The sequence below is a fragment of the Ursus maritimus genome, unplaced genomic scaffold, assembly GCF_017311325.1.
Source record: "Ursus maritimus isolate PB19 unplaced genomic scaffold, ASM1731132v1 scaffold_35, whole genome shotgun sequence".
In the NCBI taxonomy this organism is placed as follows: Eukaryota; Metazoa; Chordata; class Mammalia; order Carnivora; family Ursidae; genus Ursus; species Ursus maritimus.
Window position 1 is genome coordinate 22646057 of NW_024426119.1, and position 141093 is coordinate 22787149.

General features: G+C 38.4%; 1 protein-coding gene, 1 long non-coding RNA gene and 2 pseudogenes across 7 annotated transcripts; 2 read left to right on the forward strand and 2 right to left on the reverse strand.

The window, feature by feature from the left end:
* Positions 1 to 11381: 11381 nt before the first annotated feature.
* Positions 11382 to 69745, reverse strand: AP4E1 (adaptor related protein complex 4 subunit epsilon 1). Its single transcript, XM_040620642.1, has 21 exons — positions 69589 to 69745; positions 67658 to 67729; positions 64363 to 64486; positions 60693 to 60766; positions 60116 to 60237; positions 54958 to 55117; positions 53123 to 53289; positions 50048 to 50121; positions 43957 to 44079; positions 43549 to 43658; positions 40877 to 41016; positions 39084 to 39196; positions 38854 to 38972; positions 34938 to 35240; positions 32816 to 32930; positions 29369 to 29492; positions 24652 to 24910; positions 20740 to 21300; positions 17197 to 17387; positions 15523 to 15680; positions 11382 to 14501 (listed from the first exon to the last, which is right to left on the reverse strand). Exons 1-21 carry the CDS (start codon positions 69736 to 69738, stop codon positions 14341 to 14343), a joined length of 3420 nt encoding a protein of 1139 aa, XP_040476576.1. The 5' UTR covers positions 69739 to 69745; the 3' UTR covers positions 11382 to 14340.
* On the reverse strand, positions 18187 to 19576 carry LOC103676743 (annotated as a pseudogene).
* A 150-nt stretch (positions 69746 to 69895) lies between the features above and the next one.
* LOC103676742 lies at positions 69896 to 103961 on the forward strand. 6 transcript variants are annotated; one of them, XR_005831980.1, is made up of 6 exons: positions 69896 to 70039; positions 71416 to 71531; positions 90381 to 90492; positions 102182 to 102220; positions 102696 to 102819; positions 103777 to 103961. It is a non-coding gene; the product is annotated as an uncharacterized LOC103676742 (long non-coding RNA). The 6 variants fall into 6 exon arrangements; XR_005831985.1 differs by having other exon boundaries at positions 102708 to 102819; XR_005831984.1 differs by having other exon boundaries at positions 102730 to 102819.
* On the forward strand, positions 79119 to 79925 carry LOC103676740 (annotated as a pseudogene).
* Positions 103962 to 141093: the final 37132 nt, after the last annotated feature.

Sequence of the window (141093 nt, forward strand, 5' to 3'; positions counted from 1 at the left end):
CATTGTTAGCATATAGAAATGCAACTGACGTTTGTGTGCTGACTTTGTATCCTGCTACTTCGCTGAATTCATATATAAATTCTAACAGGTTTTTCTGTGGAATCTTTAGGGTAGTTGCTACTGTACTAAGAGCTGAAATCGACCAAAATTAACCATCCAAGTCCTCCTTGGAAGTTGCAAGATGGTCTTACTCAGTAGACTCCAGGGTTCTAAAATAGTTAGATCAGACAGATTCTTTCAGTGCAATTGTTGTCTAGCTGGGGAGATAGATTCCTGGTGCTTCCTGCTCCACCATCTTCCCAGAATCCTCAGTGGTGCCTTCACTCTTGGGTCTCCTGCCCTCTCACCCAATGCCCTATCATACCTTTATATGTATGACCTCCAGATTTCAGGCTCACCACCTGCAGGGATGTTAAAACCACTGATGAGGTTGTGAATTTTGCTCAGCAGTGCATCTCCTGGTTTCATCAATCTAGGAGAACCAAAGGCCCACCTCTTTAAATCCTCCTCCTCCTCACCTTTTTGCAATCAGGTATCTTTTTCACATTTTTGCCCAATTCCCTACCAGTGTGATCGAAATCCCAAGAAAAGGAGAGGCGTCTTCATGCTGTATGTATTATGTATACCCATGTGTGGGACACAAGCACCTGTTTTTCAAATTCCCAAAACCACAGAAAAATATCTTTTTTCATTTTTTAAAGTCAAATCCAGTTGACAAATTTCCCAAAACCCTCCTAAGTTAACTACAAACAACAGGAATGCTTGAAAGATTCTTGGTAGACATTAAGCTTTTCAAGAACGGGAACAAGAAAAACCAGCCCGTGGGCTCGCATGTGTGGTGCCTCCAAGCCTGGAGCAGGTCCTCTGACCACCACTAGCGGAAGGAAGAAGTGGTGACATTTCACTTCCCACCTCTCCTCTCGCTGTCTCTCAACCTGAGTGATACTGATCTCATTTGTGAACTAATTAATGCCAGGTTGATGTGAGGGGAGACTGTAGCCCCTTCACCCAGGAGAGAACTGCAGCTTGACTGGGCTGCTGAAACAAGGCCTTTGTAGGAAATGGGTTCCTCCTGACTCTCCTCCCCTACATTGTAAATGCCAGGAAGAAAGGACCCACAGGGGAGTGGGTGACCCTCACAGTCGTGGCTGGCCAATTCCTCACTTGCCTGAGAGTTCCCAGAGGAAATGCAAACAAATCAGACCACACTTGGCTGCTGGCCAATGAATCTTTGAACTTCTTCAATAAAAAGTCTTTAAAACTTTGGTTCTGACCCAAATCTTTTGCTGCAGCATAAAAACCGCTAGGCCTCAAGTCTCTGTGTTTAGGGAAACAGTGTGTCTGTGGCATTTGAATAAGGGTGTTTATCTCAGAGATGGTTCCTTGAGTTCCACCAGGTTCTATAAAAAGTTCACTGTTCCTCACTTTCAGTGTCCAAACCTTCCTGAATACTCCACCCCTTACCTGTCGGGTGTATCTACTTGTGACTGTTCCTAACTCCATCCTCTTTCTTGTAAGCCCCCTATTGTGCTTTATAAAAGGGCCCAGAGGTTGTTGAATTTCCACTGAAACCAGGACGAGAGAAAAACTCTCCAGCAGGCGGTGTTTAAAAGGTATTAGTCAGGGCACCTGGGTGGCTCAGCCGGTTAAGTGTCTGCCTTTGGTTCAGGTCTTGATCCCAGGGTCCTGGGATCGAGTACCACATCAGGATCCCTGCTGAGCAAGGAGCCTGTCTGTATCTCCCCTTGCCTGGCTCTCTCTGACAAATAAATAAACAAAATCTTAAAAAAAGAGAGAGATTCTCTCTTTCCCCCAGCGCCTCCCCCCACTCATGCACGCATGCTCTTTCTCTCTCTAAAATAAATAAATAAATCTTTAAAAAATAAATAAATAAAAGCTTTGATCACTGGCTATCTAAAGGGGTCCTGGAACTACCACCGTTACAAAAAATAAATACATTTAAAGAATTTGTGAGATATAAGATGTCATGTGTTTCTTTTACGCTAAATTGTATATCGGATTTTTTTTCATTCCCCCTTTGTTGCTGCTTACTTCCACAGCAGATAACATGGCAGGTACCTGCCCTCCAAAGCCAAATCTCCTGCCCTTATAAACAGAAGTCTCAAGAGGAGGGAGAACCAACTTTTCCAGATCTAGGCAATCCTCTTAGTCCCATGTGTCCTCCAAACCAATACCCTTACTGCCTCCACTTCCATACCTTCCTGGAAATAATATTGAGTCCACTTGGAGCCTTTGAGAGGAAGTCTGGAGGAAGTGAGTTGCCAGCAAACCACCAAGCAGTGATTTCTTAATCTGCTCTATCACCAGTTTACCTACACAACACGGACATTCAAACAGCAGCTGAACCCTCCCCAGTGTGTCCCCTGAGTACTATGTTTGAACCTCCGCAACCTGAAATCTGCCTGCGCCAAACCTGTAGCACACCTGGGAATCAAAGGCATCAAGAAAGTTCCCCAGAGAATCCCAAGTAGCTGGAAAAGGAGAGCAGGAGAGGATTCCAGACTCCAAGAAAGAAGAATCACAGATCATACCCTAGGCATATTTTTAAAGAAAACTAGAGTGAGCAATAATTGTTAACCCATTTCCGTAATTGTGCCCTTAATTAACACCTTCATAGAGTCAGGCCCAAACTGTTCATTTTCGCCTGAATGATTTTTAGTGACAATCGATGGGAACCAACTCCATTTCAGAATTAATTTTCTTCTACGGCACATGTCCAGATGCGTCACAGGGCTTTAAGTGTTATAAAACAGTATTTTCTGTTATTCTTGGAGTGTCAGTATAAATTCGTATGTACATAAATGTACCAGGTCCAGTATTTTAGGACAGCCCCAAATCATTTATAAGAATGTACATCACTAACTAGGGAAAAAGAGGTTCTAAAGAGGCCTGCTGCTTGCTTCCCTATTAGGCATCCTTTCTTTTTGGACCGGTGGCAACACACGTCATCTCCTCCCCCCCCAGACAGATTTACTTTAGCCACCCATAAAACAATTTCACATTCTATCATAATATTTGTGGATTAAATGTGATCTTTGACCTCATTTTGTTCAATTTTCATGTTTTTCTTGCCATTATACGTATATATTTACATGGAAACTTCTAAAATTGGCCAGAACGCTGATGGAGCAGACAAATTATGGGAGCAGATGAAATAACATATTCATAGATTATTTATGATGTTGTAACTTTCTAAAGTGTTGTGAAGCCAACCCCCCATAAGATGATAACATTGCTGGTGCTGGTATTTATGGCAAGTCCTAAATGAACGTGCTGGATGCCTGTTTTGGGTAATGGCAGCTTTTAGGACTTTAGAAGAGTCCTTCACTGCAGTCACTTTGTTTGACATTATTCTTTCCTCTGGGAAATTTCTGGGTGGCTGTTGAAGAGGAGGCTGACCCTGGAGGGAGGTGGTCAGGGCTGCATATAAGGAGGTGAGGTCATCGTCACTTGCCTGGGTAAAGAGTTGTTTCTTAGGTTGTAGCATGTCTCATCTTAGGCTGCCTTGACTCTCACACATTGCTGATGGGAGTGTAAAATGGTGTAGCCACTGTGGGAAACAGTGTGGTAGTTCCTGAAAAAATTCAACACGGAGTTACCATATGACCCAGCAATTCCACTCCTAGATACATACTCAGGAGAACAGAAAACATAGTCTCATAAAAATCTGTACACTAATGTTCACAGTACCATTCATAACAGCCGAAATGTGGGGCGCCTGGGTGGCTCAGTCAGTTAAGCATCTGACTCTTCATTTTGGCTCAGGTTGTGATCTCAGGGTCATGAGATCGAGCCCTGAGACGGGCTCTGTGTTGGGCATGGAGCCTGCCTAAGATTCTCTCTTTTCCTCTCCCTCTGCCCCTCTACACCCCCTACTCATGCCTGCTCTCTCTCAAAAAAATAAAAATTAAATTAAAATAAAACATAATTGCCAAAAAGTAGAAACAATCCAAATGTCCCTCAACTGAAGGGGATAAACAAAATGTGGTATATCCATACAAAGGAATACTATCTGGCCATAAAAAGGAATGAAGGATTGTTAAATGCTACAAGATGAATGAACCTTGAATACATTATGCGAAGTGAAAGAAGCCAGACACAAAAGGCCACATATAGTTTGATGCCATTTTTTAAAATGTCTACAAGTGGTAAATCCATAGACATAGAAAGAACATTAGCTGGTTGCCAGAGGCTGGGGAGAGGGGAAATTGGGACTAACTGCTAATAGACACAGGGTTTCCTTTTGGGTTGATGGAAATTCTGTAGTGACGATGACTGTACAACATAGTTAATATACCAAAAACCACCGAATTATACACTTTAAAATGATGGGTTTTACATTATATGAATTATATCTCAATGAAAAATTGCCAAAATCTAAGGAATATAGTATAGTCTTCACAGAATAATATCAACAATGTCAAACTTAAGAACTACAAAATGCAACTCTGAAGGCGACTGCAGGCAATTTTAAGAAAAAAATTAGTAACATATATCTTCTAATGCATTCTTCAGAAAAACATCTCTGTTTTTTGAACAGAAGAGTTGCTGAGGTTTTGAGGACAGAAATAGCTAACAAATGTGAACATAAGAAAAATAATTCTGCTTATTTTTTTTAAATGATCATATAATCAATATAAAGACATTAACTTTTGCTTTAATGTAAATAGTTATGTGTTCCAAAAATTTGTTGGAAACAGCTTTTTATTTATCGATTTTATTAATCCACCAATAAGCCAATTTGTTGATCAATGAGTATTTTTTATATTTATATATAAAGCTCTCACTTTCAAAAATATCTTAATTTCCACTACTAATGACATGGTCACCCTACTTAGAAAGAAATAATCCAGAGTAACAGGTAACAGCTCCTTTGTATGCTGAGGAACCAAGATACTTCACAGCCTTACTAGGGAGAAGGTCCCTTCTGAACAGCTTGTGGGGCTCCTGCAGACATCTGTGTCCCCACCCTTGCCACACTCTGCCATCCAGATAGTTCCCCCAAATCAAGAGCTCCCCAAAGGCAAGGATCTGATCTCATTCCCCAGGACCTAGCATCCTGACTGACCTATAAAAGGTGCTCAAATAATGAAAGAAAAGAAATAAGGGAAGAAGGAAAGATGACCACTTTTTGTCAGCTCTGTGCTCTGTTCCTGCAGCCCCAATATTCCAGGGCTCATGTCTCCCTCTGTGTTCTAGTGTGGGGTCTGGGGAGAACTGGGGGAAGCCCAGCAAGAGGACCAGACTTGCCCCCTCTTCTCTCTGGGCTTCTGGGACTGGCAGCCACACTTTTCTGGACCAGTTAGTAAAGCCTCACAGCTGGCCCATCCCCATGCCCCAGACTCACACCCCCTGAACTCTGGTCCTGCAGCCCTGGGCTTGCTCCCAGCACTCCAGTCAGGAATGGGTGGTCTGATGATTCTACACTATACCCTGGTGGGAGCAACCAGGGCACATTGGCTGAGAAACTATACTCAGAGTTACCTCCTCAAAAGTTGATGTGCTGGGGGGTGCCTGGGGGTTCAGTTGGACTGTTGATTTTGGCTCAAGTCATGATCTCAGGGTCATAAGATTAAGCCCCAAGTGGGGTTCCACGTTGGCCATGAAGCCTGCTTATGATTCTCTCTTTCTCCCTCTACACCTCCCCACGTGCGCACTCTCTCTAAAAGAAAAAAAAATGAGGTGGCTGAAATAATCATTAAAATCATTAAAAAAAGATCTTTCACATATACATATAAAATAGTTAATAGTTTGAAACATGTTTATTTCAGTAAAGAATTATATAGGTGCCTCTCTGTGTATCTGTATACGTATGATGGATTAATCTGCTTATCATTTTTTTGTGATGATTGTTTTCTAATACAAAACAATAAAAACAGTGAATCATCAATCATCAACGGTTAACTTGTTGAAAATAGTTTTCTTCTGGCTTTATAATTACCTGCTTCAATTAAATAAAATAATCACAGCATTATTTAATTTCCTGACCCAATTGCCAAATTAAAAACAAATTACTGTAATTTCTCAATTTTCTTAGGCTACCTGGACTTTCAGCATTCTGAGTGGCTTCAAATCTGTAAGTAACCAAGAAAAGAAAAAACAAATACGTCTCTCTCCAGTCAGAAAAGCCCTCCCTGTCAGTCTGCTCACAGAAGTTATGGCGCCCACTAACTGGCAGAGCTCCCAAAGGGCCAGCAGCTCCTCACCAAAGCCACAAGGTGTGGAAGAAGAAAAGGAAAAAGGAAATAAGAAAATAGGCAGAGGACATTCAAGGATGATCATAAAATCCCTGATGTCCTAACTCTACTACTAGGTATCTGTGTGACCTCAGACAGTCACTTCAGCTCCCCAAGACTCAGTTTCTTCATCAATAAAATAGGAAAATACAAACAGGGGTTTGGGGGACTAAGCACATAATAGTGTTTGGAAGAGTTTCCGACCCAGTGACACTCAATGAATGTTACCCTGTTATGATAACAAATTACTTTTCCTTGGAGGCCTTCTGGATTTAATTAGGGGTAGACAGTCACTGTGGACGGGAAATAAGTCAGAGTAAGAGGTAAGGCGGAGAGCTCCTTGTAGCAGTCTACAAGTTGGGAATCCCCTAATGTGAAGGAGGTTGTTATAAACTAATTACATACTACTTAAGACAGGATAAATTGGCTTCATTTTGAGGGGTAACTCAGACTACCTACTATTTAAGAAATGGATACCTACAGGGCTATGGTTGGAAGGATTCTGAAGCTGAGACTTGAGTCCAGAAGCAGGAGGGATGTGATAGATGGCACCGTCTGGCATTTTCATTTATAAGTTCAATGTCCACGGAAGGAAATTTCAAGAAACAACAACCCTCTTCCCTGCTCCCCCTCCCCCAAAAACCCTATTATGCACAGACAAATCAGCAGTTCAAACTCCACAGTATTCTCCCACAAAGAACATTCCCAAATACCACTCCCAGTGCTGGGGAGAGTTCAGCTCAGGCTGGCCTACCACAGAGCTCTTAGCCTGGGGCTGCTCCAGGCAGAGGCCAAGGCTCGTGCCCTCCTGGCCTGTCTGGCATTGTCTGTCGACACAAGTCTTCCGAGACTTCACACTGATGGAAAGATTTCAGAAGTCCTCTTCTACTCCATTCTGCTTTCTTAACCAGCGCTTAACTGCCACAATAAGGAGCTCTTCCTTTCAACGCTAATTGCATCCCCCAATTGTAGGTATATTATCTTTTTTTAAGAAAGATTTTATTTATTTATTTGAGAGAGGAGGGAGGGGCTGAGGGCGATGGAGAGGGAAAGCTGACTCTGCACTGAGTGTGGAGCCTGACACAGGACTCGATCTTATGACCCTGAGACCATGACCTGAGCCCAAACCAAGAGTCAGACACTCAACCAACTGAGCCACCCAAGCGCCCCAGTACATTATTTTTAATAACCTGGCCCAACCTAGAACACACAGAGGAGTGTTCCAGTTCTATGTTCCCACAGAGTAAAATGTGCCTCTTCCTTCCAAATTCTATACTGAATTTAATCAAGTGACTCAGGAATTCCTAGAATAGGATAGGAATATGTCCTTCATGAAATTAAAACCTAATTAGGGTACTACCTCTTCTGACCAAAAGGACTAGATTTATCCTCCTGCCTTAAACAACCAGGAAACTAGAGAAATTACATGAAATCATGATCTTTAGACACTGAAAAACCACCATCACAGGACTCTGATTTCTGATTTTGTTTCACAGGAAAACAAAAACCAAGGCAAATCCTGTGATTGTCCCAGCTGACTGCCTGGAAGCAGGTTCCAGGGCACAGGACAGGGAAGGAAAAATCCTAAGAGATGGAGGAGGCCGGGATGGCTAGAATTTGGGATGGAAAAGTTTGTTTCCACCAGCCAAAGTGCCCTCATGAGACAGAGGTAGTACCTTCAGAAGGGTGTTGCCTTAATGGTGATAAATTAACCCTAAACACTGCTCTGGACTCTGCCTAAGAAAACTTAAAGGCAGGTGTTGAAAGGACCAAACTGATTCTAAGTAACTGCACCAGAACAAACTCCAATTCTCTCTGAATTGCCATTAAAGTTTAAGAATAATGGATTTAATATCAGGATTAGAGCAAGGAAGGGATAGAATAACCACTGTTTTTTTTCTAGATTTGACCTTTATGGGCTATAAATCGAGATCTTGGTTGAAAGTTAGATCCAAGATAGTGCTAATAGAAATATAATGCAATCACATACGGAATTTAAGCTTTCTAGTATCCTGCCACATTAAAAACAAAAAGAAACAGGTGAAATTAATTTGGGTAATATACTTTTAGTCTCATATATCTAAAATACTATTTTAATATCCTTAATATAAAAATTACTTTACTTTTGGGGCACCTGGGTGGCAAAGCGGTTAAGCGTCTGCCTTCGGCTCAGGGCGTGATCCCGGCGTTACCGGATCGAGTCCCACATCAGGCTCTTCCGCTATGAGCCTGCTTCTTCCTCTCCCACTCCCCCTGCTTGTGTTCCCTCTCTCGCTGGCTCTCTCTCTCTGTCGAATGAATAAATAAAATCTTTAAAAAAAAAATTACTTTACTTTTGCACTAAGTCTTTGTTTTTGTTCTTGTTTTCTTTTTAAAGATTTTTATTATTTATTTATTCGACAGAGATAGAGACAGCCAGCGAGAGAGGGAACACAAGAAGGGGGAGTGGGAGAGGAAGAATGGGGCTCGATCCCATAACGCCAGGATCACGCCCTGAGCCGAAGGCAGACGCTTAACCGCTGTGCCGCCCAGGCGCCCCTGCACTAAGTCTTTGAAATCCAATGTTTACACTTCAAAACACATGTCCATTTTATACTTCAAACACATCTCAATTCTGGCCACATTTCAAGAACTGCCACATGAAGAGATACATATGGCAAGGTCCGAAAGGGTACTGAGCATGGGAACTTCTGTCCCCATGGAACCGGGGTCCATCACCAACATGGGAAGTTCATCAATCCTATTCAAGAGTTTTTACAGAGCTTAATCTCCAGCCGCACTGCCCCTCTCTTTTCCCTTCCCAGAGGTAGGTGAGCAGGGTCTGAAAGTTCCATCCCTCTGATCACTTGGGGCTTTCTGGTGACCAACCCCATTCTGTGTCACTTCAGTAGCATAAAATCAGGTCTGCTCAAAAAGGCTCCTTATGAATAACAAAAGACCCTTATCACTTCTGTAGATGAAGACTCGTCCAATGATTTGGAGTTGGGTCCAAATCATTTCATTTTTCCCATAGCTCACAATAACTCTTATTTAACCCCAGCAACTATTAATCAGTGAACTAAGATGAAAAAATAAATTCTTAACCTTATCTATCAGGTCTTATACCTTGCTCATCAGTGGGGACCAGCTTGTTCCACTTACTGGTTTTGCCCTTAACTGCATTGAAGCGTACAGCAGCAATTCAGACCAAGCCCCTCCCACTAAGAATATATCACACCTCGCCTCTGTTACTTTCTACTTGTCACACAATATAAGGAAATATAAGGAATGGAGATGTGCAATCAGATTTCCAAGTACTTTTCTTTCACTGAAATACAAAAAATCTCTGGGCTCTAGTCTCTGCCCATTTGGCACATGTCCTGCCAGACCGCATCAGGGAAGAACTTCCTAAGGTCAGCTGTTTAGTGACATTGACAATGTGTTCTGGGGAATGAAAAGTACTCATCCACTTAGGAAAATGGTTTAAAATAACTAAAGAAAATTGATTCCTTTCTTGGAAAGAAGGCCACAATCTAGCTGCAACCGCTTAAAAGAACTCATTATATTTTCAGCATTAGAGATGCTCCAGGAAATTCATGCTGTTTGACATTATCCGTCTTTTCCCCCTGCCCAGGTCTATCTTCCCTGTATCCAGGCCACAATCTTTAAGACCTCAGGGTTCTCTGGACCCATCTTTTGGGTGCCTTCCTATCTTGGATCCAGGCATCTACCATGAAGTTTCCCATGTGATGCCTATGAAAACATATTTCTTTTTAAGTAATTCTGTTTCCTGCTGCTTATTCAGAAGACCTGTTCTTCCCCAACCTTCCTGATGCTGTTGGCCTTGTTAATGTATAGCTGTCCCTCCGATTACCACAGTGCTCACTCTTCTAAAGAAACAGGCAATGCTAACTTAGCTGGTAAATCTGCTTTATATTCATTAGCCACCTATCTTCAGCTTCACTGGTCAAATGTCCACTGCTTTCTGTCCTAGAACAAGTTCTTTTAGCTCAGTACAACTTCATGGACATCTTCCATAATGGAGGAAAGTGCTCCTCCACATCATACTATCTGTAATCACATGATACTTGCACAGAGATCTCTTAAATGACATGGCGCCTTCTCACAGGACTTAGCTTTCAGGCGGTAAAGGTCCCATCAAGCACTCATGCGTCCTCTCCCCCACCTGGTAGAAATTGGCACAAGCTAGTTTTACCAGAATCCCTTTCTGCTGACTTACATCTATAAACTAGATCAGATCACTTTTCTTTACTTCTCGGAGAGCCACAGGATTGCTAAAATCAACCCTTGGATATTACCTGGTCTCAGATTACTTATTTCGAGGTGACAAGTCTTTTTAGTCATTCATTCAGTAAGCTGAGCCCCTATTACCAAGTGCCTATTATGTATTAGACAAAAGGAACATAAAATATACACATGGTCCTTAACCATAAAAAGTTCATAGTCTCATTATGCAAGCACATAAACAAGTAACTTTCATACAATCATTAATCCTGGCCCATTGGGCAGCAGCGGCTCCCTCCCTTCAAAAGCCCCTTCTTTGCAATTACTGCAGTGGGTGTGGTGAATTTAAACCTCCTTTACCTTCAGTGCCCCAAAAATGGGGCTTCAGGTCTCAGAATTTGTCTGCTATACATTACAGCCAATAACAGGCATAAATTGCTGAGATTCGAATGCCATTTTTGATCTAGCTTTGTGTTTTAGGGTACACATGCAGAGATGGCCAGGAGACGCAGAGTCTTTGGTCACTAAGTCACCATCTGACTACTACGTTTCTTGCATCTTGTGGTGGCTGTAAGGAGAGGGCATCATAGAAACAGAACACTGCTTTGAATGCTCTGGTCAGGCTAAAATGAAAGCAGGGGATTTGGACACGCACCTGAGGATCAATCCACACTCTAACCTGGCTGAACCCCACAAAGCTCTCTTTGAACATCACACAAAAACGGCAGTATCTTTACTTTTAACCAATGAGACCACATTCTTTGGGACTGTAATGAGTAAATCACTCCTTTCATCCCATTCCAGTTGTTTCTGTTCTTTTTCACTAAACCTAACAAATTACTGAATAGTATTTACTTATTATTCAGCTATTTGGATAATAAAAAAATACATAGAACAAAGGACAGTATAGATCATTTTGTATTTATTACATATTTAACTGAAGTTTTTCCAATTACAGAATTCAACTCCAAAACAACGTAATTAATGCCTACTAGGCTGTCATTCTCATTTGCATTTTTCCTCCTAAAATTTTAACACAGCAAAACACCTTAAAGACATGTGAATAGGTTCAGTGCACTTTCAAGTGGCTCACGATCATGAGGCAAAGACCACATTTATCCATAAAAAAGAAAACGAAGAGTTCAATATTTTACAATATTACTGACATGAAATAAATGAAAAGAAAAAATACAATACTGCATTTTCAGCACAGGTGTTTTGGTAGAGGCTAGTAGGTTACTGTTTAAAACAATGCCCCTGTGCAGGGCACACGCTGTGCTTGGCATGCTTGGCACACTCGCCCTTGGTAACTGCTCAGCTTCCATCTGCAGTGTCTTCAGAAGGACCCTCACTTGGGGCCCACCTTCCCCTGAGCCTGACCTGCCCACCTCCACAGGGATTACTCTGGTGGGAGCCTGACCCTTCTTCATGCACCTGCTCTTAAGGCTCTGCTGTCTGCCCTGTATCCCGCCCCCCCCCCCATCCATGCTTCCGCCTCCAGCACTCTCACACAGGTGAGTATCCCCACCACAGCCCTTACTCCAGGTGCTCGCCCTTCCCGTGACTGAACCGTGACTGTAAGGCAAAGGGATCACCCACCCACAATAATCATTCTCCCTACTTCATAGTCACAGCTCCTGCAGTGCATAAAAGCTTGGGGATGCCTGATTTAGAATTTAAAACATTGAATTTATCTAGGCAGAATATATACTGCTCTGAAGTTCTTTAAAATTTACTCTTTCCTACTGTTATTTTTAAAACCATAAAAATATAAACATTGTAAACAATCTACTAATCATTTTAGTGGAAACTCTGTCACCCTACTTTCCCTTCAGTGAGTTCAGAAAGAACAAAAGTGGCACTAAGTTCCCTTTGGCAGGCCAAAATGATGCCCCCCTGCCCTAACCGACCATTACACGTGTCCCACCATTAGACAGCTCTGTTGGCCAAGCCACATCCTGCATGACAACTGCTGCTGCCACTCATGAACAACCTTGCAGCCAAGCAGCACTGCAGTTCGTGGTAACCTCTCCCAGGTGGCTGTCCATCTGCTTGCTGGGCACCTTACACCCACCGCTCCGTACTCAACCCAGCCTTGGTGATCACACAAACACACAGAAGTAAGGACACAAAAAAATTAGAGCACCTCCTTTGCCATACACTGCACTCCTCTACAAAGTGAGAGGGTATGTCCTATTTCTTTGTCAGAGTAAGAGCAGAATCGGGGGCTGTTGTTGAAAGAGGTAGAAATAAAGAAGCTGGTAAGTCTAGCCACCAGTGTCCACTACACTCCAGAGAGCTCACTCCCTTCACCATGACACTGCTGGGAACCCGAACATGAATCTGATCTTCTAGTCAAAAGGAGAAACCTAGGCAGGAAATTCCAGTCACTTACCATTGCTTTTGTAGCAAGGTTTTACTGCATGTTTCTAAAAGCATGAAATTAACAAGGTGCTACCTTTTTAAAAATGAATAACTTTAAAATTAATTTTTAAAAACAGTGCTTTAGTTTTTAGGGGGGAAACTAATGAAACGAAAAACTAATGAAATCTATCAGCTCTGGGGAATCCCCTTAGTATCTTCATCAGCTATGATTAGTGAGATAATTTAAACCAGAATCCCACACCTCGGTGACAAACAGTATTAATTAACCAGAGAATTAACTGCAATGACTTAAAACTATATTACCGGAACAGTCTCCATGGTGAAGCGTCAGAAAAAGTGAAATAATAAATATTTTCCACAGCACCATAAGATTTTATAAAATACTTACTATTTCAGTTTTAACTTTAACGTACAATCTCAAGATTGTGGTCCGTCCTTCATAGTACGCTTAACCTCTTACTGATCAGAGTTCTGACAGAGCCATAAAGGTACAGCTACAACATACAAATGATATATTTTACTGAAGAACCTGTATGGTAGAGTTAAGCAGTCACTGCTTTGGTTGCATCCACTGAGTACTAGTAGATTCAAAAGCCAGGAAAGACAGCTTTGCCATTTATACTCACAAAATTTAATCTGTCAAAAGGACCTAAATGGTAACTAAGATATTCATCATAACTAAAAAGTCCTTTGATAACTGTTTGTTTTATTACTGTGTGCTCTTACAGGTTGTGTTTCCACATGACAATATTTTGTAAATGGCTCTGGATTTTTAAAATAAGAATACAGTGATTTACTCCGAATTTTAAAAATAAATGCAAGTGGGAAAACAAATTTTGGAGCCAAATTATCTGCAAGTATGTGTATCAAGTTATCTACAATAGAAACTCTATCACGGATTGAATCCCCCCATTATCCAGCATGCTCAAGGATCTCCTGAACTGTTAGTGTGTGCTGTGCCAACTTAGTTCAATACTGATCTAAGCAAAACATAACTGAAAGTAATGGCTTGCCTATCAAAAAATTTACACTGCATTCCAAAGCCAAATATGAATTAGGTTTGGGATTATCAATGCCATGTCTGTCTCCCCTCCATTAGTGCAGAGAACTGAGACTTGGCTTTACTACAAATCAGCTAGCACTAGAGTAAATTTGCTATAAAATTATTTATAACAAAATAAATATTTTCAGTCCCTCTACACTAAGTGACATATAAATCATTAGCAGTTTATAACATTAGTTTAGGTCACTTTTTTGGGACCCAAACATACTGTACAATCCTGAGTAAAAGGTTAAGGATACAGTTCTTTGGGGATCTTTCTTGATCAGGTTTCATAAAGAAAACACATAGAACCACAGCTTATAATAATCCCCATTTTCATTAGAAGTACCAAGAGTTCTTTTTACTTTGGTAAATAAGTTCATCTATGTAAACCACTTATTCTGATGGAGTAAAATGTAAGTAGAGCTTCTGCTAGGATCCCTCCATCACCTTTTGACACTGATACAGTAAATAGTCAGGAAGAGCAGAGCAGGAGGATCGGAACCACAGGGCTAACACGTCTCCATGAACTCGAAAATGCAGCAAGCAGGGGATGGATGGGAGCAGCTGACAGGCCAAAAGCCCTTCATTGCCTACAACAAAACAAAAATTAAAAATTCTTTAAGACAAAAGGACTTAAATAGACATTTCTCCAAAGAAGATATACAAATGGCCCATAGGCACGTAGAAAGATATTCAAATCATCGATCAGTAAAGAAATGTGAGTTAAAACCACAGTGAATTCCTACTCATATATGTAAGATACACATATATCTCATACACACACACACACACACACACACTCATATGTATGTATAACAACTATTGGTGAGGATGTGGAGAAATTGGAACCTCTGTGCGCTGCTGGTGGGAATGTAAATGGTACTGATGCTGTAGAAAATTCTATGGCAATTTCTTCAAAAATTAAATATAGAATTATATAACCAAAAGAACTGAAAGCAGGGACTTGAACACAGATTATCTGTACACTCAGAGTAGCATTATTCCTAACAGCCAAAAGGGGGAAACAACCCAAGTGTCCATCAACAGATGAATGGATAAACAAAATGTGGTACATCCATACAATGAATAGTATTCAGGCTTAAAAAGGAAAGAAATTTTGACACATGCTACATGAATGAACCTTGAAGACATTAGGCTAAGTGAAATAAGCCCATCATAAAAGGACAAATATTATTTCACTTATATGAGACACCTAGAGTGGTTGAATTCATAGAGACAGAAGTAAGAATGGCGGTTGCCAGGAGGTAGAGAGGAAGAGGGAATGACGAGTTAGTGTTTAAAGGGCACAGAGTTTTAGCTAGGGAGGAGGGAAAAGTTCTGGAAGTGATGGTGGCAATGGTTGGACAACATGAATGCACTTAATGTCAATGAACTGTACACTTAAAATTGGTTAAAATGGAAACTTCTGTTCTATATAACTTAGCACATAAAAAAATTATTTAATAATGTCTGAACAACACACTCATTTGAAAGATACTCATAACAGGAAATATAGCCCTAAGAAATCTGATATTCATAAAAGCTGATTTGTGTTCTGACTGTGAGAAAGCCCCTATAAACACAAGATTGCCTTTTCGCAACTCTACGAACCTATAATTTCAACAACATGAAGTCTCAGTTTCTGCTGCAGGGTCTTCAGGGCAGAAGGCAGAGTAGCTTGAGATTCTGACACTTTTACATTCTGCTTCACATCATTTGCAAAGGATAACCAGAGTTTGCCAAAGTTTTCAGTTGAGATTTTTAATGGTCTGTAAATAATTTTTAAAATTAGATTTATGTCCAAAAGAATGAAATTAATTCTAAACAAACAAACAAATACATTTCAAATGACTCATGGGAAAAGAACATAATCATTGTAAATCTGGGTCCCACAAAATTTGTTTTAAAATTAACTATGATTAGAATGCTTACCATCATCCTCCAAACCGATGAAAATACTGAAAAAAGATGTTATTGAAGTATAAATGTCTTTTCAATAAATCACTCAGTTCTCTTTTTGTCTATTAGTCATTTCACTAAAATTTTACCAGTAATTCCATGAATCCTTCAAATATAAAACTTCCTTTCATGTATACTTTGGATTGGGGATAATAAGACACTATCAACATCATGTACAAGAGTGCCAATACAAATATCTAGCACCTTACGTAAATTAGACCAAAGAAAAGAATTTAACAAATGCATTTTTGAAAATGGTTCATGAGACTTAAGATCAAAGAGTGAACACTGGGTCTCTGGAGGTAGAATTATAAGGAACTTTTTCTTATTCTACTTATATTTTTCTACAGCATTTGAATTTTTATAATAATTACGTGCTTATTTTATAATTAGGGAAAATATTTTTTAAAGATACATGGGATTTTATTAATACACACAGAAGAACTATTTTTGTACATACTGCACTCACGAATGTTCACCACGGGACATACCTTTACAGTCAGAGAACATAAGGCTTTAGGGGGCTGGATTCTATCTTATACAGCACCATAGGCAGAAATATATTCTTTAACAGAGTGAGAGACATGTTCTTACTAACAGATTTTAAAGAGTAGGCAAAAATTACAGCAGTGTAACACAAATGAATGTGTGAAGGTTAAAAAATTTCAGATATTCATTGGCATTCTGCATTCTTGGTTCAGGCAGCCTTCATTAAAAAAAAATGTTTTAATACAGTACAATATATCCATAAAACTAAATGAGAACAGAAGAGTAAAGAAGTTGTCTTCAATTATTCTGGTAACACTGCATAGTGTCTAGCATAATGCTAAATACTGACTATATCTCTAATAAAAGTTTAATAACTTTGAGTAATTTTCTTACGGCTCTCTAAAGCTTAATAAACAGATTTTATGAAAGAATTAATCAAATAAACGAAATATAAATAAGAGAAACTTCAAAAGCTTTTTAGAAAAAAGCCAGGCAGAATCTCTGAAGTAATTTCAGCTTAAACATTACTTAAATATTACTTTCTCTCAGAGGTTTTCCAAGATTACTAATCAACCCCAACCTAAATCAGGTCCCATATTATAATTGCTCTTTGTACCATTTACTTTCTCTTCACAGCACAATTCTAAATTATATATGCATTCATGTGATTGTTCAATGTCTCTTCCCTAGACTGAACACTCCCTAAAGGTAGGGACTATATCTAGCTTTAAATTATTTTACTCCCTAGCACTCAAGCACAGTGTTTCTTTCCAGAGAAAAGGTCTAATAAATATTTGCTGAATGAATGAATAACTTAACTTTCCAGAAAATATTTACCTAATGAAATCTAATAGTGATAAATTTACAGAAAATTCAAGCTGAACAGAATGAGTATCCATCATTTGATAATTTATAAAACCAGAAAGATTCCCTTCTGTAAAAGGTTTCTCCATCTGCACGCTATATTGAAAGGTTTTGATGCTTTCTGCTTCTATTACAGGCAAGCAGCATCCAGGTTGCTCAGTGATCTGTAAATAAAATTATAAAAGTATTGAAGACAGGATCAATACAGACTATCATATGAATATCAATTTTCTATTTTTTTGAAGTGGTACAAAACACACTATTGTAAGATGTTAAAAACAAACCACATTATGAAAATGACAACTTCACCTGAGAAAAATTCACAGATAATTAAGAAACAGTATACAGGTAAAAGTTATGTACCAAACTGCAGCGAAAATCTCTGTAAAATTTAGCAACAACAATATAAAAATTGTTAAACTTGTATCTTTTGGTTCTCAATCCTGGCTAGCACCAGATGCTTAAAGCCAGGAGAGCTGGAGCACCTGGGTGGTTCAGTCAGTTAAGCCTCCCGGGATCAAGCCCGGAGTTGGGGGCGGGGGTGGGGGGGGGTGGGGGGGTCCCTGCTCAGCAGGGAGTCTACTTCTCTCTTTCTCCCTCTGCCCCTCCCCCTGCTTGTGCTCTCTCTCTCCGTGTGTGTGTCTCTCTCTCAGATAAATAAATAAAACCTTAAAAAAACTAAATTTATTAAAAAATGCTAGGGGAGTTAAAAAAAAAAACGTGCACACACACAGGCACAGACACACACAGGTGTCTTCACTTCTCAATCTACACGGTTACTCAAGCTATCAGGGCAGAGCCCAAACAACTGGACTGGACTTCTTGCTTTGCTTTGTTTTTAAAAATTCCTTAATTTTTTATTCCTGGTACCACTACCACAATTTACAGGGCAATATACATGATGTAATGAAAAGAAAAAGAAAAAGCTACAACAGATAAAAGACCTCAGGAATGTACATCTAATTGATACTACCCTGCATTTATCAATCGCTGCACTTTTTGCAAACTGTAGCTATGACAGTCCTGAGCAAGAAGGGCTTCCTGTTTAAGCTACAGTGACTTTTCCGACTATGGATCATCGTTCCTTCTGTGGCAGATTTTTACAGTTCCTCTAATGCGTTTGGGACAACTGTCTCAAAGTAACCTGCAGCTTTCCTGACAACTCCTCCTTCTCTCTCCTGCTAAGAACTGTAGCCCTTTTCTTCTGATTTTTTTTTTTAGAACCTTCTGCTACCATATCCACCACTTCCACCACCAGATCCATAACCACCACGATAGGGACTGCCCAAGCTTCTTCCACCAAAACTGCCCCCCTTCATGGGTCCTTAATTTGATTGTTATTGTCCACTATAATTTCCAAAATCATTACACTTCCCACCATCACAATAGTTATCACCTCCAAAATTTCCTCTTTCATTGTAACCATCATACCCCCTCCACCACCACCACTACCACATCCGCCTCCTTGGTTTCCATATCCTGGTTGACCATAGCCTCCTTTACTACTATAACCAGAACCACCAACCATAGTTGCCACCTCCAAATCCATTATATCCACCATCACTTGCTCCATAACTAGCTCTGCTACCACCACGTCCACCACCTACTCTTCCACCAAAGTTTCTACCACCTCCAAAGTTTCCTCCACGACCCATAAGTTGCCAGATCCACCTCCATAACCTCTTTGTGATCCAACTGACTGCATTTCTTGTTTAGAAAGGGCCTTCTTCACTTCACAATTATGCCCATTAATAGTGTGGTATTTCTGAACAACAATTTTATCAACTGTATCATGATCATCAAAAGTTGCAAAAGCAAATCCTCTCTTTTTTCCACTCTGCCTGTCTTCCATAACTTTAATGGTTTCAATCCTGTCATACTTTTCAAAGTGAGATGTCTCTCAAATTATATTTTTCTGTATCTTCTTTAATACCACAAACAAAAATTTTCTTCACTGTTAGATGGGCACCAGGCTTTACAGAATCCTCTCTAGAAACAGCTCTCTTTAGTTCCACTACACGTCCATCAAACGTGTGTGGTCAGGCACACATTGCTGCATCCGCCTCTTCCACACAAGAGTAAGTCACAAAACCGAAACCCTTGGAACATTTTGTTTGGGGGTCTCTCATCACCACATAATCTGTAAGTGTACCCCATTTTTCAAAATGTTCTCTTAAAGTATATCTGTAGTTTCAAAGCTCAAACCACCAATAAACAGTTTTCTCAACTGCTCTGGTTCCTCTGGATCATGGCCCTCCTCCTGGTGGTGGTGGCGGCGGCGGCAGTGGCGACAGCCAGAGTCAGCCTGGGGGTGACCGTGCGGCGGTTTTAACTCCATCTTGAGACCGGACTCTGTTTTGTTTTATTTTTTTAAGTTCCACTGGTGATCTTTTTTTTTTTTTTAAAGATTTTTATTATTTATTTATTTGACAGAGATAGAGACAGCCAGCGAGAGAGGGAACACAAGCAGGGGGAGTGGGAGAGGAAGAAGCAGGCTCATAGCGGAGGAGCCTGACGTGGGGCTCGATCCCGAAATGCCGGGATCACGCCCTGAGCCGAAGGCAGGCGCTTAACCGCTGTGCCACCCAGGCGCCCCTTCACTGGTGATCTTAATGCCCACCTAAAGTCAGGAACTTCTGCCCTGGTCAGTGGTTCACGCAATATCCTATTCAACACATTTCAGCCCAAAGGAGAAATTGGGTCAGTCTTGTGGAATAACTGATCTACTGGTCAAATCTCATTTCAACTCCACCAAGGACATCCATACAATAACGTAATTAAACATATTTCCAGAAATCACAATGGCCATCTCTTAGAGCTAGGAAGAAATACAGCTGATCCCCAAGCACTCAGTATAGAATAATAAATCAATGAAAGAAAAAAGGCAGCAGACAAGACAGTATACACATTTATCCTTCAGTATTCTTACTCCTTGACGTTCTGCTTTGTTAAACTGAGAACTTCGTCTCAGTGTTTAAAACAAGAATGAATGAGCCACTTAAAGAGTACAAAAACCCACAAAATACACACTGAAAATAATAACATGATAACACTTACCATGTGGCAGGTACTGCTTGTAAGCATTTTACAGATATTAACTCATTTTGTCCTCACAGCAACAGGCAGACGCTATTAATATCTTCATTTTAAATGTGAAGGAACTCAAAAGTTACATAACCTGACCATGTAACACAGCTAATAAGTAGCAGAAGCAAGATTCAAAGCCAAGCATTCTGAGTCAAGAGCCTACCTTTTTAACTACTGTGCTCTATCAATATTTGCTTTATATTTATGGCCTTCCCCAATACAGCTGGAAAATCTTTGTTTCCTTGTCTCTTTTGAATAGTTCATCCCTACTCAAAATAATTTAAAAAAACCTGTCATACCTTTGGGATTTCTTTACTAAAGAAAAAAGGGTGTGAAGAAATTTATAAATCATGAGAAGATCGAACAGCAGAAAAACTAAGTAAGCATTGTCCATTTAAGGCAGAAATAAGGAACCATTCATTGTCTTACCTTGAAATTTTCTGCTGGAGCAATTTCTAAGTTAGCACTTTTCAATTCCAAACCACTCTTATTAGAAACTGACCAGACTATGAATAAACAATCATCTTTCCAAATTTTGTAAGAAGACACTGATATGGTCTCATTATGACAGACCTCCACAAGCTCTGAATGCATGTGTTCAGAAGTTTCTTCCAGCAAAGAAGAAGCTAAAGAGGTTTCAGGAGCAACTGAGGGTGCGGTGGACTGAGAAGGGTGAAAACCTTCCATATTGTTATCAGTAAACAAGGAAGGTGAAGAAGACAGCTTGCAATTGGAGAGTTTCTCAACTGAGGGCAGTTCTGTGAGTGACTCGGAATCCAAAAGTTCAGAGTTGAGAGAAAATTTATTTAATTCTTTGTCTCCTCTATCCTGTAAAGCATCCAAGTAATAATCATCTTCATAAGTTGCATTTGACGAAGAACTAAAGTAAGAACAGGTCATACTATGAGCACTGGTTGTTTCTCCACTTTTGGTTTCCTTGACTTTTGGTTTCCTTCTGAATTTGTGAGATACTGTATCTGCTTTTCCTAGCTGTAAAAATAAAACATAATAATAATATTTAAAAACCCATTCTACCAGTCATGAGTTTTAAACATTTTTCTATAATTTCAAATGAGCAATTTACTAACTTAAGATTCTATCTATAAAGCATAGATTAACAAAAGAATCAGAGATGAATAAAATGTTAAGCCCTAAAATTCTGACAGCTACCTCACTTTGAACTATTAGCTAAATCTTATTATTAAAAACACATAAAATTAAAAAAAGAAAGTCAAAAAGTCATTTGTGAACAATTCTAAAAACTTGTTCAATTTCAGAATGCTAGAGTACAGATTGCACAAATTAAAAACAGCGAGGGGCACCTGGGTGGCTCAGTTGGTTGGGTGTCTGACTTGATTTTGGCTCAGGTCATAATCTCGGGGTCATGGGATTGAGCCCCGCATTGGCTCTGTGCTGAGCTCAGAGTCTGCTTGAGATTCTCTCCCTCTCTCTCTACCCCTCCCCCACTGCTTGTGCACACTCTCTCTAAAAAAATAAAAATAGGGCGCCTGGGTGGCTCAGTTGGTTAAGCCTTCAGCTCAGGTCATGATCCCAGGGTCCTGGGATCAAGCCCCACATCGGGCTCCCTGCTCAGTGGGGAGCTTGTTTCTCTCTCTCCTGTCCCTGCCACTCCCCCTGCTCTGTTCTATCAAATAAATAAAATCTTTTAAAAATAATAAGAATAAAAAGCAGTAAAATTTTTTAAAAATAAAATTAAATAAATGAATGAATGAATAAAAACAGTGAGAAACCTAGCCATTTTTTGAGTTTCCAGAGTTGTCCTGTAAAAGAGAAGATACCTTCAAATACAGGGATGGCTCAAACTCTGGTTTGGTAGTCTATAATAGCCATGATTTCAAGGCCCACAAGTCAATAAACAGAGAAGAAAAACTGATTTTACCTCAAGAACCAACTGGCAATGGCTGGCACAAACAGCAGTCAAGAACTCTATCAGTGACTAGTGATGTTTCCTACAAACTCAGGAAATGGAAATGGCAAATCTGCCATCATTGAACCAACAGCCCTGGGGAACGGTACGCAAAGAGTGGAGTGATGGCTCACAGCTCCCCCTTGCCCTTCACAGTCCTATCTGGAATCAGTGCAGCAGACTGGCACTACTCTAAATCCACGTCTCCACCCTCCTTGGGGCAGTGTGGCTGCCATTCACATGATTCTAGTTAACCAGAATTCTAGTTCCTCTTCCATACCCTTTCATTCCCTCAAGTCTCAATACCTCTTCCAACTCTCAGCAGATTAGTGTGTCTCCTATCTCTCAATTTAGAAGCCATCAAACAAGAATTAAAATTTTATTAACACAAAAATGAAAACGAGTAGTGGGTGAAGGCCTTCCATTTTCAAGTAGCTTTGGGACTTGAATTAGACATATATTAGACTGTTCAGTATTGTTCCTCAGGTCACTGATGCTCTGAGGGTTTTCATTTGTTTTTTGTTTTCTCTTTTCTGTGTTTCATTTTGGGTAGTTTCGATACTTTATCTTCAAGTTTAATAATTTTTTTCTTCTGTACTGTCTATTCTGCTGTTAGAAGCTACACAAGCCATAAGATACTAGAATGACATCTTTGCTAAAATATTTAAAGAAAAGAAACAGTCAACCCAGACTTCAGAGAAAATAACTTTTAAAAATAAAGGTAAAAGAGAAAGGAAAACCAAGAAACACACTTTTAACTACAGAGAACAAACTAAGGGTTACCAGAGGGGAAGGCATGGGGGGATGGGTTAAACAGATGCTGTGGATTAAGGAGGGCAATTGTAGTGATGAGCACCAGGTGTTGTATTAAGTATTAAATCACTAAATTCTACACCTGAAACTAATATTACACTGTAGGTTAACTTACTAGAATTTAGATAAAATCTTAAAAAAATAAAAATGAAGATAAAGTAGAAGGCAAAGATGAGGGGGGGGAAAGCCTTGATCCTTAAAGTGAATTATGTAAAAAAATTAACTCAAAAAGGATTTAGTATACCTCAAATGGAAAAACAACCTCATTACATTTCTGATATCAAGCACACCACAAAAAAACAAACAAAAAACAAAAAAACCCAAACAACAACAACAACAAAAAATTCCTGATAATTAATTTGTCATACTGAATGTTTTCTTGAGAAAGACTGTTTAACTGAAAGCTTTGCACTTTGTTGAGGGGGCAGGAACCCTTCAATACCAGACATGGGATTCACAAATCAGGGCTCCATAAGCCTGGGTGCACTCTGACCACTGACTACTTGCCCAGCGGTGCCAGGGCATTCACGAGTGCTCTTACCACAGCCAGCTGGAACACCTTAAAGGCCCAAGATGATAAGTCACTTTGCTGCTGAAATGCAAATGCTAAGACAGCATTAAAATACATTACTTATTAATACATCCAGATTGAATTTTTTTTTTCCTTAGGAGGGAATATCAAGTCTGATAGAAATGGGGTCTAGAAAAGAGAGAGAAAACAGGCAAAGAGTATAGGGATAGAGAGAAAAATCCACCAAGGGAGAAGGAAGATGAAAGAACTGGAATGATGTAAAACTGAAGAAAATGTAGCTCTAATCACAATTTTCTACCAGGTAGGTCCATCAGTCCGCCAAATGGAAAATTACATGGAATTCTCAGATGCTCAAAAATAGCACCTGCCCTTCACTCCAATTTTTCATTCTTTTACTATGATAATAATATATCAGCATAAAAAGTTTTGAAAATCATCATAATCATAATGCCTGAGTGTAATTTTCATTTTGTGTAATTCCTTTCAGTCTCAACACACTTTTATCTTAACAGTTATAAACAAAGTGTAAATAAAGCTTTATATTCTGCCTTTTTGTTTAATATATCACATGTATTTTTTTATTTTACAATGCAGTATTTACCATTTTTAATGGCTAATATTTTGAGCTAATATAATTTATGTACCCATTCTCCTACTATTAGACATCTAAATTGATTCCTATTTTTTACTATTAAAAATACAATTTTGAGAAGTACTTTTTCCATAGACATACCCATATTGTTGAACTACTATTATCGCCAATACTTCCATCGAACCCCCTTCCCACTGAGAACTGTCCTATCCCCCATGGGAGTAATACCTGTGGTCATATTTGTAAATTTATTTGGACCCCGACCCTTGCCCCAGCTGGCTGAGCTACAGAAAACACCTGACTCAAGCTAAACCAATTAGAATTTCTCTTTCAGGAATATAAAAAGCGTGTCACTGATGGCTCTGGAGCTGGGGAAGCCATTTCCCGTGTGTATGGAAGCCGAGAGCTTCTGCAGAGCCAGTTTTTTGGTACAAGACAGGGACACAGATTCCCAGAGGACTATAATGGACTACTTACCAAATTGATTGTACTTTCTGATCCTAGCCCAACAAATAATGATGATGCCAGCAGCTGCTTTTCCTTCTCCTCTTTAGATTGGGTAAGGACTTGACACTGATCCTTTTTTGTTACAGCTTGGTCTACATTCTCCATTATTATACTCTCTTGAGGAACAGGCAGAGCTTCAGTTTCATCCCCAGTTTTGCCTTCCTTCTTGGGAAGATAACCCTCTTTCCCCCACAATTTCTTTATACCTTCCAGCTTCAAGCTATTTGTCCTAAGGAGATTAAGAATGAAATCAAGTCAACTTAAATAACTGCTGAAGAGTTACTTTCTCGAGGCATTTTTTAAAACACATCATTGCCATGGCCTCTTAAAAACAGCTTTCAGGGGGACCTGGGTGGTTCAGTCGGTTAGGCATCCAACTCTTGATTTCGGCTCAGGTCACGATCTCAGGGTTGTGAGATCAAGCCCTGCATCAGGCTTTGCACTGGGCATGAAGTCTTCTTGGGATTCTCTCCCTCTGCTCCCACCCCCTGCTCACACGCTCTCTCTCAATCCTCTCTCTCTCCCCGCCAAATAAATAAATATATACATACATACAGCTTTTATACTGTACTCCATATGTCAGGAAGTAAAATGTAGATTTTATTTTAGCTTCAGCCAATGCCCCCTAACCCCCCAGCTAAAGGATTGAAGGCAAAAGAACTCTAGATTTAGTTAAAAATTTCAGATCACTTGATTTTCATTTTACTGTTTGAATAAAGTTATCCAAAAACAGAACTACTATAAATTAGTTCCTTTCCTCCACTGACTTTTCAAAAATACCTCTAATGCTGATGAGTTAAAGATCAGAAATGACTCTTAAGTTTCTTAGCCATAGTCACCCAATGAAGGAACTGACCCTACATAAATTCATTAAATAAAATCCTGTTGAAAGCAAAAAATCATTCAAATCCATTCCTATCCAAAAAGTTTTCTTAATGTGAACACTAGATACATTTTCAACTATTATAAGTGTACTTTTATTAAAATGAAATGAGGTTTGATCTATAAAAGAAAAAAGAGTTTTGGAAAAAGCATGTAGATGAGTTTTTTTATGCTCGAACTGAAGAAGAACTAAAAGTAGTGATTAGAATTTGAACTCACCTCCTACTGTGTCAAAAGTTACAGCTGTGAATAATCCCAAGTGCAGGCTGAAACAGCCAAAGATTACCTTTATTGTTTTCATATAAGAACTATGTGTCCATTGCACTTGGCTCATTTAAGCATCACTGTCATTGTCCAAAACAGCATTTTAAAATTTGTACCACAAGATAACCAGATCATGAAATGAATCTAAAAGAAAAACTCAGAAATATCTTTACTGGTTATTAGTCCCTTCTAATTTATTGGAATCACGATCAATTTAATTTTCTATACTATGCCAGAAACAGACAGGTGGTTACACTTCATACTGAGTGAAGAACTAATGCTATTAAATACTAATTGGCTGAAAGAAAATCTGAATGTTAATAAAGAATGCCCTAGAGGGAATTAGTACAATCCTCCTCAATGAATTTTACTGCCGACTGTTCCTTTACAAATATCTTGATTTCTCCCTTTCTTTCAGGCATCCAAAATAGCCTTCTAAAAAAGTTTTTTTTTTAGAAAAAATAAAACTATTAGTTATCCATCAGACCTCTTAGAAGAAAACCAGGTGTTCTTGCATGAGCAGATCCAAAAGTGGTCACAGGAAGATGCCCCCCAGCATCTCTAGGATGCTCAACAGCAGCAACTCAAAGGGATTCATAAATGCCCAGTGTTTCTGTAACCCTGTTTATCAAAACATATCCTTTAATTAAGAAGAAAAAGGGCAACTCCCCAAGTTTTACTAATAAGTAATTAAATATCAGTTAACAAGTTAAGTGTGGTGGACCCTGAGATGCTCCATCCAGATCCTTCAATAAAGGACTTGTTGCCCCAATTGTTGGGAGTACAGCCCTCTCTGGGATTGCCTTGGCCGCAGAGGGACACCTTGCCTGAGACCATACCTCTCCCTGGACAGCCCATACCCAGTGACTGATGAACAGAAGTACAGAGTCCTGGCCACCCATGTGGACCCAACTCAGGACAACTCTGAAGGGCCACTCTAACTTCCGAGCTCCCCATGGGGTCAGCAGAGACTGCTGTTAGACTGCATTGCACCTTAACTTTTTCCTCTGCCCAAACCTGCTTCTTTCTCCTTCCTTCCACAGGTGGTCATCACAAGGGCACTCCTTAATATTCTGCATGCTAAATCCATCATGAGGGGCGCCTGGGTGGCACAGCGGTTAAGCGTCTGCCTTCGGCTCAGAGCGTGATCCCGGCGTTATGGGATCGAGCCCCACATCAGGCTCCTCCACTATGAGCCTGCTTCTTCCTCTCCCACTCCCCCTGCTTGTGTTCCCTCTCTCGCTGGCTGTCTCTATCCTGTCGAATAAATAAATAAAATCTTTAAAAAAATAAATAAATAAAAAATAAATAAATAAATCCATCATGGAATGCACTTCCCAGGGAATCCAATCCACAACAGGCAAAATAGGAAAGGAGAGGAAAAATAAGACTGAAAGGAGCTTTAAGCTACTTAAAAAATTTTTCTGGCATATTTCAATTGCATACATGCCTATTATCAACATAAATTCTTTCTGTCATGGATTATATATTGGCAGCCTAAAAAGCAGGAAAAATAAACAAGAGCACAAAATATGCTTCTTTATGATATGAAACATACTTTTTTTTTTAACATGAGTCATCTTTGCCTGGGTTTTGACAACAATGTAACTCGTGGTTTTACGTGTTATACCTTTGTATTGTTTTTAATCAGATCATTCAAAGACAGATGTAAATTCTGGCCAAGCTAACCTTCAAAAAACTAGGGATACACTTTAATTCAGCTCTAGGAATTCCCTTTTGAGATAGCCCCCCAATAGGGCCTAAGGTAAGAAATTCTAAATTGGGCTTGCTACTACTTTATTCTCAGTTCGCCAGAGATTGCAGAAGAGTGACAGTCTGCTCTGTAAAGCTGATTTGCCTTGTCAATTACCACAGAGGTTCCCAATTCTGAAATCAGGCGTGAGCTGTGGTCCTCTTTGGAAAGAAATTTTAAATTCATCCCTCATGTTCCATTTCATGGTAACACAGCATATGTATTATTCCTTAGCAGCTCTGCCAAATGTCATTTCTCTCAGAGCAGTACATGTATATGTATAGGACTTACAAGGATCGTCAAGTCCCCCAGATCTTAGTTCAGTACTAAACAAACAGATGCTGTCACCTGTTGTGCATGTAAAAGAGACCTAGTTTCCTCCCTGCGTTTAGAGGGTTCCTGTCCTCTCCTTCCCTTGTCCCGCTGTTCTGTTTGGGGCACTTTCCATTCACCTCTACATTCAAATGCTCACAAATCATATCTGTTCCCCATACTTGGAATACCAAAATTAAATGTCTGGGAAAGAAAAAGGTGTCAACAGAGCAGGAAAAAAGGCTAAGAAAGAGAATTTCATTCAGCATATCATCCTATATTCCTCATCATCTATGTGTCATTCTTCTGGTATATATTCTTCCAACCATCGTGCTGGAAGACTGACAAATGCAGAGACGAACATAAAATAAAGTGAGTGACTCCATAATGAACCTATGAGGACTCAAAATTCAAATGTCATCTTTCAAAGTTGCCACCTTTGAGATTTTATTTCATTTATTCCAACAAAGCTACCATTATTCAAAACATTTTTTAATAAGCACTGAATAATATATGGAGCTGGTGAATCACTATATTGTACACCGGAAACTAACGTAACACTGCATGTTAACTACACTGTGATAAAATTTTTAAAAAGTTTTTTTTAACTCTTTTAGAAGCTCCTTCACAAACAAGGAAGCCATTTTCATTACTTTATGTCACATCAATAACCAAAGTTACCCAGAATGATCACTAATTTCATTTGGTTAACTCAGCTTCTGGATATTGATAATGATGGCAATGACAATTAATATTAATAGTAGCAGCTACCATGTATCAATCACTTATTATGCACTGGATTTTATGAGGCACTTTATATATATTATCTCACTTTTTTAACTTAGTCACATTTCTAAAATTTACTTCTATTTCCAAAATAAAAATCTACCTAAAAAGACTGAAGATTTGGCTCCACAGAAGACATTTAGATAAATGTATCACCAATTTTCATGGTGGCAGGAAAGCAGCTCCAGAGGTATTTTGAGCAAAGTATACAGCTTACTTAAATGAAGTCAGTCATCTTATTTTATGTTCATCTCTGTACTGCCAATCTTCCAATGAAATGGTTGTAAGAAGATTATGGGGAATGTAGAATGATATGCTGAATACTCACCTGTGTATAAAAGTTCTCACACACTTCTTTAAAAAAATGTGTGTGTAAACATATGTGTATGTCAAATATATGTATAAATGTGTGTATAACACACATACAGACATACATACATACACATACATACACGCAATACACAGTAATAACACACACATCATTATTATGTGTAAAGCCTATATATATTACTGTCTTGGAAGTAAGCAAGCTCTCTACAAGTTCTCTTGTACAACATCGACACCTTGAAAGCAATAAACAGAAACAACTGAAACAACAGACCATGCAGAATTCAGCTTTAAGGGACGCTTCTACATTTAAACACATTTAAATACTCCTATGCTCTCAATTTTAATACGAAAGGAACTTACTCTTTCAGCCCAGTCTCTGCACTATTCCCAGATATATCTGAACCAAGAGAAATGCCAGCAGGAGACTGTCGTCCAGTGAAGCCAGATGAAGAAAAGCAGAGTCCATATGGTTCAAAATTGAGAACTAGAATTTTAAAACAATAACAGAAGTTCATACTTAAAACAAAGCAAAAGTTAGCGGGGAAAAGCAGAAATTATCAAAGTTACCATTCACTACTGAAATAAAATAACTGAAGGTTAGAATCCAATGAAAACTTTTATTTTTTTATTTTATTTTTTTAAGTAACCTCTACACCCAACATGGGGCTCAAATCTACAACCACAAGATGAAGAGCTGCATGCTCCACCAGCTGAGCCAGCCAGACACCCTTCCAATGACACTTTTTAAGCTGGAAGGGTCTCTGAGATGATCTAATCAAATAATTCTAGTAATAATAATAAAGTAGCTATGATTTATCGAATGTCTATACCATTTGCATGCTATTAGTTGATCAAAGACAACGGTACTTCACTTTTATCTTTTCACCACCCTTAGAAGCTAAAGTAATATCCAATTAGGAAAGACAACTGATAAACCAGGTCACTGAAAAGTGGCTGCTCCCAGACAAAAATGTTTAATGAGCTATGAATGAAGACAGAACCATGCTTTTGTTTAACAAAATGCTCTTACGCACATTCCTATACTGAATGGACTAATGGAGCCCTCAATGTGAAATTTCCCTTACTAAAAAGAATACGGTTTACTCAGGTTCAGATTCCTTTGAATCTGTATTCCCAAATGAATTCAATCAAGAGCCATAAAAATTCATATTGTTATTATGGTGGAGCAGATGTCAATATCCATTCTCCTCCTTTAAGTAACAGAACCCTCGCTTCTTAGCTAGGTACATCGCCACCCAGAAAGAAATGACATTTCCAGACTCCTCTGCCATGTGCTTGAGCACTGGCCAATGAAATTACGTACACATTCTGTGCACAACTTCTGGGAGGATCTTCCTGGAAGAAAAAAACATCTTTCTTCTCTCCCTTCCTCCTTTACATTCATGAAGGCATCATCAATCCTTGGCTGCCTACTTCTGGAATTTCTTTAACGGAAAAGAGCAGTAATCTTCTACCTTGTATAAGGCTACATTGTGTTTGTTTTCTAATATGCTATGTAGCTATACCTAATCCTAACGGGCATATTTTTATCTTTCTGGACTATCTGGATTACAATACAAGGGACCTTCTTAAATCATAAGAAGTGCCTTATAAAATATAAATGTGAACTTCTCTAATTATTATCTTAGAGAAACTGCAGCAGAGTTTAACATGAACTTACAAAAGATCACAAAAATAGGAAAAATGATAGAGCCAGATAAGAAATCAGATACCCTGGTTCTAGAGGTCCACTCTCAAGTATTCTATTATATTGTCTCCTCCAGAAACAGCAACTAATCTAAAGAGAACTAAATACATTAGTTTAGGATAGAATAAATAAATTCTATATCTAAAAGAATGATATAGAAGAGAAATCAACATGCAGTAGAAAAAAAAATAGGCTCATTAATAACCAGGAGAACTGAGTTCTTGATATACATCGGGTATGAACTGGGTACATGAACTAGACTTTAACTTCTCTGTCTGTAAAGTGAAGAGTCTGGGCTAAACAGTTTCCAGATGCTGACGGGATAACCAGGATCAAGCTGACTTTGTAGAATCTCCCACATAGAGCCAAGCTTTCACAGATTCACAAACAAAAGACACAGCAGTAGGGCTCAAAAATCTGTATCATTTTTTAAAACTCTCTGTGATTCTGATTCATAATCATGTTTGGAAATCACTTCTCTAAAGACAATTATCATATCGTTTCACTCATACGCAGAACATAAGGAACAGCGCAGAGGACCACAGGGGAAGGGAGGGAAAACTGAACGGGAAGAAATCAGAGAGGGAGACAAACCATGAGAGACTCTGGACTCCGGGAACCAAACTGAGGGTTACAGAAGAGACGGGAGTGGGGTGATGAGCACTCAGTATTATATGAAACTAATGGATCACTGAACACTACATCAAAAACTAATGATGTACTATATGCTGGCTAATTAAACAATAAAAAAAAAATCACTTCTCTAAATCCTTCCAAGGTCTTTTTCAACTAGAAAATCCTCCCATCGTAAACTTTTCAATCATGTGGTTTAACTTTCTGTGCCATTCTGACCTCTTTAGTAGCATCTGTGACAGTTATCAAGCCTCTGCGTTAACAAAGCAGCGATGAAGAGTTCAAGAAATGCTTCCTATGCACAAGCAAAATCAGAGTTTAAGCCAAAGATCAAGTAAAGATAAGAGTTTAAGCAAAGAGCAGAAAGAATTCAAAATCAGAGGTAGAGTTTAAGAGTGGAGAGAAAAAAAAATTGACATAGAAGGGGACAGCATCTGGAGACAGATAAAATTCCAAACCTGAGACAACAGAATTAAGCACTGTCATCTAAGGAAGGCCTGGAAAGGCTCGAGGCTGAGAATGAACTTCAAATCACATTATTTTCATTCTTCAATGAAAATTTCCCAAGATCTTTACAGAGGTGAATGACAGGGCCAAAGATTTTTTAAAAGTTAACTAGACATGTAAGAGTTCATGTGCGTGTGGGGAGCAGGAGGAAAATAACAGTATGCAAGAGTCAGAAGAAGGCAATAGATGGCTGAATTGAAATTTATATTTTTTTGGTGTCATTTTAAGATCAACCAGTTGGTTGTACTCATATGCCTACCACAGAGCTTGGAAAGTACTCAACAAAATCATGAGATTATGAATGGGGAGAAAAAGAGCTTTCAGCATTGAACTTCTCAGTATTACCATTCTGAACTCCTACAAAGATAATATTCAGTGGTCTTCTATTTACTCATATGCATACTTCCCATCCACCATCCAAACATCTCAATGATTTCCTCTTTACCAAAATCATAACAGGCATCTTTCCCTGACAGGCTACATTTCTGAAATGTAAGTTATTCTTTCTTTTCTGTTTCTAACTTTACTGACCAGATATTTTGCTGGAGGGAAGCATTCTAACACAGTTTATATAAGACTGCTTAGAATGAAAATGAAACTCACTAGTCCATGGTAACCAGATTTTTTTTTTCAAACTTCTCCACAGACATGCTCGCGTGAATATCTATCAGCTCTCTATCACAGTGACCCAACATGATAATTCCACCTTCGAGTTCTTTCAAAATTCCAGAATGGCACTTATATATATATGGAGCCTAAGACTTTGGGAATATCTCTGGGCCAACTTCTTTTTTCTGGGTATCCAAAGACCTAATCAGGGTAAACAAGTCACAGGCAGATTTAAAGAAAGATGATAAAAGTAAATATCCTCAGTTATTTACATTACATGACTATAGTACCAATTGCATAAAAAAATGATTCCCTATAATTTAGCTTGTTACAGACCTACAAAAAATTACCTTTTTCCTGAGAAAGCTTTTCCTCCTGCCGTTGGTGGTGAGGTTTGTAAGGTGCTGCCCCCTGACTAAGTTCTTCAGCCACAAAACCATCCAGAAAAGATAAAGAAGCATCTACCTATATTAAAGTGAAGCAAAAATTAGAAATTAAAAAATTTACCCTAAACAGTAGACTGTACACTCACATAACTAATTCTGACTTTTTATTAACATACAATGAATTATTTGTTTCAGGGATACAGGTCTGTGATTCATCAGTCTTACACAAAACACAGTGCTCACCATAACTAATTTTAATCCATATGTCCTAAAAATAATTTTTAACTTCAATTCTGAAAGGGCTACCAGTGCTACCAAACTCTCTAACTTTCTAAAACATCTATATTCAAATCACTTAGCTATGAATGTAACAATGTAGGTCATCTGCAGTTGTGATCAATTTCACTGCACTGCAGAATAAACTGAGCATCCAGTATGTTAGAGCATCATATGTTAGGTGCTATGACTGAGACAAAGACAGTTCCCGCCTTCATGAGAATTGTAACCTACTAGAGAAGACACCGACACCAGGAGTTGCAGGGTCTGTATGAGTTTGCTGCTGGGGGCTAAAAATAAGGTGTTGCCAAGGCTAGTTCCTTCTGGAGACTCCAAGGGAGAGTAAGTTCCTTATCTCTTTCACTTTCGGAAGGCACCACCATTCCTTGGCTTGTGGCCATATCTCTCTGATCTCTGCTTCTATTGTTCGTTGGCTTTCTCCTCTCTGACTCTTTCCTCACTTTTATAAGAACTCTTGTGATCATGCCTCTGGACAATCCAAGATAATCTCCTCATCACAAATCCTTAACTTAATCACATCTACAAAGTCCTTGTTACCAGGTAAGGTTCCAGGGATTAAGGTGCATACAACACCATGCGGAGGTCATTATTCAGACCCACAGTGACTTTCCTGTTCTCTTCTACCTGAAAATGCTTTTTCACAAATCTATGGAAAATTACTTAATTTCAGCAGGAATAGAAAGGTATGAGAGAACTGATTAAATGAAAAGAAATAAGTGATGAAGAAAGAGTAAGGGGAAAAGGAGAAAAGAAAAAGTGAGCAAAGAGTGAGATCTACACAAAAAGACATGGCAGTGGTAGCTTCAGGTTTGCTTCTCCTGCTTTAGCCAAGTGTATGCTAACAGCTCAGATAATTAGAAGAACAGGTGAATCTCAAAGAGTTAAGTGGCACGTCACACTCTGAACCTACAAAGGTTTAGTTTCATTAAGATTCTCACAAAATGAAGCTATGTCATCATCACTTTCTTCTACTAGAGGAAAGAGGAAATAGGTTACTTCCTAGTTTAATAATGTGTATAGCATATTTATTCACCATGTCAATGAATGTCTCAGGAATGCCTACCAAATACGAAAGCAAGGCCTCTGCCCTTGAGGAGCTATCTGTAAGAACCAATGAACAAAGGTTTAAAATGAATACAAGCCATGAAAATCTGAGTCAGAATTAATAGGAATGCTACCCCTCCTCTCTTCTTTCTCAACAATATGACATCTGACAAATAAAAATTTGTACAAATCTGGCTTCCTTTTGGCAATTTCCTAATTCATGCCAGTCTGGGGGAGAGACCGGTATACACTCAGAGGGTGGGTAGTAACTGAGCCCATTAGGTTAAAAAGGGTGGTGGCTAAAAGTTAGGTGGGAGAAGGAAAGGTGGGTAATCAGGTTCCAAAGTGGGAAAGAAGTTTGATACCAGGTAGACAAAATGCAACAGTATTATTTACATTCTCAAAGAAAACACAGTAATAATTAAATGACATATTAGAGAAGTTCAAAGGAAACTAAAAATGTTTAATTCTTGAATTACCGTATTTGTTAAAAGAGACTGTCACAAGATATAAATGCCTTCACTGCAGTTCTCCAAAAGAGACACTCCTCTATTCCCGACTATTTAGGGTCGCTACTGACCTAGACCTTGCAAATTCTCTCATACTAATATGAGAAAAGCTCCAACCTTCATCTTTAACGTTATGGAAACTATATTTTGATATATTCCAGATACATCACAAATGCAAGAACTATTCTGTTTATAGACAATGCGATTTTTACAAAGCTAAAATACAGATGCCTTACCACCATGTCTTCACAGCTCTTATCAACTGGAAGCAAGCTCTTCATAAGTTCCACATTCTCACGTAAGTGTTTTAATTCAAACGCATGCTGTCTCATACAAGTATCCAAAGATATGGTGAATTCCTGGATTAATCTCTCAACTATGTTAGAAGAGTGTGCTTGGGATGTCAACTTGGTAACAGCAGCGATTAACCAGGCTTTTGTTTCTGAAGAAACCGAGTCATTCATAAGTAACTTGTAGAGCTTGGTTAGAACTTCCTCTGGTGTGTCCTTATCTAAGAGGTAGTAATACTCCCCTAACACCTATGAGTAAAACAAAGAGATGTTTATATAGAAATATCAAGTTACACAGCAAATTGTACTCAGAAATCCAAACAAAGCAGCTACTGCTGGAGTCAATTTACTCTAGATTAAACATACTCTAATGGCGAATTATTAGATAAGGATAAAATTACACATTTTAGGTTCAAAATTACATAAGAATTGGAACTCGATACAAAAAGGTTTTCCACATCTTTATCATTAACAATATATAAAGCAGCATACCTTTACAAGTTCGCTTTCTTCTGAACTTCAGGTTTGGTTATTGCTTTTTACAAGCATGTCCACATTCTGCTACTGATTTTGCAATAAGCACTTAAACCAGGGGTTCTCACATGCTAATATGCATGAGAGACACCCGCGGTATTTCATAAAAATACAGATTTCTAGGTTCTACCTCCAGATATTCTGAGTTAGTATGTCCGTGGTGGGGCTCTACAATACACGTTCTGAACCAGCATCAGCTGAGTCTGATGTACACGATCCATGGAAGAACCTCGGAGGAACACTGATCTGTGTTACATATCTTTTCCTTACATTTAACTTATTTAGGTGATACATAATCCTACGGGCCTAAGAAACATTAATAAACTGATAATTCATGGAGTGTGAGATCTTTCCTAAGTGCTACTTATGGAGTGTTTTCATGTCTTTGGCGTAACATTGGCATCAGCAGGGAAAAAAAAGGGGGGGGTGAGGTGACAGGCAAGGAAAAATTAATAGCTAGTAACAAGAACAGGAGGAAAAATAAACAGAACTAAACAAGTTCAATTTTTAAAGTAGCAAGAAAATTTTTGGTGTGGCTTAATAAGATGGAAGATAGCTCTAGAAAAGCCAGTAATCGCAATCCCAGTTCAAAAATTAATGGGAAGATGGAGTAGATGCATTTTCCCCTATTCTTCCCAATAAGTACACCTAAAACCCCTTGATGTTATATATGAAGCACACATAAAAAGACACTGATAGATGGAGAGAAGAAGGCTGACTGCTAAGGACACTGGGACAGTACAGCGGGTTATCTGCTGCCTCATACACCCCAGACTGGGTACTGGTAAGCCAGCAACCTGGAAACACCAAAGGGCACAGACAAACCAGCCCCAAGAAAAGCCTGCCCTCTAGCCAAAGAGCCAGTAGGCCAGAAAACTTTCAGACAATAACCCTTCTACGCCAGCCAAGCACTGCACAGGAAAAAACCACAGACCCACCCACACCAGCAAAGACAGAGTAGAGAGCCAAGACTTCCACCTCTACCAAACTGTAAAAGACACTCCCATTCCCTCCTTCTCTGTGGTGACAGAGAAGACCCAATGGGGAGCCAGGACTTTCATCCCCACCAAGCTGTAGAGAGGCCCACTCCTCCACAGTCTCCATGAAGACCACATATGAAGCCACCTCATCTCTACCCAGGTATAAAGAGGGACCCCTCCCCCACTGGGGTGGTGTCAGGAGAAGCCTAGTAGAGAGTCAGGACTTTCACCACTGCTCAGCCATAGCAAGACGACCCCTTCACAGTGTCAGTGGAGGCCACATAGTTAGAGATCTCAACACCTGTGTCACAACACATCACCAAAAGAATCTAATCAACATTTACTGAACACACCATCCAACAACAGCAGAATACCCATTCTTTTCAAGCACCCACAGAGCATACAGTGAGACATACCTTGGGCCATAAAACAAACCTCAACAAACTTAACAGAACTGAATTCACAGAGTATTTTCTCTGATGACAATGGCATCAAACAAGAAATCAGTAACAGGAAATTTTCCAAACACTTAAAAATTAAACAACACTCTTCTATACAATTTTTCCAGAACATTCCTGACTTCAGACCAAAACCAAACCAACAGAGTAGAAAAAAATCTCATGAACAGAGATGTAAAAATTCTTAACAAGGTCTCAAGAAAACTACAAAAAAAAAAAAAATTCCTAGATTAATGAGTTCAGCAACATTGCAAAGACTGCAAAGCAAGATTGCAAAGACAAGATCAAAATACAAAAATCTATTGTACTTGAATAAACTAGCAACAAAAATGTGGGAACCAAAATTAAAAATACAACTTATTTACTACTGCTCTAAAGAAAATGAAATGTGTAAGTATAAATCTAACAAAACCTGTACAGAATCTGTATGTTGCAGAAAGACATAAAGGCAGTATAAATATATGGAGTGACAGAGGAAAAAAACGAATGGCGGCCAATACAGTAACCCAGGTAGGCAAGGATTACCAATACTAAAACCATTGGTGAAAGACAGATGAGGAAAAGATGTTCATGCACAGCCACACAGAATCACCTCACAGATTAGTAATAAGTTACTAAGGAGAAAGGGCACCTTTACAATGGAGATATCTAAAAGTCATCTTAACCAAACAATGAAACTTAAAATCACCAATGACTAGAGGAACTGATATGAGATGCATCCTGATGATGTAGTGGGAAGTACATAATATTGTCGAAGTAGTATTCTTGCTAAAAATGTTTTACCAGACCAGAAATATTGAGGCAAATTCACAATGGTGGATATTCTATAAATCAACAGTATTCATCCAAAAAATCAGTGCCATGAAAATAAAAAGAAACGGAGGATCAGTATAAAATAAAAGAAGCTAATATGACAACTAAATGTAATTTGTGAACCCTGAATGGATCCAGGATTGGGAGTAGCAGAAAAACAGCCATAAGAGACCTTTTTTGGACAAATGGATAAATGTAAACATGGACTATAGAGTAAGTGATATTAATGGACTAATGTTACATTTCTTAGGTATGATAATGGTTCTATGACAGGACAATGTCAATCTTAGAAGATCCACACTGAATTTTTTTATGGAGTGTCATGATGTCTGCAAGTCTATTGTAAATAACTCCGCAAAACACACTGTACATAGGTAGCTCTACATAACAGATGCAGTAAAGCAAAAGTAGTTAAAAATATTAACTGGGAATCTAGATGAAAAGTATAGAGGTATTTATTCTACTAGTCTTTCAACTTTCCCATATTTGAGGAAAAAAAATTCTTAAAAATCTGGGTAAAATTTAAGTTAACATGCTAACATTTGGCCAAAGTATAAAATATTAAAATATGTATATCCTATGATCCAGTAGTTGTACTTCACCAAATCTCCCCCTAAAGAAACTCACCCATATGCACACCAAAAAATACACAGAGTGACAGTATGCATGCAATTACCTATGATTGTATTACATAAAATGTGACCTTCATTGACCTTCATCTTACAAAGAGATGATCTCCTTTGCTGGCTTTGATAAAGCAAGGAGGCATGTCGGGAGGTCCACATGCAAGAAACTGAAGGCAGCTCTAGAAGCTAAGGGTAGCCTACAGTCAACAGTCTAAACCTCAAACCCTCAGTCCTATAGCTGCAACAAACTGATTTCTTCCAACAACCACATGTGCTTGGAAGTGGATCCTTCACCAGTCAAGATTCAGATCTTGGGATCTGGGAAAGAAATTGACAGCTGAAGGAGTCAGCAGAGTAGAACTGAATGACTTCTGAAGGAAATATATCGTTAGTATTTGGTTTTATAAAAAATAATGTTATAAATACATATGATCCAATGTACTTTGCTCACCCAACTCATAACTTGAAGAAATTTCTGTGGATAGAACACATTTTCCACATCTAGTAAAGTGAGATAAGACTGAACTGCATAAAGCCTTAATTGTCGATCTTCTGTTTCATCATCAAAACCTACAAAGAAATGGATACATCATTTTAACTTCCACTAAATTCTCTAAGGACTCTGTAATAAAACAGTTAATTGTTGGATCTCTATTTTACAGAATGCAGTAATTTACTAACCTTCCGCAAGCAGTCTCATAAAGTTATTGGGAATATCAGGATGCATGACATCTCCTCCCACTGAAAACACAGCATTCATTGTCTGAATAAACCAAGCATTATCAGGGGCATATGTGTCCACAGTGTTAAGAACAAGTATACTTCCAAATGCCACTTATTAAAATTATCTTTTCTGCATCAACCTTTTGAAGAGTAACCCCCAACCCATCCTACTTTGTCATTTTTCTCTTAACCTCTTCCAATAAATTATTCTATACTCCAGTTTTATGTAAAATAGGTGCTCAGTAAAAGCTTATTTATAAACTAAAACTTCATCTAGCACTGTTCCTTGTACATAACTAAGCATCCAATAAATAAGTGTGAAATAACTTAATGAAATGTTCCAGCTGACTAAGGACAAAAAATGGAAAATGATCTACACTTCAAAGAGGCTTAAATGTGGTGTGTCTACCTGAACAAACTGTTTAACCTCTTTTCTAATCTGTTCCACTTCTAAAATTCTAAAGTTCTAAAATTCTATCATTCCGCTGGCTACAGCTATAGCACTGGCTAGCACGAAACTATTCTTAAGCTATTTCCAAGACAACTGTCTTAACACTGTGCGTTTACTCTTAGATTTAAATAAGACATCTTAAAAAGAATAGGATCTCCTTGTGACCTACAAAGTTACTCTAACTTTTAAAAAGCAAATGTTGGGGCGCCTGGGTGGCTCAGTTATTAAGCGTCTGCCTTTGGCTCAGGGGATGATCCCAGGGTCCTGGGATCGAGCCCAGCATCAGGCTCCCTGCTCAGCAGGAAGCCTGCTTCTTCCTCTCCACATTCCCTCTGCTTCTATTCCCTCTCTCGCTGGCTGTCTCTCTGTCAAAAAAATAAATAAAATCTTTTAAAATCTTTAAAAAATAAATAAATAAATAGATAGATAAATAAATAAATAAGAAAAGTGACATGCGAATGGAGTTCCCAACCACCTTACTGTGACAATTTCCAGTATAAACAGTGGAAAGGATAAATTTTAGCATGCTGATCCCTACTCCCAAGGCCCCCTTGCAGAACAAGAACTTTTACCAGAAAGGAAACTAAGTGTGAAGTAAAGTCAAAGATAAGGAGGCACTGGGGCACACGGATGGCTCAGGCAGTTAAGCGTATGTCTTCAGCTCAGGTCATGACCCCAGAGTCCTGGGATCGAGTCCTGCACTGGGCTCCCTGCTCAGCCGGAAGTCTGCTTCTCCCTCTCCTTCTGCCTCTTCACCCCCCACCCCGGCTTGTGCTCTCTCTCTCGCAAATAAATAAATAAAATCTTAAAAAAAAAAAAAAAAAAGATGAAGCAGTGCTGAAAGAGGAATCAGGCAGAGGTTCCTGTATCTTTTTGCTCATAATACTGACCAATTGAGGGGAACCTGGGTGGCTCAGTCGGTTGAGCATCTGACACTTGATTTCAGCCCAGGTCATGATCTCATGGGTCTTGAGATCAGGCCCACGTTGGGCTTCCCGCTCAGTGGCAAGTCTGCCTGAGATTCTCTCCCTCTGCCCCTCTCCCCATTCTCTCTCTAATAATTAAATAAATATTTTAAAAAATCCTGACCAATCAAATGAAAAGAACCAGGAAAAAGACTATCCACTAAGAAGCCTACACAAATTCCTGTTTTTGATAAGAAAGGCTTAAATATCAGGTATGGGAAAAATTATCGCTGTATCTCTGAACTCAACTTGCAAGTGACCATACCTAAACCAATCATTCTAAAGTCACTGTGTAACTAAAGGTATTCATGACTCATGGTCCAAACAAAGGATATTTCTCAGCAAGCTCAGCTATTTTGCCAACCAAATTGACGATAATATATTCTTCTTTGCTCTGATGTAAATATTCAAGCATTTTCTGGACAATCACTGTTATATTTTGTGCATTAGTAATTCTGTAAAGAAGTTCCAGAGTCTATTTAAGAAAGAGGAATAAAAAATTAAAGGGTTTATAATCTATTTTCTTAAAATAGAACAGCTACTTAAACCTGTATTACTTATGCCTGTCTGTGCATGTGTATATACACACATACATACACATACAAAAATCCAGTCTTGCAAACTATATTTTCCACACTACCCAAACAATAGAAAACAGCCCTTCAGTGGGTTTGTCAGCTGAGGGCAAATGGCCTCTCAATAGACAAAGGCTGGTGGCTCAAGTGCTTCAAAGCCTTACAAGCCCTATCAGAATCTCAGGCAGCAAGGAAAAACCATGTTAGAGCCACTTTCACAGTGCTCAGGAACATACCTCTTACTTCTTCAAGTAAGATGAAGGAAAACCAGTACCACGGTAAGCTCCCATTTGGCTGGACTTTCTGAGGACCTACATTAAGGTTCTAAAACTACTGTAACTCCCAGAAATCAGTATGAGACCAAGGGCGGTACTGAGAAGGTATCATTTACTGGTATTTTAGGATCAACAACATTAGCTGCAAAAGAATTTCCACATATCGTATTTGTCAAACTTGTTCAAAATACCTTTAGCGCTCTTTATAATTTTTCAATCTTTACAGCCAGGATTTCAAGTACAAAAGATACCTGTTTCAGTTAATCTTTAGCTCCATTTAAAATCTACAAAAACACAGGTCCCCCTATCAATAGTTTTCAATTTATCTAGCTGTCTCAGACATGCTCCTTGTAGACTCTGAAGTATACATTATATATTTTTAGATAATTTACACCCAATTTATTTCCTACTCTAAGACCATGCAATTTAGCATTTCCAGAACTGCATGGGATATGGTATTAGGAACTGCATGGCTAGAGGTCTTTTATGCTAGCTCCTTCTTGTCTTCTTTCTCCCTGTAAGAAAGAAAGGTAATAAAACCAGTGAAAGGGAATCCCAGTTCGAAGCAACAGGCTACTTCATACCCAGGGACCAAAGTTCTTGATATGCAATTACTTATAGAGGTTAGATGTGACAGTGGCACCCAAAGAAACAGTACTGCAGTGCCTTCTTGGGGCACCACTGATATTCAATACCTTCCCCCAAAGAATTCAAACTACTTTTCTCACTACAGGTAAAAGACAAACAGATCAGACTTGATAATTTTAAACAGGTCAGACATGATAATTTTATTTTCCCTTTGACTCTCATTTTTAAATGAGAGCCTCCAAATTAAATATAGCAATAAGAAAAGTGTACCTAAGTCAACTCTGTTCAATTTGGTAGCCAATCACACAAAGAAAACACTTGCTCTATGTCTGTTCAAAGTGGAAGAGCCATATAATTATTAGTTATTGTCCTTTGGTGTCTTATCATTTTTCTGGGATGCCCACACATAGGAATTAGTATATCTATAAACTTCCCAGATTCATTTGAGGCAGGTAACAATTTTGGGAAGATTAAAAATATGAATGCAAAAAGAAAAAATATGGGACACCTGGGTGACTCACTCAGTTAAGCGTCCAACTCTGGATTCTGAGATCAAGCCTCACCCCAGGCTCCATGCCTGCTTAAGTTTCTGTCTCTCCCTCTCCCTATGCCCCCCCTTTTCTGCTCTCTCTCATAAAAAAAATCCCAGGGTCCTGGGATTGAGTCTTGTATTAGGCTCCCTGCTCAGCGGGGAGCTTGCTTCTCCCTCTCCCTCTGCCTCCCCTGCCTGCTCATGCTCTCTCTCTTGCTCGTGCTCGCTATCAAATAAATAAATCTTAAAAAAAAAAGCACCTTTTTAAAATTCAAAATGTATAAACTTATCTTTTAAAGTTATAATTGCTTAATGAAATAGTGTTCTTTCAATAAGCTATTTTCACTCATTGCTTTTAAGTAATTTAGATGTTCAATAAATTAACTTTATTTTTTAAATAAAAAATAAAAATATCTACTCATAGGTCCCATATACCATTTTAAATGAAGGTACAGAGTAATTTCTTTCATGAAAATTAACAGAAATACTTATATGGACACTCAAGTGGACACTGAAACTATTCTACAAAAGGAAAAAGTTGAAAAAAATTAAGTAAATTATACAACTTTCCTTCCAAGCAGTTCAAATCATTTTGGGGATATTTTTATTAATTCTTTCAAAATTCCTACATAGTTAATAAAGAATGCATTAGCCTACTTTACAGATGTTAAGGAGAATATGAACAAATATTAATAGTCATAAATTACACTTTAAGTTGTGTTAACAGAAAGACCTGGAAACAGAATTCAATTCTTCTCTTGGACCAAAAAGATATTAATGAATCCATACAAGTAACTGAACCCAGATCCTCCAACTCATAGTTTAAATCCATTTGTGAGGATACTGACACAAGGCCTTTTTAGAAAAGCTCCTTAAATTTCAGTAGAAAGAATAAAATATACTCAACAGTTAAAATACATGTCTGTGTGTATACATATACACATACACAATGCCCACTACTCTATTCTCTTCATAATACCAAAGAAAAGTTTAGAAGTTCTAACACTCTGCATACGCTATTCAAAATAACAGTTTACCTCTCTTTTAATAATGGGATCAGGATGGTCTAAGCATTCAATTATTGTCATCTGGTGCTGAAGAGCCAGAGTGGGATCCTGTTGGATAACATAGGTAAGAGCCTTCAGTCCTAGAAACAAAGATTAAGTTATACAACTGACTGGAAACAAATAACCAGCAAATTTCAAGAGCTCTCTTTGTAATTTCTGTCAAAATTATCTAATCAACTTGGGGCATTTGGGTGACTCAGTCATGATCTAAGGGTCATGAGATTGTGCCCTGTATCAGGCTCCACCCTCAGCAGGGAGTCTGCTTGAGATTCTCTCTCCCCCTGCTCTGCCCCTCCCCATTCACGTGTGCATGCACGCACGTGCTCTCTCTCTAATAAATAAGTAAAATCTTTTTTAAAAATTATCTAATCATCTTACCTAAATATTTGAGATTTATTTTAGGTGACAGAACAAATTTTCCAATGCACTTGGCCGCCTTCTCAAGTAATTCTGATTTAGGATAAATAGAATAAACTGTATGTACACATTCAAACAGAATAGCTAGAATAGAAAGAAAATATAAAATATCAGGGATCACGTTAAGGCATAATAAAGGAACATACTTGTATAGAATTCACAACAAAACAAACTAATTAAAGGTCAGTTTTAGTAAAAAATCTTATTTATGGAAAATGTTCAAAGATAGGAACCTTGTTGTTTTCAGGCTTAGAGTAATTAGGATTATGTTACCACAGCACAATCTAAAGAGAATTATCTATATATTAATAGATAAAAATGATGAATTAATTCACGAAACAAGTATTTACTGAACACCTCCTATGTGCCAGGCATTGTTGTAATAGTATGGATACAGCAGTGGGGAAAAAAGACAAAAACCCCTGCCCTTAAGGAGTTCACATTCTAATGGACACATAGGTAATGTGTTCATTATTCCTATACAAACAGATATTTCCAACACTCCTTGAATACTTTAAAATAATTTGTTTTTAGGCAGTTTCTACCACTTATACACAGAAACAATATATGTAAGTTTATTTTAATATAATCATTTTAGAATGCTATAGCATTCATTTCAAAGTAGGACCACTTCATGAAAATCCTCAAGTCAGTTCTTTAAAGCCAACCTCAAAGAACATAGAACCATCAACTGAACATCTTGATAGTGTCCAAATTTGATTTTCTAACATAAAGATCTGATAAATCTGATAGATGATCAAAGTTGACACTAAAATTTTTTTCAAACTCTTTTGAAGAGCCTGAGTCAAGGAGCTGGAGCCTTGCCACGGTAAAGAAGATCCAGTGAACTATCACTATGTCTGGCACGTGCTGTGGAATCACAGCGATGACAAGGGAGACATAGAATCAGCAGACTTAACAGTTCTACTACAAGTTGAAGCATATCCAAGTGTCCTTGATAGGACCACTTCTCCATTTCCAAAAGCCTAAAAAAACAATCGGATACTTTTTTGTGTACAAGACAGATCTTGAGTATTCAACTAGCTATGTTTACACTGCTAAGTTGCCTATCAATTGATTTACACCTAAATTTTGTGTAAAAAGCTTTATACAAACCTTTTCTATGGAGAAAGAAAGAAAATAAATCAGAAATATAAATTTCTCTTTAAGAAGGGAATGGACTTTAAAGAAAAACTTACAAAGTAAGTTAATTAAACCTAAAAAAAGACTCTGTATATTCAGATGTTGTGCTGTAAAATGTCCTTACTCTATGCTATGAAAAAAAGAGACTTTATGAGTTCATGAACTAAACAAAGAAAGGCTTGGTCAAGTGACTACCAACTAAGGCAGAAGTGGATAAATCGCTACTAAATCCAGCCCTTGCTCTACTTTTGCAAGCCTGTGAACTAAGAATAATTTTTACATTTTTTTACTGAGATATAACTGATATATAACTTATATTAGTCTCAGGTGTACAATTACATTTTTTAAAGGTTGTGAAAAAGGGGTGCATAGGTGGCTCAGTCAGTTGGGTATCTGACTCTTGGTTTTGGCTCAGGTCATGAGCTCAGGGTCTTGAGATCGAGCCCCACGTCAGGCTCCCTGCTCAGTGGAGAGTCTGCCTGAGATTCTTTCCCCCTTCCACTCCTTCCCCCTTCCCCTCAGCTCCTCACCCTTCCCTCCCACTCGCACTATCTCTAAAATAAACAAAATCCTTAAAAAAATAAAAATATATAAATAAATTTTAAAAATTAAGGTTGTGAAAAAACAAAACAAAGGAGAATTTATGACAGAAACCTATGTTACCTACAAAGCCTAAAATATTTACCACCTGGCCCCCTTCTGAGAAAAAGTTTGCCAAACCCTGAACTTACAGGCCAGTCCTAAGTAAGATTAAAAATAATGCTGCTCCAGAGCACCTGGGTGGCTCAGTCAGTTAAGCGTCTGCCTTCGGGTCAGGTCATGATACCTCCGTCCTGGGATTGAGCCCCACATTGGGCTCCCTGCTCAGTGGAAAGCCTATTTCTCCCTCTCCATCTGCCCCTCCCCTCCACTCATGTGCTCTCGCTCTCTCTTAAATAAATAAAAATCTTTGAAAAAAAATAATGATGCTCCATTTTCTACTGTAATTGACATGGTTTCCTTTACAGATCCCTGCCAGTCAGAACTCTTCTGCTATCTGTGTTACTACAAAAGGTTCTCATTACTCACCTAAACTTTTTTAGATGCTTATTAAGATTTCTGGAAAGCTAGTACAGGTAAAATTAATAGTTAGAAAATTGCACTTATTAGTCAACTTAGGCATAAATGAGCTGAAAAAGAATTTAACAGGTTAATTATTTTTCCACTGGAACAAAGTCCTTTTATTCCTCAGCTCTACAAAAATCTGAGTATAAGTCTACAAAATGAAATAGCAGCCACCCTGCTGTCTCCCCTCTACAGTGGTTTCAAAAAAAGTGCTTCTGAGGATTTCTAAACATAAAAACACAATGTGAAGTTTTATTTTCTCTTCTAGAGCAACCCACGTCCTAACCAAAATATCATCAAGTAAAAATTATCAAATTAAAAGTTAATAACATTCTAACATTCCTGACACTGTGGTTTTATCATAGGTATTTTGGGTTGGATTATGCACAAAATTTGAAGTTCCACTCATACCATATCCTTCAAACTAGACTTCACTTTCATATGAAGTAAATCTCTATCTACTGATCCGACTCTGGCAGGGAGATGTGGGTACTACCCTATGGGAGTGGAAGCCCAGGTTCTCCTTTGATACTTGGGAGAAGCAAGGGATCCTTGTTCCTTCTGGGTGGGGGATGGGAACATCTGCTGATACTATCCTGCTTGGGAAAGGAAGGGGCATTACTTCATTAGTACTCCCTACATGGCCTCCACTGACACCACTGGGGTGGCCTGAGTATCCCTGACCAGTGGTGAAGGCTCCAACTCTCCACTAGGCTTCTCTAACACCACCCCAGCAAAGAGGGGAGAGGTACTTTGTTAACCCCCTATTCTTAAATATGTGAAATCCAGGCTTCCCACATCATGAGGAGGGTGTGCCCCTCCTCAACACCTGGCAGGAATGAAATTCTGGCTCTTCTCTTGGGCTTCTCCACCAGGAGTCCAGTGGAGGGTTGGGAAGCTGGTTACACCTGGTGAGGTGGAATTCTTGGCTTTCCACTTAGTCTTTTCTGCCATGATATAATTTGTTGTGTATGATGCTTGGCTGGGAGAGAGGCTACTGTCTAAAAGTTTTCTATCTTGCTACTTTGCCCTTTTCTTGTCAGTCCTTTGGCTAGACAGCAGGCTTTTTTCTTGGGGCATTTTTGTCTGCGCCCATCAGCATTTCCAGGTTGCTGGCTCTCCAGTACCCAGTTTGGGGACTATGAGGCAAAAAGAAAACCCAGGGTACTCACCGTGGTGTTGTTCCTTGCATCCCAAGGTCCCTAACCAGTCTACCTTCGTTTCTCCACCTTTCAGTCATATGTTAATTTTACATATAATATCCACTAAGTGGGAAAAACAGGGAAATGCACGTCTATCTACTTTTGATGGTTCTGTTCCTTGTACTCCATTTTATATAATCTCCCAATTTATTAAACAGCTTACTAGTACCCTGCCTAAAAATCTTCCATATCTCTGGATTTATACAGTATAAAGTCCAAATCCATTTGGCTCCCGCGAGAGGACCTCTAAAATATGGCCTTTCCACTGCTCCCACTATGAACGGTCCATGCAGGCTGTGGTAAGTCAATATGCTCTGAAACAGTTTTAAACATCCCCACTTCTGCACCTTCTCTCTCATGTTCCCTCTGCCTAGACCGCCTAGACTTCCCTTCTGGCTATCTGAATCCTACCTACCTTTCAGGGCTCCATTACATCAATAAATCCTTATGTGTGGCCTCAGGCCCACAGTGATCTCTACCACCTCTGGACTCCTGTAATATTTATTCCCCGCACCACCCTCTTAGCATTCTACCTTATACTGGTATTATGCTTTCATATATAAGCTATTTCTCCCATTATACTGTAAATTCCTTGAAGGCAAAGACTGTATTTTACACTTCTTCATATGCTCTATATCACTTTGTACAATGCCTGGTACATAACAGTAGTCAATAAATGTCTATGATGTGCTTTATGTCTTGATTTAACATTAAGGTAAGTTGTAATAATAGAACTGTCATAAAAATATGGTTTAGAAAGTATAAAGACTAAAATCCAATCCGATAACTGATAAAAGTAATCTTCTTTTCCTTTAATTCAATTAAAACATATTACTCATTGATTAACCCAGTGCCAGATACTGGGTAGACACAGTCTCTTCCCTTATGAAGTTCATAATTTAAAATTCACATTCTTAAGCAATAAAATATTTATGTTAGCACTACTAGAGAACAGTCTACCATTGATAAAATCACTGTAAGTTATAAACCATATCAATACAAAAAGGGGGGGGAGCCTAACAATGGAAAGATTAATAAAGGAAACAAACAATAAGGTTTCCATGTCAAGGTGAACACTGGACTGACAGCCTACAAAGAAATGAACTGATGGTGTTGGTCCCAGAAATCACAATAAAGGAAAGGTGCCCTAGCGGAGAACATTAAAAAATATTTCCTCAGGTATACAGCATTCTCCAAATCAAAGGAACGGGTAACAGTGGCTATCTCTAAGAAGGGGAACTGGGTGGTGGGTGGTAAGGGTCAAAGAGACACTTACTGTTCACTGTATACCTTTGTGTGTACCTTTTGAATTTTGAACCATGTGCATACATTACCTATTCAAAAAAATAAAATTAAAGCTGAAATGTCAATTACCAAAAAAACAAAAACAAAAACTTTCTGTAAGAAAAAGAAAAGCAGATCCTTGACTAATTCTAAACAGAACTCCTTGAGAGCCTTTTAAATTCATCCTACACGCTAATTATATCTCAAAACTTTTTAACTTGGCTGCCTGCAAAGACTCTCACACTTTTCTGGATCTTCTGACAGTTCCTAGCCAAACCACCTGTGTCAGTAAGGACCATCCTTACCTCTGGCCTGACTCTTCTCATTAGACAGCAGGATCCTGGAGAGTATCAACTGATCATTATGCTATACACTCATAAGGGCAGGGACTGTGTCTACCTCATTTTCCTTTAATCTCCCGGACTCATCATGGAGAAATAAATCAATCAACTCTTTTCTCAATCTCTCCCTAGTTTACAAATCAAGTTTTTGTTTTGTAAGCCTTCAATAAATACTGGTTGAACAAATGAATAAATCACTTTTATTGCCTTAATTACCATTTATACATGCAAAACATAAATCTATCCTTTAAAATTTACCATTTCAATTCACTATCATGTACATTATCACGCCCGTACTAGTCTTACACATGCAATCCTTTCTTCTTATTCCTACTTCATCTTTGTCAAGCACTTTTGCTTACAGTTAAACTGGTGCAATTTCTGCCCTCTAGTCCACCCTATGTTTCTACAATCATTGTCCTTAAAGATTCACAGCTTATCACTGACTGAAAGAACAAGTAATGATCTTCCTCCCTATTTCACAGTACTTTACTAGATTAAGAAATGACTTCTCATCTGAGTTAATCTCTCAATGTCTCTTTACTGCTCTTCTCCAGAGCACGCAAAATTCAAGCTGTTTTACTTTGCTTCTGAATATTTCCAAATAGCCCAATTTCTTTACTGAGCTTTTTCAAACTAATCAATAAAGAACTAATAGTTCACCCCTTCACAGTCAATTAGATGCTTAGTGAATAGAAAACAATTTCAATAGAAAAACAATTTCTATTAAAAAATAAAATATTTAGAAAAGAGAGATAATTTTAATAATGAACTTAGGTCAACATTTAAAACAATGCCGTAATTTCAAATTATTTCTATTAGTTATCTAATGCTTGCATTGAAAAATAATAACCCAAAGAACCATCTTAAAAATTAACACACAGAATTCTTTTGGAATTTACAGTATTCTAACACACATTTTGCTACAATCCTGAAAAACACTGTTAATCATTAGAGTAGCATTTACATGTTACCTACCATATGTGACATTGTGATTTAACTCGGCTCTTCGTAAGGATTCATCAAGAACATCATACATTAATTCACTTGTCCTGTTTAAAAGATATTTTATTTGCAGTAGAATTATAGTATTATAACTCAATAAAACAGTTTTTCAAACTTCTCTCTCTTTAAAACTGAGGATCTACAGAAAAGAAGTGAAAGAAATTCATTTTATGAAGTTATGGGAATTTCACTTCTTCAAGATTCCATTTGCTCTTTTTCATGAGTTTAATTTCCTGCTTTATCAAAGCTGACTAGTCAAGGGAGAGATAACCATAAGTCAATCAACTCTTTCCTCTACCTGTACCTAGTCTATGAATCAGGCTTTTGTTTGGTTGAACACACTACCTTTCATAATTTCATTTATAATAAAATAAGCTACCTGCTTCAAGTTACTACAGTAATACCTCACACATCCAGATTATTCCAGACAGTAACCATATAGTTTTTTAAAAATATTCAAATACTTTCTTTGAACAGCACCAAGGTCTCTGGAAAAAAAATTGTAACTTTCATTCACATTAAATATAAATTACGTTTTGTGAAATGGGTTTCTACCATTCCTATGTCTTCACGGTTACTGATTACAGTTACAGTAACTGGACTGAGGTAGATACTGTAAGAAAATGCAGTGCTTTGTAGAGCACTCTGCCTCCAAACCTAGAAAAATCCTCAGCAAGAGGTCAGTGTGAAACTATGGCTTCTCAACTGGCATTTCTGTCTATGTTTTATAAATTCAAAAAGCACTAAGAGAAAAAAAACTACCATCAACATACAATACACAGAGTAGTCTTGCAGAGAAACTTCACTGTAAAACAAACAGATCAAAATCATACGAGGCTACACAAATAACACATGATGTACGCTATATCTTTTTCAGAAAATTTCTTTTTTCCAAATACACAGCTGTAAAATTTAATTTGAAGTCCATGTGCTTTTGTTCTGTCTTGACTAAAGTGTAACTATCCAGTGAGAATCCTGAACCATATTCTAAAATCCCTCATTTTATTGTGTAAGCACTTTTTCCAGCCAATAACCACAAAGCAGACATTACTCCCTCCCCTGCCCCAAATTTGGTAATACTACACCTAGATTACAGTCTAGTTTCTCAATTTTAAAAGCCAATGTCTGGCATAAGAGTCATAATTAACCACATGAAAATGTGGAAACATTTGCAGACATGATCAAGAACATTAATAACCTAAGACGAAGAATGCTATAAAACACAAGAAAATATTCAAACGATATAAAAGAATATAAATATAAGAAGACTTTTACAGTAAATTAGCTCTTTTAATTAAATACATTAGAACCTGTTATAAAATGACATTTTTACTTTGCACACTAAGCTAAGCATGTCTTAAGAAATACAAAATTTGTGTTAACGTGAAATCTCAGAGTTGGGACAACAAAGGAGAAAATATTCTAATGTTCCACAACATCATAAGAGTTCCACTCTTTATTCATTTCATTGAGCCTAATTCTGTTCAACTGAGCTCTCTGGAGGTAAGCACTCTCTTTGTACATATTCTTTGTAATTGTACATATTCCCCAAATTCATCCATAAAGTTCGAAAGAAGAAAGATACTGACTTAATGAATTTAGTAAATTCACTAAATGCCTCCAAAGTTACTTCATGACAACATATGGTCACTGGATCTTTTTAGACCAGCGAGGTCTGGTTGCATTACCATGATATTCGTGATTTTAAAACAGAATTCCAGTGAACTCCAACTAGAGCTACACAAAAGGACAGGCTGGATTATATAAAATAAAATTAGGACAAACATTTCTAATGTGCGTATCTACTCTCGTCACCTCCAGGTTTTTTTACTTAGGTTTCGATCAGGCATTGAGATTCAGAAACACATAAAAAATAACATGGCAATACCAGGAGTGATATAGTCCAATTAGCTCTCATTAGGAGCTTGCAAACAGATGAACACTGACATGACACTGACAAGGCATTACTAAGAGCAAGAGCCTAGAAGACAATCCCTTTGTAAAGCCAGGCTAAAGAATTAGAAGGTACCCCACTGCATGGAGGAGAACCACCTCTCATAAAGTCAAAACACTGATCAGCAAAATTTTTTTTTTTTAGCAAATATTTTCTTAGGACAGAAACACATTAAGGACTCAAGCTATGGTCCTTGCTCTCAAGGGAACTAAAATCTAGTTGGACTTGCTCTTGAACAGTTCAGGAAAAAAATTTTAAAATATGTGCGCACACATGCACATATATAGAGAGTGAGAAAGAACAATTAACAAATGCAAATAAATGATGTCTGTAGGTAAAGGGTATAAGGAAGCTTCTCATACTGTTCTTGGAACTCTTCTATAAGTTTGAAAACCATGGCAAAATAAAAAGTTACAAAAAATATATATAATTGAAGAGACACCCATAAAAAGTTTAATATGAAGTACTGGCTAAAAGAGTAACTCAGACAAATGAATTAAGATGAAGCACTCACACCCAACCAGAGCAAGAGTCAGCAAACTATAGTCTGCGGGCCTGTCCTAGCTGGATGTTTGCTTTTGTATGGCTGCAGGATAAGAATGGTTTTTACATTTTTAAATGATTGGGGGGAAAAAAATCAAAAGAATAATATTTCACAACAAAAAAGATTATATGAAACTCAAGTTTAATGTCCATAGAAAGTTTTTTTGGAACACAGAAATGTTCATTCATTTACATATTGTCTATGGCAGCTTTTAAGCTATGCAACAACAGGCTTGAATGGCTGCAACAGACAACATACAGCCCACAAAGCTTAAAATATTTATTGTCTGGCCCTTTACAAAAAGTTTCTCGATCCCTAAACTAGAATGATTAAGAAGGCTTCATGAAAGATATGGAGCCTCAAAGGTCCCTTTCCATATGAGCAGGATTTAGATAAGCAGAGAGCTAGGATTATCCTAGCAACCTGTTATGTATTTCTTACGGTAGTTTATTTATCATTATTAAGCCAATTAAACACTGGGAGAATCTGACTTATGAAACTTCTAGGTGAAGGGCTATCAGGGTATCAAATTTACTTAGAATTAGTTTACCTTTGATCATCTTTTCCTAGAAGACCTAGTATTCTCAAGAGCTGGATTTGTATCCATGGCGCTGGCACACTGTGGTAATTGAAATCTACTGGGAGCTTTCCTCCAACTACTTGCTTCAATATTGTTACAAAACTCCCCGTCAAGTCTTTATATCCAGATGAATTCTCCTATACCCAAAAAACAAAACAGAAAATGTTCTGTTAATAATAATGTCTTATCAAATATTAAATAGACCTGGTTGAAATGCCATACAGAATCTAACTTAGTATATGTTCAGTTAGAAGTTTCATGTGCACATTTAATAAACAGTACTCTAATCTAATTAGTTTGATTTCTTCCTTGATGAAACTCCCTTGGCTACCTGATCCAAAGCTGAATCATCCCCCAAAAAGCTTCCACCAATAGCTACTTGTCCCCACACAGAATCTTAATCACATTTCATAAATTCTTATAATTACATCTTATATAGAATTTTACTAGCCAATATCAGCAATTAAATCGAAAAGGGAAAAGAACTGGCATACTGAAAAGGGACAGCATTATTTCTACTTTTGATGAAAATCAAGGCCCGTGTGCAATCTCTGAACTTTGTCTGCAAAAAAGACTTCTCACGTAAACGATCTAAATGTGCTCTGGGTGGAAGAGCACCCAGCACAGTCAAGACTCCTCAAACATTCAAACCTCCCCAAATCAGTGCATCTGTCTTTTAAAAATTAACTAACCCCATAGTATTTAAACATACTTGTGTTTCTGAATGAGTGTGCTTTGATCATCCATCTACTAATCTCTTGGACTGGGGAAATTACATACACATTCCTCAAAGTAAACATCAGATTCTTCATTGTAATTTTTATTTCATTATTAAGGACATATTTTTAGAAGGGAAATAACAGCTCTTTCAAAGTTTAGTGAACATTAGAGGAAAAATAAGATTTAACATCAAATATCGATTTATACCAATCTATTTTGGAGCACAATGCATAAAAATGAAGACAATCTTCAATTCTGTAATTGTAAACTGAATTCAATAACATATGCCATTTTGTTTTATAATACTCATGGAGTCTCTCACGTATATATAAAACATACAAAGGGTTTCAGGCAATACACTGGGGCTGAATTAGTATAAACCTGTATCACCACTGAGAAAATTTTACCATACCACTCAACCTTCCCTTTTCATCTGACACAGTATCAGTGTAAGGAGTCAACACTGTAGTCTATATACCTTGCACAACCTCCATTGACTCTCTTCATTCCTATAAGCTGTTAGACATCTCAGGAAGTTGTATAAAAGAAAGTCACTGCTTCGGACACCTGGGTGGCTCAGTTGGTTAAGTGTCTGCCTTTGGCTCAGATCATGATCTGAGAGTCCAAGGATGGAGCCCCATACCAGGCCCTGGGTCACGCTCCGCGCTCAGGGAGGAGTCTGCTTCTCTTTCTCCCTACGTCCCTCCCCCACTTGTGTGCGCTCTCTCTCTCTGATATAGAAATAAAATATATTTCTTTTAAATTTAAAAGAAAGTCACTGCTTGAAAAATCACAAATCTGCAAATTTCAATCACGTTCTATAGCTACCATTTTTCCATGCATCTTTAGTAACTTAAAAAAACTTGGTCCTTTAAGAGAGACTAATTCTGTAATATGCCAACAACTCATGCTATCAAACTACTTGCAAAAATTACTATTAAATAATCAATAATAAAAAATAGTCAATAATAAAAACTTGAAATGTTAATTAAGCATTTTACTGAAAAATCTGAGTTTTCTTTTAATTCCATAATTACACTTTTCTAATGGCAACTACTAAGTACCTCCTGACATTTCCAACTCACCTTAATCATCCTAAAGTATATGTGCAAAGAAGCAGCCATGACCCCAACATCTCTGTCACAAAGTGCTTTCCGAAACTTAATGTGAATATGCTGTACTTGATTAGGAGCAATGAGATGGAATTTATATAATGCCAGAACAGCTTTTCTTCGTATGATCTCCCTAAAGATAAAAAATAAAATTTAAACAAACCATCTGACTTGTCAGGCATTTAGTCTGAAAAGACTGTAGATGAGACGATTTCAAAATATCAGCTATTACCTTAATATAAAAAGAAAGAATTATACATTTATTGTTAATTTCTTTATTCTAATCCACCAAACTATATAAAGTGGCTATCTCCAAGAGGTAAGACCTCAAGAGACTAACTGCCCACGTTATATATTTCGTTAGCTACATAATTTTTAGTAACAAGCATGTATTTATTACTTTTGAAACCAGAACAAACAAGGAAGATAAGCTCCTTAATTCCCTAATTCCATTTTTGAAAGCCATCTCTCTAGGAACTGGGAAAAGAATCAACAATTCTAATCTGTAAGAGGTAATTCTGCCTAGTAATATTGAACAGTTTCTTTATTGATATTGAAATTCTCATTAACATTCTACCTTTTAAAATTTCTTTTTCTGTACCATGGGCAAGTATATTCCAAACACTTCAGGGAGGCAGGGCAATAGAAAGGGAGACTCACATTAAAAGATGTTACTCTTCCCCTTGCCCAGTTCATGTTTCAAAAATGTCATTCCAGTGAAGGGGATGGTAGGAGCACCTGGGTGGGTCAGTGGGTTGACCGTTTGCCTTCAGCTCAGGTCATGATCTCGGGGCCCTGGGATTGAGCCCCGTGAGCCCCGCATCAGGCTCCCTGCTCAGTGGGGAGTCTGCTACTCCCGCTGCCTCTCCCCCCCACACCCACTCCCCACTCATGCTTGCTCTCTCTCAAATAAATAAAAACTTTAAAAAAAAAAAAACTTAGTTTTTTTGACTGTTTCCTTGGCTGTGCAGAAGCTTTTTATCTTGATGAAGTCCCACAAGTTCATTTTATCTTTTGTTTCTCTTGCCTTTGGAGATATGTCATGAAAAAGGTTGCTGTGGCCGATGCTGCCTATGCTCTCCTCTAGGATTTTGGTGGATTCCTGTCTCACATCGAGGTCTTTCGTCCATTTGGAATTTATCTTTGTGTATGGTGTGAGAGAGTGGTCAAGTTTCATTCTTTTGCATGTAGCTGTCCGATTTTCCCAGCACCATTTATTGAAGAGACTGTCTTTTTTCCACCGGATGTTTTTTCCTGCTTTATCAAAGATTAGTTGCCCAAAGAGCTGAGGGTCCATTTCTGGGCTCTCTATTCTGTTCCATTGGCCTATGTGTCTGTTTTTGTGCCAGTACCATGCTGTCTTGGTGATCACAGCTTTGCAGTACAGCTCGAAATCCGGCATTGTGATGCTGCCAGCTTTGTTTTTCCTTTTCAACAATTCCTTGGTGATTCGGGGCCTTTTCTGCTTCCACACAAATTTAAAGGCTGTTTATTCCAGTTCTTTGAAAAATGTCATTGGTATTTTGATCGGGATAGCATTGAAAGTGTAGATTGCTGTGGGTAGCATGGACATTTTAACTATATTAATTCTTCCAAAAAATAATAAATCTGCTGGAGAAAAAAAGAATATATACAAAACCCTTATAGCTAACATCGTACTTAGTGGTGAGAAATTTGAAGTTTTCCACTAAGATTATGTACAAGACAAGAATGTCCATTCTTAATACTCTTATTCAATATTATACTGGAAGTCCTTGTTAATGCAATATGCAAAAAAAGGAAATAAAATAAGTATCATGAAAGAATGTGCATAACTGTCTTTTTTCACAGATGACATGATTGTCTATGTAGAAAGTCCAAAAGAATCAACAAAAAATTCCTGGAACTAATAAGAGATTGTAGCAAGCTTGTGGAATATAAAGTTAATATACAAAAGTCAATTGTTTTCCTGGATACCAACAATGAAAACGTGGCATTTAAAATTAAAAACACATTACCATTTACATTAGCCCCTCCAAAAAAAATACTTAAGTTTAAATCTAACAAAATATGTACAAACTCTATAATGAGGAAAACTCTAAAACTCTGTGATTGAAATCAAAGAACTAAATAAATGGAAAGGTAGTCCACATTCATGTAGAGGAAGACCTAATATTATAAAAATGTCAGTTCTTTACAACTTGATCTGTAGATTTCATGCAATCCCAATCAAAATTTCAGCCAGTTATTTTGTGGAAATTGACAAACTGATTCTAAAATTTATATAGAGAGGTGAAAGATGCAAGATAGCCAAAACAATACTGAAGGAGAAGAACAAAGTTGGAGGACTGACACTAGCCAACCTCAAGACTTACTATAAAGCTACAATAACCAAGACAGTGTGGTATTGGTAAAATAATAGACAAATAGATCAATGAAACAGAATAAAAAGCCCAGAAAGAGACTCACATAAATATAACTTTACATCAAAAACCAGGGATGTACTGTATGGCGACTAACATAATATAATAAAAATATTATTATGAAAAAAATTTTAAAAAAATAAAACAAGACAAGACAAGCAAAAAAAAAGAATTCAAAGTTTAGGAGAATCTAAGACTTACTCGAAAATTAAGCAAAATAAAACATTTTTACTATGTAACTTACACCTCAGTTGAAAAAAAAACAAAAATCTTCACTGATGATTTAACTGTGAAAACTGACAAAACTTTGTACATTAACAAACTACCACTAAAGTTTAAACAGCTTAAATAATCTTTAATAAATCATGTGAAATTTATTCAAGGTCCTAATGTCCAATACTCCTGTCAATGTGAATGTTCATCATGAGATATTAAAAGGAGCACCTGCTTTCAAATCTTTATCCTAATAAATGTATACCAGCAAAATAAAATAAATAAATAAATAAAAATAAAAACACAACGAAGAGGGAAGTTTACACTAATCTACACTTAATTTGTAATAGATAATGTCTAGCACATAAGAAGCAAAAATAACAAGTTGCTATCCTATATTCTAATGTAATTTCCAAGGAAGTATATTCCTTGTTATTCTCACTCATACCTATTTCTAAATATTTCATATTTGCAGGCTATGCTGGCAGTGCTCATAACGGCAGCAAATGTCACAAAAGTGAAGTATTTACTTTTAGGATTCCTTAATACGTATTTCTGTTGCTTAAAATCATAGATTTCAAAATTGAAATTATTCAATACAATCCTGTGTTCCACTCAAGAATACCTTTTATAAGATTCCTAACAAATGTCAAATTTAGCATCTTCTAAATTCCATTAGCAAGCAACTCATTATCTTCCTAGACTATGCCATGATGGAAAATTTTTTTTACAGAGAAAGCAAAAGCAGATTAACAACAGATTTGCCATTAACATTATTAATACTATGGTGACTGTAAACTACATCTCAGTGTATTGCTATTGAGTGTTAACCAATTTCAGTTCTGAAGAGAGAGTAGGTAAATGAACTGAGATGAAAGAATGCAAACACTCAACAGGCTCAGGAATCCGCAGGCCTGGCCCTTTGTGGTGGTACTAACAAGACATCAGGACACCTGGATTGAGGCTACAGGTCTGGCATGGTGAAATTCAAAAGTCAAGTCCAAGTACCATCTTCTTTGTGACATCCACTGGCCTACCTATAGCTCTGACTCAAGTTCTTCTGCATGGAGTTAGGTATGGCCATAATGGCAGAAGCAGAGTTTCAAAAAGTCTAACTGGTGGAAGACACGAGAGGCCAGGATTTGAAATCAGAGTACATGGGAAGCAATACAGAAAAAATTCAGTTCTCAGAAGGATCTCATACAAAGGCTCAGTATTTGATTACCATGAAACAGTGAGGGTATGGAAAAATTACATAAAAATAATGTTCTGCTATGATCAGATCAACCTGTAATCATTTAAGAAAAACACTATTTTATTTTCAGTAATAATTGTCTATAGTCATCATTTGTTCTGAACACAGATCTGACATAAATAAAACATTTAAACAAGTTTGAAAAGCCTACAAAGTTATTCTAGAATTCTTGATAAAAGCTATCATTTTAGCCAGAAGATTCATGGTCCAAAATTTCTGAAAGAATACAAATCGTAAGACATTTTATAATCTCAGAACACTAAAAATACTAGCTTAAAGAGACATGTAAAATAAATATTGTATGAATAACAAAAAATATTAAGAATGCATGTATAACTAAAATACTGTAATCACCAAAAAAAAAAAAAAAAAAAAGGAAAGAGTGATTGCAAACTTTTCCCTAGCTCTAAAGGTTATGAAGTTAGGGGGCTTGGTCAAAAACAGAACAAGAACGAAATAACAAAACAAAACAGGGGCGCCTGGATGGCTCAGTCGGTTAGGCATCTGCCTTCAGCTCAGGTCATGATCCCCGAGTCCCAGGATCGAGTCCCCACATCGGGCTCCCTGCCCAATTTAATATTACTAGGCAGAATTACCTCTTACATATTAGAATTGTTGATTCTCTTCCCAATTCCTAGAGAAGTGGAGAGCCTGCTTCTCCCTCTACCCCTCACCCTGCTTGTGCTCTCTTGCTCTCACTCTCATTCTCTCTCTCTTAAAGTCTTTTAAAATGAAAAAAATTGGTGAAAAAGTAAGTCAAGCTGATAAGGAGAGTTAAGGCATCTTACAAGATAAGATTAGCAAAATACTACAAGTTAAAGTTTATCTGGATATATTCTGCTATAAAACAGAATTTGAATGCTACAGTTTGGTTATGGCATTCATAGCACTTCAATCACTGCTAGATTTTTTCCATTATTTCACTTTATCTTCAAAACAACTCTGTGAAAACTAACATGCTTCAACCAACCCCATATAGCCAAAGGAAAAACAAGACCACTGCTGGTTAGTGGTAGAACTGGGAGGAAAGCCACAGATTCCTGACACTAAACCTCACTGCCTCTCAGTTTAACTTTAGAAAGCTGCTGGCATTTTCTCGAACCCACATAAAATAAAGGATGATGCTATCAGGGATTTTTGCATTATATCTGGCAGTCAAAGATATCCTCCACCCTGATAGTTATAATAAATTTTTGTTAAAGTTATAATAAATTTTTGTTTTGAAATAGTATAGAAACATATCCAAAAATAATTTACTTACTTAGAATGTTGAAGTTTATCTTCAATTAATGGAAGAACAGCTGGAATCATTTCTCGAGGGAAAATCTGGCTGACGATAGTAAGAGCCATACATACTTCCACCAGGTTAGTGCTCTGCAAGTCCTAACGTAATGATTAAGCAAACAAAACATTCAGTGCAAATTCTGGAACTTAGTGAGTTCAACACTGCAATGGTCCTATGTAAGAGTTTTCTACTAACTTTATAATTAATTTGTACATTCAGAACAGATCCTGGAAAAAAAGACAACAGCTGGAAAACTGCATCTGACTAAAATTCTGGAGATCTGCTTTCAAATGAAACCCTAATAGCAGCAGGAGCATGTTTCATTTAACCCTTACCACTGGGTTAATTAAGTTCTATTATTAGCCTCATTTTACAAACTCAGAAACTGATTCATCAAAAGATCTTTCTAAGCCCATTCTGTAAGCCTGGCTTCTTCTGAAAATATCTATTTCAATATCTAATTCAATATCTAATTCAATATGATTGAGGTGAAATGTCAGATGCCTGGAAGAATAATTTAGGACTTCATATTTACCAACATATAATACTGTACCTTTACAACTGTATTCACAAGGAGAAGCAGCAGTTCATGATTTTCATGTAGAAATAAAGAAACAGCCAAATAACCTATAAAATTTGAGGGGGAAAGTCTCGTTACTACCTGCCAAAAAATGAACTTTTCCCGAGAAATTAAACAAAGCAATAATATATTTGAAAATGTAAGTGTCAAAGATTACAGCTACAGGTAACTATAAAGACAGATTGTAAAATATGAGGTTCTAAAAAAGATTTCAGGCATTCTTTATCCTGAAATCTTTCATAATTATGTAACACAGGATACACCTGAAATGGAAAAGAGGCTACCTATACCAACTTAAAGTCCTATAAATGACATAAGAAATATATGCCTTCTATCTTCTGTGCATATCTCTACAAAATCAATCAAACTATTTTCTATCTTGTAGCCAAACATACAACTATTCAAAAACTAAGAGCTACTATAGCTACTAGGGAGTTACTGGCTATTTGTTATTATTGAATGAGCCACCCAATACCAACCCATATGACGTAAATCATATATTAAGCCATAAACAACATCCTATTTCCTCAATACGAAAATATACTACTGAAGAAATAACAGTTGTTGAGGAAAGAAACACTGTCTACCACATTAAATGTACGCATTTTTATTTCAATATTAAAACATAAAAGAGTACATCTTAGGATTGAGAAAACGTATTAATACTATGACAAATGCCATGTATATGGACTTAGACACTCCACGTCATTTTCTTTTCTTTTTCTTTATTTATTCTTTTTTAAAGATTTTATTTATTTATTTATTTGACACAGAGAGAAACAGCCAGCAAGAGAGGGTACACAAGCAGGGGGAGTGGGAGAGGAAGAAGCAGGCTCCCAGCGGAGGAGGGAGCCCGATGCAGGGCTTGATCTCAGGACCCCGGGATCACGCCCTGAGCCGAAGGCAGACGCTTAACGTCCATGTCATTTTCTTGTCCCCCTTCATACTGATAACGTGTTAGACAGTTACTATGGATCAGTACATTACAAGCCTCATCTCATTCAATCCTCACAATTCTATGAAGTATTATTATGCCCCAAAAGAACGTGAGGCCAAAAAAGGGTAACTGCACAAAGTCTGTATCTATTGCATGGTGGAACCAGCACTCAAACCCAGCCAGCAGGAGTTGAGCTCAAGTTTTAATCCCTATGCTGTCCTGTCTCTCCACACAGTCTACACTGAGGCCCTGTTCCCTGACTCCCACTCTCATTGTTTTCCATTCTTCTCAGTTCTTTCAGTCCCCTCTTTAGGGATTCTAATGTTAACTGTCCCCATCATTACCCACATACTGTGTGTGTCTGCTGTGAACAGCAGAGAAGTAGCAAGCATGACCCCCTGCAACATCTTTACCGAAGATAGGAGCAGCAAATGTGAGAAAGAAAAAAAGAGTATAACCAGGGGCAAGAAAGAGATGAGAAAAACCCTAGGGAACATTTAAAGAGATTATGTCTTATCAGATTGCTGAGAACTCCTGTAATCAGCTAAGGTATCACCCACACCCAAGTCACCAATATCAAGGTAGGAGATGAATAAATTCAAAGACCATCTCAACAAAACCTTAATCCTATCTGTTACAAAAAATATCCTCACTATTTTTGACCCCCAGGAAACAGGGGACAGAATATTTGGTGACTCAAGATGAGAAGGTTCCAGAAGACAAAGAATAATGACTATGATTATGGAATATGTTTGATATAAAAGAGTGATATATAAGATAAGATAAGAATACAAGCTTTGACTCACAGAAAGATGGGTTTACATTCTGGCTCCACCATTTATTAGCTGTATGACCTTGGACAAGTGACTTAACCTTTCTGAGCCTCAGTTTTCTCCTATCTCACAAGATAAAACACCTAACATAATGCCTGACTTAAGTACTGAAAAGTATTTATTCAACAATATTCACATAAAAAATAAGACAGCATCTCCATCAGAAAAGCACCAAAGCTAGTCTGAGAAATCTCAGAAAAGCTGAAGAGGCAATAGTACCAGAGTGAAGACATATGGAAGGTTTAAACGGTATCTTAAAAAAAACAACTTCTCATAAGCACACAAAAAATTTCTGATACCTACAGATATATGTCCCTCTACATGGCAATAAAATATTTCCCTAAGATCATAAACCTCAATACAAATGACTCTGAGGTCTCTGTTAAAATCAGTTTCCATAACTATGAAGAACACATGTACAAGGTTATTCACTGCAACATTATTTACAAGAGCAAAAAAATAAAAAATGACCCATATGACCACCAACAGAGACCTGGTTGAAAAACTATAGCCTATCCATCCATCCAATGAAAATGATGCAACTGTATAAAAGTATGAAGATGTAAAAACAAGGTGTAGAATAATCTGTACAGCTGTGCTATCTTTTGTGTAAGAGAGAATATTTGAGTGTACACCAGTGCATTTGCTTATTTTACAAAAAGAAACAATGGAAAGATTAATCAGAAACTAATGAAAATAGTTACCTATGGGAATAAGGAACAAACTGGGTAAGAGGGGCTAGAGATAAAAGTGAGACTTCTTCGATTATACCTTTTTATAAGGTCTTACCTTTTGAACAATGTAACACTTCATCTATTTTTAAAATGAAATTAAATAGAAAATGAAAAAATTACATGAAAGTCTAAGAAGCACTACATAGCAACAGCTGTACAGAATTATAGCACCAAGTTTCCTTGCCTTTAGGAATCTTACAATTAGTTCGAGAGCTAAAACATTAATATATGAAAAGGCAACACCAAAAGATGACAGGTGGTAAGAGCCACCCACGTGCTCACAGAAGAGTTAAAACTTGATTTGGAATGCGAAGAGGATGCCAGAGGACATTCCCCTTGGAGGGAAGAATACAATAAATCTCGAAGAGTGGAGTTTCAATAAATAGAATACTGGGTACACCTAATCTCAGAATCTTTACCAAAATACCTCCCTCCCGCATCCCATCATCTGACAAAGGTGAATATAATTTGTGAAGAATGCTGATCCTTGAAAACATGACACTATCAACTCCTTTGAATAAAGAACATGTTGTATTCCTATATTACTCTAATGTGTTTCCTTCTTGGATTATGATACACAGCTGAACCTATATGAATAAAATATTTAAGACCTTAATTTAAAGGATATTTCCTACTAGCCCTAAAGGAGGATTAAAGAGACAAAATTTTTTAAAAGATACCTCTAATCCTCACAGCTAACATTTATGAAACTAAGAACAGTATATTTAAAATTATTCAAGTGAATTTCAGTTTTTATTCTATAAAGAAACATTTTTGATCATTAAACTGGTGAGGTCAGACAAACTTTAAAATCAGCTTTGTTGAGGTATAATTTACACACAAGAAAATTCACTCATTTTTAAGTCTATGGTTTAATGAGTTTTGACAAATACATACAGTCATCTAACTATCACAAACACAGGCAATTTTTAATCTTCTCCATAACTCCAAAATGCTATGGATCAGTAAGATTGATTTCACTTACAGGCTTTGAGTTTTTGAAGTGTTCTCTTCTAAAGCTTCGGAAATTATAAGGCAATGTTCTAAAAACACACTATATAGCTGCCATCATTCATTTTACACAGTTGCTAGAACTTTAAGGGCAACATTAAGTATAAAAATCTTACACACATACATACCTACTCTTTTTTCCAAAAGGTTTCCTTGTTGTGCCAACTTGATTGCATGTATGTAGCCAAAGGAAGCGTCATATCCAAGCATTTCACAATATATAAGTCTCACCATACATTCCTTCATCATTCTCTGCAAAGCAAAAGCAAAATATCCAGTAACTGCATAAATAAATAGAATACTTTGATTTTTTTAAAATTATGTTGCAATCATTTCACAGGGGAACCCTTAATCCTGGCGCTGAAGATATAACATATACACATATTATAAATTCATAACCTGAAGTCAAACTTTATAAATAAAAGTTGCTCCAAAACTTAGCTTACCAACAGTACTGATCTTAGTAAAATAATTTTAACATTTTGTTAGTGGTAACATTATAAAATAAATTAACTGTAGCTATTTCTTTTTTTTTTTTAAGATTTATTTATTGATTTGAGAGGGAGAGAGAGAGAAAGGGAGTGTGTGCAAGCAGGGTAAGAGGTAGAGGGAGAGGGAGCAAGAGACTCTTAAGCAGGTTCCACACTCAGCACAGAGCCCGATGCCAGGCTCATGACCCCAAGATCATGACTGAACCCAAATCAAGAGTCAGACACTCAACTGACTATGCCACTCAGGCACCCCAACTATAGCTCTTTTTATTTATTTTATTTTTTTTAAGATTTTATTTATTTAACAGAGAGAGAGACAGCCAGCGAGAAAGGGAACACAAGCAGGGGGAGTGGGAGAGGAAGAAGCAGGCTCCCAGTAGAAGAGCCTGATGCGGGGCTTGATCCCAGACCACTGGGATCACGCCCTGAGCTGAAGGCAGATGCTTAACGACTGAGCCACCCAGGCACCCCTCTTTTTAATTCTAGGTGTCCCTGTGTAAAATCTAGTTATAATGTGAGACACATGGTCCTCAAACAAAATTTCACTCATGGTAATATGAATTAGCTTCTAGATTAAAGCACATCATTTTAATATACTTTGTCAAATGAAAACATCCATAAAATTCCCTTGAATTGGTAATAATTTATAAAGAAAATAATTTTTATATTTAAAAACCAAATTGCACCCAGACTTTCTTCAGAATTATTTTGCTGTACATAATATGCAATAGTTTTTTTTCCAGGCATTCTTTTTAAGTAACTCTCAGTTATTAGGAACTGAAGGGCATGGTATCATTAATGGTATAGCTATTACAATATTTAATTTTTTAACTGGGTCTTTCAATATTTACAACATAAGCTGATAAGTTGTTTTAGGAGTTTCTATAAATTTGTTTTATTAATATAATAATATTTGCATTCTCAATATTTATAGCAAATTTTAATCATAAAAATATAAATAAAATGTGTTTCAAAATAGGTTCACAGCCTATTCTAATATCTAAAAATTAACTAGGGTTAGTGTATAACACAAAATACTTAGAAAATAATAAATATCTAGTAAGAATAATATTTAATATTTCATTCATATTTATATATGTATATCATTTTTATATATGTATACATGAAGAGTTTTAAAACAAACCATAGGAAAATCCTTGGAGAATAAGATTCAATTCAGGTCACTTATGTTTAAAGCAATAAAAGTTAATTCATTAGTATATTAAGACTACTAAATACTGAAAAAACAAGCTTAAAAGATACTGGAAGTTCCTCTTCAAAGGCATTCACATCAATTAGGAGTGAAAGTGTTCAACTAATCCAACTAATCCAACAAAAGGTTTTGTAACATTTTATCTCAGAGTCTTTCAAAGGTCATTATGAGCTCTATTTAATTAAAATGATATTGCATACATTATTATTCTCCTAGTTTTGGAGAAGAAAGTCTATTCCCCACTGCAGAAATTTTATTTACAATTTCCCTAACAAACTGTCATGCAACCTCTACACAACCAGCTCAGGGATAGAGGGGCACCTGGGTGGGTCAGATGGTTAAGCATCCCACTCCTGATTTTAGCCCTGGTCATGCTCTCATGGTCACGGGATCAAGCCCTGCATGGGGCTTCATGCTGAACGTGAAGCCTGCTTGGGATTCTCTCTCTCCTACTCCCTCTACCCCTCTCTATCGCTCTCTTTCTCTCTCTTAAAAAAAAAAAAAAGAAAAGAAAGCGTGCCCACAGCTGGATGGCCATAATTATAAAATCTTCCTTCCAAACTCTGGCTCCCTAACTTCTACCTATTTATCTCATTTCTCCAGGTGTGTCAATTATAAAAAAATGGAAATCAAAGTAAGAGAGAAACCATTTCTGCTTTACGTTTCTATCAAGTATCAGGAATAAATATTACAATGATTTCATACATATACACACATATACATTATCTACACACACACACATATACACATAAATGTATCGGATTAACTATGCTTTGAGCTTCATTTGTCCAAATATTACTATGATCCTAAAAGGAAATATACACATTCTCTTAGACTTTAAAAGTGTTACTCATGTACATAATCATGTGCTCATGCAAAATAATCAACCCAATATTTTCATTAGAAGAGGGAGACTACTCCCACAGTGACTTACACACAGAAAGCACTCATTAAATATTTGCTGAATAATGTTGCTTGGCAAAATCTCATTATATGAAACCACATGAAAATTAAAAGAAAAAAAAATGTAGGTCTTAATCTAACAATGGCCTGCATATAGTGGCTACTCATTAAATAGCTGCTAAAAGAATGCTGTTTGAAAAACCAAGTTATATGAAACTCAAGTTCTAAAATAACTGGAACTTGATTTAGCTGCCATGCAATACACTGTTTTACAGCAAGAAAACCATTTTTTTTTAAAGATTTTATTTATTCATTTGACAGAGACAGAGACAGCCAGCGAGAGAGGGAACACAGGCAGGGGGAGTGGGAGAGGAAGAAGCAGGCTCCCAGCGGAGGAGCCTGATGTGGGACTCGATCCCAGAACGCTGGGATCACGCCCTGAGCTGAAGGCAGACGCTTAACGACTGAGCCACCCAGGCGCCCCAAGAAAACCATTTTTCTACCTCGTTCACCTACATTCCAAGATGTAGAATAGTAAAATGAGAGAGCTATAATACACCAATTCAGGACTGAAAATATTACTTTAAATGATATATCGTAACCTTTTCTCAGTGCACAACATTAAAACAGTAAGATCAGCACTGGGGTCCCATGAGTATTGCCACATTTATGAAATCATCATCACGTGGCCATCCATAACTGATGTGACTATGATAAATTGGATTTTAGCAAATGATCAATTAGATGCCACTACAGACTCTGTAGTGGACCAGATTTCAAATATAAAATGTGCTGGCACTGACTGTGCAAACTTACCAGTGTTGTCGTAGGAGCAGAAACGGTTGCTTTCAGATTACTCAGTTCCTGCTGGATTAGTTTCTCTTCCTCCTGAAAAAGTTGAAGTAGTTAAATGCATGAATAATGGTCTTTTCAAACTGTAACAGTATTTCTTAAGAGGAAAAATATAATTTATAATACTTTCAACAACAACAAATGTTATTTTAAAGGACAGTTATAAAAATTATGTGCTTAAGATTAGCCTAAAGGCAGTTCCCCAAACCCTCCCAATCACTCATGGAAAGAATAATCCACCATTCCTCTTTCCTTCACTTAATTGCTGTCTCCTGAAGGACAGTTTAGCAGAAAATGTTTTGTTTCGTTTTGTTGTGTTTTGAATTAAAGGTGGAGAGAAAGAAGAAATTTGTCATGTACTGATCCATGGGTTCTCACACCTTCCCTTTAAGAGTACAAAGTCCTGGGGCACCCGACTGGCTCAGTCAGTGGAGCATGCAACTCTTCACCTTGGGGTTCTGAGTTTGAGCCCCACATTGGGTGTAGATATAACTTAAAAATAAAAAAATCTTAATAAATAAATAAAGTTAAATGTATTCATAGAATAGAGAAATAGGGTAAGAAGGAAGAAACAGAAATCGGGTCTTTTTCCCTCAAGCTATATACTCTTCCCTCTTCTCATTCCTCACATCCTTTCCCTCACTTCCCATCTCTCTCTCTCATACATACAATAAATACACCAATGGGAATCACTTCTACTAGCCTGTATTGTATTTCATCTCCTTAGCACACTTGAATATTGGCCCCATGTCTGGCTAACATAATGCTATCTTTAAATTACACACTGAAGCAGATGTCCATTAGGAAGCTTACTCAAGAACTATTCGTGATGTACTGCCACGTTTAGATACCTTATGTAGTTTCAAACTGCAATTTAAGACCAAAAATAACTTTTTTTAAATTTCACTCAGAATCTCACAGAAATGAGTAAAGGACAAAATGTTAAGACAAACAATGTTATGTCCATAAATAATGATTTCTGAATGTGAAGCAGAAATACAGCATCCAGTACAGCATCATCTTTTTTCAGCTTAAAAAGAATGTTTTAAACCCCAAGGCACTTTGAAGAAAATCCTCCTGTCATTCCTTCTCCCTGGGGACTTACATGTCATTGTATATTGCTTATACCTGTCTTAAGCCCAAGATGAAGGACCAAGTCCTTGAAGAAAAGAAAATTTGTTTTACTCTTTTTCCTCAGTGTCTAACACATAACCTCTTTCATAAATAACTTTTGAACAAATTACGACCTAACAGAGTATCGTACACAATCCGTTCAACTACCAAAAGTCTGCGGAGACTTAATACCTTCTATTATAACTGCCCATTTTCAAAGCCCATCTGAGGCTGAGACAACAAATTTTACATTTGGGGAGAATTACGCTTTTTCTTTGCCCACCCGGTTGGCCTAACCTAAGAACCTCAAGCTCCCCAAAGTTTTGACCAACAGGTTCAGATGGCAGGGTCTGTTCCGGTGTGTGAAAGAACTGGAGAGGAAGAACCTGTAAAGAAACTTTGTAGAAGGTAAACAATGCTGACACCTCCACGGCACTCGGTGTTTTCACTCGCTTGATGGCTCATCTAAACCTCGAAACAACCTATGGTAACGTATTGGTACTTTTCCACTTCAAGTTCAGGAAACACACAGAGGCTCAAAGGTTAAAGAGACCAGCCCCAGATAAGAATGACACTGTCACGGCCGACTGTGGAAACTTGGCCTCCCAGTCCGGGATTCAGGAAAGGGACGCTTCCAGACAGACGCGGGGACGGACTGACACACACGCAGTGCCTAAGCCCCGCCGGAGGGCCGGCCCCGGAGGCTCGCCGCCGGACTCGGGCCTCCCAGCGCAGGGGCCTCTCCCCGGGGCCCCTGACCTCCCGGCCCGGCGAGCACGTACGTGCTTGGAGGTTAGCGCGGTGATTCCGCGGACAAGGCCGCCCAGCCGCGAGGAGAAAGACGTCTTGACGCCCGCGGGCCCGCCAACCGACTGGTTCTGCAAAAAGAGTCCCGGCAGGGCCGTCAGCGTCTTCTCCACTATGTCGCTCATTGCCGCCGCCGCCACCGCCCGCGATCTGGTCGCCGCCCGGCTTCATGCCCGGCCCCTGCCCAGCCGCCGGCCCGGCCTCCGTAGACACTTCCTGTTTGTTTGAAGAAGAAATCTTTATTCGCGTCCAGCGCGGACAAGGACAGTATCGTTCTCGAGAGAGGCCGCGGGAGGGCGCGAGAGTCCGCGCGGTGAGGCGGCTAGCCCAGCAGGCGCGCGGAGGTTGCTTCCCGTGGAGAAATAGAAGGACCGGAGGGTCGGGTTTCAATGGCAACCCGGGGTCTCACGCTCAGTCCCGCCTGAGGTAGCCGCTGGGGCCGGAGCCTCTCACGCTTCGTTTTCCAAGGTCTCCCTTTCTCTTTAGCCGCCCCCGAGCCGTGCGAGACCTCCCCGGGAGGCGCAAGTTCCTGGCCCCCGTTCGGCCTCCGCTTCCAGGCTGAGGGACTGCGGACAATCCGCCCACCTGCCTCCCCCTCACCCCCGAGGGGCGGGACGGCGCGGGTCCCCACTGCCACGCGCGGCCCCGGCCCTGAAGGTGCTGGGGATGCTGGCGGTGTCGAATGACAATGCGGCTGTCCTGCGGCGTCCTCGCGCCGGGGTGTCGCGGTCACTGCCGCTTCCTAACCACCCCTCTTCTCCGGGGATTTGGGGACGCAGTCGGGAAGGGGAAGGAAGTGGTCGCGAGGCCACCCCCGCCCGGGGCCGACTGCGGCTCAGCGGCTGCAGTTTAGAGGTCACTGTCCTGGAGCGGCCTCCCCAGGCCGGGCAGACGAGGATAGGTGTTCCTGCCGTTCCGCTCCCGGCGCTGCGTTCTTTCGCATTTCGGAGCTGATCACCGTGGCCGCTGCATAATACCTTATCTCCCTGTGGAGGGGATAGTTTATCTACTGCTGTTACCCCAGCTTCTACCTAGAACAGACGCTAGTACAGTGGTTCTCAAAATGCGGTCTGGTGACTTCTGAGGGTCTCTGAGACCCTTCCACGAAGTCCGAACTATATGCCTAATACTACTTAAATGTTTGCTGTTTTCGCTCTCATCCCCTCGGGAGTATACAGAGAAGTTTTCAAGAGGATAGTTGACTTAAGAGCTTTGTTGGCTGGTGAAATGTGTGCTTGAGTACCCCTCAGTTTTCTAGAATCTTTTGAGGTTTAGGGTATAAATATGTGCGTTTTCAGAGATTAACTCAGTTTTTCCTTAGTACTTCTAGTGTGTTCTTACAAGGTATCTTCCCTTACCCCTAATCCCTGTAACCCCATCAATCATCCAACAAACTCCTTTTTTAAATCCCTAAACTGTCCTTGCACCTATGCAGAAATACGAGAAAAAAGTTCGTTTTATCGACTTGTTTTGCAAGAATAGTTTTTAATTTATTGAAAAAGTTTCTAGGGGCGCCTGGGTGGTGCAGTCTAAGCGTCTGCCTTCGGCTCAGGCCTTGATCCCAGCGTTATGGGATCGAGTCCCACATCAGGCTACTCCGCTAGGAGCCTGCTTCTTCCTCTCCCACTCCCCCTGCTTGTGTTCCCTCTCTCGTTGGCTGTCTCTCTCTGTCAAATAAATAAATAAAATCTTTTTTTAAAAAAAAGTTTCTAAATGTTTACATTTTATTTAAAATTGTTATTCTTTTAGAATTTAGTATTTTATTCAAAATACAGTTTTGTTTTACCCTTTTTTAACTTTAGGTTCTTCCATCGGCTTACAAAAGGGGGATTAGAAGACTTGCTTTCTCAATCTTCCCACATCTAAAGATGCTGAAAAATACAACATTGACCTCAGTTATCAGGATTTGCTGACTCAGGTAAAGGGAAGAATCTGGGTGAAACTGTAAATAAAGGAAAGGGAATTGAATATTTTAAACATGGTAGGCTCTTTAAAAGTCAGAGTGTTTTTGTTACCACTTTTCAAACTAGAAATGAAAAACCCACTGAAACATCTTACAGCTTAAATTATTGTGTTGCACTGGCTGCAAAAGGGCATATGATAACTGAGAGACTAATAAAGCCTGTACATTACTTCAAGAAATGCCTGCTGGATGAAAAATCAGTCAAAAAAAATCATGGCCACGCTATTTTCCAAAGATGCAGTAGCTCACCAAATTAGAAATTTAGTTGCAAATGTAAAGACTGAGATAACATCTCACCTACAGAATTATATGGACCCAAAAATTATATAAATGTAGATATAAGCTAGGCTTGTTGCTTTGCTTGTATCTATCCAGAGTCAGCACTAATACTTGAAGATCTTTTATATAATGCTTGGCAATAAACACAAGTAGTGCTGAAATAGAGCACTGACCAATTTTTTAAAGTAACTTTATCCTGGAACAACTGTGCTGACATTTGCACTAATGGTATAAAAGCAATACTGGGCAAAACTGCTGGCACCTTGGCACAAATCAAAGCAGAGGCTCCAAACTGTGCTCTTCACCACCGTACACTCCCATTGGGGAAGGGAAAAAGCCAGTTTACCTTAGAATATCTTTAATAAAGCAGTAAGAATTCTTAATGTTATTAAATCTCAACCTTTCAGTACATTCCTTTTAAATACTGTGTGTGACGAAACGGACAGTACACATCAAGCAGTTCTGATGCATAACCAGGGTTCCCCAAGGAAAAGCACTGGTGTATTTGTTTGACTTGAAGGCTGAACCAGCCACTTTTCTTCATTTATTAATCAACAGTGGCTTTCTTGAAAATGAACAGCAAGTCTGTCACTTCAAAGAAAATCACTGAATTTGTTGCCACTGATAAAATTTAAGCTTTCATGTGAAAATTATGATTTTGAAGAATGTGTTTCTACCACCAGGAGTTTGATAACTTCCCAATATGTAAGAACTGTTTTGATAAGATTGGAGGTGATATTAATGAATATTATTTTTTGATCATATATAATTAAATGTGTCAACATTTGGAAGATCTATATAACGCAGTGAACCAATATCTTCCAAATGATCAATGCATGATGTTATAAAATTATGAATGAACGAAAGATCCATTTAAAGTGCATATAGCCCAATGATTTTAATGTAACCCAGTGAGAGAAGTTCGCTGATACATTTTCAAATTCCACATTGCAACAAACCTTTAAAAAACTACTTCTTGTTGAGTTTTGGTGTTGTACTAAAGAAGAATGTCCACAATTATTTGAAAAGGCTATAAAAATACTCTTTTTTTTTTTTTCCCAAACTGCATATCTGTGTGAGGCCAAATTTTCTTCATAAGCATCAAACAAAATCACAACCTGTTGTCAGCTGATAATGGTTCCCAAGGGTCTGTCCATGTCCTCAGCCTTGAAACCGGTGAATAGTGAAACTTGTGCTGGTGGGACTGGATTAAGGATCTTGAGATAAAGAGATAATCCTGGATTATCCCAGTGAGGCCTATATGCCATCACAATGTCCATATAAAAAAGAAGCAGGAGGAGATTATCCAGCACAAAGAAGAGCAGGTGATGCAGAGATAGGAGAAGAGATTGGAAGGAGGCATCCACAAATGAAGGAATATGTTAGCTGCCACCAGAATCCGGAAGGGGCAAGGAGAGAAGTTTCCTCTGGAGCCTCCAGAGGGAGCGCTTTCCTGCCCACACCTTGATTTTGGCCTAGTGAAACTGATGTTGAACTTCTGGCCCCAGAACTGCAAAAGAACACATTTCTGTTGTTTTGAGCAGCCAAGTTTATGGTAATTTGTTATGGTACCCCCAGGAAAATAATACAAACCCCAAAGCAACAGATTAAATAAAGAACGAGGCATGAGAATCCAGCTGTTTTATGTTAAGCCTGACAGTAAAGAGATTTGCAAAATTGTGAAAGAGTGCCATTCCTCTCACTAATTTTTTTTGTTCTGAGTATATAGCTGTTTTTCATCTTTTTAATCTTATTAACATATTTTTTGCTATTTTAAAATTAATTAATAGTTTAAGCTTTTCTCAGTTTTACTTTTTAATTTAGCAAATATATATATAGGTATAACCCATATAAACAAAAGGTTTTGGAGGTCTCTGATAACTTTCAAACATGCAGAGAGGGTCCTAAGACCAAAAAGTTTGAAAACTATCTAGTACTTGGTAGGTACTCAATTATTTATTGAAGTAATTATATGTATTATTCAGTCACATCAATTGATACATGAGTATAGGCCAATGAACAGCAGAAGAGTTTAGGGTAAAATGAATGGTTGCAAGAGAAGAAGACAGAAGAGTTCTTTGAAAAGGGAAACTTGGGAAAAAGACAAAATTATCTCCAACTGACCCAATTACGATGGAGAAGTTACTGGAACAACTTCCAGAGCTTTCTACCCAGTGTGTGACCCAGGCACAGAGAGTATTGAAGCACCACCAATTTCTACCATTCCTCCTCTAGGTTACATCTTGCAAAGCTAGAGTTGATAATAGATGTAAGAAACAAATGTCAAAAGCCCAGAAGTGAAATGCCTGTTAGGAAAAGCTGCAGAATTATATAGCAAGACTTGCTAAGATTTAGAATTATGGGATGTGGAAATTGGAAGAAATTTGGATGTCATCCACACATCCAATCACCTAATATTACAGAAAAGGATACTGATACATAGGCTATGGAAGCCACTTGACCAAGGTCACACAATCTTAGGGGTAAAACTGAAATTGCAGTCCTAAATCTAGACTTAGAGCTTGGAGCATTTTCCGCATACTTTCACGGATTGACAATGAAGAGGTCGCCTGTGGCTTCCTGTTCTGAGACTCTGGCTCCAAGTCCTGCCATGAAATGAAGGGGGTATGGATGTTCTCTTTGAAGCTTGTAATTTTAGACTGTCCATTTTTTCTGTAAATATGGGCTCTTCTTTCTCCTTTTCCCATCTCCACCTTTATCCCAGGTAATTTCACTCAGAATGACAGGGATTGACCCTATTAAATTAAACCCTCTAGAAGTGGATTTCCTCTCTTCTTTCAGTCAGGGAGGAAGGAGGCTCTCATTGAGCTGAAAATAGGGCAGAGAAATGACTCAGTACATTTTAAGAAGGTACAGTGGTCCTAAGACTGCAGTGGGGCAAGAATATCAGTAGCCCCGCCACTTTCCAAGCAGGACTCTCTTGCTTGGAAATACATAGAGATGTGTGAAAGGGTAATGTTTTTCTTCTGAATTTCCTCAGCTTCCTTTTTAAAAACTTTTATTTTGACTAGATGTTAAATTCTCTTCATTCTAAAACTCAAAATGTACACAAGGTTATACTGAGAAAAATCTTCCTCTCTTCCCATCTCCCAGCCGCCCACTTCCCTTCCCTAGAAACAACTGCTATGATCTATTTCTTCAGAAACATATTATACATAAATGTTAGCTTTCACTCTGAAAGTCTTAGATTCTACTGCGTGACCACAGAGAATTTAGCCCACTTCTTTTGAAGATGTATCTCTAGGGAATCATTCCTTCATAGAACGTTTTCCAAAACAATTTTGCCTTCATTTGATGGGACTATTAAAGACAAACAACAGTTGTTCATGCTCACTTATTGCAAGGTTGTCATGCTATCCCAGGAATGTGTCTGGCAACCACGTGAAGGGGTAGTTCCAAGGACATAGAAATATCCATGGCTCCAGATCTCACCTGTGTCCTCAACCAGACTCTCCCCTAGGCTCCAGGGGAGCCTATGCTATTCCTCTTTCTAAGTCCCTCAACTTCTTTTTTTTTTTTTTTAAAGATTTTATTTATTTATTCAACAGAGATAGAGACAGCCAGCGAGAGAGGGAACACAAGCAGGGAGAGTGGGAGAGGAAGAAGCAGGCTCACAGCAGAGGAGCCTGATGTGGGGCTCGATCCCATAACGCTGGGATCACGCCCTGAGCCGAAGGCAGACGCTTAACCGCTGTGCCACCCAGGCGCCCCTAAGTCCCTCAACTTCTAAACTCCAGTTAGCTTTCTTCATCCCTTTGCTCTTAAGTTTAACATTCGGCCATGTTTTCCCTGCAAAGCTGTTGTCAGCTCTCACCAATAATTCTGATTTCCCACTCTAGCTAATTTGCTTCCATTTACCCCTAATAACATGGTTAATACACCTTCAATTACTCCATTTCCCGTGCCGCTGTCTCTGTCCTCAATTTTTATGAAAATCTTCTAATTAGTCACCCGTTATCACCAATTTCTTCTCTTTTCAGCCAGCCCTTCAGAGAGAGCTTTCTATCTCAGAAATCTGATCATGTTATTCTCAGTTCAAAATGATCTGGTGGATAAATGCAAACTCCTTACGAGGGGGACATAGGCCTTGTTAGCTTTCCCATTGCCTGTCTCTCTAGCATTCTCTCCTACTAGGCTTAGGTTAGCATTTTTTGTTTAAGCAGGATCACGCTGCCAGCAGTTCTCCCAAGTATGCCATGCTTTTAATTCTCATGTTTTTGCATCTGCTGATTGCCTGGTATATTCTTCCACTCTTAACTAGAAAATTTCTATTTATCCTTTAAAACAGAACTCAAGCACTCATTTCCCCGATGAAGCCTTCCTTGCCCAACGTTTGTACCTTATAAAAGCCCTACTAAAATTGAATTGAAATGATCTATTTATATGTCTCTCTCCCCTGTTAGAACCGAACCCTCAGGGATAGGAGCATGTTTTTCTTATTCTCAATTCTAACACAGAATCTATATTTATTGTCATGGGAAAATATTCATGATATGTTGATATAAGTAAAGAAAACAGGCTATAAAACATATGTATGTATGGAGGCACCTGGGTTGCTCGGTTGGTTAAACATCTGACTCTTGATTTCAGCTCAGGTCATGATCTCAGGGTCGTGAGATGGAGCCCTGCGTGAGCCTGCTTGGGATTCTTTCTCTCCCTCTCCTTCTGTCCATCCCACCATCTCTCTCTTTAAAAAAAAAACACCAAAAAAACCAATAACATATGTGTATGGTTTGGGTCTGTCTTTGCCAAAATACATGTCAATCTCACACTTACCACAATTTGTAAGTATAAAATTATTTGCTGGATTTATTTAATGTCTTTCTCCCTCATTAGACTAAATGCAACTTGAAGGCAGGGATCAAGTGTTTACCACCATTTGCCCACCACCTGGCACAATGCCTGACACTTAGTAAGCACTCATTTTTCATTTCTTAAAGGGTGTACGTAGAAAAATATTTGGACACGTAAATACCCAAATGTTGAAAATGGTTGCCTAGGATGGTGGAATTATGATTACTCTGTATGTTTTTCTTTATATTTTTTGGTATTTATTGAATTTTTTAAGCGATAATATATTCATTTTATAATCATAAGGAAAATTAAAACCATTTTAGGAAGGAAGCAAGGAACTAGGAACTCAAAGGTCCATCCAAGTCCCAACTTGACCTTCTCTGTCAAGGTAGATTAAATGGGTTTGCCTCAGAAATGGGACTTGTGGGGGCTGAGAGTGTCAGGGAGGAGAACATCTGGTTATTTGTTCCCCACTACTGGCAATAATCTATGGCAATATAAAGAAGTACCCATTGATGACCATCTCCACTATAACTAATCCCTAAATTTGTCCTATAGTCTAAGCAGTTCATTTGTCTTAGCATTTACCAGTGTTTCATAACTTGTTAATAGATACTGTAAAAAGTATCGTAAAAGGTGGCTAAATTAATTGGAAAATGCTGCATACTTTTATTCTACTCACAGCTCTGCTCTTAGAGATGTGCAGTGTATCTTGGCATATTCATGATCCTGTGAAGTCCTATAATAAAGAACCCTATTTAATTTTGTTTAACTCAACATTTCTCAAATTTGTAACATATGAAACAGACTTTTTACCAAACAACAAGCTAGTATCTCATAAATAACTGCTTGATAAACAAAATTTTATCTAACGTAAAAATGGGTTTCAGGGCAAGACTTCTCACATTGAAGAAGAAAGGAGATAAGCAAATCCTCTCTATGGGAAACAAGTATAAAGCAAAATTATCAAAAATATCCATTTCAGTGCTCTAGAGATCAATCAAATGCACACAACAAATTGAGAGTGTCAATTCCTTAAAAATTACTACACATCAGGTAAAAATGGCATCTGTGTCATTCTTCCCAGAGGCTACTCCTCCATGCCCCACTGCCCTATAAGTTTGATTGGTGGTGTAATCTATCAAGGTGGAGCAAGTCATGAAAACCTTATTTAATTTGGAGACAAATGTGAAAAATCCAGTGACATCTGCTGGCCTGAGGTTGCAGTCCTGATTGGCGTAAGCAATGGATCAAGGTTTAGCCAGTAATGTAAAAGAGAGATCAGGTAATAGATAGCCATAGATAGTGGCTCTCCATCCATCCCTGGCCGATCAGAGGCTACATGCACACAGAGGAGACACAACAGGAGACACAACTGTTGGAAAGTAAAAGGCAGATGTGAAAACTGCCTAAAATGTGAAAGTTCTCTCCAAACCACACATATATCTAATAGTAAGAATGAAGTCTTACAGGCTCTGGGTGTTTGTGTACAATCTCTGATGAATCCTGGCTAACCACTAAGCTATGCAGGTACAGGATGACCCCTAAAAAGCCAGAGACATCAGTGAGCACACACACATCAGTGAGGGAGGCAGCCACAGTTTTAGTCCAGGCAAGTTAAAAAAAAAAAAAAAAAGGAATAAACAGCAACAACTATCATTGGGGCTAGATATCAGAAACCGGATTTGCTACAAAATTTTATCTGAAATATCCAGCTTTTCTGAAGGCATCACAATTTTGGACCTCAAGTTATATTATAAAGCTATAGTGATCAAAACATATTGGTACTGGCAAAAAAATAGGCACATAGGTCAATGGAACAGAATAGAAAACCCAGAAATGAACCTACAACTACATGGCCAGTTAATCTTCAACAAAACAATAATATGCAATGGGGAAAAAGACAGTCTTCTCAACAAATGGTGTTGGGGAAACTAGACAGCAACATGCAAAATAATGCAATTGGATCACTTTCTTACACCTTACACAAAAATAAATTCAAAATGGATTAAAGACCTAAAAGTGAGACCTGAAACCATTAAAATTCTAGAGAGAACACAAGCAATAACCTCTTTGATACCGCCATAGCAACTTCTTACTAGCTATCTCTCCTGAGGCAAGGGAAACAAATGCAAAAATAAACTATTGGGACTTCTTCAAAATAAAAAGCTTCTGCACAACAAAGGAAATAATAAAACTAAAAGGCAACCTTTGAAACAGGAGAAGATATTTGCAAATGACATACATGATAAAGGGTTAATATCCAAAATATATAAAGAACTTCTAAAACTCAACACCCAAAAATAAATAATCCCATTTTAAAAAATGGACTGAAGACCCGAATAGACATTTTTCCAAAGAAGACATATAGATGTCCAACAGACACATGAAAAGATCCTCAACATCACTAATCATCAGGGAAATACAAATCAAAACTGCAGTGAGATATCACCTCACGCTTGTCAGAATGGCTAAAAGCAACAACACAAGAAACAAGTCTCTTTTCCAGCTGGAACCATGGAGGGTGCAGAAGAGAGGAAAAAGAAGGATCCTGCTGTGCCAGAAACCCTTAAGAAAGAAGTTTGCCCAAAAGAAATGCAAGGATGAAGCTTATCTATGAAAAAGCTAAGCATTACCACAAGGAATATAGGCAGATGTACAGAACTTAGATTTGAATGGTGAGGATGGCCAAAAAAGCTGGCAACTTCTACATACCTGTGGAAACCAAATTGGCATTGTCATCAGGATCAGAGGTATCGGTGGTGTGAGCCCAAAGGTTTGAAAGATGTTGCAGCTTCTTTACCTTTGCCAGATCTTCAGTGACACCTTTGCTAAGCTCAAAAAGGCTTCAGTTAACATGCTAAGGATTGTGGAACCATATATAGCATGAAGGTACCCAAACCTGAAGTCAGTGAATGAATTGATCCACAAGTGTGGTTATGGCAAAATCAACAAGAAGTAAATTGCCCTGGCAGATAACGCATTGATTGGCAAATATGGCATCATCTGCATGGAGGATCTGATTCATGAGATCTATACTGTTGGAAAATGTTTCAAAGAAGCAAACAACTTTTTATGGCCCTTCAAATTATCTTCTCCATGAGGGGGAATGAAGAAAAAGACCACCCATTTTGTAGAAGGTGGAGATGCTGGTGAAGGGAAAACCAGATCAATACGCTTAATTAGAAGGATGAACTGAGGTATCTACCATGATTATTTTTGTACTCTGGTCAATTAATAAATGACTACTTTCAAATGAAAAAAAAAAAAGAAACAACAAGTGTTGGTGAGGATGTGAAGAAAGGGGAACCCTCCTGAACTGTTGGTGGGAATGCAAACTGGTGCAGCCACTCTGAAAAACAGTATGGAGTTTCCTCAAAAAGTTAAAAATAGAACTACCCTACGACCCAGTAATTGCACCACTAGGTATTTAGTGAATGAAAACAAAAATACTACTACAAAGGGATACATGCACCCCATGTTTATAGCAGCACATCTACAATAGCCCAAATATGAAAACAACCTAAATGTCCATCAACTGATGAATGGATAAAGAAGATGTATTATTTATATACAATGGAGTATCATTCAGCCATAAAAAAGAATGAAATCTTGCCATCTGCAACTACATGGATGGACCTAGCAAGTATGGTGCTAAGTGAAATAGGTCAGAAAAAGACAAATACGTATGATTTCACTCATATGGGGAATTTAAGAAACAAAACAAACGAGCATGGGGTGGGGGGAGAGGAACACCAAGAAACAGACTCTAAACTATAGAGAACAAACTGATGGTTACCAGAAGGGAGGGCACTTATTGTGATGAGCACCGGGTGATGTATGGAAGTGGTGAATCAGGAAATTGTATACCTGAAACTCATACTACACTGTATGTTAACTAACTGGAATTTAAATAAAAACTTTTTACAAAATTAAAAATAGAATGTCCAGCTTTCAACAACAAAATTATAAGAGTTTCAAAGAAGCAGGAAATTATGAAGTGTACTCAGGGGAAAAAGCAGTTGATAGAAACTTCTCTGAGTGGGCCCACATGTTGGATTTAGCAGACAAAGATTTCAAAGCGTTATTATAAATATGTTCAAAGAACTCAAGGAAATCATGTTTAAATAATTAAAAAGAATATATGAGAACAATGACTTAACAAATAGATAATAAAGAGACATAATCTATTTTTAAAAAGAGAACTAAATGTAAATTCTGAAGTTGAAAAGTATAATAGTTGAAAATTTACTTGGGAGTTCAACAACAGATTTGAGATGGCAGAAGAACAATCAGTGAAGTTGGAAGTAGATCAAAAGAAATTATTCAATCTTTAAAACTGAGAGAAAAAAGAATGAAGAAAAAGAAACAACCTCAGAGATCTATGGGATACCATCAAACATATCAACATAAAGGTAATGGGAGTCCCAGAAGAAGAGAGAGAAAAGGGGGTAGGGTAGTAAGAATACTTAAAGAAATAACAGCTGAAATTTTCTCCCATTTGATAAAAAATACAAAGAGAAAAATATTCAAAACAACAAGAGAAAAACAATTATCATTTAAAAGGGAAAATGATTTCAATTAATAGCTGACTTCTCATCAGAAACAACGGTAGCCAGAAGGCAGTGGTATAATATTTTCAGAACTGAAAAATCAAGAATTATATATTTAGCAAAACTGACCTTTAAAAATCAAAGCAAAGGTCTTCATTTCCTTATGAAGGCTCCTGTGTTACATAAAAGTTATATTAAATAAATCTGCATGGTTTTTTTCCTGTTTAAAAAAAAAGAAGGTGAAATAAAGACATTTCAAGATAATCAAAGAATTTGTTGTTAGTAGACTTGCCTTAGAAGAAATATTAAAGACATTTCTTCAGGGGCGCCTGGCTGGCTCAGTTGGTAGATCACGTGACTCTTGATCCTGGGGTTGTGAGTTCAAGCCCCACATTGTGTGTAAAGTTTACTTAAAAAAAGGGAGGGGAAGAAATTTCTTCAGACTAATAGGCGATGACACCAGACATTAACTCAAACTATACAAAGAAATGAAGAACACAGGAAACCGTAAATATAAGAGTAAATATAAAGCACTATAATATTTCTCTCTTTTTTTGGTAAGAAGTCCTTTAAAAGACAAAAGATTGCAGAAAGGAAATCATAACACTGTATTGTTGGGTTTAGAACATGTATGGATGTAATATGTATGACAGTAATAACATGAAGGAGCAATAAATGGAACTATATCAGAGCAAAATTTCTACATTTTACTGGATTAATGTTATTCCAGTTCTTATAAATCTGAAGCAGATTGTGATACATTAAGATACATACTATAATTCCCAGAGCAGGGGCACCTGGGTGGCTCAGTTGATTAAGCATCTGCCTTCAGCTCAGGTCATGATCCCAGGGTTCTGGGATTGAGCCCCACATCAGGCTCCCTGCTCAGCAAGGGAGTCTGCTTCTCCCTCTCTCTCCCTCCCCGCTCATGTTCTTTCTCTCTCTCACTCTGTCTCTCAAATAAATAAAATCATTGAAAATAATAATAATAATAATTCCCAGAGCAACCACTTAGAGAATAACTCAAAAAATATAGTAAAAAATTAACATAGGAATTAAAATGAGATAAAAAATATTTATTAAACATAACAAAAGACAACAAAAGAGGAACAGAAGAACCAAAAAAGAAAAAGATGTGATATATAGAGAACAAATAGCAAAATGACAGATGTGAATCCAACCATATTCATAATTGTAAATCTGAATGAGCTATTTCCTTCATTTTGTTAATGTGATATATTGCATTGATTGAGTTTTGTATGTTGAATCATCCTTACATTCCGGAAATAAATCCCACTTGATCATGGTGTATAATCCTTTCAATATGCTATTGTATTCTGTTTGTTAGTATTTTGTTGAAGATCTTTGCATCGATGTTCATAAGGGATGTTAGTCTGCAGTTTTCTTGTAGTGTCTGTCTGACTTTAGTATAAGAATGATAGTTTAGGATGCTAGTATAGGATGCTAGAATGAATTTAGAATTCTAATTTTTTGGAAGAGTTTGAAGAGGATTGGTGTTCATTCTTCTTTAAATGTTTGGTAGATTCACCAGTGTAGCCATATGGTCCTTGGCTTTTCTTTGTTGGGAGGTTTTGGATTACTGATTCCGTCTCCCTACTAATTATGGATCTATTTTCTATTTCTTCATGATTCAGTTTTGGTAGGTTGTGTGGTATTAGAAATATATCCATTTCTTCTGGGTTATCCAATTCATTGACACACAGTTGTTTATAGTATTCTATTACATAATAATCCCCTCCTTATTTCTGGGGGATACTTTCCAAAACCGCTAGTGGATGCCTCAAACCACAGATAGTACCAAAACCTTATATAATATGTTTTTTCCTATACATACCTATCTATGGCAAGCTTAATTTATAAATTAGGCACACTAAGAAATTAACTGCAGGGGAGCCTGGGTGGCTCCGCCGTTAAGTGTCTGTCTTCGGCTCAGGTCATGATCCGAGGGTCCTGGGATCGAGCCCCACATCGGGCTTCCTGCTTGGCGGGAAGCCTGCTTCTCCTTCTCCCACTCCTCTTGCTTGTGTTCCCTCTCTGGCTGTTGCTCTCTGTCAAATAAATAAATAAAATATTTTTAAAAAAAAGAAATTAACTGCAATAACTAATGATAAAATAGGACAATTAAAACAATATGCTGTAATAAAAGTTTTATGAATGTGGTCTCTCTCCCTCTGTCTCTCAAAATATTGTACTGTACTTACCCTTCTTCATCTTGTGATGATGTGAGATGATAAAATGCCTACATGATGAGATGAAGTGAGGTGAATAATGTAGACACTGTGATGTAACATTAGGCTACCATTGACCTTCTGATGATACGTGAGAAGAAGGATCATCTGTTTCTGGACAACAGTTGACCACAGGTACCTGAAACTGCAGAAAGAGAAACCACAGATAGGGGGGAACTGCTGTAATTCCTTTTATTTCTGTGGTATCAGTTGCAATGTCCCCTTTTTCATTTCCGATTTTAGTTATTTAGGTCTTCTCTCTTTTTTTCTTAATCCAGTTAAAGATTTGTCAATTTTATTTGTTAATCTTTTTAAAGAATAAATTTTAGTTTCATTGATTCCTTCATTCTTTTTCTTTTTTTAAAAAAGTTTTTTAAAGTAATCTCTACACCCGACATGGGGCTTGAGCTCACAACCCCAAGATCAAGAGTTGCATGCTCCACCAACTGAGCCAGCCAGGTGCTCCTCCTCTATTGTTTTTCTACTCTTCATTGCATCTATCTCTGCTCAAATCTTTATTATTTCCTTTCTCTGTTAGCTTTGGGTTTAGTTTTCTTTTTCTAGTCCCTTACAGTTAGCTTATTGATTTGAAATCCTTTTCCTTCTTTAATGTATGTGGTTACAGTTATAAATTTCCCTATTAGAACTGTTTTGCTGCATCGGAGAAGTTTTGGTATGTTATGTTTTTACTTTTATTTATCTCAAGATATATTCTAATCTCCTTTGTGACTTCTTCTGTGGCCTACCAGTTGTTTCAGAGTACGTTGTTTAATTTCCTACATATTTCCAGTTTTCCTTCTGTTAGTGATTTCTAGTTTCATTCCGTTGTGCTCAGAAAAGATACTTTGCATGTATGTGTAATTTCAACCTTTTAAAATGTATTAAGATTTGTGTTGTGATCTAATATATACTCTGTCCTAGAGACTATTTCAACTGCACTTGAGAAAAATGTGTTTTCTGCTGTTGTTGGGTAGAGTGTCCTGTATATATGTCTGTTAGTTCTAACTGGTGTATAGTGCTGTTCAAGACCTCTATTTCATTATTCATCATCTGTCTGATTTCTATCCATTATGGAAAGTGGATTTTGAAGTCTCCGACTATTATTGTGGCTCTGTATTTCTCATTTCAATTTTGTGATTTATTTGAATGGATTCCATGATCATGGATTAGAAAGAATCAGTGTTGTTAAGATTGCAACTCTCCCTAAACTGATGTATAGATTCTATGCAAAACTACAGCAGCCTTGTTGGCACAAACAGCAAGCTGATCTTAAATTTTATATAGAATATCCAAAACAATTTTTAAAAAAGAAGAACAAAGTTGATGACTTACAATAGCCAATTTCAAAACTTACTATAAACCTACAGTAATCAAGACAGTGTGATATTGGTATAAAGACAGAAAATATATATTATGGACCATATGTATTAGTGGAACAGAATTGATAGAAATAAATTCTTACATTTATGGTCAATTTATTTTTTAAATTAATTTATTTATTTGAGAGACAGAGCATGGGGGCAGGGGCAGAAGGAGAGAGAAACTTAAGCAGGCTCCACTCTGAGCTCATAGCCCAACATGGGGGTCATTCTCACCACCCTGAGATCATGACCTGAGCCAAAACCACTTAACCAACTGTGCCATCCAAGCACCCCTATGGCCAATTGATTTTCAGTGATGTAGCCAAGACAGTTCAATGGAGAAAGGATAGTCTTCAACAAATGATGCTGGGACAATTTGATCTCCATATGCAAAAAAATTAACTTAGACCTTTATCTCACACCATACCCCAAAATTAACTCAAAATGGATCTTAGATCTAAATGTTAATATAAAACTATAAAAGTTATAGAAGAAAACATAGGAAAAATTCTTCATGACCTTGGGCTAGGCAGAGTTCTTAAATAAGTCATCAAAAGTGCAAACCGCAAAAAAAAAAAAAATCGGTAAATCGTACTTCATCAAAGTGACAACTTCTGGGCTTCAGAAGAAACTCTTAATAAGTTCAAAAGATAAGACATAGACTACAAGAAAATATTTACAAATTATATATCTGGTGAAGGAGTTGTATCCAAAATACACGAAGAATTCTTATAACTTCGTCATGAGAAGACTAACAATCCAATTAAAAAATGAAGAAATGCACATGTCATCAAAGAGGATATATGAATGGCTAAAAAGCACTTGAAAAGATAGTCAACATTGTTAGTCACTAGGGGAATTCAAATTAAAACCACAATAAGATAGCATTATATACCCACTAGGGCTATAATCAAAAGAACACACAATACCAAGTGTTGAAGATCATGTGGGGAAAGAGATCTTGAAGATCTCTTCAGTTGTAGCAAACTGTCAATCAGTAACGAACAAGCATTTCTGAAATTCATTTAACAATTTACCAGTTTTATTGAAATATAGTTTACATACCATAAAATTCACCCATTGTAAGCATACGGCCAATGGTTTTTAGTAAACTTATAGTGCTGTGCAACCACTGTTACTATCTAGATTTAGACACGTCCAAAACCCCGTAAGTTTCCTTCATAAGTATTTGCAGTGTATCCTCAATTTCACCTCCAATTTCAGGCAACTACTGGTCTGATTTCTGTCTCCAAAGATTTACCTTTTCTGGTCATATCGTATGCATGGAATCAGATAATATGTCGTTTTTTTTAACTGGCTTATTTCACTTGGCATACAGTTTTCAAGGTTCATCCATTTTGTAGCATGTATCAGGGCTTCATTCCTTTTTATAGCTGAAAAATAGTCCATTACATGGACATATGACTTTGTTTATCCACTTATTAATTGATGATAGCAAAGATCTTTCAAGATCTTTCTGGGACGTAGTGACCAGAGATGCATGCAGAAATGGAAAGAGAAACGAATCTGTTTAGAAAAATTAATACTTTAATGAGGGTCTATAGGGAGTAACCAGAGAAAAATTTCAAGAGAGAAGGCTTGGGAATGACCAGAAATTGTTCAGGAAACTCTCCAGGCTGAGAGGCAAGGCCTAGAAAAGGAGACATACTGGATAGAGTTGTGGGGACTGCGATGGTGGGGATTTAGGCAACTTTAAAGAACGCAGTTCCACCTTCATACTCAAGGGGGCACCAGAGGAGCATGTTCCAGTGTGACTGCAGCCATTTCCAACCCCTGAAGGCAGGGCCCTCTCCTGAGTTCATTGAAAACCTGACCCAGGTTCTTCAGAGACCATGACTCTCAATTTTCTTGTATTGTCTTTCTTGGGAGGAAGAGGGAATTTGCCTGAAGGTGGCTTCCTTTTAAGTATGAAATGTGGCAGGAAGAGCCAAGAGAGGCCCTGTGACTCTCTCCAGGGGAGAGGCAGCGATTATAGCCAAAAGAAACTGCCCTAAGAGGAGCTTTTTCAGAGTGACACATGCTATTTTCTTCCTCTCCCTCCGTGACTCAGATTCATATTTCACACAGACCTTTGCCTGTGTTTTCTTTCCTCTGCCTTGACCGCTAGCCAGCAGACTGTGTCCACACTGTTTTCCCACTCCTGCTCCCCAGTCTGAATCAGTCTGGTAAAAACATTAGCTGGAAAAGATCTGGTGTTTACCAGGTAAATTCCTTTACTAGTACCTTTGCAATGAAAACCTCTATTTAAGAGAGTCCTCCACAGCCCAGCTTATATCTCACCTAATTCAAGTCATAGTCACTGAAACAAAATTCTAATCCATACCACATATTTGGACAGTCCAGTGGCACTTACTTGTAAAAAGATTTGACCTATAATACTTTCTTTTCCCCAAAGAACTTAAGAAATAAGTAGAGGCAAAAACAGAGCCCCTTCTGTAGTTGGAGAATATTTTCCCACACACACTTGTTTTAAAACTCCAGTTCCCAGGAAATCTCTGTAAGGACTTTTCCCAATAGTCTACCCAATCCTGGACAAGAAAGAGATAGGCTCTAGATTTGATAAGGAGGGATCATGTCAGAAGGAAACCATGGGAACTTTCTCAGTATTCAAGCAGGCCCTAGTCCAGAACATTGTAGAAAATGATCAAGGGATCAGAAATGAATCTAGTTAAAGGAAACAAAAGTGGCATACCAAAAAAGTGAGAGTATGTTGAAGCCTGAGGCCATACTAATGTACTAATGAGACTCAAGTCTTTAAAAATACAGTACCTACAGCCACTTTGGAAAACAGTGTGGAGGTCCCTTAAAAAGTTTAAAAAAAAAAGAGCTACCCTATGATCCAGCAATTGCACTACTGGGTATTTACCCCAAAGATACAGATGTAGTGAAAAGAAGGGCCATATGCACCCCAATGTTCATAGCAGCATTGTCCACAATAGCTAAATTGTGGAAGGAGCCGAGATGCCCTTCAAGAGATGACTGGATTAAGAAGATGTGGCCCATATATACAATGGAATATTACTCAGCCATCAGAAAGAACGATTACCCAACATTTGCAGCAACATGGACGGGACTGGAGGAGATTATGCTAAGTGAAATAAGTCAAGCAGAGAAAGACAATCATCATATGGTTTCACTCATTTATGGAACATAAGAAATAGCAGGAAGATCAGTAGGAGAAGGAAGGGAAGAATGAAGGGGTAAACAGAAGGGGGAATGAACCATGGACTCCGGGAAATAAACTGAGGGCTTGGGGGACAGGGGGACTGGGATAGGCTGGTGATGGGTATTAAGGAGGGCACATATTGCATGGAGCACTGGGTGTTATACACAAATAATGAATCATGGAACATTACATCAAAAACATCAAAAAGGATATACTGTATGGTGACTAACATAACATAATAAAAAATTATTATAAAAAAATAAAAGTGAGGGAAACATTTAAGAAAAAAAATAAAATAAAAATACAGTACCTACATCATATGACAGAATTAATTACATCAGTTGTTCTTACACAGTGCTAAAAGCAAGATGCTTAAAGGGCATCATTACTGGGGGAAGCCATTTTCTCCCCCTCTCAGCTCCATAAAATAAAAACTTCCACTTCTTCGAAATTATAAAGAGCATTTGCCTTCCTGCTTATTCTCCCCCAGTTGTCCCCAAGGAAGGCCTGACTTACCTGACTGTGGCACTGGGGAAGGAACTAAGCATGCTCAGCTCCTTCTGCACCTTGTCCTGGAACTAGCCTGTCCACACAACAAGTGCATCTGCACCCTGAGTCCCAAACACACCCATGTGCACCCACACCTGCCTCGCCAGAAGTCTAGAGTAGAGTATTAGGAAGTGTGGTTGTAAGCCCTGACACGTGGCTCCTCCACTTTGGCCTCACTCCCATCCAAGCTAACACTTTTCTCTCAATATGTCTAATTTGTGTGTCTGTTTCTCAAAAGCTTCTGAACACAGAGAGGGTTAGAGCTGCAGTTTATTGTCTTCCTTAAAGCCTCCAAATCAAGACTTTGAGTAACCCTGCCCATGGAAAGTTTGAAAACCAGTGAATAACCCGAAGAAATGACTCTCAGGAGACTAAATTTACCCTATGCCCTTGAGCAAGGGGTAAGCTCCTCAGTGAGGAAGGGAGGCCACCTCTCCCAGAAGAGAGTGCAGCTTGAGGCGCTTGCACATGGGGCAGTGAGGGATGAACAGGCAGCTTCCCAAGAGCCTGGAGTGGGGAGACCGTCATCACTGCTGGATTCTCTCATGTCTAAAATGTGAAGTGGTAGCAAGAGCCCCGAATTAGGACCAAGAAAACTTGTACTGAAATCCCAGCTCTTATCAGATGTTCAGCCTTCACCGATTTTGAGCCTTAGTTGCCTTACTTATAAATGAACATAAATATCATTCCCACCTACCCTGTGGGGTTACTGTGAGAATCACTACACCATGTATATGAATGTTATATGTACACTGGAAAGTACGATAGAAATATAAGATCATATGAAAAAATGGTGAGGATAAGGTATTTGAAGATATTTGGGGGTCAAGAGCTGGATATTTTCCATTTACTCCTTCAGATCCATTCTCCAATCTGATCCATGTTCTGGAAGCTGAACTTCTGAACCTCCCTCGCCTGTTGGCTGCCGATTGAATTTAATTGCAGTGGAGCTACAGAGGCGATTGGAGAGAGAGTGGTTCAGCTGCCTGGATTAGATTCCCCAGTATCCTCCCTGCTGGGTCTCTTTAGGTTGGCTGCACCTCTTTATGGAGGGCACAGCTCAAGTCAAACTGCCTTCTCCACAGTTTCCCCCTAGACCAGCAGCATTGCCATCACCAGGGAATGTATGAAAAATACAATTACTCTAGTCCTACCCCAAACCTACTGAAGCAGGAGCTCCAGGGGAAAGCCCAGCGATCTGTTTTAACAGGCCCTCCAGAAGATTCTGACGCATACAGAATTTGAGAACCACTGCTGTAACTAACTACTGTACTCCCTTTCCTTTGCTTGCAGCTACTAACCCTGGGATACTGTCCAATCCCTTGTTACTTCCCCCCAAATCCCGTTTACCTTCGTAAATCATCCTTTCATTATACTCTCCTCGAGTTAGTCATTTTGAGCGTGCCATTGTTTCCATTTGGTAAACTAAGAAATGATGTAACATCCTTGTGAGACATATGACTAAAATCTGAGGGTTTTGTGTGGGCTTGGGTTGTAACGTTGGTTTCTACCAAGGGCTTTAGTCTGAAGAGGGAAAATGCTAAAATAAGTTGCTACTTGCAAAAGGAAGCTACTGGTATTTCTTTCCTTTGGCTAAGGCCAAAGCTATAGTGAGCTAAGTTCATACTATTTATTTTTCATTTCACACGAAAGTTGAATGGGCCAAGATACGACATTTGAGCAGCTGTTGAAAATAAACAAGTTCAAAGGATCAGTGTGTCCAGAGTGTGCAATGCCTAAGACAAAGAGAGACTTTTTCTAGGTGTTTGTTTCCTCAGGTCTCTTGTCACAGGGACTCTCCTTATTTCCAGGGTGTAACTCTGAGGCAGAAATATTCAACAGAGGTCAGCAGGGAGCCTTGAGTAAATCTGGGAAGCCCCATTCCTGCAAGTCATTTCCTTCAGGAAGAAGCCTACAGTCAGGGTAAGAAAGAGGCTTTGGGAAAACTCAGCCCAAAGTATAAGTAACCGAGGTTTTTCTTGCCTTTGCAGATTGAGTACAGTGCATCTGCCTACAACTGAAGAGACTGGTTTTCAAAGTAGCATCTCTTATTTATGCCTTATGATTTATTAATTTAACCACCAGTAAGAACTGGACCCTGAAAAAGGGTGAGATAGGCTAAGCTTGTCTTCACATTTTTTCTTTAATCCACTTTTTAAAACAATTCTCCATCTACCCTCCACCCCTCAAGTTCCTTGGTATCCTCAAGCTATATAACCTGTCCCATTTATAGCCTACCACTTGAACAACCTTCCCAGATTTTCCCCTCTTTGAACTTTCCCAGAGCACACTCAGAATTGAAAAGAACAGGGTCCTATCCCTCAGGGCCTAATGCTGATGTGATCATCCAGTTAGCCCTGTTGGACAGTGGCTTACTGCTAGTAACCGTCCCACCTAAGGCGGCCCACGAAAGTAGACCCATCTCAGGGACAGCAGGCCTTGCCGCCTAAGGGCTGTGTGACCTTGAGAAAATCATAAAGATACAAAGAATCATAGATTCTTGGGGTTGAAAGAGACCAATACTTGAATACATATTCTAACACATTACCAAGGTATTAGCTAGCTTCTATTTAATTTTCTAGTGAAAATAATTTCTACCACTTATTGAGCACCTCCAATGAGCCAAGGCCTATTCTAGCATGTTGTATACATTAACACTCATCCCGAAAGTAACCCAGCAAGGTAGTCTGCAATTGTGGAACTGAGACTCGATAAAAGACATAGTTAGTTCTGAGAAAATGGCCAAGCCAGGGTTCGTATCCATTCCCAGCTGGCCCGGAAGTCAGAGCTCATTCCACTTGACTATTGATCTCTTGAGAGATCCCATTCTAACCCTGCAAGTGAAACATCCTTTAAAATGACCTGAATTCTGTCTTTCTCGACCTCCTGCCCATCCCCTCCAAGTTCTACCCTTCTGGGTATAAAAGCAAAATTGTCTTTCTCTTCCACATGCCACTTTTTCTGATATTTGAAGACCCCACACTACTCTGACTATCCTGGAAATATTCAACCTTTCCTCCCATGAAGGAAGTCCCTTTACTAACCTGCCAATTCCTTTTCAGTTTGTGTATGTCCCATAAATCAACAACAGCCTCAAGTTGAATTTTAATATGCGTACAAAAAACTGCACAAATTATAAGTATACAGTGAGATTAATTTTTACAAAGTAAGCGTTCCTTCCGGGATTGAGAAACAGAAGCATTACCGATCCCTGGAAGCCTATGCTGTCCTGTCTCTGCCTCCCCCACAGGTGACCACCACCCTGACTTTTAACACATGCATTATACAGAAAGCAGACGGTCTGCCTTGTTTTGTGTCTGGCTTTCTTTACTCAACATTGCAAGAGTTACGTGTCATATTGTGTGAAACGATGATTGGTTCGTTCTTATTGCTTTCTGTGTACTTTTCTTTTTTGTGTGCAGTGAAGGCAACTTTTTATTATTATTTTTTTATCAAAGTATAGTTGGCATACAGTGTTATATTAGTTTCAGGTGTACAACATAGTGATTCAACAATTCCATTCATTACTCAAATGCTCACCATGTTAGGTGTAGTTACTATCTGTCACAATACAAAGTTAGTACAATACTATTGACTGTATTCCCTATGCTGTGTTTTTCATCCTCATGATTTATTTATTTTATAACTGGAAGTTTGTACCTCTTAATCTCTTTCACCTATTTTGTCCATCTCTCTACCCACCTCTGGCAGCCACCAGTTTGGTCTCTGTGTTTATGAGTTTCTTTCTATTGTTTGTTTATTTGTTTGCTGGTTTTGATTCCACATAGAAGTGAAATTATATGGCATTTGTCTTTCTCTGTCTGACTTATTTCATTTAGCTTTATACCCTCCAGTCCACCCATGTTGTTGCAAATGGCAAGATTTCATTCTTTTTTATGGCTGAGTAATATTTCATTGTATGTATATATCTCACCTTCTTTATCCATTCATGTACCAATGGACACTTAGGTTGCTTCTATATCTTGGCTATTGTAAATAATGCTGCAATAAATATAGGGTGCATTTATCTTTTCAAATTAGTGTTTTCATTTTCCTTGGGTAAAAACTCAGCAGTGGAATTACCAGTTCATATGGTATTTCTATTTTTAATTTTTTTAAGAACCTCCACACTGTCTTCCACAGTGGCTGCACCAACTTACATTCCCACCAATAGTGCATGAGTGTTCTTTTCTCCATAAGCTTGCCAACACTTGTTTTTCCTTGTCTTTTTGTTGCTAGCCATTTTGACTTGTGGGAGGGGATGCTTTCTGTGTAATTTTTTTAATGGGGTAAAAATATATATATATATATATAACATAAAATTTACTATCTTAACCAGTTTTAAGTGTACAGTCCAGTGGTATTAAGTACATTCACAATGTTGTGCAACCAACACCACCATCTATCTCCAGAACTTTTTCATCTTTGCAAACTGAAACTCAGTTCCCATTAAACAATAACTCGCCATCTACCCCTCCCTCAGTCCTTGGAAACCACCATTCTACTTTCTGTCTCTGTGAATCTGACTAGATACCTCATATAAGTGGAATCATACAGTATTTGTCCCTTTATGACTGGTTTATTTCACTTAGCATCATATCCTCGAGTTTTATCGATGTTGTAGCATGTGTCAGAATTTCCTTCCTTTTTAATCTAAATATTCCTTTATATGGATATACCACATTTTGTTTATTCTGTGTGCTTTTTTTTTTTAAGATTTATTTATTTATTAGAGAGAGAGAGCCCACACACGGGCGGGAGGGGCAGAGGGAGAGGGAGAGAAAGCTGAGCACTGATGGGGGGCTCAACCTCAAGACCCTAAGATCATGACCCTGAGATCATGACCTGAGCTGAAACCAAGAGTTGGACACTTAACTGACTGTGCCACCAAGGCGCCCCTATTCTGTGTGCTTTTTAAAACGCATTGTCTTATAGGGTACCCAGTGTCTCTGCTGAGTCCAGCATGAGCACGTCCTTTACACAGCTCCACCACTTCACTCCTACACTCATTTTCACTTGCATCCAAGTATGGCTCTCCTCTGGACATAGTGCCCCTCATGCTTCATCCATCTTCACTTCCCAGCACCTAGCTCTGAGTTGAAATACAGTGAACAGTATCTGTTAATAAATAAATGAATGGAAGTAGAACAGCCCCATGAAGTCCCTCCTTTTTACCTTTCTGAGCCTCAGTTTATTCATTTTTAAAATGAAGGGTTTGAACCACAGATTCCACAAGTCTTGCCTACTTTAACATCTCTGATTTTGTGACAGACTCACACTTAACAGAACTCTTCAGTGACCTATTCCAAGGGTTTGGCTAACAAAAACAATAACAGTAACTTTTAAAACTTTAAAAACACTTTAAAACTACATTTAAAACTTTTAAAACTACATGCGTAATTACATGTTTATGTAATTTCAGTTTATCCCCCTTGGTAATCCTGTTAAGTAATGTGAGAATTTAAGACTCCGTGAAAGAGGATTCTGGACAAGGAGACAGACTTGCAAAGTGGGTTGTTAAGGTGGTCCCCATTAGGGAGAAATTTGCCAACCTAATTTCTTTCATTCCACTTCTGAACTGACAAGCTTCCTGGAGCTTGTAGGCCAGAGGTACATTGGGGTGGAGGAGAGCCGTAGGGAAGCTGCAGTTCCCAGCCCAGTCATTAGGTGGCCCCTTAACTGCACCCAGAGGGGACAGATGAAGAAAACATCTCCAGCCCCAGAGCCAGGATGGTCCCAAAGGGTCAGTAAACCGAATTAGGCTTTTTCTTGGAGTCTTTCCAGATATAAAATGGTTAGGAGGCCCTGAGTATTCTGAAATACACTATGACTGGCATTAGACTTAAAATACTACTCACTCCATTCTTGGGTAAGTTAAAAATCTGACCATAATACCTTATCCTCCATCTTGTGACTTTTGGATTTTATTCTCTCCTCTCATCCTTCTCCCTCATCTGTTACATTTTTATGAGAGACACAAAGCCAAATTTTGATGGGCCCATGGTTGAAGCACACTGACTTAAAATGTCTCAAGGGACAGTAAGTTTACAGGTGGATAAGTAGCTCTCCAGCTGGAATTTTTAAAGGACGCTAAGCTTGCTGTCTTATGAAAGAGAACACTCTCACACGTATTTCAAGAACATTTAGAAACTTCTGTGTCAGATTAGATCAAATCCGTCCAAATAAATAGTCATAACTTGGCAATTGCTGCTAATAAAGTGGTGTATGTGTCTCCAGGTATTTTTTCCAAAGTACATAGTAGCATATGTTTCTTTCTTTTTTTTTTAAGATTTTATTTACCTGTTTAGTAGAGAGAGAGACTGAGGCACCTCGGTGGCTGAGTCGTTTAAGTGTCTGACTCTTGATTTTGGCTCAGGTCGGGATCTTGGGATCTCAGGGTCATGAGATTGAGTCCCACATCTGGCTCTGAGCTGTGCAAGGAGCCTGCTTGGGATTCTCTTTCTCCCTCTCTCTCTACCCCTCTGCCATGCACTCTCTCTCTCTCAAAAAAAAAAAAAAAAAAGGAAAGCTAACACTTTCAAATAACCTTTAAATTTTATTATAAATAGGACTATTGATTAAACCATAACACCCATTAACCTTACTCCACATTCTCTTCTCTTACATCGAACATCCATGGGTTTTAGTAAAGTTGTGTTCAATTATTTCCTATTTTACATTTTAAAAATAATTAGTATTAATTTATTCTGTCCTCCCTCAGAATCCTTAAGTGTTTTGGCATTTCTGCTACAAAGGTATTTTTGCCAATTCCTGCCAATTTTTTGCTATCCTTTCAAATTTGCAAATTTGTTTACTGAACCTAGGTTATATTTCTTAGGCTGATTTACAACTTTTAAGACATTGTGCTCTGTTATATTATTGTTGCTTCCTTGGTTCCAAGCACTACTAACTTCGGGTGGGATTAGCCCACTTTATTGTTCATTCTATTATCTTCATGGAAGTTCTGTAACCTCCTATTGTATTCATTCTTTAACATTAGTAATGTCCCAGTGGGTTAAAAGCAGTCCAAAAAAACAGAGACTAAATAAATAAATAGCTGTTTTAGAGACCACAGAGAGCAATTTCAGCCTACACATTAGCATTGTATAAGGGTAAGATGAAATAGCCGATGTGAAAGCCCTTTGAAAAATACAAATTTATGCCATGCAAATGTAATATTTGGCTTGACTTCAAGTGGAAACCAAGAGCTACTGAAATAATGGCTTCTTAGGGTTTACCAAATGCCTGGGTTCATATATCCAAGGAAAGAGCTGGGCGACACATAACCAGCACCGTTTCTTAAACTGGTTGAATATTCTACATTGTTTACCCGCGAATGTTCTGGCTGCTGTTGTGACTTAACACATTTTAGTAACAGGGCAATGGGAGAATGCATTTTTTTTTACAGTAGCCTTGAGATTCCAACAAATATCAAAGGACATAAATCAGCATGAAGTCTTTAAAGTGGCTGGTCTGGCAAGACAGAGCCAGTGTAATGTGGCTTTTCTATTAGCTTGGCTATAAAGTTGGCTATTAACTTAGCACTTAATTGAATCCTCCTACAGTGGAATCATAAGAGCATTCAGTCCTGCAGGCTAGAGAACGTGTTGTACCTGTTGCATAGTGCTTAAGGTTCTTTAAAAGTGTGCTTATAATTGAGTAATGACTAAACACAGCTTTATTATATCGGACTTTTAGAGGTGATAGGCATGGTTTCTACGTACACAGAATTGTGTCCAAACGGCTGCGTCTGACTCCTAGCTCCACCGTTTATAAACTGTGTGACTTTGGTCGTATATTTTCGCCTTCATGAGCTTCAGTTTTTTTCATTTATATAATACAGGTAACAGTACCTATCCTTCTTACCTCATGGAATCATAAGAATTCAGTTAGACCATGCACAGAAAAGAGTTTTGGGGACTTAAGCACTCTGTACCCATTAGTTATGATCACTGAGTGCAACCATCATATTTTATCAATGAGGAAGCTGAGGCTCAGAGAAGCTGATTTGCTAAGGATCGACCTATGGTGGCAGAGTGAGATCTAGAACACAGATCTCCAGGCCTCTTTTCTTTGCAGTGTATCAGTGCTGTTTTGTGACATTTTATATAAACTAAGGTCTCCATCCATGACTCATTTACATACAGTTTATTAGCCAGCTATAACAGGTCATTAAAATTTAACTTCAAGTTTGTTAGAAGCTAGATTTAATTACTGTGTATGTGCAGATGCATTGCTGAACTTCCAGCTAAAACTATAGCTAGGCCAGACCCTGAAGGGAAAAGTTTTTTGTTTTTATTTTGCATGTCAGTGCTTGGCTAAAACTTCTGTTTTTGTAAGAGAGTCACATGAGATAATCTAAACTCTAAATCTAATTATGAGGAAGAATCTACAAAACAAACTCAAACCTTGTATGAAAGCCAAAACTTTCATTGTACTTTCATGGTCTTTGTAAAATAGCTTTTTTCACCTTCATCCTAATATATATTTCAAACGGGTAATTTTAACATAAAGATAACCAGTTGTGGCCTCAAAGATGTCTTATTCCAATATTATTTTTGTCTCAATAGATTCATATGTCAATAATGTGTCTGTGAAAATAGCATTAAAGGCGCTTCTTTGTTTTAAATAAGGCTATTCTGAGTTTTCCCTTATTAAAATTTACGATAGATTTGGACTAAATAATGTGTAAAATTTGCTTATTACTTTAAGCTCCTAAGATCTAGAATTCAAAATTATAAGAACAAACTAGATCAGTATTTATTTTTCCAGCTACAGTTGCATGGAGATTTAGGGCTAGTTTCTTTTCCACAGAAAAAAATACGTACAGGCACGTTGAACCTTGGGGCCTGTTAAGGAATGTATCTCAATTCTTTGTGAGTTTTTAGTAGCTTAATTTTACAGTGTTCTATGATGGAGAATGTCTAGAATTTATATCCGAAGATCTCGGCCCATGTCCTGGCTGATTTTGAGCAAGATAGTAAGCCTCTCTGAATCTCAGTCTTCTAATCTTTAATGTGGTTATTTCATAAGATTTTTAAAAGATTAGGGGGAGGGTTGGCAGGCAACTAAAGAATCTCAGTAAGCTGTTGTTTCAGAGCTAGAGAGCTTTTCAGTCTAGAAAGTGGTAAAACTTGACTACTCTTTGTTGTCACATTTGTTCTGGTGAAATGACCTAACTCCATCCTCTATAAAAAGTAAAATTTGTAGGCTCCCTGGGTCATGGAGAGCACTTGGAGGAAACCTAAATGCAGATGTTCTCAGAGGAGACCTTAGCTAGGTATTCTTATTGGTAACACAATTGTTAGCTTCTAACCCTGTGCTTATCTCTACCTGCTTTGTCACTTTTGAGGTAGAGGCAATGTCTCCTTTCTTTCCATACAAATATAAATGGATGAGGGCAGCCCTGTGCCTTGTGCCTGGGGAAATGTGTATCCTTGCCAGAGAAGGTGCTATCCACAAACTTGAAGTTGAGGCCCTTGAGATGGCAGGGTGTTCATGTCTAGAAAGTGAGGACAATGAAACTGACCTTGGAATGTGACTGTGAGAATTAAGTGAGCTAAGGTATGTAACCCTTCTGGCACATAAGGTACTTGTTAAATGATAGCTATTATGAACATGCCCAATATTGTTTTCTTAAGTCCTACTATGGCCTCTTCCTCCGGCAGACATCAGCAGAGGTGGCAGGAAGCAGAGCAGGGCTCAGTGGGCAGCCCTAAACAGGTGCTGGCCTGTACGGTCAAACCCTACCCCTGGAACATGCATCTGCAAACCTTGGGCAGGGCTCTGGGCGGCAGCTGGACAGGATTAACAGCAGTGAGAACCAAAAGCAGACTGTATACCTCACATCCTCCCAGAGCTGGCCCAGGGAGACGTGTGACTTGCATGTAGTTCTGCAGAAATGTAAGCAGGGGCCATACCTTTGGCCCCTAGTTTACATAGGCTTGCATTCGCCAAATGAAACTTCAAATAGAAGAGACATAGCAACATAAGACAAAGGGACACTGCTGCCAGGGAGCATGCCCAGGACGGTGTTACCTTGATGCTCTCTGATTGTTTTAACTTCCAATAAATATTCTGCCCTTTAAGTAAATGACAACTAGAGCAGGAGTGTGAAGACACTGCTGAGTGCCATCTTGCAAGGATTTAACAAATCTGGGTCTTGGGGATTTGGGGTAGTGGGAGCACATAGAAGTTTCTTCCAATTATTCATATAAAGAGTTAGTAAGCAAGGTGACCTGCAGAGTAAAAAGGAGCAGCAGGTATGAACTAGCTGTCTAGGGGAGCAGGTGATACGATGGAATAGCCAGGGAACATGGAGGGCCGCAGGATGTCCATGATTTCAGATTTAAACTGAGTCCAGTCAGCATGCTTATGTGTTTCTCCCCAGCGCTTTGAGGTGTGCAGTCAGTAGAACTTACTGTAATTAGTTAGGGTTTTGTCAGATAAATAATATGAAAGTAAAGAGGGGCAAAAATATTGGGGGTATATGCAAAGTTCGTGAATGGAAGCTGCGGGAGGAGGGCAGTAAGGACACAGTGGAAGTGAAGGGTGATGAGAGATGTCAGGGTCAAGGGATTCTAGGTCCCAGTGGGGCTGAGAACATTCTTTAAGCAAATTTTGGCATTATAAGTCTTTTTTTCCCCCCAGGTGTTTAAGAGTGGGACATTTCCTTGCCATCTTCTCACATTACCATCTTTATTCCCACTTTTTTTTCCTCTTTCCACAGTGTAAATGGCAAGTTCATGAGGGGTTGCTACTTGCTTTGCTGAGAAAGAGTGCAGATTCTTGTACTCCTGGCAAAGAAGAGTTAAACGGTGTTATTTAGAAGTCCTTTTACATTATCCAGATGTGGTTTAGAGATAGGATTATGCTGATGTCCTTTATTTTTCTCCTTAATTTACAAAGAGCTCTCTTATCTCAGACATTCTGGTGCTTTGTTGGAATTTTCTAAATAATACTACCTACTACGGAGCAATTTGGGCGGAGAACTGCAATCTGACCCTTAAATTGGGTCAGGATTCTAGCAAAATAGAGGCCTCCTGGCCAGAGCCTCTTGTCAGATTCCTAACAGGAACACACTTCTCATCAGAATGGCTGCAGGAGATCGGATGACAGAGGCAGTTCTATCAGTTTGCTGTGCTGGTCTTTCACTTACCTGAAAACGACCTTAAAATTATTGCTTTCCAAATGCAGCGACACAGCGGTCTGTTTTCTAGAGACCTTCCATTCAGTAAACTCCTTGCTCTGAATGTTTGCCCTGGTAATCCTGGAGGTGCTTTCAAGCAAAATGAGCAGTTCACAAAGGCATAGAAAAAACAGAGGGTAATAGAAGCTGTAAGATTTGGGGATCACAAAAAGTGAAAATGACCCACTGATATGTTCACCTCACCTGCCTTGCTGGAAGGGACCTCAACTGGTCTTCACATGCATCTTCCTGCCTCCGCACAGGATGGCAGCAAAGCTTCCTGCCCACTTGGAGTTTAGGTCTAATGCTACCAATGCTTCAGGAGTTTTTAAAAATTGATCTTATATTTATCTTTAAGCAGATTTACTCTTCCACACTTTTACTCGTGTAAAGAAATTGACTAGTAAGTTTGACTATTAAGGGATATTTCTAATTTGGAAAGTAATTCACTCCTTGTTGCTGTCGCAAACATGTCTAATTTTTTAAATTATCCGGTTGCCACAGGAAACTTAATCATGATAATCTAGAGCTTAAGTCTTGACTTTTTGGTTTTTTGAGTTTGTGAAAAACACAGTTTATTGTAAGGTGACTTGACTTCTCCCTAAATTCAACCCCTTGCCTTTCCTGGCACTGTGGGGTGGTGGACAGAGAAATAGAGCTGAAGTCAGATGCCTCAAATCCCAACTCTGCTATTACAAGCTGTATCATCACCATTTATGTTATTCGTAATTTATAGCCCCAATTTTCTCATCGGCAAAATGTGAAAAAGCACATCTATGCCCCTGATAAATCAGGTAACAAATGTAAAAAACACTTTTAAAATGCTGAAATAGGTGCTCCTGGGTGGCATACTCTGTTGAGCTTCTGGCTCTTGATTTTGACTCAGGTCATGATCTCAGGGTCCTGGGATCGAGCCTGGTGGCAGGATCCACTCTCAGTCAGAAGTCTGCTCGAGATTCCCTCTCCCTCTGTCCCTCCTGCTCATGCTCTCTCTCTCAAACAAAGAAATCTTTTTTAAAAATGCTAAAATATTGTAAAAGTGTGTCTATTTTTAGGCTTTACTCCCAAATGCCCCATGTTAGCTTATTTGGGGTCTCCTTGGGCTGCTATCCTTCTCTGTTCTTCTTGTTGTTGCCCAACTTTCCTTCTTTCCCTAGTGTCCAGCTGTCCTCCATGGAATGTTGTTGTAACAGAAATCTCAGAGACTACACAAAAGCTAAAAATACAGCCAAGAAAGAAATTAATACCAGTGTACAGAGACCTTCTTCTTGCTAAACATATTTCTTAGAGGGTGCTATGAAACTGAGCAAAGGATAAGAGAGAGAGCAAAAAGCAGATGGGGATGCCAGTGACAAGAGCAGGAGAGGGAAGAGCAAAGTAGCTGGGAAAGAATCCACTAGAAAAGGAAGAACACAGAACTCACGTCACCTCCCAGCCTTTGAAAGGAGGGGAAAAAGGACAGTATAATTCCAACAGAACATGAAAGTATATGAAAGCGAGTTAAGAGCAAGAAAAGAGCAAGTAAGCACAAGAATAAAATTCTTTTCAGGAAGGGGAGTATCAGGTTGCATTGCAGGCAGGGCACTATAATAAAGTTATGATATAGTGAGAATAGTTTAGTGAGAATATTTGATTCCTACAGCCAAGTACTGGGAGGAGAATGTAAATCGCTGTTATATTTGTACTGCAGTTAAAATTATCCTATGGCCAATAAAAGAGAGAAAAGGGATTTGCTGAAAATGTGGTTGAGACTCATGCTGTTACATTCAATCCATGTGATAGAGAGAACGTAGGAGATGAACTTGGAGAAACACACATTCCCATCTGCGTGCTTTCCTTCCCCAAGGAATCAAGTGGCACTCTGCAATAACTTAGAAGTAGGAGTTTTAGATGGGTACTTGGTATGGGAATTGGAAGAATGAAGGAATTGGAGGAAGAATCACCACTAAGGCATGAGCTGGGATTCACTGAGGGAGTAGGGTGGCCTAGATGGAGCAGCAATCCTATTAGGCACTAGATTCTTTCTAGTGGAATTTCTTCAACAGGGAAACTGCTAATACCTAGTCTACCTGTAATTAAAGGAAGCTGAACAAGCCCATTCGAAGACCTAGGTTCCCGTGGAAACATCACTACCCAAACTTCAATCTCTTCTGACACGTGGTATATAAGATGCCTTTCTCGGAACCTGGGTAAAGACAGTAGCACACCATAGTATGTCCTGGTCTCCCACCCCCACAAGACTATTTCAGAAACTAATATTAGAGGTAACAACCAGGATAGTGAGCTAAGGTTGGGAGAATTATATCCTGCATCTCCAAACTCTCCAGGGGACAAAACCACAGAGGTAAACTATTTCTGTTTCACATTACAAAAGTACCCCATGACTCACGCTTTTTCTTTCTTTCTTTTTTCTTTTTTTCTTAGTTGGTCCTTTTCTTTCTGATCACATCCATCTCATCTCAGGTAATCTTTGTTACACCACTGAATGATCTGTTCCAAAATGTCAATAGTGCCACTGCTGAAAACCCCTATGCTAAAGGAAATTGGAAAGGCACAATAATCTAATTTAGTGTTAGGGTCTTATTTGGATCCTGATTTAAAGAAACCAAACCACAAGAAGACATTTTTGAGACAATCAGGGTAATTTGAACATAGTTGGATATTCTTCAAGGATACTGAAGAATTATTGCCGAGTATGGTACTGGTATTGTGTGTGGTATGTGAGAAAATGTGTCTAATTTTCAGACACGCATACCAATGTATGTAGGGATAAAATGGCATGATGTCTAGGGTTTCCTTTAAAAGATTTCAACCAAAAAAAAAAAATTACGTAATACTGTTGACAAATTCTGTTAAGTCTAGAATGTTGGTGATGGCTTTGTGAGAGTTCCTTACGTATGTGTGTATATATGATAAAATGTTTCATTCAAACACAAAGAATATTCTTCAGAAAGAAGGATTTAACCCAACAGGAGAAAGGAATGGGCAAGAAACAATGAACGTTATTCATGGAGGAATCCTGTTGGACTGTGAGAACCCGCGTTCAGACTAGAAAGCACATGGTAAGTAGCTGGTGTCTATACAGATCCTGAGATGAGCTGCATGGTGGCCAGGCACTTTCAATCACAGTTCAGTGAGAAGAAACAAGGTCTCCCTTCACTGAAAGATAATGTATCTGTGGGGGGGGGGGGAGTATTTTAATGGGTTCATTCTAGTTCAGAAGCTATGGTTACACATATTTGCTGAAGAACAAGATTGTTCTCACTTTATTTTTGCAGTAGAGGCTTTTGAGAAATTAGAATACTCTAAAAATTTTAGTATCAGGAAAAACCACTGAGCTAACAAGGAAGGAATCTTCTAGTGTGCCTTTGTTTCTCCATATTTTCAAAGAGACTATTTTTTTTAACATCTCAATTAATTTGATGACTGACCTCTCAGAATATTAGGGACAAGATGATTTTCTATTTGTGGGTTTCTTTAGCTTGTTATCATGCAAAGTCCAGACACCTCATATGACCTCATTAGTGTGGGTGCAGTGATGGGTGTGTTCCTCATGATTGGTAGTGACATTGGTGGAAAGTCAAAGCCATACTTGCACTGGCCAAATAGAGTCCTACTGTCTGCTGGAAAGCAGCTATGGAAAAAATCATTCACCTGTATTGTGGAGGTATGGACTGCAATATGAGTGATTTTCACTGGGTAGTGATTTGGATGATGCACCCCCAAATGAGATATCCAAGTTCTAATCCCTGCTACCTGTGAATGCAACCTTATCTGAAACAAGGTCTTTGCAAATGTAATTAACTTAAGAATCCTGGGCTAAGATCACCCTAGGTTTAGGACGGACCCTAAATCCAATAGCTGTGTCCTTATAAGAGAAAAGAGAAGAAGAGTATGCAAGAGGGACATAGGGGAAAAGCAGTGTGAAGATGGAAGCAGATATTGGAGTTACGTTGCTACAAGACAAGGGATGCCAAGGATTGTTAACTGCCACCAGAATTGAATGAATTCTCTTTCAGAGCCTCCAGGAGGAACCAACCCTCTCAACACCTAAATTTTGGACTTCTGGCCCCAAGGCTCTGAGTGAATAAGTTGCTGTTGTTTTAAGTCACCCAGTTTGTGGTAATTTCGTATAAAAAGCTGCGAAACTAATACAATTGATATGGGGCAGATTCTCATGGAAGTAACCTGATGAATTAAAAGAAATGACTGAAATTCTCAGATGGCCTCCATTTGGTTATTCATTGATTCATTTTCTCATTTATTCATTTGTTCATCGAATATCCACTAATTATATACTTGGCTCTAAAATATACACTGGGACTTTTTAAATTCTTTTACACATTTTTGTCCAGGTAAATTTGGTTACTTGCTAACTTCTTAGGTGGGGTAAAGTTTATTGTACGTATTTTGCACTTTGCTTCAAAAGAGCTGTTATTTCTGGATTCCTGTAAGTTATCTTTGCATTCTGCCTAAAGGTTGGCCAACAAATGGCAATAACAAAAAGTAAAATGAGACTTTTCTGTTTTCTCAGAATTTCATCTAAGGCCACAGAGTTGAAGATAAATGGCAATAAATACTTCCACACTGGGAGGATAGGTGCTAGATTCATCTTTGCAGGATTTACAAAAAGATAAAAACCCTTATCATACATATCTATATATAAGAAAAGAATTTGATAGAAAAAGAGTCATTGAAAGGGACTCATAGACGCAAAGGGATTGTTTCCTCTTAGAAAGACTCTTTACAGCTGTGCTACATGTACGTTGCACAACTACAGGGGGCACCATTCACTGTATAGTCATAAGAGATTTATATAGTGTTATAACAATTTTCCAGCAGATGGCGGTAAAGTATCTGGAGGAGTAACGTCCTTTTCCTAACTCGCACAAGGTCATATAGGCTAGTAAAGGCTCTGCTCTTTCTCCTTCTTCTTCACATTCTCCCTCGAGCCAAGTACATAGAATTCCAAGAGATTCTTCACAGATGTTGGAATTGCCTGCAACAGGTGAGACTAGCATCTCATTCCTTGGATGAAAGCTGGCTGAGTTACAGAAACTCGTAGGCCTACCGCAGGCTACTTACTATCAGAGCAGAGCTAGGAGACCTGAGAGAGCTTGATAAGGATCGCAGAGGTCTTAGACTTAATGCCTGTTCTTATCTGGAGAAGTCTGAAGGCAGGAGACTGGCTAGAACTACCATGACAACAAGACAAGGAGAGCGGAGTCAGAGCTAGTTGCACTGCACTTCAACCACTTGGCACATCAAAAGTGCATGAATTCCTTGAGCCAAATGGACACCCTGGCTGGGTAGCTGGGTGTGAACTGTCTGAAAGAAACTTGTCTGAGGAAACTACCACTGAGTGACAGCCACCCCACCCTCCCACTCCCTCATCCCCCACCTCCACCCTGCCAAAAGGAGAAGATGTACAACTAGAGGACAGAAAAGGTGAGGGGAGATCACCAAAAGTCACCCAGAGAAAAGATTGCCTTTGGCATAGAAAGGTATGTGGAAGTCCACCACAGGTTTGCCAGAGAACCCATAAAAGTGTTCCACAAAGGAGAGACATTTGATCACAGAGAGCATTCCACAGCTAAAAGAAAACTATAAATAGCACCAGCCTTTGCCCATTTACCTGTCATCCATTCATTCCTCCCTACCTGGAAGAGCCAGAAGCTGCAAAAAAGCAGACAGAGAAAGAAAAGTAAAAATTAAAACACATTCTGCCTCCCTTTCCTCAATGTGGGTTCCCAATTTACCAATCAGCCTAAGGAATTACTACTCACTGTATACACTTTTGTTCTGTCTGAAGAGAGCCTAGATTTTTATTTGGTGGTCTTCTCTCCCCCATGCAACTCATGTGCATTAGGGGGGGCTAAACATCCTAACCACAACAACCCACTCTCTACCACCCCAACACTAGTTCTTATACTCTGACAACTATTAAATATAGTTCAAAGACACTTTTAAAGATCTAAATAAATGGAAAGACATCTCATGTTCATGTGTCAGAAGGCTTAATATTGTTAAAAGAAAGCAATTCTCCTCAAATTGATCTACACATTTAACACAGTTCCTGTCAAAATCCAAGCTGGCTTTTTTTGTAGAAATTGACAAGTTGATCCTAAATTTCATATAGAAATATAAGGAACCCGGAATCACCAAAATAATCTTAAAGAACAAAGTTGGAGGAATCACTCTGATTTCAAAATTTACTACAAGTCTACAGTAATCAAGACAGTGTGGTACTGGCATAAGAAGAGGCATATAGATCAGTGAGGTAGAACTGAAAGCCCAGGAATAAACCCTCGCATTTACAGTCAATTGATTTTCTACAGGATGCCAAAACAATCCAATTGGGAAAGAACAATCTTTTCAACAAACCGTGTTGGGATAACTGGATATTCACATGCAAAGAATTAAATTGTATCCCTTCCTCACACCATACACAAAAATTAGCTTGAGATGGATCATAGACACAATTACAAGAGCTAAAATTATAAAATTCTTAGGAGAAAACATAGAGGGGGCACCTGGATGGCTCAGTAGGTTAAGCATCCAACTCTTGATTTCAGCTCAGGTCATGATCTCAGGATTGTGAGACTGAGCCCTGCATCAGGTTCCATGCTGACTGTGGAGCCTGCTTAAGATTCTCTCTCTCCCTCTGTGTCTGCCCTTCCCCACCCCTATCTCTCTCTCCCTCTCTCTCTCTCAAAAAAAAAAAAAAAAAAAAAGACAACATGGGTGAATCTTCATTACCTCAGATTTGGCAATGGTTTCTTAGATATGACATCAAAGTACACATGACAAAAGAGAAAAATAAATAAATTGGGCTTAAGATTAAAAACCTTTTTGCTTCAAAGGGTATCATCAAGAAAGTGAAAAGAAAGCCCACAAAATGGGGGAAAGTATTAGCAAATGATGTATTTGTTAAGGGACTTGTGTCAAATATATAAAGAACACTTACAACTTAATAAGAAAACCCAATTTTAAAATGGACAAATGATATAAACAACATTTCTCCAAAGAAGACATAGTGGTCCATAAACACATGAAAAGATGCTCAATATCATTAGCTATGTGGAAATGCAATTTGCATATGGAAATCCAAATCAAAACCACAATGAAATGCCTCTTCAAAAATAGCCATTAGGGGGCGCCTCCATGCCTGGATTGAACATCAGACTCTTGGTTTGATGTTTCTTTCTCTCAAATAATGACTCTCTTTCTCTCAAATAAATGAATAAAAATCTTTTTTTTTTTAAGGATGACTGTAATGACTATAATAGAAAAAGACAGATGATAATTACTGATGAGGATGCAGAGAAATTGCAACCTTTGTCCTTTGGGGGTGAGAACATAAAATGGTGCAGACACTTTAGAAAACAGTCTGACAGTTCGTCAAAAGATCGAGCACAGAATTATCACATGACCCAGCAATTCTATTCCCATGTATACACCCAAAAGAAATGAAAAATATATCCACATGAAAACTCATACATAAATGCTCATAGGAGCATTATATATAATAACCAAAAAACAGATACAACCCAAATGTCCATTAACTGATGAATAGATGAATAAAAAGTGGCACATCCATACACTGGAGTATTATTCAATCATAAAAAGGAGTTAAGTAATGACATATGCTACAACATGAGTGAACCTTCAAAACTCCATGCTACAGAAAGGAAGCCAATCTCAAAAGCCTACATAATGTATGATTCCATTTATACGAAATATCCAAAATGGACAAATCTATGGAAATAGAAAGTAGATTAGTGGTTGCCTAGGACGGGGGGCCTGTGGGGAAATGAGGAATGACTGCCAATGAGAACAGGGTTTTTAGCAGTGACGAAAATGCTCTAAAACTGACCTTGGTGATGGCTGCACAAGTCTGTGCAACCACTCGATTGTTCACTTTATTTCTTGAAAATATTTTATTTATTTATTTATTTATTTAAGAGAGAGAGAAAGTGAGAGAGAGAGAGAGAAGGAGCAGGGAGAGGGGCAGAGGAAGAGGGAGAGGCAGGCTCCCCGCTGAGCAGGGAGCCTGACATGGGACTCTATCCTACGACACTGGGATCATGACCTGAGCCAAAGGCAGATGCTTAACAGACTGAGCCACCCAGGCACCCCAACTGTTCACTTTATATAGGTGAATTATATGTTAATTGATCTCCATAAAGCTGTTTTATATATTTTTTAATTTTGAGGTCCATTCCTAGAGATTGCAATTTAACTGTATTGGAGCACCAGGATTTTAAAAAATTTCTCAGGTGATCCAAATGTGTAGCAAAGCTTGAGAACCACTGATGTGAACTAATCATGGTTAGTAACTTACTAGAGATTGATTTAGGCATGGGCACATATACAACACAGCAATGAGTTATAAGAAGTTTGCTTGGGGTTTCTTGGACAGCTTTCTTTGAGAGTTAAAGGAGAAGAAACCTCCTTTTTTGAACATTATGTCTGGAATTGCAGCAACTGTCTTGTAACCATGAAAGGAGTTAATCCAAGTACAAATCTGACATACTAAGGATGGCAGAGAAGAAACATGTAAAAGAACCTAGGACCTCGATTACTTAATTCAGCCACTGAATTATAAAATCCATGTTGTTTCTATGTCATTTATTTCTGCTCTAATCTTTGTTATTTCCTTCCTTCTGCTGGCTTTAGCTTTTGTTTGTTCTTTTTTTTTTCTTTCTAGCTGATTTAGATGTAAGGTTAGGTTGTTTATTTGAGATTTTTCCTGCTTCTTCAGATAGGCCTCTTTGCTACAAACTACCCTCTTCGAACAGCTTTTGTTGCATCCCAAAGGTTTTGGACCGTTGTGTTTTCATTTTCATTTGTTTCCATGTAATTTTTTATTTCTTTGATTCCTTGGTTGACCGACTCACTGTTTAGTAACATGGTATTTAACCACCATGTATTTGTGGTCTTTCCAGGTTTTGTGTGTGTGTGCGTGTGTGCGTGTGCGTGTGTGTGTGTGTGTGTGTGTGTGTTTGATTTTGTTTCATAGCATTGTGGTCAGAAAAAGTGCATGGTATGACTTCGATCTTTTTTAATTTATTGATACTTGTTTTGTGGCCTAATATGTGATCTATTCTGGAGAATGTTCCATGTGCACTTGAAAAGAGTGTATATTCTGCTGATTTAGGGAATCTTTTGAATGTATCTGTTAAGTCCATCTGGTTCAGTGCATCAATCAAAGCCACTGTTTCCTTATTGATATCCCGTTTGGATGATCTGTCCTTTCATTTAAGTGGAGTGTTAAAGTCCCTTCTATTATTGTATTACTATCAATTAGTTCCTTTATGTTTGTTATTAACTGTTTTATGTATTTGGGTGCTCCCATGTTGGGTGTATAAATATGTACAATTGTTATATGCCCTTGTTGGATTGTCCCCTTATTATTATTATGTAGGGTCCTTCTTTGTCTCTTGTTATAATCTTTGTTTTAAAGTCTATTTTTTCCAATATAAATAGTGCTGCTCTGGCTTTCCTTTGACATCAGTTTGCATGATAAATGTTTCATCGTCCCATCACTTTTTTTTTTTTAAAGATTTTATTTATTTATTTGACAGAGATAAAGACAGCCAGCGAGAGAGGGAACACAAGCAGGGGGAGTGGGAGAGGAAGAAGCAGGCTCATAGCTGAAGAGCCTGATGTGGGGCTCGATCCCAGAACGCCGGGATCACGCCCTGAGCCAAAGGCAGGCGCTTAACCGCTGTGCCACCCAGGCACCCCGCTCGTCCCATCACTTTTAATCTGCGTGTGTCTTTAGGTCTGAAATGAGTCTCTTGTTAGGCAGCATATAGATGAGTCTTGTTTTTTTATCCACTCTGTCACCACCCTATGTCTTTTGATTGGAGTGTTTAGTCCATTTACATGCCAAGTTCTTACTGACACATAATGTGTTCGTTGCCATTTTGTTACTTGTTTTGTGGTTGTTGTTGTTGTTGTTTCAAGATTTTATTTATTTATTTGACAGAGAGAGAGAGCACAAGCAGGGGGAGCAGCAGGCAGAGGGAGAGGGAGAAGCAGACTCCCTCCTGAGCAGGGAGCCTGGTGTGGGGTGGATCCCAGGACCCTGAGATCATGACCTAAGCCAAAGGCCGATGCTTAACTGACTGAGCCTCCCAGGCTCCCTGTTTTGTGGTTGTTTTTGTAGTTTTTCTCTGATCCTTTCCTCTCTTGTTCTCTTTCACGGTTTGTTGGTTTTCTTTATTTTTTTTTATTTTTTTATTTTTTATTATGTTATGTTAGTCACCATAGAGTACATCCTTAGTTTTTGGATGTAGTGTTCCGTGATTCATTGTTTGCATGTAACACCCAGTGCTCCATGCAACATGTGCCCTCCTTAATACCCATCACTGGCCTATCCCAATCCCCCACCCGCCTGCCCTCTGAAGCCTTTCTTTAGTGTTATACTTGGATTCCTGTCTCTTTATTCTTTGCATATGTATTACTGGTTTTTGATTTGCGGTTACTGATAGGTTTGTATATAACATCTTCTGCCTATAGTATCTATATTAAGTTGAGTGTCACTTAAGTTTGAACCTGTTCTTTACTCCTCTCCCCCTCCACCATGTTATAGATATATAGTGTTATATTTTACATCATTTTATTTTATGAAGACCTTGACTGATTTTTACAGAAATATTCTTACTGCTTTTGTCTTTTTTACTTTTCATACTCTCACTTACGCTCTTTCCTTTCCATTCAGAGTCCCCTTTATTTTATTTTTTTATTTAAATTCAATTAGCCAACATATAGTACATCATTAGTCTCAGATGTAGTGTTCAACAATTTATCAGTTGCGTATAACACCCAGTACTCATCATATTACGTGCCCTCCTTAGTGCCCATCACCCAATTACTCCATCCCCCCACCTACCTCCCCTCCAGCAACCCTCAGTTTGTTTCCTGTAGTTAAGAGTGTGCCATGGTTTTTCTCCCTCTTTGATGTCTTCCCATTCAGTTTTCCCTCCCTTCCCCTATGATCCTCTGTACTGTTTCTTATATTCCACATATGAGTGAAACCATATAATAATTGTCTTTCTCTGATTGATTTATTTAACTTATCCATTCATCTGTCAATGGCCATCTGGGATCTTTCCACAGTTTGGCTATTGTGGATATTGCTGCTATGAACATTGAGGAAAGAGTCCCCTTTAATATTTCTTGTAGGGTTAGTTTAGTGCTCATGAACTCCTTTAGTTTTTGTTGGTATGAGAAACTCCTATTCTGAATGATAGCCTTGCTGGGTAGAGTATTCTTGGCTGCAGATTTTTTTCCTTTCAGCACTTCAAATATATCATGCCACTCCTGTCAGACCTACAAAGCTTCTGATGCAAAATCTGCTTATGCCCTATGGGGTTTCCTTTGTATATAACTGTCTTCTCTTGGTGCTTTAAATTTTTTTTTTCTGTATTACTACTTTTTGCCATTTTAATCACCTTATGTGTCTTGGTGTGGACCTTACTCGGTTGAATTTTTGGAGGGGGGGATTCTCTGTGCCGTCTGGATCTGGGTATCTGTTTCCTTCCCCAGATTAGGGAAGTCTTCAGCTATTATTTCTCCAAATAAATTTTCTGTCCCCTTTTCTCTTTCTTCTTCTGGGATCCCTATAATGTGAATGTCATTACACTTGATGAAATCACTGAAAAGACTATTTTCAATTCACATACTTTTCTTCCCTCTCATTTGCTCAGTTTGATTACTTTCCATTACTCTGTCTTCCAGGTCATTAATTCATTCCTCTGTTTCCTCTAGCTGCTATTTTATTCCATTAAATGTATTTTTAATTTCATTTATTGTGTTTTTGTTGTCTGATTGGTTCTTTCTTCTCTCTTTGTTAAAGGTCTCCTGGATGTTCTCCACTCTTTCCTCTCTTACAAAGTCTCTTACATCATTTTGGAAAATAGGTTGCACAGCAACCTCCCTGAGTCTATAGACACTAATGGCTATTGTCTACTCAAAAAATCAAGTCACACTGCTTGATAGAATTTCCCTGGGAAGAAAATCTTGATTTTACACTCTGTGATATTTCCTTTTAATTTTTCCCCCTATTCCCAAAATAGAGGCTTTTTTGTTGTTGTTTCCTGTCTCTACATTTGCTGACTGCCAAACCTTCTACTACCTGTCAGGTCAGCAGATCAACAAACATCTACGTATGTGGTTCTATGCTGGGAGGACGTCTAAGAATTCAAAGCGTTGGACACCCTTCTGATAGGGCAAACTTGCAGGGAAATGCAGGAAATGTTTCTTCCCAGAAACCTACAATGTCACAATTCAGGTTGCCCTCCCACTCCGTAGTTCTTAACCCTGATTGCATATTAGAATCATCTGAGAAGCTTCCCACTTCCAGACGATTGAGTCAGACTCTCTGGGATTTGAAGTCCCCAGGATGGTTATTTTTTTAAAGCTCTCCAAGTGATTCCAGTGTGCAGACAGGGTTAAGACTCCCAGCCTTACATTTAAGAATGTCAGCTCATATGAATGCTATGACCGTCTCTACTGCCTAAGCAGAAATCATTGATCAACCTAAGAAACACATGGAGAGATTTTCATTCTCTTTGTTTCTCACCACATAAAAAAAGTACCCAAACCAACACTGCTCAGCATGACACCACTGGCTGATGCAGCACATTCCTGACAACCATTATCCTGAGGTCCCTGTGAATCACTACACAGGTTTTTTCAGTTAGTCCTCTTCTCCTCCCACATGAGAGTGGGAAACAGCTGTCTCCATTGTAATAAGCAGCGGACTAGGTAGGAGACAGAAGACTTGGATTCTAATCTCTTTCTTCCCCTAACTAGTTGTAAGGCATGAGGCAGATCATCTTAATATCTCTGAGAGTTTATAAAATGGGATGACTTAACTGTCTAGTCTATCTATTTCACAGACTTTCATGAAGATCAAATGAAATGTGAAAACAATCATAAACCATAAATTGCCATGTCAAGAGAACAACATGACTATGTGCTTAAGAGCCCCTGGGACAGAGCAGAGTTCCTTCTTCCCTAATTTTCTCTAGTTAGCTTCCAATGCAGTTTCCTCTTTAGTCTTAAGGGAGACCATGTAGAAAAAGAGGTGGAGAAAGAAAGGCACATGTATAAGAGGGCATTTTTGCAGTGTTTAGAAAGGAATACCATGCACCCATTGAGAAAATGAGATTGTTCTATATGACACATGCAGAACAATGTTAATGATACATTGGTAGGTGAAAAAACTAAGTTGTAATACAATATGTAGGGTATGATCTCATTTAAAAATTATATAAGAATAAGATGGTTAGTGCATGAAACATGTCTAGAAGTATACATTCCAATCTGTCAACACCAGGATTGATTGGGAGAGAGACTTTCATTTTTTCTTTGTACATTTCTGTTATATTCAAATAGTTTGATGATGAGTGTATTTCGTTGTCATAATCTTCAAATACATACTAAAATGCAAATCATGGGAAAAGAGAGGTGGTGAGGGTTTTACAGCCTTAAGGTTAGTAAAGAGTCAGAGAAAATGTAATTGCCTTAAAGTTGTTCTCATACCTGGGTCAAAGCATGCTCCAAAATTATCCAGTTCTCACAGTCTATTTAATCAACAACTTTAAGAATTCACAGAGAAGATAAGGGGTGGCAGAAGACTGAAAATGGTCAAGGGTTCTGCTTTTCAAAAAGGAGGAAAATGTAACTTCTGGAAATCACAAACTACAAAGCTTGAGACTGGTAAGGAAAAATCCATCATAGTAGCTCAGGGGAATATCACAGACCTAGTAAATCTTGATTTCAGCAAAGCTTTTCACAAAGTCTCTTACATCATTTTGGAAAATATGTGAAATGCACATTATTAAGTGATTCATAGCTAAATATCATAGTTAAGTGTCATATCCATAGGTTGGGATATATGTATCCAAGAGAGTGCTGGTCTTTGGTCCCATTTTCTTTCACATTTTTATCAACAAAATAGAGACATTGATGACACAAAGATGGAAGGACTAGCTCACTAGCTAAACCTATATTCAAGATATTCTTAGTTTATTTGAATGTCAAGCTGAAACCAGTGAAGGAACTAATGGGTTATAGGATGAGAAATTTTTGTTCCATGTAAGAAAGACTTCTTTACTACAGTTTTCCAACAATGGATTAGGCATAGGTTCTCAGTCAAAAAAATCTGGAGGTTGTGGGAGACGGGCCCATCAAATGTTCCTGCAAATACAAAATTTGTATGATTCCAACTAGAAAATTAATAACATACACAGATTGCAAAGACAGTGGGAGACAATATAGGGCATAATGTTTGTTTTCTCTATGAACAAGTTCTAAATGGAACCCTGAAGAATCAGTCAATGGGTATAGATGCACAGAAGGGGGTATGCCATTCCAGGATATCACAAAGCATAGAGACAAGACTAACATGGCATTTTCCGGAATTGGGAAATAACTGACCTGGCTGTGGCTTTGGTGAATAAGAGAAAATAAGGCTGGGGCTAGATAGAGAAGATCTGAAACCAGGAAAGAAGTTTATTCTTTAACCAATGGAGAAGGAATCAGTAAGGCTCCACTTTTAAGTAACAGAAACCAAATCCGGCAAACTTCAAAAGAGGAGTTTATTGGAAAAATATCAGGAGCTCCCAGAATCAATGGGAAGGCTGGACAACCAGGTTTGGAAACATCAGAAAGCAAAGTGACCTTCGAGGGCTAAAAAGCAGGAACCAGAGGAGTGGCCTAGAGACAGACCATGTTAGGGTGAATGAATACCCAATCATGTTTGATCTCTTTATCACACTGCTAAGGATTCAAATAGATGGATAGAGAGTTTCAAAGCCCTAGCTTGGGTCACATGCACTTCTCATTGCTGAAGAAGATGAGTACTGGATTAACACTTTTTCCAGACTATATGCAAAGCAAGAGATAATTCCCCCCAAAGGGAAATGAGGTGTGAAGGAGAAATAAGTGCTGAGCAGCCAAAAGACAATAAAATCTCAGTATTGGCACCACTGGTAATTTTGAGCAAGGTAGACATGTGATGAAAATAGTGCCATAGGGAGATCTGGCAATGTGCAAATGGACTAGAGGAATGAAAACCTAAAAGTGGGGGGTGCAGGGTAAATAGTAGAACACAGAGGATTCTTAAAGCAGTGAAAATACTCTTCATGGTACTATAATAATGAATACATGTTATTTATGTTCATCTAAACCTCTAGAATATACACCACCAAAAGTGAACCCTAATGTGAACTATGAACGTTGAGTGATTAAATGTTGGTGTAGGTTCATCAATGTTAACAAATATATCACCCTGGTTGGGGATGTTGATAATGTGGGAGGCTTATGAATGTGTGGAGGAGGGAGTATACGGGAAGTCTTAATACCTTCCTCTCAATTTTGCTGTGAACCTAAAACTGCTCTTAATAAATAAAGTCTTTTTATTAAAAAAAAAAAACACAACAACTAAAGGCAGATAATGAGTTCTCTAGGTTTAGAGGGTGGCAATGAAAATAAGACAGCAATGGTGTTAAAAGTAAAAACAGTAAGTCTTGATAACTACCTAGATGTTAAGGACAAGGAGAGGTAAGAGTAAAAAATGACCACAAATTCTCCTCTTGAGACTGGAGAAATGATGGTGGTAGATGTAAGCCTAGAAAGAGAGCAATATCTAGGATGGAAGTGAAGATAATAATGCTCATGGTGTTGAGTTTAGCTGATGGTGAAAATGTGCAGTAGGAAGTAAGAAAACTGGGTAGTCCAAGAGGACTTGATAAGAGATAGAGATGTAGGAAGATTTGGCTTACAGAAGACAATTTAAGTCAGATCAAACTCTCCTAAAGGATATGTAACATGGTGAGCAGAAATGGTGAAATTCTCCCTCTAAAATATGAAGAAAAAAAGAAAGAAAGAAAGAAAAACACCAAGGACATCCCCCCTTCCAAAGAAGGAATCAGTAGAAGGGGTTTTGGGAATTTAGAATGAGAACTTTAACTTTTTACTATAAGCAGTATTACATTTTTCCATTTTTATTCCTTATCCCATTTTCTCCCTCTACCCCAAACACCCACTCTAATTATATGTCTGTAAGCATGCATATATTCCTGTAAAATATGTGGGGTTTTATGGAGTTTGTGTGTTTGAATGTAAATAAGTGGCATTTGTTGTAGAACTCATCGTGCTATGTCTTCACTCATCACATCATGTTGCTCTCAGGATGAGAAAGCCAAATTGCTCTTTAGAAATGGCTGCAACAGCTCACATTTCTACCAGCAGATCATGAGAGCTCCCATTTCTACACATTTTTGTGAATAGTTGGTGATATCTAATTTTTTCAAATTTGGTGTCTGTAAAGTTGTAACTTGTTGACCGAAGTTAATTTTTTTTCCTAGTGAGTTTGAATATCTCTTAAGGTTTCAAGTTTCTCCTTCAGTAAACTGCTTGATTGTATCCTTCCTTTATTTTTTTCTATGTTTCCTTTTATTTGTTGATTTCCAGGAGTATTGTTTATGTTCCAGAGCAGTGTATTCCAAAATAGTAGCTACTAGCCACTGATCATTAACTATTCAGACATGAGCTATTGGGTACATGAAGTATGGCTAGTCCAAAATGACATGTACTATAAGTGTGAAATACACACCAAATTTCCAAGAGTCAATACAAAAACAATGTAAAATATCTCATTAATAATTTTTATATTTTTTATGTTAAAATGGTAGTATTTTAGATATATTGTTTTAAATAAAATTATTGTTAAAATTAATTTTACCTGTTTATTTTTACTTTTTATAATGTGGCTATTAGAAAATTTAAAATTAATAGGTGGCTCACATCTGTGGCTTGCATTGTATTATGTTGGACATGTTCTAGATACTCTTAGTGGGTTTTAGACTTTGAAAATATCTTCTCTTACTCTGTCTTCCATCTTAAGTTTGTTTGTAGTGTCTTTCATGAAATCCATCCATTTTTCACCAGGCCACCACATTACACACTCTGGGGGAAGCAGTCACATCAGGATCTATGTAAATGGCCCCCCTTGAGTTGTGCAGTGGATAACATATGCAGCCATACATGGCCCTGCTGTTTTGCTTTGTGAATTGCACTTTGTGTCTCTAGTTTAAGTCCTTCCCCACAACCTGATCACAATGATATTTTCTTTGTATTATGTTTATAATTTAAAAAGGACCACAGGATGGTGTTGTATCATAAAGAAGCCATTAAAGAGAGTGATTTATTATGCCAAAAATATGCAGAGTTCAGCCAAAAAGGATGATGATAGAGGAAATAATTATGTTGGATTTTATGATTTTGACAGCAATGTTATCTTTCTAATTATGTTTTATATAGGCAAATGTTAAAATTTGCATTCCAAAGAGCATGTTAACAGATGGTGGGGAAGGCAGGCCACAAGTATGCTGAATGACAAGCTAATTCCAGTTTTTAGTCTAAATATCTGCTGAAATTAATTGTCACAATAAGCAAATAGCTTGATATGGATCATAAAGAATTGGCTGTAATTGTGAAGCTTATAAGACAATGTTTGCATTTCTACTTATATCATTCTGAAACATCATTTGGGGCACATCACTTGCTTACTCTAAGTCAACATGTCTCCATTCTCTGTCAGATCAAAATGAAGCTGCTCAAATCTGTCAGTAGAAACACCTATAAACTGGCCCCATCCTGTTTCCCATGTCTCATCTCTCGAACAGATTGTATATTCTACACAGATGGGTGCCATGCCTTAAAATCATACTTCCTCATCCACATCCTGGGAGGTGTCTGGTTAAAAACTGCAGCATCGGGCAAATAGGACACTATGTTTCTTAAGTCAACTAAAATTCACTAAACTATTTGAGTAAATGCTCTGTGCTTAGCATGAAATGGCAAAATTTATTTGAGCAACTGTTTTCACCTTGAAGTAACTCACCTGACCTCATACAAAGAAAAATGCTAATGGCAGAAGCAAGTAGAAAATAACATGTTCAAAATGAGATATCAAATGATAAGGTATTGAAAAGTTGAGGTGAACCTCAGCACTGCTAATATGCCCATTACAACCACAGAAATATATGTTTACAGTAATAAGATTGTAGTCTTCTTTAAACCCTTTAATTCAAGAAAGAGGCTGAAAGGTTACAAAAAAGTCAAAGGTAGTGGGGATAGACTCACATCAGACTAAGTTTAGGATGTTTAGGTATTGAAGTCATTTATTCTTGATTAATACTAGGAATTCCATCTCACTTTAGGTATTAACACTTACTGGAATTTATAACAGTCAAGTCCAAATTAAAAGCTGACCCTTCTTTTTACTCAGCCCCCAGCTATAGGCTTAATTATGATTGTGTGAATGTATAATTTTCGTTTCGAAGGGTTTATAAAACTTGTGGTACAAGTCTGGGCATTATGTTAAGAAAACCAAACGTTTTTGATCCATCTCATGACAGTTATAACTTCAGTGTCTACTGGAAAAATTTGCAGAAGAAAGAATTTGTCTATCAACATTATATTTGACATTGAATAGAAATGTATTTCCCAAAGCAAAATTGAAAGTTACACATTTTGAAAAATTCAACTGTAATCTTTTTTTCCAAGTTCAGTGATGCTTCTTCAGGTCCACTCTTCCTTCTGGATTCATTCCTCTTGCTAAAGTACATTCTCTGATGTTTCTCTTTCATCAAGTATCTATGGTTAATAAACCCTCAGTATTTGTATACCTGAAAAAGTCTTTTCCCTCTACTCTTCAATGATAATTTATCATGGTAAGACTTTTATTTTGACAATCATTGAAAACGAAAGTATGCATTCACACAACCATAATGAAGCCTCAACACACTGAAGATATTATTCTGTTTTCCGGCATTTATATTTGCTGATAAGGAACCTGATTGTTTTTCCTCTAGTCAATCTTCTGTTAGTTTTAGAAGACTTTTTCATTGATGTTCTCCCATTTCACTAGGAGGTATTTAGGTGTTAATATTTTTAAAATGTAGCTCAAATATAAACGTACTCTTCATGGATTTTATATTTTTTATCTGAGAGTTTCTCTTCAGCTAGAATTATATGGTGTCCCATGAACAGCAGGGTAATGGAAGACTCTGTATGGGATGGTTTCATCGTTATTTATTTCTGAGCTCTATGGGTTTCACACATTTTTATATTTGTTTCTTGGCTTTAGACAGTCCACATCTAGGTTAACTCCCACTCCCAGTAGTCCCTGAGGTCTCCTTCACTTGCACGTCATCCTATTTCTGTCCATGGCAAATTGGCTCACATTTGCAATAACTCTCGGCCTTTGGGCTTTCCTGACCCCACTCTTGGACAGTGTAGTAATTTCACAGCTCCCTACAGGCCCAGTACCTCAGGTCCCATACCTAGATTTGCCCAACCCAAAGGCATAGGTCAGTTTGTTTCCTCCTATGAATGGCAAGGCTTCAGCTCCTTTTCCCTACTATGTCTCTATAGGTTTCTGGAGAAATTTTTTTTTCCTGCTTTTGAGCTTGGGTATATATTCCTCAAATTAAGAAAAAATTTTTTTAATCCAGCATTTCTGTGTGTGAAATGGGGCAAAAAAGATTCTATTCAGTTCACCATCTTGGCTAAATCCTTCCACATTACCTTTTCCACTTTGGTACAGATAATCTTGAGAAACCATAGAGTAGATTCAAGAACAAATGTTAACTGGGGCTTTCTGTCTGTCTGTCTTAGCCATCAAAGCCATTAAAACAAAATTGGAAGACTTTTCCTTTATAGGACCACCATAAAATCTGAAGACATCCTATTAAAAGTGACAGCCTTATGATAGTAGAAGCATTCAAAATCATTATTTTGGCAATTATAGATGTGTTCAAGTGCAAAATTGGTCTAAGGAGCAAAAAATTTCTGAGATCAATCATTTCATTCTGATTATTTCTGTTAGGTAAGGCCAAAATAAAAGAGAATAAAAGCTAATCCTCACATCAAAATTAATGCAATGAAGGGTAGTCTTTTGTTGAAGCACTGATGAGATCATGTCTAGTCCAACCAGAGGCCTGTCAATCTCATACTGTGGTTTATGTTTAATCAGGTCTTTGTTTTCAAGTGCACAAATAATAGAATTCAATTTAAGATTTACACATTGCTGACTCAAATATCATTAACTTGCTGCTTTGAAGTTGTGTCTGCTAGTCCATAGAGCAGGTGGGTTTACGGTCTGCATAAAGTTTATCAAAAATTTTCTTGACAATATATAAAAATCAAAGAAATACAAACTAAGAAGGCTTTGGTGTACAACTGAATACCTAGAAAATTGCACAAAGAAATTAACACATGAGACTGTAATAAAGTCTATATTCAAATCTTGCTAATAAATTCCTATAATTCTTTTGGAATGTAATATGGCAACATAGGTAGCAAAAATCATAATGTTTATTTCTTGAAATCATTAAGACCACTTCTGAGAGTGTATGCTATGGAAATAATTCAACAGAAGATTACAGCTATGTGCATAAGGCTGTTTGTATATAATAATAAACAACCAGAAACAAGTTATGCGTTATACTCTTTTAAGTTTCAAGCCATGTTAAGTAATGGTGGTTTATTGAGAGGTAACAACATGGCTTGTAGGAACAGCATGCAGTTCCAAAACTGGAAAGTCTTAAAATATAAGACATTAGTTGTATTGTCATTATCAATACAACATTAACCTCTCAATACTCTGGTACTCTGCTTTTAAGGAGACTTGGATACTATTTAACTCTATTTCTGCTATTCCTACTACTACCAAACTATATCTGTGAGTTCTCAAATTCAAATGCCTTCAAAAAGACCATCTGATTGTTTCGGATATTCACTATGCTATATTGGGGGTCTCTGTTGGGTAGAGCTTTCATAAAAGACTATATCTTAGACCTCTGACCAGGGTCCAATATCACAGTCCTGATGCAGTTACTAGTAGCAAGGATACTAAGATTGTATGATAGATTTTTTTTCTTTAACTTGAAGTTACATTATTTTTGTAACCTAAAAGATAAAATAAAAAGTTTCTTAATGAACATTACTTAGTTATACACCTGATACAAGTTGCCCTTAATTGTTCATTTTAAAATAAATACACGATCGTACTCTGTTCAGCATGATTCAAATTTGTGGAGAGACTTCTGAAATTAAGAAAGGTCATAGCCCAGCAGAGAGAGACTTCATTATGTAACAAGTACTGAGATTCTATAATAAGAAAATATAGTGCATTCATTTCTCATCTCACAGGTCTTAATAAATCTGTTCCTGATATGAATCCTCAAACTGTAGCTATAGGAAAAAGACAAACACTTGTTAGATAGAAGAAAGGATGCCAAGGGTGATTTACCCATACTGTATCGGGGTAAAACATGTCTAGAAAATATGGAGGAGCAAGATGAAAGGAAAATTTATGAAAAATATCAAGCATGAACAAGATAAAAGAAAACACAAAGTAAGTATACTCAGTAAAGAAAACAGTAATAAGGAGAGGATCGTGGCATACCAAATGTGGTCTGGAAAACATAAAGAACAGAAAAAATGCAAGAGCTCTCTGTGCAGGCATGTTTATGATAAGATAAGAACTTATTATAAAATGAAAAAAAAAAACAAACCAAATGAAATCTGTAGAAGAGAATTTACAAAACAAATTAAGACAGTATCAGTCAGTGTTCAATCAGGAGCCAGAAACCATTAGTTATTCCAACCAAAGGAGTTAAAGAATTATCAACTAATTACTGAAAAGTTGAAAAAGAAAAAGAAAACACAAAGATTAGATATAAGATAGATATATATTATAACAAAATATAGATATAGATACATAGATACAGATACATTGCAAGGAGTTTCCACCCCAAGGCTGGGGAATAAAGGGAAGAGGTTAGAATAATTAAAACTTAGAAGCTTTGAGAAGGAGCCCCAAGGAACTTAATACCTAATCTCTGAGAGAAGGGAGTATTGCCTAGCTGGTGCTGAGGTCTCTTAGCTCAAAGAGGGGCTCCATGGAACTGGGATCCAAAACTCTAAGAAGGGTTACTGGCACTGGGGTCTCTGAAGGGCTGTCATGAGGCTGGTTCCACAAGTATTAAATAAACTGTGACTATAAACAGGACTGTGTAGCTGGCTGGTCTGCTCCTAGAGAAAAGTGACACAACCAGGATGAATAAGTGAGGCAAGGGTACCATGAAAAAGAGCAAGAGGGGCGCCTGGGTGGCTCTGTCAGTTAAATGTCTGCCCTTGGCTCAGGTCATGATCCCAGGGTCCTGGGATCAAGCCCCAAGCTAGGCTGCCTGCTCAGCCAGGAGTCTGCTTCTCCCTCTTCCCACTTTCAAATAAATAAATAAATAAATAAAATCTTGAAAGGGGAGAAAAAAAAAAAGGACAAGAAACCAATAGGAAAGAAGGAGGAAATCCCTTCTCCTCTGCCAGACTTTAAGTCTCTCTCCGACATTTCCTATGAGAAGCACCTAACAGAGAAAAACTGATAACAAGCAGAAATGTGGTTTCCATGGTCCCAGCTCTGGCCTCACAAAATAAGGGCTCACATTTTATATTGTCAGTCATGAATCTTACTGATACTATAGAATGTCTTTCAAAATTTTTTTCTGTGGTATTCTTTCCCTTCATTCTAATATAATACTTTTTTTTGTTTTTTCTGCAGTGTGATTTGCACTGTTTATTACTATCAATGTTACCTTCTTCTTCTCCTATGTAACATTAGTATAACTTCCAGGAGAAACAATAAGTAATCAAGGGCTTCTTTTATGGTTTTTTTTTTAAATGTGTATTTTTTTTTTAAGATTTTATTTATTTATTTGACAGAGAGAGAGACAGCCAGTGAGAGAGGGAACACAAGCAGGGGGAGTGGGAGAGGAAGAAGCAGGCTCATAGCGGAGGAGCCTGATGTGGGGCTCGATCCCATAACGCCGGGATCATGCCCTGAGCCGAAGGCAAACGCTTAACCGCTGTGCCACCCAGGCGCCCCTAAAATGTGTATTTTTAAGCCCTGGGAAGTTTTTGTATCTTTCCAATGTATTCCTTGTGTTGAGATTCAAAACTGAATTCCACCGGAGTATATAAACTGTCCCACTTAAAGGAGTGCTTCACTGTTTTTTAATAACTTTCATAGCACAGAATCAATTGAGTGTTGGGATCTGTTTCCCTACCTATTCCAAAGAATACCAAATCAGGAATCATAGTTTTCATATTGGACAATTTTTCACCTTCCTGGAATTCATACAAATCCTGCTGACTTTGTACGTAAAAGAAAGAAATGTAACTGAACCTTGTTATTTTTTTTAATTTAAAGTTCTCCGGTAGCAAATCTGTTTTGAACTAGGATATTTTGACGTAGGAAACTACTGCAGACTATTTGCAACAAAAAAACTCATCACCCTCAAAAATGCAGTTGCATATTAGCAAGTGATAATTTGAGAGGAAAGGAAGGCTAGTAAGAGAAGAAATATGGGGTGCAGAGGAGAGGAAGAAATATCTGGATAATTTCAACACCTTCTACCACAGTTACCAGATAAAGACCATTTCTGCTGTGACTCCCTTTGCTTCTTAGCCATGGAGCTTCTTGAAGGATAAGTGGGCAGTCAGTTGAGCCTATCCTATATCCCATCTGCCCGGACCTTTGATGGTATGTCACAGCCCAGATTCACCATCAAGCTTAGAGCTTCAAGGTAGAAGGAACAGAAACATATCTAGAACCACTGCCTACTCCTTCCCTCTGACAAGCTTTCTCTTTTCTTTATCCTTGTTCCTCTATTCTTTCTAGAGAGAAATTGTAGAAACTTCTCCTCTGGCCCTTGGAGTTCTGGGTGTTGGCAGATATAGGTATTTAGCGTTTCATGGATAACTCTCCCTAAATTCTTGAGTGGACATAATTCTTTATATTGTATATCAAATCCATGAGCTATTCACTGAACGTTTTTGTTAGTTATTGAAAAAAGTCCCAGGAAAATTTTAAAAATTTAGTATTATGAATAATGTATTTTAAAAGTTTTACTGTCAACTATACTCAAATTTAAAAACTTTTTTAAAAGATTATTTATTTGAGAGAGAGCAAGCATGAGAGAGAGATCATGAGCAGGGGGGAGGGGTAGATGGAGAAGCAGACCCCCCCTGCTGAGCAGGGAGTCCACTTGGGACTTGATTCCAGGACCCTGGGATCATGACCTGAGCAGAAGGCAGACGCTTAACTGACTGAGCCACCCAGGCACCCTCAAATAAAAAATTTTTAAACAACAACAAAAAACTTTTAGCAAGAAATAAGTAGTGGTAAAAATGTTGACACAAGAAAACTATATGGCAGTTCCTCAAAATACTAAACATAGAGTTTAGCGTATGATCTAGCAATTGCACTTCTGGGTAGATATCCAAAAGAATTGCAAGCAGAGACATGAACAGATATTTGTATATCCATGTTCATAGCAGCATTATTCACAATAGCCCAAAGGTGGAAGCACCCCAAACATCTGTCAAAAGATAAATGGATTTTTAAAATGTGGTATGCACATACAATGAAATATTATTCAGCTTTTAAAAAGAATGGAACTGTGACACATGCTATAGCATGGATCAACCTTAAAGACACTGCACTAAGTGAAATAAGCCAGTCACAAACAGACAAATGCTGTATGATTCTACTTGTAAGTATAACATACCACTTATGAGGTACCGACAAATAGTCAAATTTATAAAGATAGAAAATAGAGGGACGCCTGGGTGGTTCAGTAATTAAGCATCTGCCTTCTGCTCAGGTCATGATCCCAGCGGCCTGGGATCAAGCCCCACATCGGGCTCCCTGCTCAGCGGGAAGCCTGCTTCTCCCTCTCCCTCTGCCCCTGCTTGTGTTCTGTCTCTCGCTGCCTCTCTCTCTGTCAAAAAAATAAACTCTTAAAAAAAAAAAGAAAGAAAGAAAAGAAAATAGAATGGTGGTTGCCTGAGGCTTGGGGAAAGAGGGAAGGGGGAGTTATTGTTTAATGAGTATAAATTTCAGTTTGGGAAGATGAGAAAGTTCTGGATATGGGTGATGATGATGGTTCATAACAATGTGAATACATTTAATACCACTGAACTGTACACTTAAAAATGGTCAATTTTGGGATGCCTGGGTGCCTCAGTTGGTTAAGCGGCTTCCTTTGGCTCAGGTCATGATCCCAACATCCTGGGATGGAGTCCCACATTGGGCTCCCTGCTTGGCGGGGAACCTGCTTCTTCCTCTGCCTGCCGCTCCCCCTGCTTGTGTGCACGCGCTCTCTCTCCCTGACAAAAATAAATAAATAAATAAATAAATAAATAAATAAATAAAGCCTTTTTAAAAAATGGTCAATTTTATGTCATATATATTTTACCACAATAAAAAAACGTTGACAAAAACTCTTAAAGAATATTGGCCATTAGAAAGTATCTTATCTGCTATCATTTAGCTCTTTATTTGTAGCTTTGAACTATGAATAGCCCATTTCCCCAGTTCAGTGGTTCTCAAAGTATGGTCTGGGGACCCTTAGAGGTCTTCAATACCTTTACAGGAAGTTCATGAAGTCAAAACTGTTTTCATAATAATACTAAGATGTTTTCCCTTTTTTACCTTCATTCTCTCATGAGTGAATATTAAAGTTTTGCAGAGGTCACATGATACATATCACAAAAAACTGCAGAAGCAGATATGAGAATTCAGCTGTCTTCTTTTGAGCCAGATATTAAAGAGACTTTTTAAATGTGAAACAATGTCACTCTTCTGGTGAAATTTTTTTTTGCTTTGTAAAATACAGTTGTTTTCATAAGATATGTTATTTATGTTAACATGTAATGGAGTCATCATTATTTCAAATGAATTAATAAGCACTTTTTAAAATTTCTCCACTTGAATTGCTAATATGAAAAATAGTAATAGATAAAACCCACATAAACAAAAGCTCTTTGGGGGTCCTCAATGTTTTTTAAGAGTATAAAGGGGTCCTGAGGTGTGCCTGGGTGGCTCAGTCGGTTAAGCATCTGCCTTTGGCTCAGGTCATGATCTCTGCTTCTCCCTTTCCCTCTCCCTCTGCAGCTCCCCCTGCTTGTATTCTCTCACTCTCTGTCAAATAAGTAAAATCTTTAAAAAAAGAAGGGGGGGGTTCCTGAGACCCAACAGTTTGAGAATTGCTGGTCCCATTTATAGGGTGATCATACTAACCCCATTAAGATGATAGCAAACTGACGTTTCTATCCCAAAATTCTGTTACCTCAGGTTTATCAAGGTTTGCCTGACCTCTTCTAAATTCAGATACCCAAAATTGTCTGTGAACGTAAACAGTTGTGTCAAATGTGGGTTAAGTAATACTTGCTGATAAATAATTCTGAACCTGCAGACTTCTGGGCCTGACTTCATTGCTACTAGATCAAAATTCATGCCTGCACATAGAGAATGGTAATTGAATATCCTAACACAAATTAGGGGTTTGGAAGGAATGTTCTCTTTAATTGTGCACCTTATCTATTCTGTGGTCACTTAAATATAACCCACTAACTATAGAGTTCTTAGTCTACTTAGACGTGCAATTTAAAATTCATTATCCAGCAGTATAATTCGCAAAGACTGTGTAAAGACTGGTTATGCAAGAGTGACATCAGAAATACAGTCATAGTTTAAGGTGGGTCATTCAGTCTTCTCTTTAGTTGGTATAACCCATGTTTCGTTCTCTGAAAGATCCCTAAGAAAAGATGTTACTGGTAAATGCTGACTGCAATGAAGTATCTTTTCTTCCTTTGCAGGCAATCAGGTCTTATCAAATCACCTGCTGGCATAGTGGTTAAAAACTTAACCTTGGGAAGTAGACAGACCTGCGTTACAGTCTCAGCTCACATACTTAGCAGCTGTGTGACCTCGGGCAAATTGCTTACTTTCTTTAAATCTCAGTTTACCTATCAGTAAAATAGATATACTAATACCTTTATTCAATGGATTAAGTAAGAATTAAATTAAGTAATAGGTATAAGGCAATAGTCCAGTGCTGAATTTATACTAAACATGTGATCAATATTAGCTACCATTTCAAATACTATTACTGGCCTCCATTACACTATTGAGCTAGTTCTATCAGAGTAAGAGAAACCAAAGGCCTTCCTGTTACCATTTTCCTCTTCCCTTAGGAAGTGCAGAGACTGACAGGACTCAATACTATAGAAGGGAGCAAATGTGTACTCTTCTGTCTGTCCTGTAAAAGCAAAAGACAGCCAGAGGAAAGGATTAAGCCAAAACATGTCTCTTGCAGCCCCATTTCATCAATTCTAAAATGAATATTTATTTCACATTACGACACCTCTGCAATTGGGATATGTCTTACAATTGAAGGTATTGCGTTGCTTAACTGGAAGGGTTTTTTCTTTCTCAATGCTGAATAAAACAATGGCAAATTTTACAATTTGTGGCATCTTAGATTCAATGAAATACAGTAATTGAGCTTTCTACTAAAAAATACTAACAGCACCCAAATAATCCCCCGAAGTGCACACTTTATCATTGCACTTATCACACTATCTTCTGATCTGTCCTACCAGCCCTCAGCCCTAACAAGTTTGTCATCTGGCACACCCAGATTGGTTGAATGACTGCACACATGGGCTTGATCTGACCTTATTCACCACTCATACTGTGAGTCTCTGAAAAAGTATAGCCAAAGGGAGTCTATTTCTCTCTTCCCGGAATCCAACAGTCTCTAATTATATAGTGTTGCTCATACTTGTTTCATGCGTGTGAATTTCATCTAACTAACTATAGTGTAAGCATCTGAAGATAAAGACTGAGTCAGATAAATGTTCTGCCTTCCCTATAGTCCCATTGAAATAGTGTATATTTTTAGTGACCAATTGCCTGAAGGTTTTTTATGTTACATGAGGTCTTATGACCATATTCCTACCTGTCTGACTCCCCTAGAATCTTGGGTAGGGAGTTGTTTAAATTTCATAGGCTATTTTAACAATTCAAATCACCAAGACCCTCTTCCTCCACCACTACTGGATGTTGTAGACCTTTTGCCTGTTGATCAGGAGAGTCAAACCTACAGTGAAAAAATTACAAACTATGGATCATCTCTGGAAAAGCTGATGTTGTCTATATACCACTCACAGCCCACTGATCCTTTTGATCAATTCTGGGGGCCATCTCCCAGCATCTGTTTGCTTTGCTTCTAATGAAACTGCTTTGCCAGTACTGGCAGAAATTCAGAATTGCCCAGGGGAACCATAGCCATTGATTAATGCCTGAATATGAAAGCCCAGCTTTTCTTACCAAAGGCTGGATAAACCCTGAGGTATAAGTTATGCTCCAGAGCTCCCCACAGGATCAGGCAAGCGCCAGGACCTCATGAAATTGCACTCAAGTTTGGCCCCCTTCCCCTCGTCCCTAGTTTATTTCCCCAACTCACTTTTCAAGTGTGTCAGTAAGGCAACCAGGATCTGGATTTCATGGTGTCTGAATTTTAACATAAAATTAACGGGGAAAAATTTTTGTGTTTCATGATTTAAAAGTTTACAGTATAGTAAATCCTTGTTCTTTACCCTGGGGGATTATTCATGAAACTCACAATGAGCAATATAAAACCACCAACAAAACAAGACCTGGGGAGTCATTCTGCCCTGCCCTTTAGAAGAACTACAGCTGCCCTGAGCAGGATGATAGGACTAAGGAAACACGTAGATGGCAAGCAATAAAAACTGACCAAGCAACATTTTACAATCAATTCTATTTTACTTACAAGTTATGTTTATCTAATTTTATATTTGACAATGTCTGGCTTTCTTTGATGAGCATTTTAGTGACTTTTTGGAACTAAAACAATAATGCAAAATGAGTTGATTAATTCCCTAGTGCTGTCCAACATACAGTCCATATTTTGGTAAAATGCTACAAATTTGTATAATAGAAATGTGTCCTCTAACAGGCCCCAGTTCCTCTCTCATTGTATCTTTTGTAATGCTCTGGAATCTCAGAAACAAATCTCAGGATCTAGTCTAATGAATAGAACAGGTATACAAGATTATACGCTTTCGGCTGACAGTTTCATAAATTTGTTTCTAAATTTCTTCAAGGCTCTTAGGTGTGATAGGTGGTAGTGTGGATGGGGAAAGAGCATGGTCCTTGAAGTGAGAGAACTCTGAAACTGAATTCTTGCTCTTCTCTTTCTTTTATGGCCCTCAGCAAGTTGTTTCATCTTCCTGAACTTCAGTATCATTTTCTCAGTAAGACTGTTGTAAAGAAATGAATGAGATAATATGTATAGGCATACCTTGTGTTATTGCACTATGCCTTATTGTGTCTTGCAGAAACTGTGTTTTTAATAAATTGAAGGTTTGTGGCAATCGTGTGTCAAGCAAGTCTATTGGAGCCATTTTTCCAACAGCATTGGCTCACTTTATATTTCTGTTTCACGTTTTGATTATTCTCACAATATTTTCAAGTATTTGCAGTATTATTGTATTTGCTGTGGTAATCTATTATCAGTGATCTCTGATGTTATTATTGGAATTTTCTTTGGGCACCATGAACTACACCCGTATAGGACAGCGAACTTACTTGATAAATGCCATGTGTATTCTGACTGTTCCATTGACCTGCCATTCATCCATCTCTCTCCCTCTCGTTGGGCCTCCCTATTCCCTGAGACAACAATATTAAAATTAAGCCAATGAATAACTCTATAATGGCTTCTCAGTGTTCAAGTGAAAGGAAGAGTGTCACATTTCTCACTTTGATTCAAAAGCTAGAAATGATTAAGCTTAATGAGAATGGCATATCGAAAGCCCGGATAGGCTGAAAGCTAGGCCTCTTGTGCCAAACAGTCAAGTTGTGGATGCAAAGGAAGAGTTCTTGAAGGAAATTACAAGCGCTAGTCTAGTGAACACATAAACGATGAGGAAGTCAAACCGCCTTATTGCTGACATGGAAAAAGTTTTAGTGGTCTGAATAGAAGATCCAACCAGCCGTAACATTCCCTTGAGCCAAAGTCTAATCCAGAGCAAGGCCCTGAGTCTCTCAGTTCTATGAAAGCTGAGAGAGGTGAGGGGAAATTTGAAGCTAGCAGAGGCTGGGTCACAAGGTTCAAAGAAAGCAGCTGTTTCATAACAAAAGTGCAAGGTGAAGCAGTAAGTGCTCCTGTAGAAGCTGCAGCAAGTTATCTAGAAGATCTAACTAGGGTAATTAATGAAGGAGGCCACACAAAATAGACATTCAATGTAGACAAAACAGCCTTCTATAGGAAGGAGCCCATGTAGGGCTTTCATAGCGGGAGGGAAGTCAATGCCAGACTCTCTTGTTAGGAACTAACGCAGCTGGTGACTTTAAACTGGGGTCAGTGCTCAACAACCATTCCAAAAATCCTAGGGCCCTTAAGAATTATGCTAAATCTACTCTTTTTGTGCCCTATCAGTGGAGCAGCAAAGCCTGGATGACAGCCTACCTGTTCAGTAAACATGGTTTACTGAATATTTTAAGCCTACCGTGGAGACCTACTACTCAGAAAAAAGATTCTTTTCAAAATATCACTGTTCACTGACAATGCATGTGGTCACCTGAGTTCTGATTGAGATGTGCAATTAGTGTTGTTTTCATGCCTGGTAACATGACATCCATTCTCCAACCGATGGATCAAGGAATAATTATTTAAGAAATACATTTCATAAGTCTATAGCTGCCATAGGTAGTGATTCCTCTGATAGATCTGGGCAAAATAAATTGAAAACCTTCTGGAAAGTGTTCACCATTCTAGACACCAATAAGAACATTTGTAATTCATGGTAAGGAGGAAGTAATGCAGATGTGGTGGAAACTGGAATTTGAAGTGGGGCCTGAAGACATGACGACTTGCTGCAATAAAACTTTTAATGGATGAGGAGTTGCTTCATATGGATGAGCAAAGAAAGTGGTTTTTTGAGAAGGAATCTGGTGAAGATGCTGTGAAGATTGTTGAAATGACAACAGAAGCTTTAGAATATTACATAAATTAGTTGATAATGCAGCAGCAGGGTTTGAGAGGATGGACTCCAATTTTGAAAGAGGTTTCACCATCAGTGAAGTTCTATCAAATAGCATTGCATGCTGCAGAGAAATTGTTCATGAAAGGAATAGCCAATTGATATGGTAACTTCACTGTTGTCCTCTTTTAAGAAATTACCAGAACCTTCAGCAACCACCACTTTGAGCAGTCAGCAACCATCAACAACAAGACAAGACCCTCCACCGCCAAAAGTTTGTAACTTGCCAAAAGCTCAGATGATGGTTAGCATTTTTTAGCAATAAAGTACTAAGGAATGTACATTGGTTTTTTAGACATAATGCTATTGCAGACTTAATAGACTACATACTAGTGTAAACATAACTTTATATGCACTGGGGAACCAAAAACCATTCGACTTGCTTTATTACAGTATCTGCTTTATTGTAGTCATCTGGAATCAAACCCACAATATCTCCATACATATCACCTGTATTTGGTGGGGCAACTGTTTGAGATATTAATCTGTATCTTGCTCTGGGGACAGTAGGTATTTTTGCCTCCCCCACCCAAGGAAAGTAGCCAAGTCTGCCTCAGGGAGTAGTTAATGGCTTTAATGATGCAGGGCCAAAATTAGAAGTTGCCTGACACTCAGAACACAACTCAGTCTTAGAGATGATACAGTTAGATTGTCCCAGGTGATAGGAGACACCAGGTGTTGGGAGAAAAAGAAGTGGACAAACATTAGAGAGAAAGCTATTTGGGGAACATCTCCCTATGTTGAGGGGGATATGTTTATGGCTTCAAGAGACTCAGGGACATGTGCCCTACTCCCACACAGTAGTTGGATCTAGGGCCTCTGATGATGATGGCTGACTTGGCAGTGTGCTGTATCTTAGGGGGCAAGATGGGTGGCCGAGACTTCAAGTCTCCCAACTGTAGATCCCTGGCCCAAGCCTTGCTTGAAAGTAGTGGAATCACTCATCCATAAGACAGTATCACCTGTAGATCTGGGTGAAACAAGCTCCCACCCTGCCTCCAACACTTTAGAGGGCCCCACTTTCACCTTCCATGGGCTACATCCTTCCTTCTGGGGCAAGAGGTCTGCAAGGGACATGTACACCCAGAGCCCACACCTCACTCTTTTAGACCATGCTTCACATGCGTGAGACCCCAGAATTCCCAGCCCCAGTTACCCTGAATTATGTCCAAGTTCTGCACCAGCATCTCTGCAGGGTCCATCTTCCTAACAGCAGCCATGCACCTGTGTGTACACCCTCACTTGAGAGACAGTTAAAATATGACCTTTTGGCAGAGGTGGGATTGGCAAACAAAGTTCATATATGCAGGCTGGTCAATACACATACATGTATGCAAGTTCCCTTACTGTGCAGGAGAGAGCTGGGGTGGGAAGAGAAAGAGAGCGGGCCACAGCTAGAGCCAGGAGCCACCTTTCCTACATTGCGAAATCCCCAGTTTCTTAATTCAAACCAGGCCTTCCAACTTGTTACAAAATTATATTTATCAAGATAGAATGATAGAACCTATTTTATTTAACAGGTTTTCAGGTTGATTTATAACTTTAAAATATTTAATACATGGTATATGAACCTCTATTTGTACTCTTGTTCTAGGCCTTGTAACTTTTAGGGGTGGCCTGGGACTGTAAGGGTTTGGATGACAAATACCCAGCAGTAGTAGCTAATGCAGTCTGAAGACCAGAGGGACTGTCTCATAATATTCTGGAGTGTGTAGGACCTAGAAGAGGTACAGACACCCCTAATGAATCCTTCCTCCCAAAAATAAACATGGCAAATCCTGGATTTCTCATCTTCCTTGACCAGGGTGGCTCAGAGCTAGATTTAACTTCATTTAGATTAGAATAGGACAGGGATTTGTCTATCTTGTTCACTGCTTTATCACTAGCACCGGGAATAGTGCCAATACACATGTTGAATGAATGGATTCTTGCTCCTAGTGCAAAGACCAAACTCATGCCTGCCACGTGTATAAAGTACCTGGTTTTATGCTGTCACAAAGTAAGTGTCAGTGGTAGGTACTCAGTTTTTGCCAAACACCATGTAGTACCTATTTGTATGTAATTTGTCAGAAAAACTTAGAATAACTTGTTGATTTACTAAATTGGTTTAGCACTGTTAGCACCATCTGCTAAGCCTGGACTACTATGTACCTTGCCTGCTGAGTTTCCTCACTTCCTTATTGTCATAAGTCCTCATCCCATCTTCTGGCAGAACCCCTATCTATTAAAAATTCAGAGTTTCTTGGGTCCTGAGTGTGAAACCAATTCTGTTTCGTAGACTATGGCCTTAAGTTTCTAGATCCTTTTCCATCTATATGTGACTGTCCTGCCCTTCATAGTACAGTTTTGTTCATTGGCCATGCCCACAGCCAATAGAGTACCTGCCTTCTCTCCCATCCTGGATGCAATCCCGGAATTAGAAATCCCACTTACCAAAATCACCAGCATCAGACACACTCATCGATCCCTGGATCAGAAAATGATAATCCCATTATCATCCTTCAGGACACTTTATTCAAGGAAAGGTTATAGAAAGAACAAGTTTGTCTATAAGCTATGTACTTTCTTAGCAGCCTGAGGACTGAAGGGTATGGTTTTTTAAAAATTCTTTGTTTAAATTAAATTAACATACAGTGTATTACTAATTTCAGGGGTAGAATTTAGTGATTCATCAGTTGCATATAACACCCAGTGCTCACTACTTCAAGTGCCCTCCTTAATGCCCATCACTCAGTTATCACTTCTCCCCACCTACCTCCCCTCCAGCAACTGAAGGTACTGTTTTAAAGCCTTTTTAAAGTCTCTATGTACCTCTGTGTTTCTCAGCTCCTGCAATTTGTAGAAAATACGCCTATTCTCTCCATCAAAATCCTAGAGGAGAGCATAGGCAACAACCTCTACGACATCAGCCACAGCAACCTTTGTCATGACACATCTCCAAAGGCAAGAGAAACAAAAGATAAAATGAACTTGTGGGACTTCATCAAGATAAAAAGCTTCTGCACAGCCAAGGAAACAGTAAAAAAAAACTAAGAGGCAGCCCACGGAATGGGAGAATATATTTGCAAATGATACTACAGATAAAAGACTGGTATCCAAGATCTACAAAGAACTTCTTGAACTCGATACACAAGAAACAAATAAACAAATAATAAAATGGGCAGAAGATATGAACAGACACTTTTCCAATGAAGACATACAAATGGTTAACAGACACATGAAAAAATGTTCAAAATCATTAGCCATCAGGGAAATTCAAATCAAAACCACACTAAGATACCACCTTATGCCAGTTAGAATGGCAAAAATTGATAAGGCAAGAAACAACAATTGTTGGAGAGGATGTGGAGAAAGGAGATCCCTCCTACATTGTTGGTGGGAATGCAAGTTGGTACAGCCACTCTGGAAAAAAGTGTGAAGGTCCCTTAAAAAGTTAAAAATTGAGCTACCCTATGACCCAGCCATTGCACTACAGGGTATTTACCCCAAAGATACAGACGTAGTGAAGAGAAGGGCCATATGCACCCCAATGTTCATAGCAGCATTGTCCACAATAGCTAAATCATGGAAGGAACCAAGATGCCCTTCAACAGATGACTGGATTAAAAATTTGTGGTCCATATATACAATGGAATATTACTCAGCTATCAAAAAGAACGAGTTCTCAACATTTGCTGCAACATGGACGGCACTGGAGGAGATAATGCTAAGTGAAATAAGTCAAGCAGAGAAAGACAACTATATAGTTTCTCTCTATGGAACCTAAGAACTAGGAAGATTGGTAGGAGAAGAAAGGGATAAAGAAAGGGGGGGGTAATCAGAAGGGGGAATGAAGCATGAGAGACTATGGATTCTGAGAAACAAACTGAGGGCTTCAGAGGGGAGGAGGGTGGGGGAATGGGATAGGCTGGTGATGGGTAGGAAGGAGGGCACGTATTGCATGGTGCACTGGGTGTTATACGGAACTAATGAATCATGGAACTTTACATCAAAAACCAGGGATGTACTGTATGGTGACTAACATAATATAATAAAAAATATTAAAAAAAAAAGAAAAGAAAATACGCCTATTCTCAGGGGACTAAAAACTATATTGTCTCTACCCTTTTGTTGGGCTGTAATCACAATTGTGGCTACAGTCTTAATAGTCTGAGTTTGACCTTCCTTTGTGTTCACTAGCTTAGTGATTTAGCTATGCCGAAATTCTAATACCAAGCTCAGTAGGCTCCCCCAGTCTGGACACTTGAGGCTCCTTGCATGCAAGAACTGTGCCTTTTGGTTTGGTATCCCTAGCACTTAGCATCCTGCCTGTTATGTAGTATTGTTCCGTGAAATCCCTCGTAGAGAGAGGCTCTATTAAGAATTGCAGAGGGTCTGAGTTTTGCCTTACTTGCAGCTTAACAAGTTAGCCTGTCACAGTTTCATGGATGGTAGAAGATATGAGACTCCTGGGTCAGAGACAAAAATAGTTTATTACTCACAGCAGTAGTAGTAGCTACACTATCTGCATTTTTTAAAGCCAGTTCCCCCCAAACTTAGTTTCTACCAGGCAGTGTGAATAGGGCCAGTTAATACCAGTTAACATGAAAAACTCTGAGTTGAGAGAACCTGAATCTTTGTTTTCCTTTGCAGAGTTTTTATGGATTTATTTAGAACAAATAAAACTTGCACATGAGCCATCTATTTATTTTCTTCACTGTGCAGCCTGGCATTGGGATTGGTGACTCATACCTAGCTGGGCTGCTCTTTCCACGATGGCTTTGTGGTTCTTGGAGGAAACGTTGTAAGCAATCTCAGGACAGTAAGATTTGTTGTGTATCAGCAGCACTTCTAGCTTTTTGATGTTGTAGACCAGAAACTTCTAGAAACCACTGGCCAGCACTTTCTTGTTGTTGCCACAACCAATGCTGGGCATCAAGATCTGGCACTTGAATCTTTTCTGTACCCTGTTGTCAACGCCTCTAGGTTTCTGCCATTTATGCTTAATTTTGACATATGAGTCTGATGGTGCCAGATGAACTTTTTGGTCTTCTTTTTGACAATGTTGGGCTTCATGAGGGGTCTGAAAGCAGTCATGATGCTGGGTTGGAGGTGGCTGCTACCTCCCTTGAATCTTTTATAATGGGCAGTCAGCATGCCTGCCCTGTGCTCCAGAGGGACACACTAATGCTATCAAACATCCTTGAAAAGGTAGTCTGGAACAAAATTCAATCAGTGCCTCACTTGCAAGATATGCAGAGACTTGAGTGGCCCACAGAGAAATGTCTCAACAGGTGCTGAAGGGAAGCAGAGGTGACAACAGCCTGAACACTTGCCCTGCCCACCTCAACCTCAGAAGCCTTCAAGGAAAAGCAGTTTTCTCAGTGCTTCATAAGTTCACTGCTCCTTCCAGCTTCTACTTGACTGATGGCCCATTACTCCCTGCCTTGAATGCCCTCTCCCCACTTCTCTTACTGCGAAAATATTATTCATCCTTCCAGGTAAGATTCAAATTCCACCTCTCCCACAAATCATTCCCTGACCAGTCCAACTCCCAGTGATTGCTTCTTCTCTAACATTATTATCTATACCAATCATATTGATACTTAAGAAGTAATAATAATAACAACACCAACAACCTCTGACATTTGTAAATCACTTTACCTTTTACAAAATGTTTTTACATAAAATATTTCCTTTGACCCTCACAGGAATCTGTGAGACAGGCAAAGGAAAGGAATATTATTCTCAATGTATAGATGAAGAAAAGCAGAGATTCAGAAACTTGCTCAAGGTCTCCTAGTTCATAAGTAGGTCATCAGGTTTAGAGTTAGTTCCTGGACTCACAGTGGCTGCACTATACTACTTCTTATTGCTGTTTAAACTCCCAAATGTGCTTATGTCATGTGATAGTATCAGACTTGATGTTTTCCCTCTGGTCAAAGATTAGGGAAGGAGAGTAAAGTTACAGCAGAGTCTAGCAGTTGAGAGTCCTGACAAACCTGCTTGGAGAGACTTTTTGGGTTCACCAATATGCAGATTGCCTCTTCTTCTGGAACATGGAGCTAAATCACATTTTTCAGGTTCCCTTGCGTCTAGGTGGAATCATGTGACTGAGATCTGAGAATTTATGGAATATGGGCAAAAATGATGTCACTACTTCCAGGTGTAGCCATGAAACATCCTATTCAGTTTTCCATGCTCTTTCCATCACTCCATCAGGCTGGTTGGTGATGGGGAGGTCTTGAAGCTACAACATGCTCAAGCCACAAAATGGAACGGGCCTGGGTACATGAGTCACTGCTTACAGGTGAGTTGCCTAAGAGAGCCACCTGATGAGGACCATTAATGCTGCACATTGCCCCAGAAAGAAACAAATTTTGCTGTGTTATATCACTGTGATTTCGGGATTGTTAAACCAGTTATCCTACTCTAATACACTTGAGATTAAATCTCAGCACTGCAATTTACCAGTGCGATGTGACTTTCTGCATGATACTTAGCCTCTATCCATTTATAAAATGGGAATAATAATAATAATATCTATCTCACAGGATGCTTGTGAGGATTCAATTAAACAACATATGCAAAGGGCTTAGCATAGTGTCTAGCACATAGTATAAATGCTATTAAATAAATAAATATTAACTATTCAACACAAACAATGAATCATGGAACACTACATCAAAAACTAATGATGTATTGTATGGTGACTAACATAACATAATTTTAAAAAAATATTAACTATTCATGTTATTGTTTCCAACACTTTTTTGCTGGTTCCAAACAGAATTTCAAAGTTCTGCTCTTCCAACTTGTGTGGGAGGACAAAGGAGAGTGCTTTCTCCCACTCTGATTACTTTACGACAATGAGAATGGTCAGAACTAGTCAGGGTTAGAGTCAGTCTGCACACAGACCTTGTTTTTTGGGCACGCTGCCAATCTATCCTTTCCTGCCCCTGTGGAATTTAAACTTCAATGAGAAATAACCAAAGTGAAAAAAAAAACCCACAAAAAGTATAAGGCTATTTCCACTGGGGGGAAATACCCTATTAAAATCTTTGGAAACTCTCTGCATATCATTCAAGAAATATGTATTTCTAACTAAAGGCTACCTTTGATAATACTTAGTCTGAATGTTCACAATGAATGCATCAGTTGTGTGGTTGGGTCATTTGGAATCAGACAACTAGATTTTTCAAGTTAAAAAAAATCTATTCTTTGAGTGATAACGATTTGTGTAGGTCCACCACTCATAACAAATGTACCACTCTGGTGGGGGATTTGACAATGGAAGAGAAGTTGTGCGTGGGGGGGTGGGGGCAGGGGGTATATGGAAATGCTCTGTACTTTCCACTCCGTTTTGCTGTACACCTAAAACTGCTCGAAAAAATGAAGTCTCTTACCAAAAAAATTCTGTTCACCATTACTGAGGATTGGACTTCTCATTACAAAGAGTCTAATGGGATAACTATGTTATTAAAAAGAAATTAAGATCCTTTTGTCTTTAGATGATTGGCAGTGTATTCCCAGTCCATTATTTTTTCTCTGGTTGGTGGCAACACACACTTGTGGTACAGATTGAGCCACCTCTCTGACACTTGGGAAGCTGATGACAGGGCTCAGAAAGGCCTGTCAAAGCTGATTTCATGTTATGACTTGTTAATGTGTCCAGCCCACCCACTCTTGCAGTGGTTCAGGGAATTAAAAAAAAAAAAAAAATCCCCAAGGGTATGCAGCAAGAACATTTCTTGCATGAGCAGATCAGGAAAAAAAAAAAAAAAAAGAATGTTTCTTTGAAGTTTTTGCTTGATGGCCCAGATTTAAATACACACTAGAAGGTAAAGAATAACTTTCATTCACCCTCTTGTCAATTATCGTGCTGCTTGCTCTCCCTTTGTCTACTGAATAAGTACACCCGGAAAAAACTATGGGCCCTGAAATCAATCAGCCTCAGTTTAAATTCCAGCTTGATGCCTTGGCTAGGTTACTTCACTTTTCAGAGATCTGCTTTGTTGTCTGTGAAACAAGAGTACGATAGCACTGATCAAGGGTGAGTACCTAGGAGTCGTTTTGTTGCTTTTAAAATAAGATGAAGATTACAAACTTTGATACAAGCTTGGAATAAAGAAAGCACACCACCGTAATAACTTCTGAGGGATTAATCATAAGACTAGGAAAAGGAGATTTTAATACAAATAGTCTATTTATTTATTTATTTATTTATTTTTTTTAAAGATTTTTGTTTATTTGACAGAGATAGACAGCCAGCGAGAGAGGGAACACAAGCAGGGGGAGTGGGAGAGGAAGAAGCAGGCTCATAGCGGAGGAGCCTGACGTGGGGCTCGATCCCACAACGCCGGGATCACGCCCTGAGCCGAAGGCAGACGCTTAACCGCTGTGCCACCCAGGCGCCCCTAAATAGTCTATTTATTAATCTCTTCAACCTCTTCCTAACCCTTCCCCGTTCTAACACTAAAAGTTATACACAAAATTTTGGAATGTAGAATAGTTTATCAAAATAAACTACTTTGCCATATTATTAAGGAACTCTGATCATGGAATTACTTGCATTTTTTTCTAATTGTTTACCATTAAACAGCCCATTGAGAGATTTATAAACACATGAAAATCGAAAATCATTTCTATTTTCATTTTAAAGCTGATTTACCATACAAGCATATTACGAAAAAAACTTTCAGTGAAATTATATAAAATGCCCTGAATTTATCATTTTATCTGGTCCAAGTGTTGACCTAGTCCACATTAATCTGTGTTTCATGGAGCACAGTGGTTCAGTTCCAGACCTACCTAAGGTTTGGTCTGAAAGTTTGGTCCTCTCTACAAACTCAGAGAGATTCAAATCTTGGTTTGGCCTAGAACGGATCTATACTCTCCAGAAATCCTCCAATGAGAATTTACTTGAGATAAGTTAAAATCAGAACAGTCACCAAGGTTTAGATCAGGGATCAGAATTTTTTACTTTGATACATTCTACCTTCATTTAAAAAAAGAAGCTAAAAAACTTATTTTGTGCCTAAATGCAAGATTGCAGCAGACGGTAATACCCACACACTTTCTCCCATACTTGGCCTGGTCCATAGCAGTTGGTTAGCGCCATGTGACCAGCTCTGGTCAGTGTGCTGTGAGGGGAATTACCTGTGTCACTTCAAGGCTGAGGCAGAAAAAGGCTGATGCCTGATTCTCTACATTTTTTTTCTTTTTTCCACTCTGACTTGAGTGGCCTCATAGGTCCCTATGGAGCAAAACCCTCTGCCTACCTGCCTGGAACAAAGCATCAGTGAGAAGTCAGTTTTTGTTGTGTGAAGCCACTGAGAGTTGGGAGTTGTTTGTTATAACTTAATTTAGTCTGTCCTAATTCACAACAGTTTCCTCCACGCAACATATTCTTTCACTATTCAAGCTTGTGCACCCACTGTTCACAATGTCTAAAAAGGTCTTTGCGCCTTGTTCATCAATCCAGCTTCTATTTATACTCTGAGATCCAGCCCCAATATCTTCTCCCGTCAATGCAGCATGCCATATAGAGGGAAGAGCGTGGGTTTCAGAATTGGCTAGGCTCAGGTTCAAACGTGGGTTCCATCTCTTATAAGCTATGCAACTTTAGGAAAGTTATTTAACCTTTTTCTGCTTGAGTTTCCTCATCTATAAAGTGAGAATAATAACTTCATTGGGTTTGGCACCTAGGAAAAAAATCAACAAATACTAGCTGTATTCTCAGGTCACTACCACCCCAGCTAAATTCAGATGCATTTTCCTCTGAGTTCCCATACCACCTCTATTATAACATTTACCATCTTCCAGTAGGTTGGTTTTTTTTAGTTCAAGCCCCACTTTGGGTATAGAGCCTACTTAAAAAATAAATAAATAAAATATGTTTTTAAGGATTTTATTTATTTATTTGTCAGAGAGAGAACAACAGAGCACAAGCAGGGGGAGCAGCAGGCGGAGGGAGAAGCAGGCTCCCCACTGAGCAAGGAGCCCCATGCGGGGCTGGAAACCAGGACCCTGGGATCATGACCTGAGCAGAAGGCAGATGCTTAACCGACTGAGCCACTCAGGCATCCCAAAAATAAAGTATTTTTAAAAAATAAAATAAGGGGCACCTGGGTCTGCCTTCGGCTCAGGTCATGATCTTGGGTTCCTGGGATCGAGCAGCCCAGAGATGGCCTCCCTGCTCAGCGGAGAGCCTTCTTCTCCCTCTCCCTCTGCTCCTCCTCCCACCCTTTGTGGTCTCTCTCCCTTTTGAATAAATATAAATAAAATCATTTTAAAAAATTGAAAGAAAAAAGAAAAGAAAAGAGAAACCATTTTAACCTACTTGCTATAAG

What these genes read in the sequence shown, in the direction of transcription:
- AP4E1 (XM_040620642.1), bottom strand. Translation starts at nt 69,738, where the DNA reads ATGAGCGACATAGTGGAGAAGACGCTGACGGCCCTGCCGGGACTCTTT. An exon ending in CCTTTTGGAAAAAAGAGTAG is followed by an intron (nt 60,767 to 64,362) that starts GTATGTATGTGT and finishes CAAATTTTATAG; the next exon opens with GTTATTTGGCTGTTTCTTTA. An exon ending in AATAAATCTCAAATATTTAG is followed by an intron (nt 43,659 to 43,956) that starts GTAAGATGATTA and finishes CTTTGTTTCTAG; the next exon opens with GACTGAAGGCTCTTACCTAT.